The following is a 144,179-nucleotide window of genomic DNA, read 5'->3' on the forward strand; positions in this document are numbered from 1 at the left end:
GACACAAGGCATGACTAGGTAGGACACAAAGCATGACTAGGTAGGACACAAGGCATGACTAGGTAGGACACAAACCATGACTAGATAGGACACAAAGTATGACTAGGTAGGACACAAGGCATGACTAGGTAGGACACAAGGCATGACTAGGTAGGACACAAAGCATGACTAAGTAGGACACAAGGCATGACTAGGTAGGACACAAGGCATGACTAGGTAGGACACAAGGCATGACTAGGTAGGACACAAGGCATGACTAGGTAGGACACAAAGCATGACTAGGTAGGACACAAAGCATGACTAGATAGGACACAAAGCATGACTAGGTAGGACACGAAGCATGACTAGGTAGGACACAAAGCATGACTAGGTAGGACACAAAGCATGACTAGGTAGGACACAAACCATGACTAGGTAGGACACAAGGCATGACTAAGTAGGACACAAAGCATGACTAGGTAGGACACAAGGCATGACTAGGTAGGACATGAAGCATGACTAGGTAGGACACAAAGCATGACTAGGTAGGACACAGGCATGACTAAGTAGGACATGAAGCATGACTAGGTAGGACACAAAGCATGACTAAGTAGGACACAAACCATGACTAGGTAGGACACAAAGCATGACTAGGTAGGACACAAGGCATGACTAGGTAGGACACAAGGCATGACTAGGTAGGACACAAGGCATGACTAGGTAGGACACAAAGCATGACTAGGTAGGACACAAAGCATGACTAGGTAGGACACAAAGCATGACTAGGTAGGACACGAAGCATGACTAGGTAGGACACAAACCATGACTAGGTAGGACACAAGGCATGACTAGGTAGGACACAAGGCAAGACTAGGTAGAACACAAAGCATGACTAGGTAGGACACAAGGCATGACTAGGTAGGACACAAGGCATGACTAGGGAGGACACAAAGCATGACTAGGTAGGACACAAAGCATGACTAGGTAGGACACAAGGCATGACTAGGTAGGACACAAGGCATGACTAGGTAGGACACAAGGCATGACTAGGTAGGACACAAAGCATGACTAGGTAGGACACAAAGCATGACTAGGTAGGACACGAAGCATGACTAGGTAGGACACAAACCATGACTAGGTAGGACACAAGGCATGACTAGGTAGGACACAAGGCAAGACTAGGTAGAACACAAAGCATGACTAGGTAGGACACAAGGCATGACTAGGTAGGACACAAAGCATGACTAGGTAGGACACAAACCATAACTAGGTAGGGCACAAAGCATGACTAGGTAGGATACAAACCATGACTAGGTAGGACACAAGGCATGACTAGGTAGGACACAAGGCATGACTAGGTAGGACACAAGGCATGACTAGGGAGGACACAAAGCGTGACTAGGTAGGACACAAACCATGACTAGGTAGGGCACAAAGCATGACTAGGTAGGACACGAAGCATGACTAGGTAGGACACAAGGCATGACTAGGTAGGACACAAGGCATGACTAGGTAGGACACAAAGCATGACTAGGTAGGACACACGCATGACTAAGTAGGACATGAAGCATGACGAGGTAGGACACAAAGCATGACTAGGTAGGACACAAAGCATGACTAGGTAGGACACAAAGCATGACTAGGTAGGACACAAGGCATGACTAGGTAGGACACAAGGCATGACTAGGTAGGACACAAAGCATGACTAGGTAAGACACAAGGCATGACTAGGTAGGACACAGGCATGACTAGGGAGGACACAAAGCATGACAAGGTAGGACACAAACCATGACTATGTAGGACACAAAGCATGACTAGGTAGGACACAAAGTATGACTAGGTAGGACACAAGGCATGACTAGGTAGGATACAAGGCATGACTAGGTAGGACACAAAGCATGACTAGGTAGGACACAAAGCATGACTAGGTAGGACACAAGGCATGACTAGTTATGACACAAAGCATGACTGGCATGACTGGTTTAAACAGAACTAAGAGTCTAATTTTTGTAACCATTTGTCCCTCATGCCAGAGAGTTGCCCCCTACTTAGCATTTCAGCCTATAAAGTGGGAAAACGGGCAAAGTCATTCTCTTCTGTAACTTCTTCTTGTTGACATTAGGGGCGCTGTTATCAGGGCATAGAAAGGCTGAAAAGCTAGTCAAAGGCTAATGGGGCACTTCATCAAAAGCATCTGTTGAAGAAACAGGGAGTAGTCATATCTGTGGGACTGGTTTACATCAGTTTCCAGCAGGTCCAGATCTCAGCAGCTCTGGATGGAGTCTATTAGCTAGGTAAAAATCTGCTGAGACAAATACAGATTTAGAGACAGGAGTTAAAATTGTGTCTATAAGACAGCTAGAGTAGGCTTATGGCTTTGAAACACAGTAACAGCATGAACATTCTTTTCTCAGTCCAGTAGACTTGATTTATAGATTAGACAGATTCATTTTTAGCATGATGAGAAGCACCCTCAAGTCTATATTCAGAATACAACCAAAGGGAAATTGAATCTTGAGCTTGGGACTGATTAATAAGCAACCAGTACTCCACCAGCTTATTGATCTCATTTTAAATCTATAACTTGTACTTATGTACTTAAAACTTTTCTCAAGATCCTTTAACTTTTATAACTTGCACTTACCAACATTTAAACACTTTCTTAGACCCTCAAATATTAAACATTTTCTCAGATTCTCAAACACTTGTATTTCAACTTGAAATATTTTTATCTTGTATGTATCAACTTTTAAATGCTTTCTTAAACTCTCAAATACTTTAGACTTGCCTAACATAAAGTTTCAGATTCTCAGACCTTATCTAAACCAAACTTTTTTCTATCGAGTTATTTACTAAGAGACACAGGCACTTGAGCTACACTAAAAACTGTTTCCCATTTAACATAAAGCCTGTGAGTAAGGCAAGCTTGTTTGTCTTTTTAAATAAGAGAAGAGACCTAGTACTTAGTAGTTTTGACTAGCTTATGAATTGACAGTGAATCTAATTGTCCTCTAACTGTCAATCTACCATTAGTTTAGCCATCAAAGTAATCAGAGACCTGAGAAGGATAATTTTATGTACCAATCGAAATGACAGAGGTGATTAGCTATGTCCTGGTACCTAGACAGTTGTCCCAGTCATCTCCTGCAGTAACGTGGCACCATGGGCAGAGATAGTCTGGCCATCGGACGCAGAGGCACAGAAGTTGAGAGCTTGTTTCTGTGGAAGGAGAACACAGAAGATATTGACCTCACCTCATATTTAGCAACGCGAGACAATGACTCTCTGGGTGTCCAGTTTGTCCACAGTACATGCTGGGCCTAGCAGCAGTTGAATCATTGGGACAGGTTTGCCCAGTGGTTAGAAACAACAATCCAGAGTTGGAGTCATCTGCTATGCCTAATCTTTTCAGAGACCTTGAGGAGTACTGCTAGGAAGTAGGATTCTCTGTCATAATTAATTTAAATATGTTTAATGCCATGTTCAGCAGATCTCTGATAAACTTGAGGGCCAGCATAACTGTGCTCAATCCTTGTCTGTCTTTAACTATCTGCTGTAAACTACATCTTACAAACATAAAACAGAATGTTATCTGTAATCTGCAGATAAATGCCAGAGGACCACATCTGTCTAATTTTAGTATATATAAATTTCTTGTTTTAGCTATATATTGACTTATTATTCTAGAAAATACCTGTGATTAACTGAACTAATACCTAACAAAACCATAAGCTTTAATTATCCTAAACAGTTTGTGATAGTAGCGTTTTTAAAATGAATGGAACTGAACATAGCATTTTAAGACTTATATACACACAGTACCCTAAAAGAGTTGATACATAGTATGTTGTAATCAAAATATAACCTTAATGTTGAACAACTAAAACCCATATACCCCACCTAGGGAATGAGGCATCATTCTCTTGGAATTGCTTCATTAACTATCAGGCAACTGATTCACTGATATAGCTGACCATAAACTGGATCAGTTATTAGTACAACTTTAAATATATTTCTGAATTAATGTCAAGGTGTAGGGACAAAATTGATGCCATTTTCTATATATAATGTACACTCTACACTTAATGCTGTGGTCTGAGTGTTTGTCTGGCAGGTGACCCCACTCCTTCCTGCATTTCGGGAAGGATAGTGCACTGTCATAAAATGGGCTTGCCTGCACTCTCCAGAAACCCCACTGGAACAATTAAATACAATTAACACCCAATGATCCTCTGAGATAAAACAATTTTCCTGGAGATTCAGCCTCCTGGACCCAACCTGCTTAAAAGTCTACATTCCTGAGACTCACAGTTTTTCCTGGAGATTGGCTTCCACCCAACCTGCCCGAAGGACCACATTCCTGAGACTCACGACCCCAGCCCATGGCTTTTCCCTTGCTTCCCTGTGACCCCTACTCCCAATCACAGTTTTTCCTTATAAACCCATTACCCTTGAAGCTCCAGTATCATTCTCCTATCCTGCTGCGTCAGGAAGGATCGTGATCCGAAGTTCTGAGGTCATAACACAAGACTCTATGTTTGTTACATCAGTATCGAGTCCTGGTGGTCTTTCGAGGGGTCTCACAATCTGGGTAATCTCAACATAACAAAAGCAAACTTTTGATCAGAGATACAGTTCATTGATGAACTGGCAATCTTGCTGATTCTGTCACATCTTATCATTAAGACTGAGTAGGAAAAGCAAGCTTAAAGGACAGAGGTTGCTCTTGGTGCTGAGGAAGGCAACTGAATGAGGTTGGCAGCCTTCAGTAGAGAGGCTTGAGTCTCCCACAACCAAACTGGCTGCCAGCCTTGTGGCTACCCTTAGCCATGCTACTGTCCTTAGACAAGATAGCTGTGAGGCTATGGCAAGGCAGATTCCAGCCATTTTATCACTGAATCAGCATGGTGGTCAACCACGTGGTGTTGGAGGCTTTTTTAAAAACATAGCCATATTCAGAAAATAAAGCCAAACATATTCCTAAGGCAGCGATTTTTACCTTTTTGAGTGAAGATAGAACATAATAATCATAAATTTAGAAGACAAAACCCAAAATTTTAAGTGTAAACAATTCAGTTGCATAGCTCCAAAATTAATATTTTTTAACTTAAAAGTACCTTTAAGAATTACTCATTTCCAAAGTCTGTAATACAGCAGTCTGTTACCCTAAATTGGCCTTCATAACAAGCTCATTAGGACCAAGAGGCTCTAAAATTATTGCCATATGCCATGTGGCTATCTCAAGATGGTGGAATCACATGGAAGACTACAGTCCATGTGATTCATATATATATGGATTCATATATATATGTTCTAAATAAGCATTTGAACTTAAATTTTAAACATCATATCTAATAAGCAAATTATAAACTTTTAGATAAGAGTTCACAGTATAATCTTAAGCTATATAGCCTGGATATGTAGCTTTATACCTTATTAAAGAAATATTGTTTTAAATCTTATCTTTTATAAGTCTAGTTTTAAGTCAGCACAATAATTACCCAAAAACCTTAACTTAAAAGTACCTTTAGAGACCTGTTGGCTTATGCCATTTGCTGCTTAGAATGGCTCCAACTCTAACTTAAAAGTTTGAGTTAACCTTTTGTTACCGATGTTAAAGAATTTTTTTTGTTAACCATTTTCAATAACCAGTAATTTATAAGCAAGGTGTGCAGAACATAATAAATTTGTACATTTAAAATCAAACATATAGTGGCCACATGCATTAATACATTTTAAGATAGGCCAACAAACCACATTTGGAGGGCCAGGCTTGCAACCAGACTGCAAGCTCGGAAAAGCCTTCACCAAGGCCAAACAGCAGCCACCCCAAAAACCCTGAAGTTCCAGTGTCATCTTGGTGCTTGTTCAGTGTAAGTGGTGGGACATTTTAAAAGACAAGGAGGAAGTAGGCATACCTTAGCAATCTCATTTCCACCAGGTGGGGAGCAGGGTGTGCCTCAGCCTCTGCTAGCCAAGGGCTCAGGTGTTCTGAACCAGCAAGGATCTAATAGCCTCAAGGGTCCCCAGAGGGCTTTTTGTGCTTGGGACAAGCCTCTTTACCAAGGACTCAGCAGCAGCCCAGTATTCAAGTGGGAGGTGGATGACACTAGACTCAAGTCGCCATGTTTGAGACCTGGTCCATTTCTAAACCAAATGTTACAAGCAAACAGAAAGACAAAACAAATGTACCTGTATGGTGAAAGAAAAGGACCAAGTTCAGAACTGTCACTGTACTGAGAGCCAGCAGGCTCCGTTCTGCCAGAAACCAAACTCCAAGCAGCCTATCTCGTAACCGGCTCTGCCTGAATCAGAAAACCAGACCTGGTCTGGAATTCCTACAAAAGGTTCTTAGTCACAAGAGTCACACAAAGACAAAAAGGAAACAAAGCACAAACCACCAAAATCAGACAGCAGGAGCGACTCGTTTTGTCTCCCAAACTTGAGGTTGTCTGTCTTATCCTTCTGTCTGTCAGTCTCATCAACACTACACATACCCAACAGTCGTTAACACACAAACATGTTCAGCTTGCTGATTATGTGTCTTAACGTCTGTCCAATGGTCAAGCACTACCGTCAAGGGGTTAGATTCCTTCTGTCCCATGTTTCTGACACAAAAGAATGAGTAGACAAACAAAAAACGCATAGACAAACACAAAAACAGATGTGCCTAAAACTGAAACCAAACCTGCTTTACAGTGGTCAATCGGGAGACTGGATTGCGCCAGTTGCCCGCAAACTGAACCCTGGAGAAAGGGATGTCTGCCAATCTTCCCAACAGGGGGTACACCGTACCCTTGCACCGTCCAGCAGATGCAGATAGGCGACTTACATGAGCCTGGAACAGTCCAACCAAAATGAAACCAAGAGATGGACGAAAGACACAACAAGACATAAACGAAGACAGAGATGACCAACAGTGAGACATAAAACAAGCGGTGGCCACTTTACCTTTCCCCAGCTGGAGTCTTGGTTCTCAGATGAGCTCTTATCTCAGTGGGACCTCCAAAAATGTAAAACCTGGAGGCTAGGTCCTAAGACCAGGAGGCTAGGTGCTACTTCCCGGAGCCCAATGAGACACTAGAGTTCAGTCTGATGCAAATAGCAGGGGGTGGTTTATTGATCCGTTGCGATAGGGTCTACCAATTCTATTGAGCTGGAGACCCTGAATAAGCCAAGCCTGGGTTTTTTATACCCTTACAGAAGCAGAATTGGTGGGTAAGCAGAGTTGTTGGACCATGATTGGTTCTTAGGAATGCCCTTTAAAATGACTGTTTCCTAATTATTTTATCCCTGAGGGAGCAAGTGCTCAGCTTGGGACATCATGTGCTGTCAGGTGTTCGGGAGAGGTATGAAGGTGTAGTTTTTTCTTGGAAAGTGTAGAACAGCCCTGAGGCCATCTTGTAAAGTACTGAGTGGCCAGGGTTGAAAAACAACTTTTCTATCTCTTCATTATAAAGGCTTCTTATTTAGGAGTAGGTGATCCAAGGTCTCTCAATCTTCAGACATTGACCAGTTGTGGTTCTCTGTATGAGAGGAAGCATGTCTGGTGATGGATGAGTGAGACGTTAATCTGTAGGTTCAGCAGAATGCCATTAGGTGTCATTTCACTGCTGCATTTCTTTAGCAGAACAATAGTATTTAGGTTTCCCCTCTGTCTTTTGCCTATCTAGTCTCAGAATCTTGACAATCTAACCAGTTTCAGGCATGAGCTCCATCTCATGGAAAGGGCTATGAATCCAACCAGATAGTGGTTGGTTACTCCCACAATGGCTGTGCCACTCTTGTACCAGCATACACTTCAGGCAGTTCAGCGTTGTAGTTTGAAGGGGGTGTAACAGAGTTAATGTTTAAACTTTTCCTTTGGTAACCATGAACACTTGTCAGTAAGGGTAAAGGCTCTGCTCAGGTATCACCTGAACTTCTCCATATTCAATAAGATTTTTAGGTATTGTCTTCAACAATAAGGCCTTACTAGTTTGTCTTAAAAGTTTGGGGTTTTGGTTTAGTTTGGTTTGGTTTGGTTTGGGTTTTTTTGTTTTTTGTTTTTGTTTTTTTCAAGATAGGGTTTCTCTATGTAGCCTTGGCTGTCCAGGACTTGCTTTGTAGACCAAGATGTACTTGAAGTCACAGAGATCTGCCTGCTTCTGCCTCTTCTAGTGCTGGAATTATAGGCTTATGCCAATACGCCTGGCAGTCTTAAAAATGTTTAACAAGGGAAAGTGAGTTAAAGTTAAAAATAAGATTTAAACTGTAGTTGTGGAAAGAAAACAGATCGTAGATAAGATGAAGACTTCTTAAGGCTCAGAACAACTGAGGCCTCTGTTTGAACTTAAAGGAATTGTTTTCTGAGTGGTGTGAAAAGTCCTTTCATAGGCAGACAGGTCATTTCAAAACTTTGAGGATCAGTATTATTTCACAGCGTTAGTAGACGACGATAATTGAGGTGAATATGATGTTATATCGTGCATAGATCCTTCTAGGAATGAGGAAGAAACTAGAACATATACAAAAGAAAGAAGAAAATGATTTTTAAGAATAATTTGTTTTTAGCATGCCTTCCTTCACATATTCATATTTTAGGTAGGGTCTCTTACAGAAATATATCAAGAGGGAGCAAGAATATTCACAGCAGCATGTTTTGCTGTAATAAAAATTTAGAAACAACTTGAATGACAGTTTGATAGGAGAATATAAAACAATTACATTATTATCCTGCAGCAGAACATCATACATCAGTGAAGATAAATCAACATAGATTATGCTTTGACTTTAAAGAAAAAGTCAATAAAGAATAGCTACAAAATTGTACATTTTTATAGAATCCAAACCAAACAGAATTACTAATACTTTGCTTCTGACAGAGATTTTGAAATGCATTGACAAGTGACTACAGAAATATAATTTACATGGTAGCCACAAGACCACAGTAAGAAATAATTTTATGTATTCACTGAAGCAATTCTTTTTCTCAGTGTTTCCCTTATTACATACAGTGTCCTCTGATTTTTCCCTATTACATTGTTATATATTAAAATCCAATGCTGGATGTGGACTGATAATTTGATTTTATAGCTAGAATCTAAAACTTTACAAACTATTGGTTCAAGAATACTTTTATATGTGATAAATCTATAAAAGCAATGGATGATAACATGAAATACAAATTGTTGTAGAAGTTGGAACATAAGACTATTTATGATGAATCCATAGAATTAACAATGAAATTGATAAAATTCTAAATATATTCTAGATTAAATTATATTGAATATATTAATATTTTACCATTTTGCCATATATATATGTGTGTGTGTGATTCAATTATAACAAAATAGTTTTACAGAGAAGAGACCAAGAATCTTCCATTCCTTGAGTAGCATGATACCTTTGAATTATCTATAGCTGTAAATTAATTCCAAGCATACTAGTAATACGTGTGATGCCAGCACTGAGGACACCGAAGTAGGAGGGTATCTGTGAGTACCAAGTCAGCCTTGGATACATAGTGAGCTTGATGACTCAATATATAGACAGACCCTGTCTTTAAAAAATTTGAAGAAGAAGAAGAAGAAGAAGAAGAAGAAGAAGAAGAAGAAGAAGAAGAAGAAGAAATAGAAGAAGAAAAGAAAGAAGAGAAGAGATAAGAAGAAAGGAGAGGGTGAAGATTAAAGGGATAACAGCATATATATGCAGATTACTGAAACAGAATTTGTATTTTTGACTTCGTTATACTCATACAATAAGGAAAAAAAGGAAAATGCAAGTAACTGGTCTGAAGTTGCAGAACTTTGTTGGCATAAGCCAAGGCAACTGTGTGTATTTAAGTTTCGGCATAGTGAATCAATCTCCTTTATTGGTACCTACATTAGTTACATGCTATGACAAAATTCTCAACAAACAGAAAATGAGGAAGGAGGGATTTACCTTGGCTCACAGTAGCAGAGTACAGTCCATCATTGTGGGAAGTTAGTAGGGCAGGACCTTCAGGCAGTTAGTTGGCCACATGTTATTCAGAGTCAGGAAGCAGAAGAAGAATGCTTATTCTCAGCTTGTTTTATCCTCTTTACTCAGTCTGAGACTTTACCCATGGGATGGTGTTACCCAAAATAAATAGTTCTTTCTACCTTAATTATCATAATCAAGACAAGAAGCTCGCCCTTAGGTTGGTTTCCTAGGTGATTATAGATTCCATACAATTGATAATCAAATTAACCAATACAAACGTGTTGTTCTTGTGTGCAGCTTAACCTTGTTCATTCAAATGCTGATTTATCCACTCCACTCTCTGGACATTACATTATGACTTTTATTCTAAGTATGTCATTTCAAGTGTAGGTAAACATATCACCATTTGTCACTGTTTGTTCGAATGTTGTACAGTAACAGAGACTAGTTCAGAGATGTACAGGGTAGCACATCCTGAAAGAGGAAGGGCAGGAGAAAGCAGAAATGGGAGGAGGAATGCACTTGGAGAGAACAGGGAGCACCAGGAGGAGTGAGCTGGACCTAAGATATGAGTTAAAAAAAGCCAGTATAAAGGAGAGAGGAGAAAGAAACAGGAAGGAGAGGATGGAGCCACGAGGGAGGAGAGACCAGGAAACATCAAGAGAAATGAACCAGGCCTATGAGATCATTTAAAAACAAGTATAACCTGGGAAATCTGAATGGGAAGAAACTACACTCGCATGGGAGTTTAGGATGGAGTAATTATTGTGCAGCATTGTGCTATAGGCTAATTAAATAGATCCTGGTCTTGCTTTGTGATTATTTGGGTATAAATCTGGTTAAGGAGTAACCACTGATTAAACAATAATTCAATATTAATAATCCTTCAAAACAAATGCACCCTTTGTCAACCTAACACTCAAACCCCATCATTTTTATGTTAAAACCTTCCAGTTACTGTCCCTATAGGCTCATAGCTTTCTCTTAAATGCAAAACTCACTCAGTCCAACTTCAGAAGTCCTCATAATTTTGAATGGTTCCAACACTATTTGAACGTTTAAATCAATCTCTGGCACCATGAATACCTCTAAAATTAAGAAATTATTTTTAATATGTAATTGTACAGAACAAGTATTCCCATTCTAAAGGGGAAGAATGGAGACAAAGTGAGGAATGATGAGACTGAAGCAAGACTGAAAACCAGCAGTAAAAATATTAAATCTTACAGTATCATTTTGGCATCTGTGGTTGATAAGCCACTGTTCTAGACTCCGGAGAGATTTCATTATCGCACTACTTTTAGCACTTCTACCTCTAGCACACTGTCTCTTTCTCTCTTTCTAGAGCCAGCCCCATTCCATATCTGTACTTTTTCTCAGCAGCCTCTTATAGTCCAGGCTTGTTCAGAATTCTAGAGTCCCTGTTGCAACTTAGGTTTTATCTTTACAGTTTCAGGTACAAACCTTTAAAGGCTTCTTTTCATGGGTTCTGACATTGCCACATATTGCACAGAGAGGAGTGTGCCAACAGAGGAGGTTTCTCGGTTATAATCAGGCTGTCAGGTACATTATTTGGAGAGCAATATTACATTCAAGTAAGGTAGGTAGGGGTGGTGAAGGTTCTTGAGCTTTGGGAAGAGTAGGATCTGGGGAAGGGGAAGCAGACAGGTATCAGAGGAGAAAAGAATCAGAGTGGTAGCCAAGGTTGATAGTCCAGTCAAGCATTAACTTGTTAAAAAGACAAATACTATGTTCTCTCTCTCTCTGTCTCTGTTTCCCTCTCTCTCTTCTTTCATTCTCACCTGCCTCCCTCTCTCTCCATCTCTCCTATCTCATCTATCTGTCTGTCTGTCTATTTGTCTATCTATCTATCTATCTATCTATCTATCTATCTATCTATCCATCTATCAACTTGATTGTTTTTTAAGTGTAAAGCCCTGGCAGTTTGATGATCTTACTCTTGCAATTGCTACATATAATTGCTTCCAGTATTTTCTTAGTGTTTATCCTAAAGTTTTCTGAAATCATTTTGTCATCCAACAATTCATTAAAGTTCAAATCCCCAGTTTCCTATTTATGCTTTGTCAAATTTTTGTTCAGTATACATGAAGTAAAAATGAATTATATTTAATAAAATAAAATTGTGCTTAAAATTCCTTTTTAAAAATACTATATTTACTTTTGGTTAAAACCCCTCTAAAATTCATAAAATTATTCAAAGTATTTTCAATCTTTCGTCTGAGTCACAGTAACCTCACTTTTAATATAATTTCCAATTGATTAAAAAGTATCAAATCTGGAGCTAATTTACTGTGATGGCTAATCTTGGCCAACTTGATAGGACCAGAACCAACTATGGGACATGTTTCTGGGTGGATCTACAAAGGCATTTAAGGGAAGGGTTAACTGAGGGGAAATGACATCACATTTTGCCTATGGATCTCTCTTAGGAGAGAGCAGTGCTAACTTTTGCCTTCCTGACTTCACTCTTTGCTGGTGTATGCATCTATTTTTTTTGCTGCCACAGGGCTTGTCATCCTTCACTAACACTGAAACCAAGATTTTTCAGTCTCCAGTGTAAATTGAAGACAAGATGCCCTCTAGGAGTCCATTAGGCTTTCTGTGCCATACCAGTACTGCTAAGGTACTCAGTCCTTTGGACTGAGTAGATAACATGATCTCAGCTTCTCCAGCATGTGAACAACCACTGTTGGGTGACCTAGGAAGCATCGTGTAAACCAATCTGCAGTATCTTTTTTTTTCTAATATATATTCATTCTACTAGTTCCTAACCAAAGGGGGGGGGGGAACCCAACTAATACAGAATGTAGTGCTAGGGGTAGTTCTAGAGAAGCATAAATATAAGGATAGAGTTCTCTAGTGAGCTTGATGACATCTAAAGATGGTTCTAAAACTTAACTACACTAATGGTGATTAAAGTCTTTCCTTGTAGTACAAAGGTACTTAAAATACATGGCTCAACTACTTAAAGAATAATGTAAGACAGATGTATTCAATACTACTAATTCATATCTTGGGAAAAGCAAGAAATATAGTGACTCTACAGAAAAAATTTGAATATCTGTGGAAGAGTAAAGAACATTATAATACTGATTTGATGCTTACAGAATCTACAGATAAAGATCAAATGAAAATAATGTCACAGATGAAAATTTTCAGTTCTAGATGTGCATAAACAATTTCAAGTCTCCTAAGTGTGTCCTGAGAAAAACAATATTCTTTCTGTCAAGGACTTGAGTTACTAAAAAACAACATTCGTGCCTGTATCATAAGGTTGCCCAATTTATAACACAGACTTAATTGTCATCCACTAATGTTGGAGGTTGGTTTGGTCTGCCCAAATGAGCAGATTCACGTACTGCAAAATGTTTGTAATCTTGCCTAAAAATGTATTCACTTTTGAGCAATACAAAGCCATCACACCTGGGCAGGGCAATTGGGATAGGCGTGGTTAAGGATTGGGGACTTTCGGGAGGGAGACTGGGAGAGAGAGAATAGACTAGAGGAGGAAGAGTAGGAGGAGGGGGCTGGCACCATAGGTTCAGTGGAGGAAAAAATCACATGGCTGGCATGGATGGAGATTTGGCCCCGATAACGATAATTAGCAAGTATTTGCGATTATGGATGGGAAGTAGCTTGATAGAAATTATTAGAAGCAGATGGCATGGGATTGAGGCAGGGAGGTATAGAGGGTAGTTTAGGGGATTGCGATCTGCCCTGCCTCAGGTTAACTAAGGCTATTTTATAACATAACAGGTGTCTGTTTCATTGGTTGCTAGTGGGTTAGAAAATACCCCCATAATAATAATTATAGAGCTAATAATAAATAATATTAGGCCCCATTGATAAACCACCACAACACTTTAAGTCATCTGCACTTAAAATGGAGGCTCCAATTGGAAAATAATGGGACTCTACTTTGGGATGGAGATTTATGGGAGGACCTGAAAACATGTGAAGGCAATGGATTCTCAGATTCATATGTGTTTATTTTACCTAATGAAATAGTTACTTCACCCTTTAGCAACAGATACATACCCCCTCCACTTTGTGCAGTATTTTACTCTCCTTTGTCTGAGGAAATTGACCCTGTATTGTTAATGGACGGAGAATGGCCTTTCCTGAAGGTGGATAACAAACAGGCAAGGTGTATGCCCCCAGGTACTGACTCATCATTGCCTCTAAACTTATAACTAGACTCAAGGTGAAGTCTGACCTATGAGGATGTGCACTACACCCCCAATGAATTTAATGAGTCTTCCATTTCATCAAGCATATGTCTGAAGCATGTGTGTGGGAATAGATTCTAAGGGTGTATGCTATTGATGGAAGGAACCTGAAACTAGCTCCAGATTAGTTTATCTATAGGGGTCTATTAAGCAGAAATTCTGCATTTAATGCCCAGTTAAAAGTGGTGTCCTAAGATTATTTGATTGAACAGGAAAGTTGAAAAGATGTACCTCTCATTAATATTACGAGAAATAGACTTGTTGCACCACCATGCTTGAAGATCTCTGCAATTGCTGTTCTCTGTATTCTACACACTGTTGCGGAAACTACAGTTGCTTAATTGATAAATTAAATGCAACCAGTTTAATTGGATCCCTGCATAGCAGCAAGGGTCAAGTGATGGAAAAATAAAAAATAAAAAATTACCAAAAGGTAGATGAGTGTATTTATCAAAATAGACAGCATAGGCAAAGCATAGTTCATAATAGCCTGACTTGTGTAAATCTCTCGTGCTGGCTAATTAATCATAGTCTTCTCAAGAATGGAATAAATAGGAAGTCCGCCGAATTCTATATGAGCATAAAATTAAAGAACAAATGAACAGAATCATGGCACCTCAACAAATTTCCAGGATTAAGCCATTTTACAGATCTAGAATTCCTAGAAAAGAAGGAAACTCTGACCTTGACTTTGGAAGACCCTCCAAAGCATGGTGGCTTTCTCGTTAAAGTATGGACTGCAGAGGATAGATTATTATCAATGGGGTTTTAGCTGAAGACTGAATCATGGTGTGTCTAATGGGTCTCTGACCTCATCGTGTGATTATTTCCCCAGCCTCAGAATGCAAAATTAGGAGAGCTATACTTAGAAGTGGTGGAATCCCAACTGGTTCTATGACCTATGAAGTGAGGGTTATTATGGATGGAAAGGCCAAATGGAAGCCATTAGAACTGCCTTTAGTCAGGAATACAGTGGACTCAAACCAGTGTTGCATCCTTTGAGGTACTGAAGAGATTAGGACCACCAACAAGCTATTGAAAGATGCAGAGTGGTAATTCTTACAAAATCTTCACTTAACTCTCTTACTTGATTTTGAAGAAGATGAATGAATCATGGTGAATCACACTTAATTCTTGTAAACCTAATAAATTGTGACCAGTTGTAGCTGCTGTAGCAGATGTAGTTTTCTTACTTGAGCAGATTAACATATCTTCTACGTTCTGGTATGCAGGTATGAAAAGTAGGTTTATTCTTTGTATCTGAACCAAAGGAGTTACCCACTAGAAGCAATTTGTTTTTATCGGTCAAGGCCAGCAGTACACTTCACATTTCCACCTCAAAGGAGTGTTTATCTCCAGGTCTGTGAAATACATTACTTCACAGGGATCTAAATCACAGGTATCTTCTACATGATATTACACTGGTCTATTGTGTTAATGATATTCTACCAAGTGAGCAAGAGGTAGCAACTACTCTGGATTGATAGTCAAATATATGTGCATCTGAGGATGGGAAATAAATTTGATCAAAATTTAACATATTGTAGTTTCAGTGAAATTTCTGGCAATCCAGCGGAGCATACAGAGTTATTCTCTTTTAAGCTCAAGGGTAAATTGTTTCACTTGGGCTTTCCTACCACCAACAGGGGGAAAACAGCACAACAGTTAATGCAGAGCTTTCCTCTCTTATAAGTGTTACTCTGGCTCATATATCAAGTGATTCAGGAAAGTACTAGTTTTTTTTGTTGTTGTTGTTGTTAGTCTCATTTTTATTTATTTTTTATTTTTTAATATATTTTATTAATTTATTCATATTACATCTCAATTGTTATCCCATCCCTTGTATACTCCCATTCCCCCCTTCCTCTCATTTTCCCTTTATTCCCCTCCCCTATGACTATGACTGAGGGGGACCTCCTTGCACTGTATATGCTCATAGGGTACCAAGTCTCTTCTTGGTAGCCTGCTATCCTTTCTCTGAGTGCTGCTAGGCCACCCCATCCAGGGACGTGGTCAAATATGGGGCACCAGTGTTTATGGGAAAGTCAGACCCCACTCTCAACTCAATGGTGGAGAATGTCCTGTCCATTGGCTAGATCTGGGTAGAGGTTCAAAGTTTAGCTGCAGGTTTTAAGTAGGGTATGGAACTGAATAAGACTCTTCCACACATCCAAGCTGCTGGGATGTGATAGAGTAAACCTGATGATATTTCAGTTATTACTGGCAGAAAAAGATAATATTTGGTGCCTTGGCAGGCCTCCATTGATGAACCACAGTGGAAGCCATTGAGATTTTGCAGCAAGGCCTGAAATGATCTGGAGAAAATAATTCTTCTTTTCACTTGCTGTTGGGTTGTAGTAGAAACTGAATGCTTCACAGCTGACAACAGGTTACCATGGGACTTACCATGGTACCATGTGACCCACCTGTCATGAATTGAATGTTATATGCCCAGCGCAAGTTATAAAGCTTAATATGCACAACAACAAGCCATCATCAAATGGAAGTGGTGTGATTGGGCCTAAGCAGGTCCTCATGGAACAAGTAACTTAGACAAGGAAGTTGCCTAATTGCCTATGATTCTTACTCTGAATATGAACGCTTTTTATCCTCACCCATTAGCCTATGGTTTTGTGGGATGTTCCCCAAGGTCAGTTGACTGGATAATAGAAGACCAGGGTCTGCTTTACAGATAGAATAGTGGAATGATCTTTAAATGATACATTTACAGTCACTTGGTGACAGTAGGTTGGAAAGGCTGGGGGCAGGGTTCTTTGGAAGACTGTAGATACTAGGAATCAGCCACTAGCACACAGCAGTGTCCCCATAAGGAGAACTCAGAGTTCTGTGAATCAAGGGGTAGGAATGAAATGGTATCACACCACTCACCACTACCTCTAGTGAACTACTAGCAAAAGATTTGCTTTCTGTTCCTGTGACGTTATACTTTGCAGGCTGAGGTTATACTTTTTGGTTTCAAAGAAGGAAGTGATTTAGCTGAGAGAACCAACAAGCATTCCTTTGAACTTAGATCTAAGGCTGCTTTATGCTCTTGGTGTTCCTTAGAAAACAGGACAGCAAGGGAACTACTGTGTTAGAAGGGGTGATTGTTCCAGACTTCAGCCTTACAAGGGGAAACTGGACTGGTTCTCCACAAGGGAGGTAAGGAAGAATATGTTTCAAGTACAAGAGTGGCTTTGGGGTGTCTGTTGATGTTAGCATGTACTGATAAGTTACTTTAGAATAGTGAAAGGTGTTAAATACATTTCTCATGACAAGGAAGCATATAGGATCAATCACCTTTTTGTGTATATCATATTGCCAGACAAAAACCAATAAAAAAAATCATCAAGATGATATACAGAAGAATTTCATTTATCAGTGAAACTCTGAGAGAAAATTTACCATCTCTTTTCATATGAGGTCCCTAGGTTTTATTTTTTATAAATGTGTGTGTGTGTGTGTGTGTGTGTATGTAGGTATAGGTTGTGAAACTACAAAGGTCTTAAGAAGTGGGCAGGGAGAAAAGGGTAATAGAATACATGTACCATGAATATAGAATGGGTCAGGGGCTATTGGTGGGAGAGAAGAAACAAGCTGGCAATGGTGCAAGAGGATAAGGAAGAGAATGAGAGGAAAGAATACTACAAACAAAATGTATATGAAGATGCCAATGACTATGATGCTTAATGTCTTGTAGGCTACTTATAAAAAAGAAAAAAGTCCCTAAGAAAGAAGGATTAGAAACATTTGTTTCTATCAACACCTTCTGGGTTTATGAACACATATGATAAACACCACATCCTCCTGTGTCTGACTGATGTGTGCTGCATGGGAAAGGCTTTCAGCATGACTTCACAGTCAACTGAGTTACCCCCACTCCCCCCAGCAGCCCTAACAGGAGGCCTTGCTTGACTGAGCTGCGTGGCTCATCCAGTTTGCAAGAACACAGGCTTCCCCTTTCCATAGAAGCTGATTAACACCCACCTAGTTTATCTGCTCTGGAGGATTAGGTAGGAAACGTAGCAGATGGGCAGAAAAGTGGAGAGAGTGGCTGAGCTCGGGAAGTGCAAGCCTGGCATTCTCCACATGGGCTGCTTTATCTGTATGCACTCAGCCTCTTCTTGTAACCCCAGATAAGGGAAAACTAGCCAGAAAAATACGGAAAGAGAAATTCAATTACTGAAGACATTTATTCTTATCTTTTATTTTTAAGAAGAAAAACAAAGGCAGATAAAATCAGGCCTTCATATGAAACCAAATTCACAGTTTGTCTATGGGCATTTTTTTTTCCCAGAGCCACTAAAGTGTTGATGGCCTACATTTCCATTCCCTCCAAGCCCAGGAGGGAAATTGAGAATTTGAATAGACCTTGGAGATCAGTAGTCTTACCCTCCCTCCTCCCCCCCACTTTCTCCTAATAAGGAAACTGAGGCCCCCAGAGGTTAACCGACTTGCGCAAGGTCAGATGAGCCCAATTGTCTTCTAAACTCCGCACGGAACTTTTTCATTTCCAGCTTTAAATTATTTATTCAGTTTTTGCCATTTTCACTTCATTGAAATGAACTCTCTCTTCTTGCTATTATGTCCTGGAAGCTATTTATCCAACCTGATTTAATTGCATTTTCACGGAATTGTATTACATTTTTTTCCAATTGCTATTACATTTTATATTCTCTGTGTTTTTATGCCCTGATGCCAACTGTTAGCAGTGGCCCTGTCCTACTTTATTATTAAATCACCCCAGGGATTTCTTAGGCCAGGTTTACTTAGATTTTAATCTGGAATTAAAAATAGTAACATAGGTAGATTGTTGGAAATCCTAACTTGGATTCTAGTAAATGAAGAAATTGAAAAGTCAGGGCTATTATAGCATATTTGAATCTTTGCCTTATAGAACTACTGGAAATTGGCACCCTTGATCTCTGTTTCAAAATTCTCTCTTCACTACCCCTCTGTTGTAGATTCCTTTCAAGGAGAAATTCTCATCTAGGAAGTTATTTCACACTGCTCATTAGGACAGTCAACTCAAATTTAAACAAATTATACAAATTATATAGAAAATCTGGGCCCAGGGGTCCTGCTCAAACTATGACACCAGCCATGGACAATACGGGCAGTAAACTTTTAACCCCTACCCAGATCTAGCTGATGGACAGGACATACTCCACCATTGAGTGGAGAGTGGGACTGACTTTCACAAGAACTCTGGTGCCCGATCTTTGATCACGTCCCCTTGATGGGACAGCCTGATGGCACTCAGAGGAAGGATAGCAGGCTACCAAGAAGAGACTTGATACCCTGTGAGCATATACAGGGGGGGAGGTCCCCCTCAGGAACAGTCATAGGGGAGAGGAGTAGGGGGAAACCAGGAGGGAGGGAGGAATGGGAGGATACAAGGGATGGGATAACAATTTAGATGTAATATGAATAAATTAATAAAATATTAAAAAGAAATAAATAAAATAAAAATAAAATAAACACCCCAAATTATATAGAAAGACAAATACCATAGCTATCATCATGTGTGAAAAAGGTTCAAAAAATTTCAAAAATATTCCCTTGCTTCCTTGGTGGTAGGTTGTAAAGATAACGGAGGCAGTACTTGACAGTGGCTAAGAGCATATGAAGATTTTGAGGCAAAAACAAAACCCCGCCAAAAGCACAGAAAAATTCATTACAGCAAAAATTGATTAAAAAAAATATGTAGCGAAGAAAATGTCCTTTCAAAAAAAAAAAATAGCACGAGAGAAAAAAAAAAAACAACCAGCTGCCAATTATGGGGTGAGGGCATTGTGATGCCTGTTCAGACTTGGGCTTGATTTAGATGGGCTCCAGTGCAATCCACTGTCAGCTGAATTACATGCCCCATGCACTTCAAAGGCCTTGTGCTCAATGGGAATGCCCAGGACTGAGCGCTGTGAGAAATAAATGATTGCACTGCCATGCAGGCTGCCAAGCTGCTTCCATCACTTTTCAGTTGCTAGAAAAAAACAAAAAACAAAACAAAACAAAACATGGTGTGCAAATGGACATCACACTGTGATAAGGGGAAGTCTAGAAATACAGTGGCAACACGGTGAGCAAACTTTAACAGAGGCAAACCTCTCGCTTTCCTTGGGCAACCACACACTACAGGGAGCGGCTTTGCTGATGGACAAAGGTATGGATGTGGTGGGAAATTTGCTCTGGATACCTCCTTACTGAATTTTCCATGCATAACGGGCAGGACAAAGTTACCCAAGGGAAACTTAACACCTGAGTGTGCTCTTTGAGATCAGTGGATCATCCTCTACTGACTTCTTAAAGAAGATATGCTGCCAGGCTGAGCTGCTATAGCTTTCCTTCACACTGCCTACTACTTCGCAAACTGTCAATTTGTAAGTGTCTGGAAGGCCCCTTGAAGTAAATTCCCGGGACTCACAACAGAGGTTTTGGAGATCCATTCCACAAGTCTAGAGCAGGTCCAGGGCTCCAACTTCAAGCACCTGAGCTGCTCTCATTTAGTCTAGGTATTTCATGTGTGTTGCAAGAACATTTAGACCTTAAAATGCTAGGTTTTGTTATGTCTCAGGCTCAGGACAAAAGACTAACTGTGATGCCTATTTAACATATCAAAACTGACTCTGGATCCTTCAATGCACCCTTGTTATAGTACTATCCTGCCTGGAATACCCCAGCCCCCTTCCCTAAACTCTCCAGTCCGACTGCGCCCCTTTCTCCAGCTTCTCCTCCCTGTATAACCACGCTGATCTGGTCTCCTGGCGCCTGGTCATTCTGCCTTTCCCCACTACTCCCAAACATGGCCCAGTTTAGTCTACCAGTCACGTTCAGTCCGGACTCTTCCAGATGCCTTTGCTTGTGTTCTCGCTTATATCTATTAAAAAAACCCCGCAACCCCTTAGGACCAGTCATACGTTCCTCTCATTTCACTTTTGCTTTTCTTTGGTTTCCTTCATCTGGTGCTGAATCCCGGGATTGGCACGAATGAATTCGTTTCCAAGAGACCCAGCCTCTCTGAACCAAGTGTCTGATCTGACTCTTCCTAATGTACGTACGGGTCATTTGTATCTGCTAGCTTCTGCCACCCATACAATTTGATTCCAAATTTTAGACTGTGCCTCTCCTCCTGCTCTATCCACTCACTTCTCTTCTACTCTCCAGCTCGGCGCTCTCATCTGGGCATCTAGGCCCATGTAGGGCTTTTCTCTCTACTGGATAAGTGTCATTCTGGAGCTGCTTGCTTTATCTGCTTTTACTACAGTAGCCACACTGCTGTGCCAGGAGCTCCTCTTGTCCTACTGGGCCCCCAGTCACATAGGAAGAGACGCCTCTCTGTGACTCAGAAAGTTTTTTCAGACAAGTTTTTCATTCCACTTGGGGATAGCCTGGATTGAAGTTCTTGTCACCAAGACACTTCCCTTTGCTCAGTGTTCCTTCCAGGAGCTTTCAGGCCTTCCCATAGGACCTGCAGTACCGCAACTTCCTCAAGCTCTGCTGGGCCTCTGGGCCTTTGTTCTCTGTTTCTCTGTCCCTTCTGGAGTTTCCTCTCCTCCCCTAGAACATGCTTGCCCTGTCTCTTCTATAAGCCAGCCTGGGCCACTGAGCTATCTCTCAGTTTCCTCTTGGGGCTTATAGAAATCCTCCCTCCTGAGGAATTAAATTTTTTGTGACGCCCTCTTTCCTCCTCCTCAAATTACAAATACTTTGGCCCCAGTACAGATCAATGGCTAAGGATTGTCAAGCTCAGTTTTCAAATTCTTTCATACAGCAACAACAACTTCTGCCACTGCACAAACAAATGATCCCAAATCTCTTCTGTCTAAACTTGCTCTGCTCTAAACTTCCAAGTCTCTTATCTCTAAGGCTTCTCTACTTCCGTAAAAGTCTTTTATCTCTGTGATTTCTCTGGGTTTTGTTCTTGAGAAATTCCTTAGGACTGTACTGGAAACACCCAGGATTGTAAATTCAATTCATTGGGTATGGTTAAAAAAAAAAAAAAAGGATTAAAACTTACAACAAAATGCTTATAGTTAAAAATTTATTCTGTGGTCAGAGGTAGAGAAGGAGGCTGCCCCCCTATCAAAGGGGAGGGTCTAGGGTGGAAGAGGGAGGGAGCATGGGAATGGGAAGATACAAGTGAGGGGATAACAATCGGGATGTATTATGAATAAATTATAATGATTTCTTAAAAAAAGAAAAAAACCTTCTTAGTCCTACTGAGTCCTTGGCTCATTGTTGTATCTACTTTTAAACTAATGAGACAACAGCAGGTCTCCAAAATATTTTGTATTCGTATGGGTTTTTGTATGATGATACATTTTTAAGGCTATAAGGGTCTACTCAGATTAACAAAAACTAAGAAATGCATGTCTAACTACTATGTCTTTTCCAACTGTGTTTAGGATCAGGCTTCTAGAAAATTTAAATAAGGAACAACATGTTTGGTAAAAACAAGATATGTTTAATAAATAAAGTTTATATATTTCTATGGTCGGCTTGGGTTAACAATAACTTTTAAAGATGGATGTCTAGCCTCTTTGTCTTTATTAACATTTTAAAGCTTTAGCTGTTTGAATAAAGTTAGTCCTACAAGAAATTGTGATAGTCTATAATGGTATAATATAAAAGGATAAATGTCTTAGTTTAAAGTTTTGTTTTGATGCTAAAGGATCTTCAATAAAATACAATTCATTTTGTTATCCTTATACTAAAACATGGGGTAAAAGAAAACCAAACTTGAGATTGCACTTGAATTGGCAAGCACTTGAATTTCCAAACTTCCTTACTTCAGATACAGTTGGAAGGAGAGCAAAGTATGATGCTTGTGAGAAGGGTCTCATGAAAATTCTCTTCTTTACCTGGCACTACAATCATCACACAATGAGATACTAAGAGCACAATCAAACAATGTTTCTCTCTCCTCACCTGCTTCCCCATAACCCAGCCTTTGATGTACACAAACAGCCCTCGATGGGCCGGGCGTGGTGGCTCACACCTTTAATCCCAGCTTCTGGGAGGCAGAGGCAGGTGGATCACTGTGAGTTCAAGGCCAGCCTAGTCTACAAAGTGAGTCTAGGACAACCAAGGTTATAACAGAGAAACCCTGTCTCGAAAAACAAAAAACAAACAACAACAACAACAACAACAAAACAAACAAAAACAAAAACCCAAATAGCCCTTGATTTCAAGTCAATACATTACTAGTGACATTGTTTGGGATAATTCTTATTGGGAAAAAGCTTGTCATCTAGGATAAGGATCTTCGGAATTCAAAGCAGCAATTTAGCAACTTTCTAATAAATGAATGAGTTTTTTCACAGCAATAGTTTAATGTACCCACAGTCTACATTGGGAATGGACAAGACATTCACTTATCATGACAAAGTTATTAGAAAAGGCAGACCAACACATGATAAAAGCATTCTGCTTCACAGTATAATGAAGAAGCTCGACTTGGTGCTGGCTGTAAGTTGCCACTTTCCATGCATCAGAATGACACAAACAGATCCACTCAATCAATGTTGACCAGACTACGATGACTGCTGCGAATTTAGTTACTTGGGAATGAGCATCATGACAACTGGTGAAGCATGTTGTACATAGTTATCCAACAGAAATGCACAGACCTACCTAGCCTGCCCTGAAATGATATGGTCCCAAATTTACTGTGTGCAAATTATCACCAGATATGAATAAGGATGTCTACTAATGCACCATTTATAGTCATTACTAGGGATTAATTTTTAATTGGCAAAACTATATAACAGATACCAACTTAACACAGAGCCATCTCTCCAGCCTCAAGTCATTTTTTTATGCTGAAAATATTCAAAATATTTTTCTGTATTTTAATGTTGCATATAGTTAGTTTTTACTATACACAGTTACCCTACTATTTAATAGAGTACTAGAATTTCTGATTACTCTGACTGTAACTTAGTGCCTTAGTGTTCACCATTCCTTCTCCATTTCCCTCCTCTCCATATTTCCTCAGTCTCTAATAACCATCACTATATATCAGCTTATGGCCAATGTCATTTAGATGTCAGATGTGAATGAAAGCATATAGAACTTGTGGCTTTATGCCTGGCTTATTTCAGTTTATTCCTGGCTTATTTCAGTTAACACAATGACTTCCTATTCTGTAAAAGCCCTTGATAGAGGTTCTCCTTTTATTAATGAATAGTTTCCATTATGGTCCACCTATCTTCTCTTTAATGGACACTTCAATTGTTTCCATTACTTGGTTACTATGAATAGTATTGCAATAAATGTGGGCGTGTCATTGTTCCTTTGATATACCAAAGGAGTTTCTTTTGGACATTCAGTTGTAGTGGGATTGCTACACAACATGTTATACTTAGCTTTTGGAGGAATTCCATAGTCCACTCTATAACAACTATACTAATTTTTATACACCGAAACCATGTTCAAGAGAGGCTTCCCCATCTTAACATTCTCAGCAGCATGTGGTTATTTGTCCTGATGGTAAAACCTTTCTTTCATATGTAAGGAATTATCTTACTGTGCTGTTTGCATTTCTCCCTATGATTAGTTACACTAAATATTTTCATGGACTTATTGGTTGCTTGCACGTCTAACTGCACTTTCAGGCATGCTCATCTGCCCCTCCACACAATCATCTCATGAAAATAAAAGATCTGTGAAGACTGTTTGTTCACTTTGGAACTAAACAGCCTGAGAGTTTGTTGTTGGTATCGGGTGATCCCTCTATATATGCTGGGCCTCACGTCTTGATGGATCTGAGGTTACAAATATCTCCTTCCGCTTTGTCATCTCTCTCTTCTCTGTCCCATACTTCAGTTTGAAAATCTGTAACTTGAAGAGGCAGAATTTATACAAAATCTTCTCTGTTCAAAGGAGGAATGATTTGGGTGGCCACCCATTCTTCCTGCAGGGGCACCAGAGATAACATGCTGGTAGCATTATCCAGGGTCAGGACTTGTCAGGTGAGGAACGAACATTGACTATGCCCACAGGCAGTGGGCACTGAGGATTGGGACAGCAGTGTGGCACTGAGGATTAGAAGTAGTTCCTGGTTGTAAGTCTTTAAACTTTGCTCTTAGGGCATCTCATTCAGAAACCTACCCAGTTAATTTTCATAACTGTCCTGCTCACTCTGACTTCTGCTGCTCACATGTACAGTCACTCAGAGCACAATTTCATGACCTGAAGACACAGAAAGAGCAATATACTTCTATTCAGCTTCCCTATATCCACAGCAAGGGCAACCTAAAGGCAGACAGAAATATAATTGTGTGGATAGCTCCAGGACAGATAAATGCATTCTAAACCCAGAGGAAAAAAAGCATACATATAGAGGAAGTCAATAGTTTTGAACATATATTTCATGCCAGATACTGGGAGTGGTCTCCTCTGCTGCAGATCTAAAGTGTGGCAGTTCACAGGATGGAAAGAAAGTAGATTTTGCAATCAGACAGGCCTGAGTTTGTGCACTATCTTGTTCTATCTGTGTTACCCGATTTTAAGACTTATTTGCTAAAGACTAGTAATGTCTAGCTCACATCGAGTTATATTGAACCAGAGATCATATGTGTAAAATTCATACCACAGAACCTAGAATTCATTGAGACCTCACAGAAGGACTATCTTTATTGAAAAAGCTATTGCCAAAATGTCCTAGGATGATTAAAAGGAAAAGGGGTCGGGATGGCCAAATTTTGTATTGAACATACTTTGTTTAGCAGACATGGTAGAAAAATTTTAGTGCCTTGGGTTAAACAATATGCCAGAATTTTCTGCACTGTAACACTCAAAATCCCCCTGTGCTTTCCCAAATACAGTAGATAACTTTTATTGAAATACTTAATTCTACAATACATATTTTTATCTTCCAAATCAAGATTCAGAAATTCTCCTTGACGGTCCTAGTATGAAGTGGTACCTGAAGTGATGGATGGTCTATCTCTGAAACATATTTCATTTACCAAGCTTATTAATAAAACATGGCTGTTGACAGTATGAATTCCATTCTGGGAAGTGTCATAATCTTGCAGACAGGCTTGCGATGGATGAGAAGTCCATCTCACAGCTGTAAATGATGCCCCCACGTCAGAGACAGCAGTTTTGTTAGACAGCCATCTTTGTGGGTGAAGATTAATTCAGGTCATGGTGCACAACTATCTAAATCTGCCATCTTTAGGATTTGTGAATTAGAATCAGGGGTTGTAAAGTCACAGAATTAAATGCAGGCAAGCTTCAATTCCAAACAAACATGTTAGCTTGGACTCTAAGCAGAGGATCTGTTGGTATGATTATGCATACTGCGTTTGGGGGGAGAATAATGTTAGAGGGGTGTTATGTCGTTTTCACAGCTTTGTAAGGTGTGTCACTGCTGCGGCATTCTAGCATTCAGCCCAGTTGAGTAATTGATGTCTTCTTATGACTTAGAAGGGAGCTTTTCCAATCCACAAATTGCCTTATTGAGTATATGTGCCACATGTTCCAGAGTGACTAGAGCCCAGAAAACCTGCATTTGTTTCTCAAGATATTCCATCATTTCCTCCATATCTTTTATCTGTTTTTAATTTTCTGCTGTAAACTCCATTTTCTCTGCATTTTGAGCAACTCGAGTGTTGTTTGCCCTTGTGGATAGCAGTCTAGGATGCATTCACTAACTCACTTTCTCTCTCATTGAGTTCCCCAGTCTTTGTCAGCTACGTCTCATATTCTTTCCCAGGCACTCCCTACTGACTACTGTCTTGTCGTCCGCTACTCCCAGAACTCTAACTAGCACAAAAACTATATAATGTATGAAACATTATGAGAAAGATCTCCAAGATATATTAAGTGAAGGAGTCCAGGCTCTCCCAAGAATGAGCATACCTCCAGGGCTCTGCCACATTGTCATTGGTGAGGAGCAAGTAATTCCCAAGAACTGACCCAGCTGTAACTTTAGACATTTGCACCCCCCAAAGATTATGTGAAGTAAAAGAATGTGCAAAATCCTTTCATTTTCTCAGGTATTTGCCTTTGCACATCTCTTGTTCCTGGGAGTGGTGTCATATGGTTGTGCCAGGAGAAAACGAAAGAAGCTGCAAGATCAGGCAACTCACAAGATAAGAAATGGGGGCATGTGGAACTCATGAGTTGGTTTGGGTTGAGCATGTGAGGTAACACAAAAAAGCCAAGGGAGTATTAACGAAGAATACAAGGGCAGCAGGTGTCAAGACTGTCACAGCACTTAATAAAAACTTGTTGGATGAATTAAGGACTCCTTTTGGGAAGATGAACATTATAGATCTACACAATTTTTAAGCTTTTTCCTTGGGATCAGATCACCTTAGTTATGCATTTCCTCCAAGGAAAGAATGAGAGGAAGCAAAACTGAAAGTAACAACCAGCTTTCCGACATCCCCATCCTGCCCCCAGCCCCACACCTTCGGGATCCCCAGGCCTCTACTCCAACTCAAGATTAATTACTAAACTGGCCCAAAGTATTAATTTCCCCAAACTATTTTCACACTTAGCTTCCCTCACTTTCTACATTGCTGGGGTACAGACAGAGTATTCCACCACTGTTTTCAAGAGTCACTTCCTCATCTAAAAAAAAATGAGAACTAATAATTTTTAAAATAGATATGACAGATTTGTACTTAAACTCTACAGACTAGATCAGAGCCCTCTCCAGCTTTCTACTCCAGCCACATCCTTTTCCTGCTATGTAGGCTCCTGCACACGATGTCGGTTCTCTTAGAAAAGGACTATACAGGTGAGTTTTTGTTTTTGTTTTTCAAGACTGGATTTCTCTGTGTAGCCTTGGCTGTCCTGGACTCACTTTGTAGACCAGGCTGGCCTTGAAGTCACAGAGATCTGCCTGCCTCTGCCTCCTGAGTGCTGGGATTAAAGGTGTGTGCCACTACGCCCTGTGAGAGACACTGTTATTTGCAGGTATTAATAGTCAAGAGAGGCCTTGTTGGTCATGCTTCTAAATGTGTGCTCACCATTCACAAGTGACTTATAGTAGCCGTTTGATTACTTTTTTGTATTATTTGTTCCTTTATGTGCCCAGGAACATTTTTTTTTCAAGATAGGTTTTTCTCTGTGGCTGTCCTGGACTTGCTTTGGAGACCATGCTGGCCTCAAACTCACAGAGATCCTTTCTGAGTGCTAAATGGCAGACTCAGTGGCATTTGCTTATTTCCTTCACTAATATGTACCTTTCTGTATTTTCTCCCCTCTCTTTGGTTTCATATATATCCTGGGGAGTAGCCTAGAACTTCACATAGACTTTGCAAAAATTCCTTTGAAATTCTAGGATGAAACAGTGTCTCAAGACTGCTGCACTCATGACCTCACAGTAGCCGTGATTGCCTCTATAAGACCTGCACAACATCAAAGCAGTCTACAGTATTAAGGCAGTGGGGATTATAAAACCCCATTATTAGTTGAGGAACTATTGCAATACATGGATTCTTGGAGAAGAAGTGTTAATTTTCTTTAAGGGTGTGGATCCTAGTCCTTTGGCCAAGCTCCAGTGCATGGTCCCATACCATGCACTAATGGGTCTCAGTAGGATATATGAAATACAAATATTTCAAAAGAGGATATAAGATTGGAAAGGAGGTAAGAAGGTAGGAGGGAAATAGCGGGAAACAGTGAGAGTAAAAAAGATGTAATAAAAATACATTTTATACCTGTATAAAAGCCTTTAAGAATTAATGGAAATATTATTTTGAAATGTCTTTATTTAAATAAAAATAAATAAATAATGACCTCATTTGAAGAAAAGATGAAATTAAGAGTGAGTCTATCTTGCCTGAGTTTTCCTATCTTTACTATGTCAAAGTCCTGCTAAAGTGCGACAGTAGAACATGGAACTATATAAAAAATATCAAAATAATACTCCCAGAGTTGGCTTCTCACCTTTGCCACCAAACTCACTACACATCCTTGAACATGTTATATATCTAAGTCTCAGTTCCCCTATCTTCATAGAAGTAATAATAATATTCCTGCATTAGGATGTTGTGGTGGCCTGACACTCACTGTATTCAAGGGGGTACCTGCAGGTCACTCATTTAAAGAATGCAGTTCTCTTAGATTTCTTTTGGTGGTATCATAGAAATAAAGGTAAGAGTAAAGAAGAGAGAAGGAGCGAAGAAGGAGCCAATATGTAAATTCCCCAATTGCCAGTCCCTTCCCCAAAGAAGTCTTCTATTATTGCCCAGTGTCTTTCCCTAGCTAAGAGCAGAATGCCGAATTCTGGGCCATGTTTGGGGTACTTCTTATCTTAGGGTAGTTCAAGCTTGTACCACCTCTCACATTACAACATAGGGCTCAAAGCTCCAGAAAAGGTGATTCTATCACAATTTTAAATAAAATTTAAAAATGCCTACAAAGGTGCCTCTAATTTCCTTGTCAACTCCCTAGATTTTGCTGGCTGGACTATCTGGCTGAAGATTTTTAAATGCCTTTAGGTCGTGGAATTCAAGTTTAAAATAGTCATTTCTAATATGACTTCTGGCATTCTTGTGAGAAACAGTAGTGTTTTCAACTAGTTCCTAGTACGGCAGTGATTTTGAGAGGCATCTGGGGCTTGGTGACATTGATAATGATTCTTGTTGGAATTGATCTATCACCAGCGGCCACCTCATCCTGAGATGTGACTTCATCTTCACACTTTCTGCCAGGCCTTCCACCCTGTGAGGAAGCAGCAGGTTTCCTAGGAGATAGGATGTTTAAAAACTATATGCCACCAATAATTTTTGAGTCAGTTGACAGAAGTGCCACATGAGTCTCTGAACAGTGAATTGCACACTGACTGGGGAGGGTGACAATGGGTTTTAAAATGGAGAATTGCTTTTGCAAAATGAAGGTAACACACACACACACACACACACACACACACACACACACACACACACAGACATGCACATCTATAAAACGCTTTCCTATTTCTTAAATGAACATTGTTGAGTCTTTCTGACATCATATTTGTGCATAGAACAGAAATATTTAAAAGTTCCTTTTACCTCAATTACTTTAATTCCACACTGGGATGAGACTTGAATGAATTTATTCCACATGTATAAAGTTTTTTCTTTTACTTATAGAAATAAGTGCTCTTATTTCACTTCAAGCATTTAACATGTTTATCATCTCTGCAGATGGCCTTTTTCAACACATGTTGAAAATTTATTTACAATTGATCTATAGTTGGAACAACATGTTTGGACTTGCTATTCTCATGATCTTTCTCTTTGTTCTCTCCTCATGGGTGACTTTCACCCTCACACTCATGTATTAGCAACTGACCCCTGGTCATTTTCAAGTTTTAGAGTGAAATGCTTAAAGAACCATACATATCAGATCCTGGATGCATTCTAAGAATGTTCTGGCACGACAAAAAGAAGGTAGTGCTTCCTACCACCACATCATTGTTTATGCTGCCTGAGGAATGCTTAACCGTGCATGGGAATTGACACTTGAGGCTGCATACTATTAACTGTGGTGTTCCTTGAACCACAAGGAATAGCACAGATCTCATCAGAGAACTCTGAGCTTTAATTCTTGTCATTGAGTCTGCAATTGACCCTACTGAGTGTCCCATTTGGCACTTTAATGTAAGGTCATTAACAACTAGGGGTGATCTCCAGTGCCCTGGTCTCCTAAATAACTGGCTAGCTTCAGTGCACAGCCACAGGAACTTTCTCACTCAACCTTTAATGGATATTTTGGTGGAAACTGTATTCTCACAATTTTCTCTATAGTCTGCCTCTTTCTTCATGCCACAGGCTTTTAATCTTTTTCCAGATTTACTGCTTCTAAGAGGAAAAAAAAATAAGCTGAGTCAGAAGGAAGAATTTAGTTCTGTCCAGTGCTTTAGGGTAGTACATCAGATCACATTTTCCTTAAGGGAAGAAAACAGGGGCTAGTGTCAATGTCACTCTCATTTATAATCTGGAAGCATGCACGGCACATTTTACCTATTTACCTCATTCTTGCATTCATTCTTCACATTATGCTTTGAAGTAAATTTTTATCTATCCACATGGCTAAGGCAAGTGCCCAAACCATTAATGTATGCAAGTCAAAGTAACTAGGATGCACACGTTCACCTGAGTCGAGGTCCTCCTGCTGACCTTTCGCTAAGACAAGCGTGCAGACTGCTTGCCTCCCAGGTTCCTTAATTCCAGAGATCCATCAGAAAGTCCATTGCATTTTCTTCACGTCAACATAAAGATGGACAGTCAGTCTGCACAACTCCAGCAGTACACTTCTCATGCACACTTTACACTGTTCCATATGAAATACAGAATCCAGGATTGCACAGGGTACAACAGCAAATCCCCTAAAACTGTGCACTGTGGTAGACTCGGATAAACCTCTAGTACAGGTGTTTGTATTTTAGAGCTGCCCAATCCAAATTACCACAAGCTACATGATTTGCAGCAGAAATTTATTATCTCACTGTTTGAAGGAAGAACAAAGTTGCCTGTCAGGCCATGCTCTCTCTGAAGGCTTCAAGGGAAAGAAGCTACCTTTCTTGTATCTTCCTGATCTTTAGTTGTTTTGTTTATTTTTCTAATTTTGAATATAGGTAGTTAGGCCTCTGAACTTCCCTCTTAGGACTGTTTTTAATGTACTACAGAGGTTTTGTTGTGTTTTCATTTTCATTTAGTTCCAAGAATATTTTTATTTGTTTCCTTATTTCTTCTTTGGCCCATTCATCATTAAGTAATGAATTGTTTAATATCCAAGAGTTTATATAATTACTAGAATTTTGTTTGTTGTTTTAGATTTTATTAATAAATAGGATACATGGAATTATTTGAATTTCTCTTTTTATGTCAGTATGTGGCCTATTTTAGAGAAACTTCCATGTGCTGATGAATAGAATGAATAATCGTCATTCTATCTATCGAATATTCTGTCAACTCTTGTAGGTTCGTTTATTGAAAGTATAAGTAAAATTTGTAGTTTCTCTTTATTTTTTTGTCCAGATGACCTCTTCATTGGAGAAAGTGGGTTGTTGAAGTTACCTACTACTAATGGGTTTATCTTTATATATCTTTAATCCCATTAGTAAGTTTTTCATGAAACTTGGTTCACTAGAGCTTGGTACATATAGATTTAACACTGTTATATTTTTGAGTAATTGATATTTGATTAAAATGAAGTATGATTGTTTGTCCCTGTGATTAGCTTTAATCTCAAGTCTACTTTGTCACATATTAGGATAGTAATACCCGCTTCTTCCTGATGCCAATTTTGGGCATACTTTTTCATCCTTTCACTTAAAGGTGGTGCCTATCTTTAAAGTTAAGGAGGGTTTTAAAAATAAACAACAGAGTAAGATTTATTTCTTAATCCAGCCTACATATTTTGATTGGAGAGTTGAGGCCATTAATATTTAATGTTGTCATTGAAAAGTGAGTGTAAATTACAGTCATTTTGTTGGCTTTTTTCTGTTTATGTTCTTAGTGATGTTTGTATTTTATTTATTAAAGCTTCATTTGTCTTCTTTTTAGAGTTTTTTGGCTGTACATATTCCTATCTTTAGTTTGTTTCCAGTATTATTTTTTTCTCTTTTTATTATATATGATTTAAAAAAAAACATGTTTGGATCATGGGAAATTTTTATTTCTTCTTTAAGTCATTTAGTTTTGTTGGGTACAAAATCATGGTAGTTAGCAGATGTAATTTTTTTAAAACTGCAATCTGGGCTCAGTGGTGCATATCTGTAATCAAAGCATTCAGGGAAGCAGAAGTAGATGGATCTCTGTGAGTTCTAGGCCAGCCTGGTCTATAAAGTGAGTCCAGGACAGCCATCGTTACACAGAAAAAGCCTGTCAAGAAAAACAAAACCAGATCAAACCAATCAACTAACCAACCAACGAACCAAAAAAACCAAACCAAACCAAAACAAAAACAAACAAACAAAACCCCTCCCCCCAACCCCCCAAAAAACAAACAAACAAAAAACAAACAAACAAAAAATAAAACAAAACAGCTTGTCATGTGTTGCTTCAGACTCTTCTGGCTTCTAGAGTCTCCACTAAGAAATTGGCTGTTCAAACTAAGGCACCAGCCAAGGACAATACAGGCGGTAAACTTTAAACCCCTACCCAGATCTAGCCAATGGTCAGAACATTCTCCACAGTTCACATGTACTCTGGTGCCTCATATTTGACCATGTCCCCTGGAGGGGGAGATCTGGTGGCACTCAGAGGAAGGACAGCAGGTTACCAAGAAGAGACTTGATACCCTATGAGCATATACAGGGGGAGGTAGTCCCCCTCAGGAACAGTCATAGGGGAGGGGAATAAGGGGAAAATGGGAGGGGGGGAAGAATGGGAGAATACAAGAGATGGGATAAGCACTGAGAGGTAACAAGAATAAATTAATAAAAAATTCATTAAAAAAAAGAAATTGGCTGTTATTTTGTTGATTTTTTTTTCTTTACATGTGGCTTGTATTTTTCTCTTAAATCTTTCAAATGTTTTTATTTTTTTAATGTTCAGCATACTTAGTGTTTTAGCTAAGATATGGCTTGGGGAGTTTCTTTTCTTGTCAATTTGCTGTTGTTATTTTTGCTCCTTGTATCTCTATGGGTGTATTCCTTTTTTAGTTTGGGAAAGTTTTCTTTAGTAATCTTGTTAAAGAACTGGTCGATTGTCATTGTCCTTGGATTATTTTTCCTCATCTATGGCTAAAATTTGAAGACTCATTCTTTTGATGGCATGTTTCTTTTTTTGTGATCAAAGGAAAAAAATTCCGTGTTTATTTAGTCTAGAGTCTCTATTTTCAAGTACTGATATTCTATCTACTGATTGATTAATTCTACCTATAAGATTTTCTTCTGAATTTCCTAATTAGAAAATTGAGTTTTCTCAATTCCATTTTCACTTTAGCGGTATTCTCATCAATGTTTCTCTTTATTGAGTTTTGCTTTCAAATCACCATTTATCTTTATACTTTCACTTATCTGTATATTTCTATTTTATTGGACATTACTCAGGTATTTCTAGTTATCCTCCTAAAGTTCTGTGAACTATGTTTTTAGAATTTTGTTAAATTCTTTAATAAATTTTGTTATTATTCTTTTAAATTCTGTTATGGGGTTCAGCTGAGTATTTTTTTTAGAAAACTTTACTAGTGGATGTGATGGGAGATACACTATACTGACCATTCATGTTGAGGCTTTTATTATTTGATGAGGGCATGTAGACTGCTTCCTTTCCTTGTACGTTTGCTAAGATAATTGTCTTAGCTTGAAATTGGGCCAGTTCAGGAGTTATATCATTGGAATTTGTCCAGGAAAAGCTAGTAGATGAGCTGTTTAATTGGATGTGAGAAAAAATGGCTACTTAGCCCAAGGTCTAGAGCTTAGCATATGGGTGTGGAGATGGTAGTCAGCAGAAGGATGGATAGCAGACGAAGGGAACATCTCATAAGTCAATGGTGGCTCACAAACAATGGGGCTTCAAAAACCTTGGACCTATAGCTAGGTTTGAGGGTGGACAGATGGCCACAGTAGAGGCAGGAAAAGGGGATGGGAAAAGGGAGAAGCAACTTACCTAAAAAGCTGGCTCAAACAGAGAAGGCTTGTGGGCCATGGATCTGGAGCCAGGGCTATGCCTTTGCAGGCAGCGGTGAGTAGTAATGGAAGGGTTGGGAAGGTAGAAGTAGCTTAACCTAAAATGAGGACTGGAACAGAGAGAGCCATTTCTTAGAGCTGACCTCCATTTATCCTCCATTTGTTCCCTGGAGACTCTGGCAGAATGTTGTCTGCCATCTTTCTTTTTATATCTCTCCCCTCGACTCTAAACATAAATTTTTAATTTCTTTCACACATATATGAGTTTCCAGTACACACTTGCCTTGTAAAAGTTTATCTTTTGAATACTATATAGTTGTACGAATGGAATGCGTTACAATTTGGCATTTGTTTTGTTTTCCTGTTTGGCTGTTCCTAGCATTCATGAATGATGCTCTTCCTGTATGAGTATCTGTTCAAAAAGATTTATTTACTTTTATTTTATGTATAGGTATGAGTACCTGAAAGACTGTATGTGTAATATGTGTGATTCTTGGTCCTAGGAAAGGCAGAGTGTATTGAAAGCCTGGTACTGGAGTTACGGACAGTTGTGAGGTGCTGTGTGGGTGCTAGAAACTGAACCTCGGTGCTCTGCAAGAGCAGCGAGTATTATTAATGACTAAACCATCTGGCTAGCTCCTTGTGTAGTTATCTTGTATTTAGTGGCATTATGAAATCTGTTTATTAGATTTTTCTGTTATTTATTTTTTGTTTGCCAGAACCTCTTGGAGCAGTTTGCAGAGCAGTAATAACAACATGGATTATTTTTATCATTATCATGCATTTTTCAATATCATCTGACTGTTGAGACATTTTGTCTTGTTATAGTAATGAATATACTCATGTTGATTATATATTTCATGTCTAACTTTCTTCTTTTTGTAGTACTTGATAATTTTCCTCAATTTTTGAATTATGTTTTAGATTTAGTTCTGTACAATTAAGTTAAGAAATATATTACAACATCAACACTCATAATTTAATGAATTAAAAAATATGAATCTTTTCTTCCTTGACTAGAGGTTTTCCTGGAATAGCATTTAAACATGTATTTACTTTCTGACTGGGAGTTGTTTGTCATGGTATGTATGTAGATGTGGAAGGACAACTTGTGGAAGTTGGCTCTGTCTTTCCACCATGTGGATGTCAGTGATTAATCTGAGGTGGTCAGACTTGGCATCAAATATCGTTCCCTACTGAGCCAGCTCACTGTTCCTAACTTAGGAACTAAAACTTTCAATCCATTGAGAAAGCCTGTGATGTTCAGTCTTATCTGCTAAGATCTTATATTTGTTTAGAGCAAGTTTATGGAACTTATTTCTGCTCTATTTCCATTGTTCTAGGCTTAGTTTGCTGTTAATCTTTGCTAAGTACTTATTCATAAGTAGTAACTAAGGATATATACCAACTTCAAGCCAGCATTGCTTCCTGAAACCTGAATGCTGAATACACCTTTCTCCACTGACCAAACTAGTTAATTATCATCTTTAGTTATATGTATATATCTGTATATCCATATCTAGATATAGATATATCTGTAAGATAAAAGCAATGCATCACAATTTAAATAAATATATGCTAAAGAACAGTTGTCAGAAGTGAAGTAGGCAGATCTAAATCTTGGGAAGGCATAGAATAAAGAGCTAAAAACATTCCCAATATTTCTAGGTAATTCTAGCAAGGTGTTTCTTTCCTCCATGAAGGGTCACTGTATTAGTTTCTTTCTGTTTTGGTCAAATACCTAAAAAGAAGTAGCTCAAAGAGGGAAGGGATTATTTTGGAGGTGACGGAGGCAAGAGTATAAGAATCTCTTCACACTGGATCCCTAGTTAGGAAACAAAGGGTGGACAAGAAGGGAGGCAGAGGACAGCACTCCAGTTCCACCCCTGGGTGCTCGCTTTATCCAGGGATCCTCTGCCTACAAAAGTTTCTACATGCTTCCTGAATAGCAGCACAGGCTGGAGACCGAGCATTCAAACGTAACAGTCTGTGGGAGACAGTAGATGTTCAAACCACAGCACTGACCAGACATGGAAAACTTTCATACTGGGGTATAGCCATTGAGGAATAAAACCTAGTCAATGCAAACTGTCATTATAAGCATTCTGGGGACATGAAGAATTTTTATGAAAGAGGTGAAATATGAGGTAAGAGCAATAGTGAGCCTGGATACACAGACGTGAGAAAGAGTATTCTTCCTAGCATAGTTAAAAAGCATGAGTTCACATCGAGGAGTTGTCAGCTGATCATTCTGGCAGACTATGAAAGGCCAGTTTCCATGGATTATTCCCATGAAGGAAATGAGAAGCATGTTCCCAGAGAAGTATTTCAACTGAGTGTTCAAAGTTATGCTTAGGAAGAGATGGGTAAAATATATTTCAACCTGACAGATTAGCTTAGCACTTACTCAAGGAAAAGTTGAGAGATATCTGGCCTGTGGTCCTAGACACCTCTCCGTGCAGAAGTTGCCTTATTATCCAGCACTTCTGATATTGATTTCACAAGATCATTCATGTGTACTTCAGGGATAGTTTATTCCTATCTCAAAGCTGTCCCTTCTCAAGGAACTAAAAGAAGGTGCTCATTGTATACAGATGGACAAACAGCACTCTTCTTGACTTCCAGAATGCCCTGGGCCAAAACAACACTTTTGATAATGTTGCCCACAAAGTTACATTCCAGCATTTTCTCTTTGTACTCCTACAAGTAACCCTCTAATGAATTCTTCAAGCAAAAATAGGTGCTTCTAGAAATCTGACTAAGTGACAGAAAAAACAAATCACTCTTGCTTTCTAGAGTTAGAAAGTCCTTCAGAGATAGAATTTTCTCTATCCATCTGCAGATCATAACAGTGAAGGCTCCTTTCCAAAGATTTCCCATCTCTCCTTCCCATTCACCTCTGAAGACACAATCAACTGTGCCGTTGATGTTTCTCCTTACTTCAGCCATAATGATTCAACTCATCTTACCTCTTTAGCAGAAAAATACTCAGTACTCAGGGTCTAAATAACAGACTTTTGAACTAAAAGGTACATATTTCCAATGGCAAACCCTTAACTCCCTCAAAAGCAACACACTTAATTAAAATAGACTTTTGGGCACTAGACAGCTGACTCAATGGTTAAGAACATTTGCTGCTCTTCTTATGTCCTGGGTTTCAATTCCAAGCACCCACATGGCACCTCACAACTTCTATAGCTGCAGTTCCAATAGATCTGATGTTCTTTTCTGGTGTACAGACATACATTGCAGGCAAAACACCTGTATACATAAAGCAAATAAATAAATCTTTTAAAAACATACTTTTTAAAAGGTCTTATTGGGACTCAGAGTCATGTGCATACTCCATAAACATTGAACCCCTGTGTCATACCTTTAGGCTGTATTAATCCCTTTAGTGTTATTTTTCAGTAGCAGTGCAGGATCTAAGTGTAGAAGGTGTGTTACATTAGGGTCCCACAAACCTGAGGGGATTAACATGGTTCTCAATCATGAGATCCCTTGATAGATATGGTAGGATGTATTTCCCAGACTTTATTAATCCAAAAAAGGTACACAAATGCTTATAAAGGTATTTATAACAATTTAAAGAAGGAAACAAAAAAAAGTATCTGAATTCACTTTTCTTTGTCAGAGAACCAACATTAAGAAAACTGTCTGGGCATTGAAATATCCTTTGAATGAGTTATAGGTATTATTTGGCTAAATTGCATATATCGCAGAAAAAGATTGCTAAGGAGAAAGATGTTCACTGCTCATTCTTCTTTTAACAATAGACTCAAATGAATAATTGCATGATAGTAAGAGATAGGGGATTTGGTTTATCAGAGAAATGTTCTTAATTGGACTTGCTATAGCAGTGTATGCCTCATCTGAATTTCCCATGTACTGTTGATAAGTGTTACTGGGCTGTTTTTCACATTATATGTTCATCTAGTTCTGCCAAAGGTTCTGTTGTGGCTTGCATTTTGCCACCTTGGCTTGTTTGGTTGTTTCACCAGAGTTTATCAGCTCCCAATCTAATTCAGATGTCACTGAGGTATGAATATGTTAGGCTATTCCAAAGCTCAGAGGTTGATCCTTTATTAGTTCTTCAATATTTGATAATTATAATGAAGATCACAAAACCGCAAGACCTAATTAAGTTTGGAACTTTCCAAAATTGACTTTCTGTAGAGAATTTCATGGTGAATGAATGTGACAATCCAGAAAATTAAAGAAATAGCCTCTTGCATGACTATATTTCATTTTCATCTTCATATAAAGATGCAGAAGGTCCTGGAGCAAAATACAGGGTTGAGCAACTTCTCAAATTAAGAACAATTTTGCACATGACCAAGATTTTAATGTCTATTTCATCCAAAATGAAAAAAAAAAAAAAAGAACCCCACAAACCTTTGTTCATAATAATCATTCTCATAGGTACAGGCAACTTAGTACTTAAAATGTTTATACCTGTGGCCTCTGTTTCTAGACTTTATCCTCATATCCTCTGAATTGAGAGTGTTGTCTCACATAGCTGCATAACTCTGCATACTGGGCTGTGATTACAATGAACTGTTTGTGCTACAGTTTCTTTCTCTGAAATATGGGGACAATAATACTCCATAGTTTGTCGTGGGTTAGAAATGTTCTACCGTGGATGACTTTTCTATTATATGTTTATGGCAATCCCATCATTTTCTGGGCTGGTATATCTGCACTCGAATCCCACCTTAGGTGCCACACTTATTTCCTGAAGATGTGTTTAGTCTGAACTGAATTGCAGAATTAAATCATGTAACCATCTTAGCAAGAACATTTGTTCTTAGGATTAGAAACTGCAGCAACCAATTTAGTTGTACTTGCATTTATGAACACAGGTTCACCCATGTAGACTTATATTCACCACATGCCACATAAATTTTGCCCATAGTATTGAGCACTTTGTTTAGTTCATCAGTCTGTTCCACAGGAGTATGAGCAATGTACAGTGGCATCATTTCTGATACCTTCCTTTTAGAGGTATGTATTATACCCTTTGTACTTCATTAGGCATCACCAGAGTCATTGTCTAGTTTATGTTTTGACTTTCCTGCCCCATTTTTTCCACTGATAATACTTTAGCAGGCTGACCTTTTTCCAATATGTGTTGCTTTTGTAATCCCTGGCTCCAGTTTTCAGTGGTAGGAACTGAGTTCCTGAAAATATCTCTGAGCAAGATATGGTGTTACCATAAATGTCTACCTTATCTTGAGCAGTGTATCAGATTGTCTTAATGGTGAATAAACCTGAGGAAAATCTTCGAATATGATGCAGCATACATAGATTTTCTTTGTTTAGGGTGTTACAGCACAGTAGAGCTTTGCATTCACCAAAGCAAAGAACTTTGGGGGATGGATGTGTAAGAGAAATTGGACAGAGGCCACTGCTTAGAAGGAAGTGAGGTGGCTCTAACATGTTAACTCTTATGACATCCCTAGGATTCCCCCATCCTTTGTTTGTTTGTTTGTTTTCTGGCACAGTTCTATGTTACAGGAGCCTGGAGTCCTTTCATCATGGCTTCTCATGCCATATTCTGGTTCTGGTCTAGATCACTTGCAGTACTTGTTCTGGAGTCATGGAAAGAACAGCCTGAAACTTGCCTTGGTGATCTGACACTGTTTGCCTGGCCTGCCTACTGCCTGGGACTGAGCAGGCTACTGTTGTTGCTACTCTGAAGGAATTGAGAGGGAGAGAAATTCAGTGTTCCACTGTCATCTTTACACTTTCCTCTTCACTGCTTGCTTCGCTTTGAGAATTTGAAACTTCTGAAATGGCACCAGTAGGCCTGCCATTTTGATTGAGATACAGAATCAAAATTCATTTCACCACTTTATCCATTAAAACAGAACAAAACAAAACACCACACCAAGTTTTACCGCACTAGCCTTTGTCATCAAGCTATCCCTTAGATATTTATTGACCTGCTGCTGTGTGCCAGGCACGGTTACATGAACTGAGACTAAATCAATGGAAAAATACAGGTAAAAGTCTTCTCTTTAAGGCTTACCTCTTCCAATCACCCATGCACCCATGCAGCCCCTGTAGCACCACAGCTACACTCTTTCCATGCATTACCATTCAGCACTGATGCTGGGTGCTAGTAATTCCTTTCCACTGATGTTCAGAAGGCAAACTTCCAAGAGTCATTACATAAGCGAGTAAACAACAGGTACAAAAGGCATAGGCCTGTGTATGCGATGCCTTGCTGATATACCGTGATGACAAGAGTCCAACAGCACCTCCAACCACAAACAGATCTCTTCAGAAGAGATGTAAACACTATCCTATGACCACACTATTCACTGCATGTCAAATATACTTTAACAGATGTGGAAAGGAGTGATATAAAAAAATCCTGAATGTGTCAAGTGGACGAGACAGCAAAAGAGAACGTGTATCTTTCTAATACATTCAGTTGCAGTTTTTTTAAAGTGAGAAGAAAGAAATGTAGTGACTTCTACATGTTAAATATTGTTTGGTAATCTGCCAGGTTTCAGACCCTGCTGACCAAAGAACTGAGAAAGAACTGTCCAGCCTGAGATCAACATCCATAAAGTAGGACTCCAGGGGAACAGTGGTGATAAGCCAGGCATGTTGAAACACCCAGTGGGAACAGAGAGTGGAGCCCACATTTTGTAATTCTTGCAGTTTTCATTACTTGAGAACCTATATTAAAAATCAAATATGTATTAGGAATAGTTAGAATTGCTGTGAACTTAACTTTTACTACGTAATTGAAAATAAGTTTTAGAAAGCTACAGAAGTGGTTTGAAGTAATTTTATAACTTTTATTGAATTTTCTCTTTGACAATTTCATACATGGATACAATGCACTCAGAGTGCTCCAATCCCCACTTCTTTAATCTCTCTCCCACTCTTATAGTGCTCCCCCTCCCTTCAAGTTTTGCTTTGTTTTGGTTTTTGCTCATGGGTCCCTAACATTCCCTGCTGAACTATTTTCCTCACTTTCATCACTAAACTATTTTCTTCCATGAGTCTAGCTTTTTATAACTCCACACATAGGAGAGATCATATAGTAATGGTAGTCTTTTTCTGGCTTCTTTACTGTGATGTCATGGTCTCCATTTTCAAATATTTTTTTAAAATGGAATTTCCTCCTTTTAAAAGGTAGAATAACAATTGTTAGTTGCTGCATTCTGAATTTTTTTCATCCCATTGTTGGATGCTCATGTGGCTTCCACACTTGTCATTCCACAGTGGGTATATACACAAAATGAATTATGTTACATAAATCTTATGAGTAATTATAAATAAAAATAAAAGGAAAGTAGATAAAACTGAACAAATATTTAACCCTCATTATGTCCATGTCATCAAGACCCATTTTTGCTCATCTTTAAAACTAATAGACAGATGATGGAGTTCTCAGCACCTGTTTACCACTTTATTTCTCTCCCTTCTCCCACTGCTTAATTCATCTACTCATGCTTCTATATTCAGTCATTTATCAATTCATGAAGTTTGTGGAGTGCCCGTCTTATGCCAGACACTGTGTAAACACAATGTGAATCTGAATATTCTCAGGAAATAACATGTACGATCATAAAAGAGCATGATAAAAACAACGTTGCTAAGAAACAGTGGTGTGCATGGCTTTGTGGGTCACAGAAATCACAATTTAAATATTTTTTTTTTGTAAAAATTTTTAGCTGAGTAGCCTTGAGCTCGGGGTTAAGCTTTTGTTTTTGGTGAGACAATAGATTTAACAACCTAACTCAAGGCTTCCCTGCCCTTAGAAGATGTTTCACACATGATGGCCATCACTAGAGAGTTGTGCATGGATACAAGGACAAGGAAAGCCCAGGAGAGAAAGGCCTATTTCTCACTTGCAGAGGCCTTAGTAAGATGATATTTAAATTGGTGACTTGGAGGATGTGTCCTTGCTCATCTAGAGAAATGGAATATTTATTATCAAGGCCCTGAAAATATGAAAAAAAATTAAAGTGATTATAAGAAGCTGAAAACTGAGTAAGGATGCTTCGTAAGGGGAAGAAGAGTGTGAAGCTGAGGATGTGAAGCTGAGGTTATATATACATTGGCCTATTTGGTTCAAGATGCAGGTGTTACCTAGAAGATGGTGAAGGGGCCCTGAGAGTGTGTGAATCAGGTCAGCATAATTAACATTAGATTCAAGAAAGAGACCTCTGGGCAGTGTGCAAAGTTGGCTGAAACAGTGTCAAACAGAAAAGCCAGTTAAGTGTAATTGTCTGGAAAAACTTGATGCTATTCTATCCCAATAACCCACATCACCCAAAACAGGTTTGTTCATGTGTTACAAATTTACGCTAATGAACTCATATACTCACCATAAAAGACTGTGGAGGCAAACTTCTTGATGAACTCCACAAAACTGAAGCAACTGATACTTTTTGGGTGTGTTATCTTCTGCTGTAATTCATTGTGATCTTAAAGCACATAATTTTTTTGAAAAATATGAGTGTAAGTCCTGATTTCAGGGTTCCATAAGCTTAAGGCTTTTTGAGTGCCTGTCAGACATTCTGTCCTTTTTTATTATACAGCATGATGCTTCTGACAAAGTGTGTTCTAAAAATGGGATGGCTGATGTTATACCTTCATGACTATTATATGTATTTACATCTCTAGGATTATTCTCAGGTTATACATTTTTCTTTTGCTCTTGTTTTTATGGATATAACGAAAGCCCTCCTAGTCATCAGGCATATGTCGGTTATATTTTATTTCTGTAAGACAGTATGACACAGCAATTTACTTGCTAAGCACTGTGATGCTTGGGATAAATTGAAAGCAAACAAAGGTGTGTCGTTTCAACTCTGCCACATAGCACAACTCTCACTTGTACTGATGCCACAGATCTGAATGGTATTTGAATATTTCGTGTGCTGTCTACAGCAGAGAATGAGGTCAATGTATAGACTACATAAAGATATATCTCGGTATAACTTTCACATGAAAATAAACATAATTATTGGCAGAGGTGTGAGTTTCTTCACTCTGTTCCTGGGTGTGTCATGATGTGAGGAGGAGGATCTCCCACAAGCTCCTGCCATGAAGGACTGAAGCCTCTGGAAACATTAAATGATGTCAAACATTTCATTTCTTAAGTTGTTTCTGTCAGGTACTGAGATCAAAGTGAGGCAAAGGTAAATAACATTACACACACACACACACACACACACACACACACACACATACACACACAAACACAATCAGGTCATAGAGTCATGTGGATGTGAAACTAAAACTCAATTTATTATTTTGTTTGTCATAATTAAGAAAATAATGAAGAAATGCTCAGTGTTCATAGTCTTCAGGGAAATGCAAATCAGACAGCTCTGAGATTCCATCTTACCACCTATCCGAATGGCTAAGATGAAAAATTCAAGTGACAGCACATTCTGAAGAGGATGTGGAGAAAGGGGAACACTTCCCCATTGCTGGTGGCAAACTTGTACAACCACTTTGGAAATCAATCCGACACTTTCTCAGAAAATTGAGAATAGTTCTACCCCAAGACCCAGCTATACCACTCCTGAGCATATACCTGAAAGATACTCCACCATACAACAAGGACATTTGCTCAACTATGTTCATAGCAGCTTTATTCATAATACATAGAATCTGGAAACAACCTAGATGTCCCTCAACCAGAGAATGGATAAAAAAAAACTGTGGTACATTTGTACAATAAAGTACTACTCAGCTACTAAAAACAAAGAAATCTTGAAATTTGCGGGCAAATGGGAGGAACTAGAAATGGTCATGCTGAGTAAGGTAACCCAGACCTAGAATGGCACACATGGTATATACTCACTCATAAGTGGATATTAGCCACATGATACCGGATAACCACACTACAATACACAGACCTAAAGAAGCTAAATAACAAGGAGGGCCCTAGGGAAAATGCTTAATTCTCATTCAGAAGGGCAAATAGAATAGACACTGAAAGCAGTTGAAGAGAAGGAATAAGACAGGAGCCTACCATAGAGGTCCTGTGAAATATTCCACCCTGTGGGGGATCAAAGCAGATGCTGAGACTCACAATCAAACTTTGGGGTGGAATGCAGAGACTCTTATAGGAGAATTTGGGATATAGAAGGACCTAGAGGGGACAGGAGCTCCACAAGAAAGCAATGGAGTTAACAAATCTGGATGGGGGTTGGGGTGGGAGGTGGGATGATACTACAGAGACTGATACACCAACCAAAGACCATGCGTGGTGAGAACCTAGACCCCCTGCTCAGATGTAGTCAACAGGCAGCATAGTCTCCTTGTGGGTCCCGTAATATGGGAAGTAGGGTCTACCTCTGACATGGACTCGGTGTCCACTCATCGATCATTTCCCCTTAGCAGGACAGCCTTTCCAGGCCACAGAGGTAGAAGATACAGGCAGACCAGATGAGACTTTATGGGCTGAGGTCATATGATAATGGAGGAGCGCTCCTCTTTTCTGAGGACTAGGAGAGCAGGAGAGGGAAATCAAGGACAGAGGGCAGGACCAGGAGAAGACGAGGGAGGGGGCTACATTTGGAATATAAAGTGAACAAATTAAGAATAAAAAAATTAGAAAAAAAGAAAGAAAATATTCTGAAAAGGAAACATTTTTATTTTCAGCTCTTATTTTGCTCCATGACCTTTACACAAATTAATGAAAATTTACTTGTACCTTTAGGCTGCATTAACCTTCTTATTAGTGCACTTTCCAGTGTGATTCTGTGGCATGCATTATGAATCAAAAATAATGATGAGCTAACATGATAATATAGCAACATTATAAATACAACATTTACAAGGCCATTTCAAGTAAAAATAAAGAAAAAAATGTGAATACTATATTTTAAAATGATATATGAGCTTTTTTCTAAAGATATAGAAAATATGTTATATATTGAAAATATTTGCCAATTTGTATTTGAGATTATAAATCTGGTTTGAAAAATTTAAATATGGTGGTTTGTATTCATATCTCTGATGGATTTATGGTACAGTATTAGCAGGAGAAAAAACCATGACTTTCATTTGTGTCCATTCTAAGGTTTGATTTGGGTATAAGAGTATCTTGGTACTGGTTGGGTAAAATGCAGTATCTGGTTTATTCTCTATTGCTGTGATTAAACACCACAATGAAAAGCAACTTGTGGAGAAAGGGTTTATTTGGCTTACATATCTGCACATACTTCATCACTGAGGGAGGTCAGGGAAGTGACCTAGGAGTAGGAACTAAAGCAGGGACCTAGGAGGAGTTTTACTTCCTGGCATGGTCAGCCTGCTTTATTATAGCACTAAGGATAACAAGCTCAGGATGGCACTCCCCACAGTGAGTTGGGCCCTGCCACATCAATCATAATTGAAGACAATGGGAATGCTTCATGATTCTTTGGTGGGTGTCAAGAGCACTTTGTTAGTCTCTGATGGGCGCTGAGAGTCCCTCATGAGACTTGTGTGCTGGGACCCAGCTTCATACTCACTTCTCGGTGCATAAAGGTGTACCAACTGACTTCTTGGGAAAAAAAATCCCCACTCAGCCTGCGCAGTCTTAGTTTTCCTTTCTGTAGCTTTTTCATTTTTTTCTCCATTGACAGATATTTAATCTTAATTTTCTTCCAACCAAACTCTACATAGCACAGATAGTTTTTGATCTACCATCTTCTCAGAGTGCCCACTTGACCTGATGTTTCTCTTTTAGTATACCTATATTTCTTCAGGATGATGACATTCACATCAGGGCTAGGGCTTGGGTTACAAGTCAGGGTTTATTAAAAAAAACAACACTGGTGAGAAACCTTAATACATTGTACATTTTGTTATTCAACTTTTGATATTGTGGATGAATCAAAATTATGAAAATACATTTTATTTATTTATTTATTTATTTTTTGGTTTTTCGAGACAGGGTTTCTCTGTGTTAGCCCTGGCCATCCTGGACTCACTTTGTAGACCAGGCTGGCCTCGAACTCACAGCAATCTGCCCGCCTCTGCCTCCCGAGTGCTGGGATTAAAGGCGTGTGCCACCACGCCCGGAGAAAATATTTTTTTAAAAATTCAGCTATGGTTCATGACTGAGATGGTGACATGAGCAGGCAGAGAGGGGAGTTGGGGGCAATGGGAATATTGCATGGGACTACAGTAGTAAATCGGTATCATGCATTTGCCAAAATCTGTAGAAGGAAAAATGCAAAGTAGTCAGTGATGGTGAGTAAACACTGCTCAGTGGTGGTACCAAATGTCCAGTACAGTGCATTAGGAAAGCAGCCTGGGGACACACACTTTATTTTCTGCATATTTCTTGCTTCTGTAAATCTAGAATTGCTGTCTAAAAGTGTATTTTCTCACAAGCAACACTTCTTTTCACATATGAATGTAATTGGCTTCCTTAAAGAAACATTAGAGAATTGTTTTTGTTTTTGCTTGTTTGTGTGTCAGTTTAGAGTCACTGAGCTGCCTGCTCAGTATTACGTTTCACCTCTACTCTTGGACTAACTGGTAATAGCGGCCTCCATCACACTGAATTCCATTCCAAAAATTGGTGATGTGACGGGGTCCTTTGGGAACCCAACAGGTTTCACTTTCTAGTATGATACATACTTTTTTGTTGTTCTTGTTTAGAAAAATGGCTTGGAGAATGGCTTATGCATGCACTCCCAGGATTTTACAGTTTTGCCTTAAGAGGAGGGTAGGTTTTTAGCATAATGATGTGCTGTGAGCTCAGAAATGACAGGTATAATTAATGACAGAGAAGAAATCATAGTTTATACAAAGAAGCATGTGGTGTGAATAGAGGTGAGTGTTGGGAAGCAGTTAGATCTTGTTCAGTAGGGGGAAGGACTGAAACACTCCCTCTTGACATAAAACATGAACGGAGACTTGCCATTTCTACTGTACCCACTCCTGGATCCTGCGGAGGAGGAGTTGGACTCAGGCTATGGTAGTGGGTTTGTTGCGTGGACTCTGATGAGCCACTTCCTTTTAATCTGGAGATGTGACACATGCGCCAGATGCTCTTTGCTTGAACTCCTAAAATCTAATGATTATATGTTGTAAATGTGTAGACATGCCATCTGCAGTCCCAAACATTGAGATATAAAGCTGGAATATAACTGATACAGGGAAATGGGGGTTCTCAGACCTTTAGTGTGAAAATGTGCACTAGGAGAAACTGGCTGGCATCAAAGAAACTTACCCACTGAGAACTTACAGGAAAATCAGATGAGTGCAACAAACAACTGTTTGAAGGCCTTACAAAGAGGCAGCCAGTGCTTGAGAAGACAGGCTTACATAGAAAACGGAAGCAACTACATATGATTTGTTTATCCCTTCTAGAAGGCAGGTCATCTTCGGTGCCTGGAGAGAGGCAGAAAAGCTGGGAGAGCCTTGTTAAGAGACAAGGAAGGCAAACAGAGCTCTAGTTATCATGAAGCTGCAGAAACAAAATCTGTATTTCAGCAATATCAAAGCAGTCAGAAATTGATATACCAATTTTTGGAGTAAAGAAAATCAAAAGGAAGTTATTTTTACCCTCAACACTTTTTCACTGTAGGCACATACTGATTTCTAAAGTTGTTCAAGTTTAGTGTTAGAGGCTAAACAATGGTATATTTAAAAAAGGACATCGCTTTGTGGATAGGCTCATGGACTTAAATATAAAGAGACAGACATTTAAACAAGCAAAAAAGGTTTAGGATGTATCAAATATCAAGGGTCTAGTAAATATCTAGTTTGAAGACAGAATCTCGGGGGGGGGGGAAGTATAGGATTATGGGGGAAATGAAACCTAGATAGAATAAATATTATCAAGACTAAATGTACAGGCTCAAATTTGCTTGCTCCTGTTTACACTGCAGTGGTTCTCAACCTGTGGGTTATTCCACTTTTTGGGGGTAGAATGACCCTTTCACAGGAGTCACCTAAGAGCACTGGAAACCATAGATATTTACATTATAATTAGTAACAATAGAAAAATGACAGTTGTGAAGTAAAAATGAAAGTAATTTTATGGTTGTGGGTTACCCCAACATAAGAAACTGTATTAAAGGGTTGCCTCATTAGGAAGATTGAGAACCACTGTAGCAGAGCATTCTGTTATCTTTAAGAGTAGAAAGAATAACAAAGTTCTGAAAAGTTTCTACAATTTCATACAAAACCCACAATATAAGAAGATGTTATTGGAGGGCAGATACGCCCTCCAAAACATGTTTTGAGTTTGAAAAAAATTACAAGTACTAGTAGAACACACACACACACACACACACAAAAAAATCATCATTCAGAGAATTTGGGTTTAGCTAGTAATGGAAGTACTTAACCAGTAGTAAGAAAAGTTAGGAAAGGCTGGAAGGATGATTTATTTATCATTCCAAGTTATAGTTATATCTGTTTGACCTTCATTTGTTGTAAATATAATAACTTTTTAAAGCTGACTAAAAGTATTATGAGAATTTATAACCTTTCCAGCTAGGAAATCCAGAGATATGTTGTGTTAATTGGATTCCATTGTAACAAGATTTCAGTGAAAATGACCTTAAAAGAGAAAGGTTTAACTGGGGTCATAGTTTCAGACATCTCAGTTCATGCTTAGTAGCTCTGCCATCTTGGAATGGGTATAGAGATAAAATACCATAATCTGTGGAAGAGGAAGGTTGATTGTCCCATGGTAACCAGGAAGCAAGTGGAGGAAACTGAAAGAATGGCCATAGCCTCTCTGAGAGAGCATCTCCACTGGCTGTGTTCCCTTCACTGACTCTATCTCTTGATAATTCTTTCCCATTCTGCTGTGCACCAAACTTTTAAGACATGAGCTGCTAGGAATCACTTAAGATGAAAACTGCAATATTTCCGAAGCTACCGAAGGCATTGCTCCTAGAGCTCAACTCTGCCATGTGACTTAGCTCAACTTTGTAAAATGCCTTCTGGAAGCCTTCATATTAGTTGCAAATAGTGTTGCATATGCACTCTTCCAAGCTGATGTCCAGTCAGTTTCTCAAGAATAGGACAGACATTCTAAAACCTTCACCTGCAGGAAATATGTTCTCAAAACCAATGAGTGCAAACTGGGTTAATTGTCTAAGGAAACTAAGTCCCTTGAGCTAGAGTTCAGACAAATAACACAAGAGTGTCTTGGCTGTTGGAAAATAAACCTATCCCATTCCAAGAGCATAACGTTACATATTCTTATAACAGAAGTGATGGAGAAACATAATTAATAGCTATTGAAAAAGATTTGAATAAACCTGTGTAAAGTATGTACAAGAAACAACACACACACACACAAGTATAAAGAAAAATTATGGCAACTGTTGCTGGCAAAGCAACTTTCCTACTAGAAGATATGTTATACGAAATAGAAAAAAAAGTTCCCAAAGGAAAATGCTAGGAATCTCAGATTTTAATTTGAATATTAAATACATAGAAGAAAAGATAGAAAATGCCCAATAATCAGAAGAAAGTGTAAGTTAATCATAGATGTTTGTATTAAGTTTTTATTGCTATGCTAAAACATGGTGACCATATACAACTTGGGGAAGAAAGAAAAAGTGTGTTTCACTCACACTTCCATATCATAGTATACCATTAAAATAAGTCCCGTCAGGGGTTCAAGCAGGGCAGGAACCTGGAGACAGAGACTGATGCAGAGGTAACCAGGAAGGGTGGTACTTACTGGCCTGCTCCTCAAGGCTTGCTCACACTGCTTTCTTACAGCATCCTGAAACATTCTTATAGCCTAGGAAGGCACCACCCACAATGAGCTGCCCCCCCATGTTAATCATCAATCAAGAAATTGAACCACAGGTTTGTCCTCAAGCCAATAAAGTGGTGGTATTTCTTATATTTTTGGTTGTGAGCCAACCCTTTAATGGCTGAGCTGTCTTTCCAGCCTGGTGGTGGTATTTCTTAATTGAAGTTTCCTTTTCCAAAATGACTCTGGATTGTGACATGTTGATATAAAACTTAGCCTCAAAACATCTGTAAGCCAGTTTTTAAAAAGGAGGTAAGGAGACACTTATTGGATTAGTTCATGAATCATCAATAGAACCTTATATACTAAACAGACTTTTGCTTTAAAAAAAAACAACAAGTTTTTTTTTATATAGCTTTGACTGTCTTGTACTCAATTTGTAGACCTTGAACTCACAGTGAACCACTTGCCTCTGCCTCCCTGAGTGCTGAGATCAAAGGTGTGTGCCACCATGCCTGGCTCTAAACCCATCACTAAGTGATAGTCCGCAAAACGTAGACTAATGTAATTAAATGGAATTCATTAGAGGTAGGATAGAAAACTCTTAGGAAATGAGAGAAAATATAATCTTGCCATAAAGTCCTGTTCTATATCAGGAACAGTGGTTTTTTCATTTTACAGAGTCTTATTATATATCCCAAACAGAGGCCAAACTTGTAACACCCTTTCTCAGCTTCCTGGATGCTGGGATTCCTAGTGAGAATTCTGATGTCTTCAAAAACCCAGTTATGAATATGTTTTGTTTTAATCTCAGGTATGGGGTATGAGGCTGCTTCTAATTGTCCTCACCTGGTGACTGTTGTTTCTCTCATGCTCTAGGAGGGGTGTGATATTTGACAGCTGTAGCTAGTTTGTGTTTAGAATTCTGGGGACTCTTGAGGGTACAGATGTGAGAGCCCCAGGCGGGTGTGTGACAGCTGCTGCTTCCCCAGCTGCTGCTTTTTCTATTGCTGGGTTGCTGGGTTGCTGGATTGCTATTTACTGTATTGCTGGTTGGAGATATTCTGATGAGGAAAATTAGACTTGCTCCCAAGAAACTCAATGCCCCTAATCATCAGGAAATGGTGTAAATAAGCCTATGCTCCCTTTCCCTCTAACCTTTCTTGCCTACCTAGTGTTGGGTGGTGGAGGAAGGGATTGGGGTGGAGAAGGGTTGTAGATATAGGAACTCAATAGATTACCCCAAAAGTACAGTTACATGTGGTGCCCAATGTGTCACTAGGCAAAATGGGAAACTTGGCTTCTAATGCTATAGAAGAAGATGCAAGTGAAGAAGGGATGACTATTCTGTTTCAGGATGTCAGCAAAAAGTTTATTGAGGCTGATGCCTCTGGGTTTTCTCCTGCTTTGCCCCCAGAGGGGATTTTCTATTTCTTCTTCTTTTGCAAGAAGATACAATAGTCTATCCTTTTTTGTTCTTATATCCTTATATCTTTCCTTATTTCTTTCATCCCTTTTTACCCCCTAATACAGTTGGTTCAAGATGGCCCTGTCTCCCAAAATGGGACTGTTCTTCTTTAATCCCATTTCCTTGAACTGCCTCCCCTCCTTTTGGCTCCTATACTGCCCAGGGGCTTCCCTCTGCCATCCACAAGGAATCTCCTGGTCAGGTCTGAGCACTTTTGTCCTCCCTCTTCTGGGACTAATTGCTTCCCAAGTGCTTCCACTCTACCTGTAACTTTCCCAGTTGTATGGTCAACTCTGCAATGTTTTCATCCATTTTTTGCATCTCAGATTCCTTCATTTCTACTCACAACTTTTCAAACTGCTCAGTCATTCTCACAACCTTTTTTGAGACACAATACAGGAAGAAAATGAAGGAGGATGGCAGGGGAGAAGAAAAAGAAGGAGGAGGAGGAGGAAGAGGAGGAGGAGGAGGAGGAGGAGGAGAAGAAGAAGAAGACGACGAAATAGATATAAAAAACTCCTTGTGAGAGCAAAGCAGGAGACAATCTAGGCAGAAACTGCAATAACCTTTTGGCTGACATCCTAAACAGAATATCCATTCCTTCTTTCCTTGCCACTTCCTCTATGGCATTAGGAACCAAGTTTCTCATTCTACCTACTTTTACATCTGGGCACCAATTGTAACTGTAGTTTCTAGTACAGAAGCTCTAGTATTTTAAGAAGTATTAATTGAAGGAGGAATAGAACAAATCACATGCAGGGCACACAGGACATTTTCCTACTTGGATAGAGTGCAAAGTTGGATTGAAGTTCTCAGAAATCATTATACTGAAAAACAGTGATAGAGTCAGTGAATAAGTATAAGCATTATATAATTTATAAAATCAGCGGCAAGCAGTAAACTAGAGTCTAGGCAGACAGAACATACCAGCTGCATAGAGCAGTAAGGTGGTTCAGCAAGCAGAACCTGGCAATCTAAGTCTGTGCCCAGAATTCACATTAGGGAGAGAGAGAGAGAGAGAGAGAGAGAGAGAGAGAGAGAGAGAGAGAGAGAGAGAGAGAGAGAGAGAGAGAGAGAGAGAGAGAGTTGTTCTCTGACCTCAATAAATGTACCATGGCATTTCCACCATCATATGCACACATATACACATACAGACATGTGCACAACTTAGAGAACAAACCATTTTGAAAATGCTGATTTTCTATCGTGGCTGTAACAAATTACCAATAATTGACTTCCAGGTATCTCATTTTGCTACCTCCCAAGTTTGTGAGTCAGAAGCTCCTGGTGGTTTACTAGTGTCTCCTTGGTCCGTGTGCACTGAGCTTCTCAGAGATGGAACAGAAGTACCAATTGATTTGCCCTCATCTCAGAGCCAGAAGATGAACCAGCCTAAGTGGTGGCAGAAGTGAGTTCTGTAGGGTTGGGGTAAAAATCACAGTTACCAACTGTCAGCTTTAGCAGCTATTCTGGCCTCCTGTAATTTTCTCCAATCACTGTCAACCTTCCTCTTCAATATCCAAACCAATATTTGCATCAGATAATTCTCAGATTGTTGGTCTCCCTTTTACTTACCTACATTCCCTCTGCAACAGTCATCTGACTCTCATGAGAAGAAACTTAAATCCTCTGCTTTAAAATGAGCACTTTGCTAAGGCTGAATCCCCCAGGGTGATCTAGAAAAGAATTTCCTTCTCACAACCCACACATTCAACTCCATCTGCAGAGATCCCTTATTGTGCAATGTAACCTATTTTTAAATTCTGGAGACTGAGGCCTAGCTTTCTGCTTTTATGGGAGAAGGAATATGCTTGCTAACAGAAGAAAAAATAATAGAAAAGAGGAAACATTACAGATGTAGAAAATAAATTATAAAGTACCTTCCTGTGCAATTAGAACTGAAAACCTACTGGAATGGATGATTTCCCCCCCCCCCCAAAAAAAACACAAGTTATTTCGTCTCAGATGAGGAGGAGCAGGAAGAATGTTCTATCCATATAAAGGAGTTTGGACTAGAAGATTCCCAACAGGTGCACCATACCCAAAGGGCTTCACACTGTCCACCCCCAATCTTTAAGAAATAAACAACATATACTTAACATTGAGTATGAAAGGGCTCTTGAACTGGCTCGACGCTGAGGACCAGACTCGCTGGTGCCCACTGCAGATACTTCTTGCCCACGCCGATCCTATCACATTAAGGCTCTGAAACCCAGTTTCCTGTTTCAGCTCTCTTCTACTTGAAACACCTTGTACAGCTGATATTCTTCTTATTGAAATCTGGCAGATTGAGTCACTTTTGTGAAGCCCACTCAAATTAATCGCATACTCTGACAAAGGGAGTCTAAATAACCAACCAACCAACCAACCACCACCACAACAACAGCAAACCACCAACAAACTACCAAAAGCAAAAACTAGTTTTTAATCAATAATCAATGCAAATGTCTAGGTAAAATACTAATACAAAAATAATAATTGAATAATAGTTAAAGGACTATATCCTATGTAACTGGGGTTCATTATGAAATCATTTATTACTTTTAATTATCAGAAAACAGGGAAAGAAACAGGAGTGGGCTTTAAAGAGCAAGATACACATTCATATATTACACCAAGAACCAGGTGAGAGCTATTGGAAACAATGGGAATGTTTAATAAGGTACAAATGATAACTGAAATAAAAGAAAATCCAATCAAGAGCAAGGAGATATAAAACTGAAAACAAACTTGGGAAACTAGGCACAGCCTACAGAAAGCAAGCACAAAAGCCCCGCTGCGGGGTATCAAAATAACCCAAGTGGCAGAGGCAGTTTGCCTCTCTGTTAGATGACCCAGCCTTGCAAAGCTATTAAGTTTTTGTAAATTAATCTACAAATCATACTTTCCTATCAAAATACCAATCTGTTTTATTTTTTTTAACTTTAGAATCTAAGACTTGAAGGGATACTAAGAGGAAAAAAGAAAGTAATGTGGGTGGACTGGCTGTATCTAAATATAAAAATATACCCTGAGTGCTGGAGTAATTAAACAGTGTGGTGCTGCAGGGGGGGCGTGCCCAGCACTGCCACAGAGCAGGGCTTCTAAAATAGATTCTGGAACTTAGGAGAGAGTTGGTGTAGGATGTAGTTGACATTCCAGGTCTTTAGAAATATCCACTCTGTAATAAGTCCTAATAGGGTAATTAGCTACTTATGTGATGTAAATTTAGATAAAGGCATATATTGCATCACAATGAATTTTGATTCAGTAAAACATGTTACACAAATACAAATTATGAATATTGGACATCTGCATGAGTGAACTGATTTTTATTCTTTGTGAGGAAATAAATGCTTCCAAGAGTAAATATAAAACCCATGAAGCGTGAATAAAGACAGTGACCTGTGATATATATATATGCACATAGATGAAATTTTCTGTTACATAGATTGCAGATGATATGTGGTTAAATAAAGTCAAAACAAAAGAAAATTTCTGACAATGTATGTTGAGCAAAAGGACTTAGTCTCTATCTATACAGAACAGCACATTGAAATCAATGAGATAAAGGTTAACAAATGAAACAGGATAATGGGCAAAAATGTATCAACAAATAATAAAATGAAAAGAAATGTAGTTAGTGACCATATGAATATTTATGAAGTTATTAAAAATTAACAAAATACAATTTAAAGTGATTAATCATACTTTATCAACAATCCCATTTGGAAAAATTCAATCAGTTTTATGTTCTCACTGCAAAGTAGAATACAGTGTCTGATGCCCAGTGTGTGATTACACAATAAACCATTTTAGATAAATAGATTATTTCTATCATTTTCCATTCACATACCCCCAAGGAAATTTTTGTAGCTGGACATTTCTCTATGCAGACTGTACTCACACATTAACAGATATTAATTTAATACATACCTTAGGGCACAGTCTGTGTAAGTAGTAGAGATACAACAGATCCCAATTCTAAAGCTCCAGCTTAGGACACTTACAATTTAACTTTTACTATTGCTCAAAACGATGAAACAGCAACACATGATGCTGAGAGAACACCTGCCTGTTGATAATCCTTAACACAGGACAATGTGGATACTAGCAAAAAAGAGAGGAGCAGGATGGACTACTATGAGGAACATTCAGAGACACAAAAATATTCATGGCAACATTCCTTTTGTGGACTCAAAAGCAAAACACAGGCAGTCATTTGCTTACAAAGTGTCTGAAAATACCTCATTTGAGAGTCCACCTTTCAGAAGTAACTTTAATAAAGAGAGCTCTTGTTAGTTGGCATTCTAGAATTCCATATGGCTTATTTTTTAGATATTTACATTTTTTATTATGTTTCTTTTTAACATATACATTTATACTATTACACATGAATAAAATAAACTACATACATCAGGAAAAACCACAAGACCATCAGAAATTATATAAATGTAACATTCATAGTGATTTGGCTATTTGTATTTAGCAAACTTGAAGTAAAGATCTTTCCTATTGTGTTGGGTCTAAATTTCTGAATGAAAATCAATATCTATTTTATCTCATCTCTATTAGCTTAAAACATCTCTCTTGATCTAAATACATCTTAACCCTTAACCAACTAAGCTTAATTGTGACACTAACCTATTTGGTCTTCAACCCCATCAGAGACTTGAGAAGGAATAAAATTTAAATACCTGAGTGAACCAAAAATGAAGGTTAGCAGCTTTCAAAATTAAAAAATTACAGAGACAGTTTGCTACCTGAACAGTCACCCAACACTCTATAACTTTGGAGCATCATCTTTGGCCTTCTAGCCCAATATATCTGACATTTTTGTGAAGCAAGAACTATTGAGGACTTGCTTACCCTGTCTTGGCATAGTTCAGCCGTTGACTCTGCCTGCATCTATGCTTGCCATTTTTTAGGCAGAATTTTGTCTGTGGCAGAATATGCAACATTCTATATCAGTGAATTAAAAAAAACTTATTTGTGAGTAACAAGGCTTTGAGTTGAGGAGTAGATTCAGTAATCTACTTTCTGTTCTATCCTCCCTCTATATTTCTGTATGCCCTTTTCTTTTTTTTCAGATCCTATCTCCTTACCTACAAAAGAAAGATAAAGGAAAAGAGAGATGTCCCTGAGTCCAACTTAGTTTTCTTTCTGTATAAGACCAACAATAACTTATAACTAACTCTTAGTGAAAATAAGACCAAGAGAGCAAACAGAAACCTACGCAACACCCCCCCCCCCCTTAGAGGGAAATGAGACATTGTTCTCTTAAGGTGTCTTCAGGCTGATTTAGTGTGAATAATACCTTTAAAGGCCTCCTCCCCAAAATTGGGGAAAATGGTTAAGCAAGCCATGGATATCATTCCCTCCCCCACATACCCAGCAGGGTGGCCTTGCCAGGTCACCTAGGAAGGATTTACAGGTAATACAGAGGACACTGGATAAGGTGAGGTAAGATATTAGGGGAGGAGGGCTCCCCTTTCTAATGACTAGAGGAGGAAGGGAAAGGGGATGAGAGAAGGGATGGGATCTGGAGGTGATGAGGGAGGGGGCTGCAATCAGGATGTGAGGAATTAAACTGCAGAACAAGCAGGGAACTTGTATTGTTAATCCCACTACATGGGAATAGCTCTGAGAGTGGCTGAGCTATGGATGTCTGTGCATAGACAAGGCTTCATGTTGGTCACAGAGATGCTGGGACTTGTAATTAGAGGCTATTCTTAGTATGGCATGAAGGAAGATTTGCAGATGTCTTACTTCTGCTCATACAATAAACAGAGAGCCAGCCTTAATTGTTCTGTGCATCCTGCATACCTCATACATTTATAATGTTAGAACTCTATAATGCTTATGAGAATTTATGTTTTCAGAGCAAAAGAACTGGACACTGACACTGGACCAGACCTGATAATATTTACTCTTCACAGCATTCTGGAAGTTCACATCTTGCATCTGCCATTTTCCAGCCCCAGATGTCTCAGTTGTTGTTACCCATCAGAACAGGACAGTTTCCAAGGCAGCGTTGTAGAAAGCTTCTGATCCCAATTGGTTCAGCATTTCAGACTGTCCCACACAGGACTCCTATTAAACCTGGAATTTCTCAAAATTTAGAAAAAGTATTTAAATTTTTAATAATTCAAAATTTTATTTCAAGCTGAGTGTGGTGATGCAGGCCTGTAATCTCAGCACTCAGGGAGGCAGACACAGGTGGATTGCTGTGTTTGAGGCCAGCCTGGTTTACAAAGCAAGTCTAGGACAGCCAAGGCTACATAGGGAAACCCTGTCTCGAAAAACCAAAACCAAAACCAGAAAAAACCCACCACCCAAAACAACCTTCTCCCCTAAACCCCAGAAATTTATTCCAGATTCTTTTAGCAATGTAACATTTATTTAACTCCTAATTGTTTCATGATTCATGCTGTAGACAATTTATTATATATATGTGTGTGTAATAATATAAATGGATATGTAAAAACAGAAAAAGAGAAATGGATCTCTTAAAGGGTTTTCTGCATTTAGTCCATCGTAAGACCTATTGGTGAACTTCGTTGTCTTTTTGTCCCCTGTAGGGATTGTATTCCTGCCCAGTTAAATAACTCAGCTAGCAGAGACGGTCCTAACACTCCTTAATTGTGTGGCAGCATCTCTGCTGGCCTTCATTTTCTTCTTGAAGTTCAATGCTTTGTCCCCCCTTTCCAACCTTTCTTTTACCTGTGGAGCTCTTACTGCAGAAGTCACCATTGTTGTTTGGTGTTTGAAGATGCGGAGGTGAGAACCATTGTTTACTTTATAACACAGACATGGACATAGGGTGGCTATTTTAATAATCTACACATTTTTGTTCTATTCTTGTGCCAAATAGGCCTTGTCATTTCATTTTGTAAATAAACTTTTAATTTTTTTTGTACCAACAATGTCCCCTGGCGGCTGTGCTATGGACACTTGTAATAAAACTTCTTCCTACATCAGGGGCCTGCAATTCTGTAAAGGTTTTACCATGGCATTTTTTTTGTAGTTTGATATTCTGCAATGTAGTCACACCTACAAATATGATGGATTGTATTTTAGGCACCATGATTGTTTTCAGTGGGGGAAAAGCCTCCCCAGATGAATTGATACCGGGCTCCATGCTGGGTCTTATGCATTAATCATGAAGTAAGTATCATACTTATGCAAATGTGTAGAAGCCCAATTAGGCAGAGAGCACAGAGCCCTGGGAATAATGTTATGGGCTATTGGGCCTTTGAAATATACTCCTTGGCCAAATTTTCAAAAGCAAAGCAGATTTGAGATGCCTTTTTACTCTTGAAAACAGGTGTACAATTGTCTTCTTAGTGCTTATTTCATGCCTTCAACCTTAAAATAAAGCTTTCTCCCAGTTGGCGTGAATTTCCCTCGTTGCTCAACAGGAGCAGTGGAATTGTGAATCCCTGACAAGAAAATAAAATGCTCATTCAAAACCTAGACGTGCCGAGAATATTGAAGCTACATCAATATTTGGGTTTTTGCAGCACATTCTGAATGTTTCATATATTCAGTTTTCCTCTGGCTAACTCTGCCATCTTTTATATTTTGTGTGATTAATCAAAACACTCTGGCTTCTCTTTTGCAAAAGTTTCTGAACACAATGCAAATATTGTGAAGAAAACACAGACTTTCTGGAAGACAACGCGTCCCTTTTATATATGACTTCTCATTTGAAACTTTAGTTTGCTAAGTGAAAACCGCTGATGCCTCTCCTCCAGATTCTCATTTTCACAGTACACTTATTGAAACTACTGTAATATTTGCAAAGGATATGGAGGAGAAATGAGAAAAAATAGGAAAGATTAGTATTTTCCTCTGAGACCATAGGGGAGTCTTTCTAAACCATCGTGTTCATACTGCTGGTGGTTGCTTTAGACCAGCCAGGTGGGTATCACCTAAGAAGACGGAGAGTAAAGTAGGAAAGGCCTAGATTGTTTTGTAGTCAGATACAACCATTATCTCGAGCTATATAGTTCAACACGGATGTGAGACAGATTTAAAGCATTTTTAAAAATTTTACTAGAATTCAGCTTAGATTCTTAGAAAGTCCATTTCCAGTATAAAAAGATCAACAAAACAGCCTTTTATAATGCAACTTTTGCTTCTACATAGCACTCACCAGTGGCCAAGAGATTGATGGGAGTGGGGAAAAGAAAAAGAATACTGAAATGTGGTGAGAAGAGGGCAAGGGCAGACGTAGAGAACCACCAGGCAAGATCAAGGGGGATTCTTTGCTTACAGGATGTGCAAGTTGAAGCTAAATTCTGAAAAGAAACTTTAGAGAGGATAAAAGACTTCTTATCTTGAAGGCAGGGCCTTGTCCTAGTCATCAGGGAGGAAAGGGCTGATTTCTGCTTACCGTTAAGGAAGCTAAGGCAGGAACTTAAAGCTGCAATCTGGAGGCAGGAACTGAAGCAGGGACAATGGATGAGTGATGCTTACTGTTGTACTTGTCATGGCTTACTCAGCTTGTCTTGTATACAGCCCAGGATCACTTGCCCAGGGCTGGCACTGGTCACAATTGGGTGGGCCCTCTCACATCCACTGCTAACCAAGGAGATGCTCCATAGACTTGTTGAAAGGCCGATTGGATTGAGACAATCCTTCGGTTGAGATACCTAGATATGTCTAGGGTTGTGCCAAGTTGACAAAGACTCACCAGCATGGCCTTTAACCCACTCTCTTGACTTTTAGAATGCCTCTGGGCATATATCAGTTGCACTTCTAATTAGATCTGCTTAAAACTTGTACAGAAACAAGCAAACAAACAAAGGCTTCTAAATAATGGGCACATGAGTAGACACAGCCAAAGACTGGGTTCTCTTGGACCTAACCATGGCATGGTCTGAGTGAGATAATATAGTCGATCTTTCGGAAATAGCTTCTTAATTTTCACATAATACTCTTCTTCTCTCTCCATCTGGCTTCCTTTTCACTCATACACATACTGATAATTTCTTTTTTTATCATCTGAAATAGGACATTTTATTTGTCACTATTAAAAATCAGGAAATTAAGCATATTCTTGGACTGGTGGTTCATATCCATCAGCTCGTTCAACCTTAGCACCTGTCTCATCACCAGTTGTTTTTCCAGAACTACCACCTTCACCCTGGAGCTCCATTAGTTTTCCCAATTCAAACTTGGGATGCTTCTTCAGCATTTTCACTTTCTAACGAAGACGTCATGAAGAGGATAGATGGACTGGCAAGCCTTTTCTATGTCTTTTCCAATGCTGTCTGGAATCAACTTATTGATCACTTCCTTCCACAGATAGCAGCGCCCCCTGCTGCTTCCCCGGTGTAATATGCCCCTTTTGGGCATGCGCAGTGAGTAAGCCCCTTATGCGCATGCCTGAAGGCATGATGTAAGGTGGCGTGATCCGAATGCACCAACCAGGAGTGATGACGTGGCAGTTTCTGATAGGACCAGGCACACTATAAAGGTTCTGTGGGAGCTTTTCCCGGGGTCACTCTGGTAGTCAAGGATCCTGAATAAAAAACTGCTGTAAGAAGAGTTCCCGGTGTTGGTGTCTTTCCTGCTGGATGGGAGCGGCATTAACACTTCTCGGGTCATGATTTCCATCACCTTCTTCTGGATCTGGGAGACCTGTTGGTGCTGCGCATATGATGTCTTGTATTTTCTTGTTGCTTTTTTCTTTTTTGTGAATCCAACACAGAAAAGATGGAGCAAGGGGAAAATGAGAGGGAGGGAAGAATGGGAGGATACAAGAGATGGGATAACCATTGAGATGTAAAAAGAATAAATTAATAAAAAACAAAAAAGAAAAAAGAAAAGACGGAGCAAATAACCATCGGTAGTCTGGACATCAACATGAGCTTCAGTCATGGTCTGCCACTTTTTGACCATGGAGCACATTTTGTCCCAGGTAAGATTCATGCTGTGGAAGTTAGTCAGACAGTTTTTGCCCTGAATTTCCTCAGTAATTAGCTTGAGTTTCCTAAAGGCAACTTCGTCATTCCATAGATCGGCAAGGCTCACTTCAAACAGACGACCCTTGAGGCCATCAGATGCAATTTTGGTTCCTTGAATCCTCCTGACTAGTGTTTTCCCAATGTTTCTAATATTGAACATAGCCAGAGGTTTGACACATACCAGTCTTTCTTAGAAAATGGATCAACCACTTTCTTCTTGGCTCCTTTCTTGCCGCCTTTCGTCAGGTGCTTATTCTTGCCGACCGCCATGGTGCTGCTCAGAGAGCCAAAAGGGCAATAATTTCTTTAAAAGTAGTCATAACTCATCTCTCTGTGAAGAACATAAGAAGGAGAATTCTTGAGGCCAGAGAGATGGTTCAGTAATTAAGATCACTGGCGTCTATAGTGGAGAACTAAATTTCAGTTCCCAGCACCCACATGGTGGCTCACAATCACCTGTAACTCCACTTCTGGGGAACCAATGCCCTCTTCTGACTTCCACAGGCACCAGGAGCACATGTGGCAAACAGATATACATGCAAGCAAAACAATCATACACAAAAAATAAAAATAAAATTTAAATATTTTTTAAAAAATAAGAAAGCCTTCACTTACCAGGAAACTGAGACAGAGGGGAGGACATTCTAGTGGGACTCTAGATGAGAGAAGCATGGGAGAATGGCAAAGTAGAAGGATCCAGAGGGTCCTAGAAACCTACAAGTAGAACATTATGATAGGCAGATTTGGGCCCAGGGGTCCTGCTCAAACTAAGGCACCAGCCAAGGACAATACAGGCGGTAAACCTTAAACCCCTACCCAGATCTAGCCAATGGACAGAACATTCTCCACAGTAGAGTGGAGAGTGGGATATGACTTTCTCACATACTCTGGTGCCTCACCTTTGACCATGTCCCCTGGAGGGGGAGACCTGGTGGCACTCAGAGGAAGGACAGCAGGTTACCAAGAAGAGACTTGATACCCTATGAGCATATACAGGGGGAGGAAGTCGTCCCCCTCAGGAACAGTCATAGGGGAGGGGAATAAGGGGAAAATGGGAGGGAGGGAAGAATGGGAGGATACAAGGGATGGGATAACCATTGAGATGTAACAAGAATAAATTAATAAAGGGAAAAAAGTGATACAAATAAAAAAAATTAAGGAGAATTTTTTCTGTAATCATTGTCTTTAGAAAGCATTCCTGGCCATACTCCTTGCTTAAACCTCATGGTATTGCACTTCAAGAGACAATTTACAAGTCTTCCCTAATCAAAGGAGTGTCAGTTTCTTCTTTGATACTCTCCCAGATCTTCAAAATCATAGCCAAGGACCCTCTAGCATACGCCTACCTGTGAAACCCCAGTGGATTATGTTGTATGACTCCACAGATGGCACTAAACCAGCCAGAGCAAATTTGAAAAGAAAGTGGCTTCACTATGCATGACTCCTGGCCTTAACCCCAATTGCTGGATTCTGTCTGTGGGACTTCAAGACCTAATTTACATTGAAAAAGGATACAATAATCAGCTCATCCTAAAAACATCTAATTGACATCTACTAACACACACTCAGATACACACATTGGTGTGTACACACACACACACATGCGTGCACGTGCGTGTGTGCACATTGCCACACACATTTCCATGCACACGAAACAACAAAAACTCACCATCCTCAGTGCAGGATTTACTTAAGAGATTGCCTGCAGTTCCTAAATAAAACTTTCTTTGCTGGGCTGCTGTGTCCCTCCATATATTCTTTGAGGAGAGTAACCTAGAGAGAAGAACCCTGGGTATCATCCTGGACAGTAGTTTCAGTAAAGAAAATTCATAGAAAAATGGACTTTTAAAAGACATGTAGTACATTTCCTAAGTTTTACTTTGCTCTAAGGAAGTGGAGAGATGGCTCAGTGCATAAGAACACTTGATGTGCAACCGTGAGGACCAGAGTTCAAATATCCAGAAACAAAGTTTTTAAAAAAAGTGTCAGAGGTGGCCTCACCTACACCCGTAACCCCAGTATTGTCTAAGTAGGGGAGAGGGACACAGGTTGTATGGTGTTTGCTGGCTACCATATCAACCCCAGGCACAAAGAGAGATCAAGAGAACAATGCAAAGAGTGATAAAGCAGGACAGTCAGCATCTTCCTCTGGCTTTTGTGTATGCATACCCCTTCATCCATACACACATGTGCAAGCAGCATACACCTATGCACCATAGCACAATTAAATAAATAAGCAATTAAATAAAATAATTTGTGTAGGAAGAGAATTCTAGCCCCAACAGTACTTGAGAGCCCTCTCCTCCATCTGCAAATGTAAAAATTCACTCTTTTCTATAGTGTTATCCTAGCTGAAGCCAGAGCCATGAAAAGCATCCAATCCAAAGATAAGAGCAAAGACATATCAAAGAAAGACATCACATCCAAACTGTAGCTTAGTTCATTATGATGTTTTCTGTTTCCATAGCAAGTAACAAAGCATCAATTAAAGAAAAATATGAGCTAAGATTGTAATTTCATTTTCAAGATTCTTGAATAGAAATTTAGTAGAACTCAATTACCTTGAAGATTTCTTTACATGCAGAGCCCGTTCTTTGTGTTGGGTTTCTGCTTTTTGCTTCCTTTTGGTGTTTTTGATGTTCCTGCTTGCTGTGTAAGATGAGTATCTCTAAAAGGATCAAAGCAGCTGAGTGATGCTGGCAACTGAGAGACAAGAATCTCATCTTGAGAGGTCCGTACTATTATGTGGAGAGAAGAGAGTATGAGGGTCCATGGGGACTGCTGACATGGCTGGATTCAGATTTACCTAAGAGACAAACTTCTGGGTATGTCTGCAAAGGAATTTCCAGAGAGGATAAACTGAGCTGGGGAGACCTGAATGTAGGGGTTACCTTCTGTGGGCTAGAGTGCTGTATGACATTTTTTTTTTCCTGAGCTTGAACTTCTGTCTTGGAGACAAGCTCCAACAGACACTGTACATTCTGGAGGGTAATGATGCCTTGCACTCTGCAGAGAAGCTCTTTAATTCAGGAAGTCAACAACTCAAAGGCTTTGGAGGGCTGTGAAACTGGCTAGATTCACTGTGATCCTATTCCACCCCCTCCTCCCCCCTCCGCCAACCTAATAAAGACAGCAAAGCCTGCTGGGAGACATGCTTAGACGAACTGAGATGCCTAGAAAATGTATGGACCCATGGAGCTGCTTGAAAAAGAGACCATTCATCCCACCTGGAAGAAGCAGAAACCAGCTGACCACCTGACCTCCCCGGAGGAAGGGGTCACTGAGCTACCTGAACACGGCTCATACCACTTGAACTGAAAGCAAGTGTCCAGCCTGTGTAGCTGCCTTCAGGCTGTGATGTGTGTGCTCCGGGTTCCCAGTTTTTGTGAGTGGTGACTCACGTTGGACTTAGGTGTTGGTAATGCAGCTGTCTTTGAGTCATTCTTGCTTCCTGTGAGTAATCTCAATAAAACCTATTGGTTCATCAAGTTGGACAGTGGTGGTATCCTTATTTTGCCATTGATTCCCTATCTGCAAAGAGCAGACCTTTGTTCAAGACTCTTGACACAACTCAGGACCTCAGACTGCATGAAAAGGAGAGTGTGAGCTAAGCATGAATATTCGTCTCCCTGACTCCTGATTGCATATGCAACATGACCAGGCATTTTGGATTCCAGCTGCCATGACTTTTCATCCATGATACACTGTACTGTAAGACTATGAGCCAAAACAAACCCATTCTTCCCTAATGTGCTTCTGTTAGATATTTTGTCCCAGCAATGAGAAAATTAACTGTCTTAGTTACTCTTTCGTTGGCTGTGATAAGACACCATGGCTAAGGCAACTTATAGAAGAAAAATTTATTGTGGGCTTACGGTTTTTGATGGTGAATCTATGAGCATATAGTGGTGAGCATGGTAGCAGACAGGAGGGCATAGTGGTGAAGCAGGAGCTGAGAGAGAGAGAGAGAGAGAGAGAGAGAGAGAGAGAGAGAGAGAGAGAGAGAGAGAGAGAGAAGAGAAGAGAAGAGAAACAGAGACAGAAAAACAGACAGAGAGAGACAGAGAGAGTTGTGAGTGGCATGAACTCCTGAAACCTCCCAGTCCCCCTTCCAGTGACATACCTTCTCCTACAATGACAAATCTTCTAATACTTCCCAAACATTTCCACCAACTGGAGATCAAGTAAACAGATGAATCTATGGGGGTTATTCTCATCCAAACACCACAGCAATCTAATCTAGCCATCGTTACACAGGATCACACTTTGTGGGAGAGTTGGTGGGCTTTGCCATACAGAAATGCAAATACCGAGGAAAGAGAAGACTTAAATTTCTTAGATACTTGCTGTGGTCTGGATGTAGTTTTAGTGTGTTCCCCCAAATCCGTGTGGAAAAACAATGCCTTATCATGAGGCATTAAGAGGGTAAAAAGAGTCTGACTAAGATGTTCAGAAGTGAGACGTCTGGAAGATGACTGAGATCAAATAAGGTCACTATGGAAGGATCTTATGAACACATTCTGGATGCTTTTCAAAAAGAGAGACAGAAGTGAGAGAAACACACACACACACACACACACACACACACACACACACACACACACACCTGCAAGCACTCTGAGACACTTTAAGACTCTGATAGTAACACATCATCACACATGGACTCTGGGCTGCCATGACTACCTACCTCTTCTCTCAGAATATGTTTCTCTGTGGAGTTCGTGCTTCACTAATAACAGAAAACAATCTTAAAGATCTTAAAGAGAACTCCTCCTTCATACCCTGTGCCGAATAAGTCCTACTATGATCTTGGGGGTTCCCAACATCTTTTATGAGCTTTTCATTTTCAAAAGTACTTTATTAGAGTGATACTTGTCATTTCCTATTCTTTCAGAAGTGTCCAGTAGAGTTTTGTGGAAAAAATGTGACATGACATCCAGTGTTAACCTTGGGTTCTGAATCACATGTATGTCATTATCTCTGGCTTTTCTTATTAGGACATTAATAAAATATGTAAAAATTTAGAACCATATTCATCTTCTTGGCAATTATTGTAGTTTAGAAAATATGATTGTCTCATTAAACCATGTTATCTGTGTTAATATGTAATGGTTTTTATTTTATTTTGTTCTATTAGTAAATGTATATTCTTATATATTCTTTGTTTAAACTTCAAATATCGAGAGTACTAAGAGATACATGTGACAAACACAGATGTCTTTTCAGTCTCTAGTTTTGATTAACATGAGGGGATGCTGGGAGAAAAGACAGTACAAAATCCCTACTGAAGACCCAAGCCACACAACGATGAGCTCGCATGAGAAAGCAAGACTTTAGCATCAATACTCCACAAAGCCCGGCCCTTGCAGATTAAATACAGGTGGGCCTTGCTTTACAGAAACACAATATGTTAAGATTAGAATTCACAAGGAAGATAATTAGGTTATGAAATTCAAATTATAAAAAAGGATTTGATGAGATTCCATTAAGCACAGGCACCTTAAGAATGTTTAAAGTGTGACTAGTTTTAAAAACTGCAAGTATATTTTCAACTTTTCAGGGCACATGTGGTGCAGCTTGGTGAGCACCTTGGCCTTAATCCTAGATGGAGTTAATGCCGCCCTCTTTAGATATGAGAAAATAATAGTCATTTAATTGGGTTTTAAAGGCAGTGAAGTTGAGAAGTCTATATTTGGCATTTAAAAAATTTAAAACCCAGAGTAAGAAGTAAGGAAAGTTAAAAATGTGCCTGTGTCTAGAAGAATGGGGATTAACAGCATTTTCAGAACCAATTGATTTTAGTGTGAGTTGGATATTTTAAGTAAAAGTAAGAAAAGGAAAGAATTATCCTGTAAGACTCTAGATTATTTTCTTAGATTTGCAGCACAGTGATGCTATTCTAGGCTATTTCAGAAAATTAGAATAAGGAAACTCAATTGAAATTGAGTTGAAGGAAGCCAAAGACTGAGCAATAGAAACACAAAGTTGGAGTCAGAAAGCTGTACTGGGAGTTGGTCTATGTGGAATTAACAGATAGCATGGACAAGCAATGCAAGAACACAAGGCAACAGCATAATATACCCCTGTCCTAAGAAGACAGCCAGCATGATTGCAATTGTATACCATGTTAGGAACAAGAGCACTTCATGCTGTGTGGACAGTTGGTGTGGAGTCTCCTGTGTCCTAGTGATCACACCCTGCAGCAATAGGAGCTTGTGGTCTTCATGAGGCTGGAAGACAGTCTCCTCAGAAGTGGATTTTGGAGCGCCTGGGAGTTTGGTGATTGGGTGAGCCTTGCCTTAAAGAAAGAAGGACACACCTACAAGTCCCTTGTTCCCAGGAAGAAGCTGCTTGCTATCCCCAGACTGGCTGCAGTCACTCAAAGAGTGTTATGATTGAGTAGTTAGCAGGGAAGGTCTGCTCATTCTGACATCTTATTGTTAACCTTTTGGATCAACTGATATCTGACCGTCTTTCAGATTTAGTGTTGGCTAATATTTACTTTTACACACTGATTTTACTTGATGAACTATTTTTTCTCAAAACTTCAAAATGTCATTATCTTTAAGCCAGGGAATGACAAGGAGCAACTTCCTTTGTAAGGGAAGGTATTCACAGATTTTAACATTTGTTCAACACAAAAAAATATATTTAAAAATATTTAAAATATTTGTTCAACACAAAAAGATATTTAAAAATATTTAAAAATATTTAAAATGTTTAAAAATAAATATGACCCTCTTCCTCATAGGCATCTTCTATTTACATTTTCATTTAATTTGTTCTATCAATAACTGGCATGGCTAAGTGAGAGGTACTGTATTTTGAGTTTTTAAAACATTTTTTGAGAAGTTATACATTACATCATTTCCACCCTTCCCTCTCCTTAAACTCTTTCTTTTACACCCCACTTTTTCCCCAGATCCATGACCTATTCTATAATGATTGTTACATATGTCTACATAAAGCCTTCTGAATCCATTTAGTGTTGCTTGCATACATATAGTTAAGACTGACCACTTGGGATTGGGTGAACTATCATATGTCTGTTGTGTTACACTATGTATGTGGAGATGGGAACAAATATGTATTCACTCTAGATAGAAAACCAACAACAAATCTAGTAAAGATAACATCAAACTGCAAGTTGGTAAATAAATGAGTTTTAAGGAGTTTACTAATAAGAATGGAAAGGACCCAAAGACAGCTGTATCACAAAAAACGTTCCCTAGTGTGAGTGAAGGCTCAGAAAAGCTAGAAACCTGGGACACACAACACAACCTTCAGGCTCTTTAATTGGTTGGTGAGGCTTTTCCAGGTAACTCAGCTGTTCTCCGCCTTTCCCAGGTGGCTCAGTTTATCTGAACCTCCTTCAGGTAGATGAGCTTGTTTGTCTAAGAGTGTCTCTCAGCAGTTGGTAATGCTTATACCTGTCTGTCTGTGGAGGGGAAGATTAGTATATGTGGTCAGTCTCAAGTACTTTCTAAGCTCTTGAAGTTGTTTACTCCTTGAGATTAATGAGTTTCCCTGCAGGTTGGCATGTCCCACCTCCCTTTAGAAAATCCTGTGTCTTACTTAATGAACTTCACTCCAAGATGGACAATTTTATCTTGGAGGAAATGCCTACACAAATGTCTCATTTCTGGAAAAAACACTGATTTTTTTTCCTTCCTCAGCAGCCATTGATTGCCTATAGTTCTTTATTTGAGGATGTGGCTTTGCAGAATTTCCTCCATCTCCGTTGACCTGTCAATTGATGTGGGTGTTAAAAACAGGTCTAGTTTAAGCAACCATACTGCTGAGATTTCTTAAGTGCAGCATCTTTGCCATATCTAGATGTTTTCTTGTAGTGTGTGCCCTATTATAATGGCTCCTAGAATATTTACACCTTCTCTTCTGAAATGGAGACTTAGGTACGCGGGTTGCACTGCAGATCTAAGTGAGGCTGAGTACCCCTCCGCTTCTTATTCTCCGCATCGTGAACGACTGTGGCTCTCTGAAGAAGCCTCTGTGTGCTGCAAACGATGTCTCTTTGACAAGGAGTGAGAGCTACACTTACATGTGAGTAGAACTGTAATTGCTTAGAATACATTTAGAAGCTATATCAATTTCAGAAAATGACAGCAATATTTCTCCTCTAGTGCTCTGACTGCCAGCCATGAGTATTTTCTAGCTTAGTCCAGGTTATGTACCCAAATGTAAGGCTCAGAGCTAGGGTCTTTTTATAATGCTGGTGCCTTGACAGGGTATAATGGAACATGCTTATAACCCCAGAACTTTGGGTGCAGAAGCAAAAAGACTAGAAGTTCAGGCTTACTCTTGACAGGGTAGGTTTGAGGCCACCTTGGGCTACACAAACTGCTTCAAAGAGAAAAACAATTGTTAGTAAAAAAACCAATTTTCCCAGGAGTAGGTGTAACCATTATCTACTACTTCTGAGGTTTCAATAACAAAACAAGGCATGGTCCCACCAAAGTTCACTCAGGGAATTATGGAGTTTACTTGGCTTTCTTATAGAGCATAGATGAGGTGTTACGTCCAGTGGTTTGAATGTTGCTACCCACCACAGGCTCACCTGAATAGCCTTTCCCAGCAAGGATGGTGCTGCTGGTCTAGGCTTCCTTAATCTATATTTGTACTGTAGCCCCTTCTCCAGGTCACCTGTTGAGTTACCAGTTGGTAGTGGGCAATTGGATACTCAGGGGTATGTGTAGACTTTCAACAAACCTAGCTGAGAAGGTTGTTTGAAAGGGAGCACAGTCGCTTGACTCAGAGGACAGTAATGACTACACAAGCCATCAGTGCCCACAGTGGCCTTTGCAATGCTAGCAGCATTCTCTGGTTGCAAACTTATCCAGGAACTGAGATGATATATTAGAAAGCTCACTGATTGTTGAATGTGAAGCTAAACTTGAAAAAGTCCTACGTACTGTAGGTTCTTTGAAGAAGTTTTTGTCTTTGAAAATAACCTTTCAGCTGGCTAACTTGTCTTTCTGAAAGAGATGTCTGTGGCATTCACTGAACAATTTCAGGAATTCCTTGCTGGATCTTTAGCCCAGGAACCTTACAGTCCGTAGTGGAGAAGTGAAGAATGAATTTAAAAAACCATTGGAACCAAGAATATAGAAATTATTAAAACAAACAAAAACCCAAAAGGAATATGCATAGAAATTCATGAAAACCCACGCCTGCCTTTTTGTTGTGGCAGTATCTTAAGGTAGATTTATTTACTAAGTCCTCTTTAAAATGTTATTTGTTGACACATAATCACTGCATTAATGGGGTAAAATGCTAGGCTTTTAAACACTGTGAAATGAGTGTTAGGCTAATATATTACTGCACATCCTCATTTTCCCATGTAATCACAGCATGTAAAATCCATGTTTAGCAATTTTGAAATGTACATTTTTATTGACCACAGTTGTTTTGCTGTGAGGTAGAACAGCAGAATTTATTTCCTGTATCCAAGTGCAATTTTATATTTTTTAAAATCAACCTTTCCTCTCCCTCCACCTAAAGCCATTGGCAATCACCGTTCTACTCTGTACTTGCGTGAGTTCAAATGTTTATATTCTCTGTCCAACCAAAGTTACATGCCACCTGGCTTTCGGAGGTCTGTACCCTTTTGCTGTTGTAAGGTCTGTGGGGATAAAGTTCAGCTTTGTTCACAGAGGACATGTGCTTCCCTCATCTCACTTGTCTATATAAAGACAGACTTTTGCTATGTAGTCTCAATGCCCATATCCAATCAACTGGTAGAGTGTAGGGGTTCGGTAAATATTTGATAATAAATAAATAAATTAGTGATTCATGCCCCTGCAAAGGAAAAAAATCCTTCTTTCATCCTCTAGGGGAGAAACATTGTTATACAGGCACATAGTATCTATACGGTCCCGGGAAGAAAAGGGCAAGTTTTCTTTTAAATTAGAAGACTCATGTCTCAGATATCTTGAGCTAGGGAAACCTGCGTGTTAATTATCAGAAACACTCAATCAATGAAATGAATTAAATGAAAAAATGTGATTGAAATGTTAAAAATAACATGTAATGTAGTAATTTCTATGCTTATTTGTTTACTTATATTTTCCTAATGTTGAAAATGAAACCCAGAGTCTCAACCACGCTGGCTAGTGCTTCAGCACTAATGTACACCCTCAGGCCCTGGGGCATGTAGTTATGGATGCAGTATGTAATGCAATTTGTGCTGAGCTGCTGTGTGACATTCTTCCTTGGGAGATGTGAACAAATGTCTACTCACCTCAGATATTTTGCAGAGCAAATTGAAGATAAGCCTAAAGCCCAACTTAGTGAACCAATTAAATATTGTGGTTACTTCCAGAAGCAGAAATAACACAAAGACACACCAGCATGGGTGATAGCTAATGAAAGCTGGATATTGGAAGCATGTGACACAACCTAAGGCAGCTCAACCAGTTGAAGAGTTTTTTTTTTCCAAGCAGCTCAGGTGGTCTGAATCTCTTCCAGACATCTGAACCTGTCTGAAAATCTGCCAGAAATATGTTATATGGACAGAAAATAAAGAGACAATAATCTGCATTTTTGAGGGTTTTAGGGACACAATCAAGAGAGAAAATGAAAAATATAACAAGTATGAAAATTATACAGTAGTTGGATGGCCAGAATGGATCTTTTGGGGCAGATAACATAAAGCAAGACCTAAGAAATAAGTGAGAGTGTGACCCATGTTCACCTTATAGTAGAGATTATTTTCAGTAGAAGGAGCACCCTGAATTAGTGTTGGTCTATGTCTTCAAGGAGCAGGAGTGGGCGGGGGCGGGGGAAAGTATGGCTGACTCAGAGTTAGCAAGGGTGCAATTAACTAGATAGTAAGTTAAACACTATGCTTTGGAGGCGGAGAACATGATAATGATAGGCTTTTCTGAGTCCTTAAAAGTCCTCTAGAAGATGTGGAGATCCTCTGAAGCACATGGTATTGTCACATGAAGCTCTAAGTTACCAGTAGCTTGAAACGTCTGATGAAATGCTGAACAGACAAAGATGTTGGCAGATAAGTCATTGTATAATAAAGGTGAGAGATGATGCTGAACAGATTAGAGTGGTTGGGTTGAAAAGGTAGGCATAGACTTATTGTTGATGCATTCTGGAGCCAGAAGCAACAGAATTCCTTAATGGTTATGATATGGACTCAGTGAATGGGAAATCTCAAATATAATTCTAAGACTTTGAAGGTGGACAAATAGGAGAGGTACTGGAATCTTGTTTTTACTAGACAGTCAGAAAGATATAGATGAAGCAGTGATGGCTTATTGCCACTAATGGTTTTTCCTTCGTCAGTAAGTATCTAAGTTGGTGAAAGTCACTGGACCTTTCTTTGTTTCTCCAGAAGAAATATATAATGAGCCCAAATGAGAAGAGAGACTACAATGAAAGATAGCTATTAAATAGGTTATCCATCAATGAGATGTGACTTATTTGTTTTACTCATACTTGCCTTTATTGCTAATTGATGGACTTATTAAATCTTTCTCATGCTGTAACCCTTTCAGGTATTTGTATGGCTGCTACTTGCTAATAAATAGCTCTTATGAGAGAGCCTGTTCATGGGCAGGCTGATGTGATACGTAATAAAATATAAATAATACTAAGAAACCAATCGCAATGTGCATATATTTGTTAACTGTCAGGTGCTGTATGGGCTCACTGAGGAACTAGCTCTGAAAGTGGAATTTCCCCTTCCATTTCAGACCCAAGCAAATTTGTCTCAAAATGTTATCTAAGAACTTTTGTCTGGACAAGTGCTGATTCTCCTAACTCTGTAAGGAGTAGAAATAGAAAACAGCTTCAAAGTAAAACAAAACAAAACAAAACAAAACAAAGAAAGCAAAGCAAAACAGTGTGCTGTTGAGAACTGCTGGAAGGAAATCAACTTTCAGTGGAGGTTAATATTTGTCTACCCCATGCTATAAAATCCCTGTAAGAGAAATAGGAAACCAGGAGCTCAGCAGGAGGAAGCTCATCCAGGGAGGGTAGGAAGAATCCTCTCAATCTGGACCATCAACTGCCTCCCACAGCTTGATCAGTCTGTTTCTGCTGAATGACTGTAAGCACCTGGTAGGACTGTGCTGCTAGTCATGCTTTAACTTGGAAGCCTCCCTTGAGGGACACTCTTCTCAACTCAGGACTCTCTTGATCAGGAACTCCAGCTGATGCCTAACCGGGATTTTCCACTCGATTTCTGTTGGATGTTCTAAGCCCTCAACTTGGTCATATTATCTTTAGTTTTCTCTCTCAAACATGATCCTCCACTTGTCTTTTGTGGATGTTTTAAGAACCTGCTTTGATGATGTTTTATATCCATCTACTGTTTCTATCTGCCCTTTGGTCCTCCTCCTCCTCTTACTCCTCCTCCTCCTTCCTTCTCCTCTTCCCGCTCCAACTCATCCTCCCTTTCCTCCTTCCTCTTCTTCTCCTCCTCTTCTTTCTTATACTTAATAAGCTCATTCATTCAAATCTGAAAAATGAAAAGTGCAGCTATGGTAGATTATTCTCTTTACCATTCAGAATACCGTATCAAACAGGCACTGTGAGGTCAGTCCATGAAAGGTGTCACTGACATTGATAGTGTCACTGATAGTTTATCTCTTACAGAGCACAGTGTATAGCATAGATAGCATTTGTGATTATGTCTGATCCTTGGACTGATCACATGTCAGTCTTTGGAGTAATTAATTAAATGCCCTACATCAACTTCAGTCAAATTAGAAGCTCAGCTTCAACCTGACAGCCTCCTCTGCCCATGCATAGCCAGTTAACACAGAATAACAGTTAGTGAGTGGCCCTGGGCAGCAGGGTGAAGATACTTATCTAGGTGAAGAATATAGGGGGATGTTAATTCTGAACCTGGTTGTCTCAGCCTGCTGGCAAAGGAGAGGGTGAAGCTCACTGTATTTGTCTGGGAATAGTCCTCATTTTATCTTGGAAACTACTGACATTAGCATTCAAAATGTTTTAGAAAACTCCCAGTCTCTGAAGTTATCAAAGGGCTGTCAACAAAGGAAAGTGGGAGTAGGAAGATAAGAGAAACTTGACACTAAGTGGGGAGTTATCTTAGCTTTTACCAGTGAGGGAATTTTAGAATAGAGATTTCCTGTATTTCCATTTATGGTCCTAGATGTTTGGCTTTAAATATACTGACCTAGAGTATTGTCTTTTTTTTTTCTTTTAAAAATACCTTTAAAACAATATATTTTATGTGTATGTTTGTGCGTGGTTTTGGTGCATCCTATGTGCATGTGTTGCAAGTGGTCATAGAGGTAACAGAGTGTGAATTGAATTAGATAGTTGTGACCTGCCTGATATGGGGGCTCTGAACTAAACTCCATTCTTTTCTTACAGAAGTAATTGCTTTTAATCACTAAGCCATTACCTTGTCCCTTGTCTTGTTTTTCTTACAATAAATCTAATCATCTCCTAGACTAGCATGTGGTATAAAAACTGTGGTGTCTGCAAATGTACTGTGGTTTGGAAATGAAAAGCAAGAGCACACTGTGCTAGAAGAAAGGGCCAGACGGAAAGCAGGGAATGAAGGGCCAAGAGTTTGGTCCCTTCTAATCTGTACAATGCTACAAATATTAGAACCAAAGTGGAGAAACAACAGAAAATAGCAAAGTCTTTTATCAACATATACGATGTGCAATCCTCACTCTCAGGTAAAGACATAAAACATAAATAGATAGCTAACTGACTCAGTTAGGACAAACTATACCCATGGAAAGTCAGGTATTTCCAACATGTTTGTAATTCTTTCATTTTTCTTTATCTTCCAGTATGGGACCAGTCAGAAAAAAAAAATATATATATATATATATACACACACACACCACTTAATTCGAGTCTCTTAGGAATTCCAAGGTGGGAATTTGAGAGAAGGTTCAGTGAGTAATGCACTTACTATGCAAACATGAATGTCTGAATCCACACATAGTGGTGCACTTGGCAATGAGTTCCTGTAAATTCAGTACTCTGGGAGCAGAAAGAAGAGGAGTCCTGGGATTCATAGGCTAGCCAGCATAACCAAATTGGCGAGTCACTAAGTAAGTGTGAATGTCTGTCTCATAAATAAAATAGATAATAGTTGAAGAAGACACTTCACATTCACGTTTGGTATCCACATGCATGCATATTCATATGCAAATATGAACCCATACAATACATACGACACATAAATACCCACAATGCAAATCTCAGCATTTTAAAAAATTTACTTTTTAACCTTGCTCAAAGCATAGTCATGTATTGCTAAATAACAGGTGCAGATGTTTGAGAAATCTGTCCAAATGGCAATGTTACCTTTGCAAAAAAACATCACAAACTGAGCCTATAGTGACATAGATGACAGAGGTCAGCCACTGCACATTTTATAATGCTGCTATGAGATGTAGCAAACTCAAATGGCATGAGGTTGCTACTTGTGCAACATGGTACTTTATTTTATATAAAACTTTTTCAAAAAGTTAAGTGGAAAACACACTCTAAAGAGTGATAAAAAGAAAACAAACCAGCCACATAGCTGTTTATTATTAAAATTGTTAGATGCTGATATGGTTATATAAGTTACACTTTTTACTAAAGGCAGCACAGTAGGTCTGTTTATGCCATAGGCACACAACAGTGCACCATGTGATAAAGTCTAATGATGCAGTTTCTAGGCATCTAGAATTTTAGTTGGACTTTTTAGCTCCTTTGCAAGCTTAGAAGATCATAGTGGTATAGGTTATGGGTCATTGGCTAAAATATTAGTGTGCATGGCATGGTTGTGTACTTCTTCCTGGCTGCACACATGCATCGCCTAGAATGCTACTAGAGTTAATTAAATCTTTCTTAAATCTCCAAATCATATAATTAAGTTACCTTTGATGTGGGCAATTATCTAGATAATAACTAATGATTTCCAGCAATGTTTTGGCTCTTATCTCATTTTATGTTGTGCTTTATTTTAAGAGTGCTTTTATATCTTACCCAAAAGCAATAATTCAGCCCTCCTAGACACTATAGAAAATAGATGAATTCTGATATGCTAGTCTTTGTGTTCTTTCTGAATCTGACCTTTTGGTGACCACCTCTTGGAGTCCAGGAAACCATACAGAAAAGCAGCCACTTATTCCATATATTAATACACTTTAGGTTACCCTTAAAAAAATAACTTAGGTAGGCATAAGGGAACATGCCTTTAATCCTAGAACTTAGGGAGGCAGAGGCAGGCAGATGACTGTGAGTTCGAGGCCAGCCTGGTCTATAAAGCAAGTCCAGGACAGCCAAGGCTACACAGAGAAACCCTGTCTTGAAACACAAACATAAACAAAAACAAAAACGAAACCTTATGCTTTAATTTTTCTCTCTTTTTAAATATTTCTCCTTGCTTTCCTTCAACTCATGGTATTTACATATGTATTTTTATTGTATGTATACATGCATACACACATACACATATTTGTAAATGCATGTGCACACATATTCTTGTTCAGTTTTGTACAATGGTACTTATACGTATGCTTTTAGGGATGACCATTTGGCACTGGATAGCCAATTCGTGTGCTCTTCCATGAGGAAGATTGTTTCTCTTGCTCCCAGAATTCCTCAGTTGCCTGTAATTCTTCTTTTTGATTTGAAGGCTACTGGCTTTTTAAAATCCACTTTGGCATGTTCACTGGGTTCTTGTTCATCTCACATTTGGACAGTCATGTTGATGAGATTTTATGGCTATAACTTTTTGACATCATTCTTGGGAGACACAATATCTGAGCAAACTCCCTGACCTCTGGTTCTTATAATCTGTCTTCCTCTTCTTCTGCAATGTTCCCTGAGCCTTGGGTGTGGAAGTTTGGTAGATATATCCATTAAGGATGGGCTCCACAACACTGCAGATTGATTGTCCTTTTTTTTTTTTTGTAGTGGTTTCCATGTGTTGCAAAGAGAAGTTTCCTTGGTGAGGAATAAGACCATACTTAGACCCTAGAGAAAGACATAGGAAGTCTGGATACTGAGCCTCCTTCAGATATTCTGTAGCCATTATTTTGTCATATGTCATACTTTTTTTTATTAAATGATACAATGGTTCATATAAAAAGTTAAAAAATGAAGATTTTGCACTGGTAAGTTTTTTAAAAGTAAATCTATACAAATTAATAGAACCCACTTCATATGATTAAATAGACGCACTCTAATTAAGTTAAAATAATTTATTTAGGGTCAAAAATAAATATGTTACTGTTTTGTTACCTCAGTTTCTAAAGATTCACAAGACCTTGTTAGATAATTCTGTTAGCATAAACATAACCCATGTGCCCTTGTAGTAATGAAGACTTCAAAATATGGCATCTTACAGTGTTGTTGTCCCTTTTTCTCTTCTTCCAAGTGCTAAGAGGGGGCAAAAGCAGGGAAATAGTATGGGGCTGGTCAGTGTTCCTGTGTATAGTGCAAGCTCCCTGGATAGCTCAGGCAGCCCCTTGGCATTCCAGCCATTATTAGGCTTAGCACCTACCAGTTCAAAGTACCCGATCAAATTGTATGCCACCATATGTGGGAGACAAAGAAGCCAAAAAAAAAAAAAAATGAAAACTTCATTCTCATTTTACTCCTCTGGTCTCAGCCTTGGGAAAATATTTCCCAAAGCCTGCTCCATCAGGCACAATAAACTGCTTCCTGATTAAAAAAAAAAAAAAAAAAAAAAAAAAAAAAAAAAAAAAAAAAAAAGAAACCTTAAGGTCCAGTGTTCTTAGGTCAGAAAGTCTGCAACACTAGAATTGCCTTCTTATGCAAATAAGAAATAAGGAAAAACAAGCAGACAAACAAACAAAAGATTTTTTTTCACTCTTTCTTAGCTATTAGCAACCTCATGGTATACTGAGCATTTACAGAAATCTCTGCATTGTTATAGAAATAAAATTCTCTTGCTGCTTTTTTCAAATATTTCCAATTATTTGCTAAGCATTTAAGTTAGACCTGATTATTAACTGAATTATGGAAGCAGGAATGAGGCTTATCTATATGTGACTAATTTCTAATACAATAGTATTTTTGAAATAAAATAAATAGATTTATTTTGAAGAAACTGACTCTAAAGTCCAAAGGGAAAAAAAATTCCATGGTTTTTGTTATCCGAGTCCATAGAGAGGAAAAGTCATCCCTAAGGGATGCAGGTGACTCAGGCCATGGTAACTAAGTTTGGGAACTTCACAGAAGGGTTTCATCTTATCATTTGGGGGCTTGAACTTGCAGAAGGATAGATCTAGGGAAATTAAATAAAGCCTCATAAGGAAGTGGTAGAGATAGTGCGATAGTAATGCAGTGGTATAGGGAAGTTTGGGGCTTTTTTTTCACAACCTTTTGTGTGTGGAACCATTTGACCTAAGCAAATTGATCTTGTTGCTGACATCAGAGCATGTGATGCTCCTGTGCAGATAGACAAGCCAGGCTTCCTCAAAGCAGTCACTTAGCAGGATGTTAAACCTGATGTTGAGCAGAAAGTACCTCACAGACCATGTGGAAATAGTGCACTTGCTAGTTATTTTTTCTTCTCAATCACTTTTTAAAATTTATTCTTGATATCTTTTTCTCATTCTTTAGGTCTCTTCACAGATACAACCCTCCCTTCTCTATCCAGCCAACTTTATGTCCTCTGATTTTTACTATCAAGTATTGTTTGTGCTGCTCATATACTCTTGAGTGTATGGCATTTACTGACAGGTAGAAAAGCTACCAGGGATCACACTCTTAAAGAAAACTTACTCTCTTTCTCCCAGTAGCTATCAATATCCAATAACTTTTTAGCTAAGAATGAAATTTCCTGTACTCTTTCCCTCTCTAAGCAAGAACTTTGTCCAGCCTGAGCCTGCACAATCTTGTGCATGCTATCTGGACTTTTGTGAATTCATATGTGCAACTGCCCTTTTATGTTTAGAAAAAAAAATGTTTTCTTGCAGTTATATACCACAATCTTTCTGTCTCCTCTTCCAGAATGAGCACCAAGTCTGAGGGGTGGATATGATATAAATATTCTATTTAAGGTTGAAGAAAAAGGAGTGTTTTTCTCTTTAATCACTTATGGTGGGAGTGTAAACTATTGCTAGCTCTACGAAAATCATTATGGAGGTTCCTGTCTGGAAGTAGATGTAGAACATGACATAGCCATACCATTCTTGGGCATAAACCCAAAGGAGTTCTTATCTAATAACAGAGATACCTGCTTACCCATGTTTATTGTTGCTGTAGTCACAATAGATGAGAGATGGAAACAGCTTAGATTTCCACCAACTGATGGCTCAATAGTGAAAGTGTGCTACATTACACAAGATACTGTTACCCAGACGCTAAGAAAAAAAATGATGACATTTTCAGTGGATAGAACTAGAAACAATCATCTATCTATCTATCTATCTATCTATCTATCTATCCATCTATCTATTTATCTACCTACCTAACTACCTACCTATCCGTTCATATGTGGTTATTAAGCTTGATTCCTCAGATATGTGTCTTTCACTTGGAATTTCTATAGAGATTATGAAATTAGTAAGGGACCATGAGGGAGAATTTTAAATAAGGAGAGATAGAATTCAGTGTTTTAAAGGAAAAGTATAGTAAATGAAGGATTTAATATGGAAGGGGATGGAAGGGTTGGCATGGAAGATGAAGGAATATGGGGAAGGGAAACTAAAAACAAAGACATTTCAATGATGACACATGGAAACCTGATTTTGGAGAAGCCTTCCTAAAATATGTACATGTGCAGGAGTTAAAATGACACTACCCTATCATTATACAACACTGACCATAGACAATACCACAGGATAGAAAATTAAAATCCCAGGGCCTGGAGTGAGCTATTTCCTTTGGAGTTGTTGATAAGTAACGTCTCATAGATCCCCACACATTACAGACTATTGCCAATGCTTTTGGTTGTTTTCCAGAACTTGGCAGTAAGACTCTGATGTAGAAGACACCATTTATTTGAGATATATAGCATGGAGAAAGCAAGCTGGTACTCACTTGGAAGGTTTATTCCTACTGGATAGCATTCATAGTACTGAAAGGCATTATGCATGCTATTATTGTAAGAGAAAATGAGTCACAGATCTTAACCAGGTGTGAGCCCTGCATGCTTCAACGATAACCAACCTGATAAGCCAGTGGAGTGAATGTTATGGGCGTAACCAACCACCTTCTGGTTGAATCTATGACACTACTCATTGAAGCCCTTGCCTGGCACTATCACAGAGGCCAAGAACCTGTGGCTAGATATGCCATAGGCCCTAGGGGAACATACTGTTATTACTCTGTTAAGTGGACTCTTAATGACTTAACATTATATGTACAGATTAGTGCATTTGTAATTCCCATCAGAAAGCCTTCTTCTTGAAGTAGATAGTAATTAGAAAAGACACTTGCAGTAGTCAAGTTGTAGTCTAGTTTTCATGAGGATTAGATTCTCTAAATGAGAGAGACGGTTTGGGGACAAAAAGGCACAGTGTCAAGATGAGCAGCATTTATTCTTCATTCAAGCCATCGATGGTGAAGAACAGAGACCTCTGAAAGCTTTATGTATCTGATGCCGTGTATTTATTTTTTGATGGTGGGCATTGAACCAAAGGCCTTGCACATGCTAAGCATGTGCTCCATCAGCAAGCTGCAAGCCCTGTTTTTAAAAGATGTGTGTGTGTGTGTGTGTGTGTGTGTGTGTGTGTGTGTGTGTGAGAGAGAGAGAGAGAGAGTGAGAGAGAGAGAGAGAGAGAGAGAGAGAGAGAGAGAGAGAGAGAGAGAGGAGAGAGAGAGATGCATATGAGTACAAATGCCACCAGAGGCTTTGGTACTTTCTGTAGCTGCAGTTAGACGTGGCTGTGAGCTGCACAATGCAGTGCAGGGAACTGAATTTGGGTCCTATAGAAGACCAATATGTACCCTTAAGTGCTGAGTCATCTCTTTAGTGCCATGCCTCTATTTTCTTCCTTTTTATTATTAAATATTTTCATATATACATTTATATTATTACACATATGTACAATAAACTACCAACAGTAAAAGAGCAATGAAGCAATCAGGAGTTATATAGATGTTACATTTTTAGTGTTTTGGCTATTTATGTTTGGCAAATTGTATCATGCTTCTATTTTCACAGTAGTGTAGAGCCAAAGAAAGGTGAGATGTTATACAAGTTTATGACAGGGAAAATTATTCTGAAAGATTCACAAACTCGGGCCATTAAATAGAGTATGTTGGAGATACAGAATATGTATTTATCTTTACCTGTGCACATATTTGTGCATGTGTCCATAATTCATATATATGTGTAAAAATGACATAAACTGATTTTAACTCTGCAAAGTCATTGGTAAAAATCACATGTCCAGGGCCTATGGAGAGTGAGGAGGAAGTATTGTCTCTGAATTTATACCTTATTGCTAGAAAAATATGGCTATAGACAAAAGCCACACATACATATGCACTCACACACACACACACAGGAGCTATACACAACGAAATGTGATGAAACTTGTTTGTGCTGATTGAGTAAATGGACTTTTAGGCTCCTTTTTAAGATGGAAATGAGAGATATTTAAAAATATGATTGAAGTGGCCTTGGTCATTGGCGTTTTTTAAATTTTGCATCATTTAATTAATTTTTACTGCTTGAGTCTGCACCCTCGGGTGATTCTGAATAAGTAAATACATGAAGGATTTTTATTTGTTCTGTGGACTTGCTTCACTAGCTAATTGTTCAGTTCAGCTTCTGTTCTTTCAGAAAAGACCATTTCCTGTCATCTCCTTTCTCAGCACCTTAAACACACACACACACACACACACACACACACACACACACACACACACGTACACGCACATGCACACACACATTTATTTGCATACACTCACATCACTGATTATCATATTTCCAGCTTATTAAAATTTTAATTTAATTTCTGGCCAATAATATTGTGTTTCTAGAAAGATGATTCCTGTGATATATTTAGAATTGTGGCATGTAAAATTATACAGATAACAATATAGAAATGGAGGTTTCTTTATTCTGCTTTTTGTTTATCACTAAAATAATTATAGCCTTTAAAATTTTAATAGTTATTTAATTTAGGATCCAAATTTACAAATTCTACTGCTTTTCAAAATAGTTTTTTACAAACTCTCTCAAAGCCCCCTACTTTTAAACAGAGAAGTTTAAATATCCAAAATGGTCACCAAACACATATTTTCTGATCCCAAAGCTTTGCCAGCTCTTTGACTTCAACACCTTCCTCTCTTTGTATGACAACCTGGGATCAACAGCAGGCCACTCTCACCTGGGATTTCTCAGGCCATGTTTTGGTCCTTGCACTAAGACATGAAGTAGAACAGAAAACAAAATCTGAAAGGTGAAAATTCATTGTCACCATTTTTCTTATGCAGAAGGATGAACTACTACAAGAGGGGCAAAAGGGACAGAAACTAATTTATAAATTAATAACAATAAAGAAAGGCACAGTATGACAGGGCAAGACTGGAAACATGCGGAAACATGGGATTCTCCCTGTAGCTACTCTATTTGAATATTATTGGATTTTATTTCAACTTAAAGTCTCTTTTGATATTAAATGACCATGAGATGTCTGCTTCCCAAAGGATACTGTCTTGAAGGAAACTGAAAACAAAACTAAAATGGTATGTTTTTTTTCTTACCCAACTTAGTCTATTATATTTTATAATGCTCTCTGGGGATGGAGGGTATTGTAAAAGAGAGATTCTCCTACCACCTAGCACACTGTATTGCCTAGTACAACCACATTTTCCCTAGGCATACTGCAGAAAGCCTTCACTGGAAAAGGCGCTGTTTTGTGTGGTTGAGAAGACAGGAGCCTGTACATGTATTCCAAGTGTGGAAACTTTGTCCTACTTCTAGTCTCTTCTCTTCTCAGTCTTTGTACATCAGGATTACTTAGTAAGCTTTAAAAATACATCCTTTCTCCGATGGAGATCAATTATGTCACGGGCTCCCTAGGTAATTCTAATGTGTAGCCAGGGTAGAGAAACATCGGCTTAGTCCATAGGGAAAGAGCCTGGTGGCCGCGTCTGCGGTAGTCTTCTAATTTTGGGATAGTTTTAATACCATTAGCCGCACTGAATGTCTGCCAACTTTGTCCTGCACATTTAAAGGAAGTTGACTTTCAAAGGGGTAAATGCTTTTCAATTCCTTAACATCTATTTAAAGTTTTCCTTGCTGTGCTAATGATTTTGTATCCGATATAAAGCACTGGGGTTTTACTATGTTCTCATCAATGTCCATTAATTCCCACTTCCCACTCTGTGAGGCAATTTCAATTTAGGTAAATGAAGAAAACTCAGGGAAATATCTGCCTCTGACCCATGTTTCTTCCATTCAGTTGCAACAGCATCCTCTTGGGCACAGCAGATAGAGAGGGCAGATAGTTTTAGGTGTTAATTGTATGCGTCTGGTGTTTATTTTTATATATGGTGAACTATTTATGTAGTGATGACCCTAGGGTTTAATGTGAAAAAGAATTTCTGCCGTTATTCAAGACTTGGTTTAAAGAAATTTATCTAGGATCCAAGAGTATCCTTGGCACCCTTGGTAATATTGATAGAATCATTTGGAGGCAGTTATATGCTACCATGGCTAATCCTTCCCTCCTTTTTGGGAAGTTCTAACTTTGAACTTTTCCTTAAAGTATTGGTTCTCACAATGGGGACATAACTACTGATAAAAAAAAAGCAACTTTGAATTCATTTAATTTTGACATAGTCGAAAGTATACTCTGACAACCCTCTTGTGCATTCAAATAGTCATGCCTGAAAAGCTGAACCAACAAATCTTTAACAGTTATAAGAGTGATGCATATGGAGAGGCAGTTACTGGATAAAAATTGGGTTCAAGATGATTTTCAATAGAGCTGATTTGAACAAAACTAGAGAAATGTCATAAAAATACAATTTCATACACAAGGAGCACGTCCTGAGGCTGATGTTGCAATATTAATGGACACTTTATCCTTCTACTTCAGATCAAAATTCCTAGCCATTGGAAATGAAATGAGAGATTGTGATTGTAAAGTTCAGAGGAGCTCCTTCAAGAATTCAACTATAGAAAAGACATTAGCTTCTTATGTCCCCCCAAAACCAAACTTTGTGTCCTAACAGAGATCTTCAGAATTATAATCTACTAAGCTTCTAGGAAATCATGTGAAAAATGTAGGGAAAAGTTTGATACAGATGAACAGTATTAACATCAGAGAAGGATTTCAGCACCGTGTATGTTTTATGAATAAAAGAGAGAACCTTATAAACTTTCCCATATATATTGGATTTATTATATTTCCCCAAAACAATTTGAAAGGCATTGAATTATGTTCTGTTTCAGCTTTCCTCCACCCACAAAATAAATAAAAACACCATAAGTAATAAACGCACAAAAGTTGGCTTTGAAATTGATTTTTGTGTAGATTTATAGGAAAATTGCTTTGATGTCTTTTCCACTCCCTTGCCAGTTTTTCTTTTTAAAGAAAGAAGCAGTATGTCTATTAAGTTTAACATAAAACTCCACTCTTCAAACCTCATTTATCTTTGATGAGCCCTGGGCACAGTGCCGTAATAACAGTACGCGCATACTAAGAATTCTATAGTTAGTCAGAAGCTCTTCTCTTTCTTTTATAATCAGCTGAACATGGGTATGGGGCCTTTCTCTAAGGAAGTCAGCCAGGCTGGTCTGACACATTACACAACGCTGGCTGTGCTGCACAGAAGGGAGCAGAGATCAGATGTCACTGCATCTCAATGAGGAAATGCTCACCACTCTTACCAGAATTTAGGAAGCCATTTTTAGTACCGTTAGAGTCAATGTCTTAATTAAGTCAGCCTGACTGCTTTGAGTGGGCGTGGTGGGGGTGGGGTGGTGGGAAGACAGGTGGCCATGCTGCAGTTAAATAGAATCTGCTAATGCCCTTGGTAATGCATGGGGAATAGGTGCCTTTGGATTTTTCTAAAAGCTTGGTGTATGTAAACTGCCCAGCCCACAGGTATGAGTCATGGCTAAACATTGGCTTTGGTTGTTTGCTCTAAGGAATCATGAAAATGCAAAGAGGAAGAGGGCAAGCTGATGTATTGCAGCATATTGATGCATCAGGTGAAATAGTAGAGTGAATGGAGATGACACGTCAGTCTTTTGTCCACTCTCTCCTTTCTTTTTCTAGCTCAGCTGTTAGAAGGAGAATATATTTAACTGAAATACTAGAAAGTGAAGCAAAACCATTTTTTATCTTTGCCATAATTCTTTTTAAATGCCCTTAAAAAAACCTTTTTTTTTTTTTTAAAGAGCAAAAGTAACTGTGTGGTGAAACTAGCTTTGGTTTTATATTTCATCATTGTATTTACTGGAAGTTCTGGTTAGTACAATATATATAGTACATTGTTATCTCTTCTATGATCTTATGGTTTTTAAGTGAAATTATAGTGAGCCATCAAGTAAGCTGTGGTGATTATGATGTGTACATATAAATTCATCAACTGGGACACAGGTAGCATTATAGTAGAGACAGTCTGAAAATGGGGAAGCTCTGTACACCTGGAAACCTGGCATATATGGGAAATTGTTAATCCCAAAGACGGGAGGAGAAAGACCACCCCACTGACTCAAATCATCATGGGCAAATTAATTAAAGCAAGCTTTTTTATTCATGTACACAGGCTACCTTCCCCTAAGGCAGGATTTGTGAGGTCAGCATTGGATGTTAAGAAGACAAGGTTTTTACAGGGATAAGGGGGGTTCAAAATATAGGTGGGGTTACAAGAGCAGAACACATGCATTACAAGTTAGTTATAATGACCTCCTAAAACAAAGACATGATTGCAAGGTGCTTGTAACAACAGGTAGTCATTACAAGGTAGCTATATCAACCTTTTGAAGTAAAGGTAGGGTTGCTAGATGGTTAATAACAACCTTTTAAAACAAAGTCATGATCGCCATTCTTGGAACAGGCAGTATATAATAACCATTCGCAGTTAAGGTTACAGGTGGTGAATAACTCAACCCTTGATACAGAGGTTTAATCATAAACAGGAATGAATCTAGTGTGTCTGTCCTATAAGATGGCTTCTAACCTAAGGTGGAGGTAGGCTGCTTCTTCAGGATCTCTGTATCCTCTGCTCAATTTCCTATGAGTGTAAAAGTCTTCTAAAAAGTAAAATTGAAGAGAAGTGTAAAATTGTAAATTTAGCTATGAAATTTGCTAGTGATATGCTACCACATACACATACACACACAAACACACAGACATACACACATACACACATACACACACATACAAACATACACACACATACACACAAACATACATATACATACATGTACACACATACTAACACACATGCACACACATATAAATACACATATACATACATACATATACACACACACAAACACACACACATACATACACACAACATATACATAACACACACACATGACATATGAGTTTGCCATGTATAGAACGCATGTGTATCCTTTGCAAGGGGAGCCTGTCTCAGCACAGGTTGCTTCTTTGTTTCAGGTCCTGGTTGAACTTTCAAATCTTTTCTAGGCTTGTTTATTTCAATACATACCACTGCCAGAAGCTGTTTTTATGAGAACAGATCTGACACTATCCATGACAATTTATGCCAGATCATGTAAAATAGTATAAATGCTTTGTGGTTAGCCTCATTTCAAGTTACTTAGTACACAAGAGCACCATGAAACTGCTCAAGTAGTATTTCAACTTTTATTTTATTTTAGCCATTTCTTGTGCCTTAGTATTATATCTCTGGAGTTACCTTCTTTCCACATGCATTGAGGAGCATGTGAAGTGTGTTCTTCATAGAAGCATTATCCCTAGGTTTTACTGCATTTTACAATTAGCTAGTAGGGATACCAAGTGATATAAACTGAGAAGGCATTAGGTTATTTATTGGCAATCCTGGTATATTGTGACTTTTAATTGTAGAACTGGTTTTAAGTTACATTTCTTGTCACCTTTCTTAGATGACTAAGAAGGTCAGATTCAAAGCTTATCGAAGTCAGGCACTCATATTTATTATAAATGGAACATGTAATACTTTATACTTCATGTACCGACTTGCCCTATGAGCAACTCTCAACAATACTGTATCTGTCCCATATGTCTTTCAAAACAGTCCAGGAGTCAGGTGCTTAGTTTCTCCACCCTTCTTTCAGCAACCCAGACTACCTACTTTAATGCTTACAACACACAGAAGCATCAGCATAGGAGTTATATGAAGGGAAAAATGAGGAAAGCTGTGAGGGAATGTAAAAGCAACTTTTATTTCCCCAATGCAGTTGTCCTCTCAGATGTTTACTGTCTCTGTTTGTTAACATAGAGCTAGGTTTAGAAGCTTCTAACCTCCATACAGTCTAACCTAGGTCTAGAATACTTTCAGCCTCTGAGACTTACTGCTAAATAAGTTCACCCTTTCTTGTTCTTTCTGAGCTCTGGCTGTCTGGTTTAACTCGGCTGTCCGGCTCACACTCCTCTCCAAGATAACTGATTCAAACTCACTTCTCTTGGCTTCTGAATGAATTACTCTGTTTGGCCTCATGCTATTCTGTCAAATCTTCCTCTCATTCATCACTGTCTGCCTTTCAATTAGATGTCCCTTTCAAAACTAGACTGTTTCCTTCTACCAACTAACTTGCCCTTCATTGTTTGGGATTAAAGAGGTGTACTAAAGGATTGTCTGTACTCCAGTCAGAGTAGTCATGTTGCTGGACTAAAATCCCATTACAAGCAAGTTAATTGTTGAAGAGGAGAGGTCAATAAAGAAAGAGAGGAAGGTAAGAGGGACAAATAGCACTAAGAATGTCTTTACAAGCCTCCGGGAATCACATTGTTTTATTTTTACCTAAAATTACATATAATACATATAAATACATATATACACACTTATGTATGAAATAAATTTATACCATTTGGGAAGACAATATTCCCCCCAAAACCCATAGACTAGAAAATAGTGTAGTTGAGTTGTTTTGTCAGCATAGTTCAAGAGGATCCTCAAACAGTGAAGGTTATCCCTGCCACCAATTATTGCCTCTCAGAAGTAGAACACAAGGCCCTGTTGTTGAAAACACTGCACAACTCTGACTCGGGGCTCAGAAGATTTGAGTTGAGTTTAGCTGAAACTACCTGAATTCTAGTTTACACTGTACCAGAAGTTTCTATGCAAGTTGCCAAGGGAGAGAAACATGTGGTTGTCTTACTTAGCTGTGATATCTATGAACCACGATTATGATCAGCATGACAAGGTATCATGAAGAATGCAATGGTGACACTTATGGCTTGGTAGAAAACAAAAACTATCTAATAGGACTTAAGGCCCTTTTAACCTGAGGGAAATCATGTCTTATATGATGAACATAGTCAAAACCACTCATGGCTAGTGAGGTCATAGATTTGTGAGAAAACTTACTACTGCCAATTTACTAGAACAGCATAATATCTAACTATGTTCTAAACCTTAATGGTATATCTACACATAAGTGTATTTCTTACCTCTCATCAAGGAAGGTAAGAATGTCCTTTGCAGAATTCTCTTTGCACCTGATGGAGACCATTACAGAAACCCACAAATGGTTAAAATGGGTGTGTAGCCCCAATGGATACATTTAAAACACAATGGCACCTCAGGCTCAGGGATTAAACACACCTTTAATCCCAAGCATGGAAAAGATGTCAGAAAGACTGTAAGAGGAGAGTACCAGGAAATCCGCTGTAAGATTGCACCTTCTAAAAATGACAAGGAAGTAGTAACACCAGGAAATTCTAACACTATGGATGTTTAAGAAGATCTGAACAATGAAAACTAAACATGCAAACACAAAGGGAAAAATCTCATGGGACCACAACCCATAGACAAAGAACTACAGGCGACTAGTGACTTCTCAGAGAAGGAGAGTAGGTCTTTATCAGGTTGAGCTCTAATTGATTTCCAAGTGCTCTGTCTTGACATTATATATAAATAACATATGCACCATAAAGTAGACTTAGTATATTGTGTACATAAAGTGCACACACGCACACACACACACACACACACACACACACACACACACACACACACATACATACACACACACAATCACAGAAACAGAAGCCATGAATTTGAGAGGTGAGATGGGGAAAGTACATGGAAGAAGTAGAGGACAGTGACATGGGACATATAGGAGGGAGGAAAAGGAAGAAGAAAATGATGTAACTATATTTAATTAAAAATTTAAAAGTCCCATGAAAAGGGACTGCAAAGTCTTTGAAAGTTTCCTATTTTGAAATTACTAATTTTACGTAATCTAACTCATTATAGTTTGGATGACACTAGTGAGGCCCATGAATTGAACTCTGTGCCTTAAAACTCAGCAGCTCAGGTATGAGATCTGCTGCTAAAGAAATTCAAATTGGAACTAGCTGTCTGTGTTTCTGATTTCTAATTTATCTAATTTTTTGTTGTTTGTTTGAGACAGTGTTTCTCTGTGTATCCTTGGCTATACTGGACTCACTTTGTAGAGCAGGCTGGCCTCAAACTCACAGGGATCCATCTACCTCTGCCTCCTGTAGTGCTGGATGGAACTACAGGCATGCACCAACAAGTCCAGCTAATTTATCTAATTTTTGAATGAGAAAAAAAATGAATATCTCATGTGTCTTCTTTGTGGACTTTATGGAAATACTGTATGTAATGTTTTCTAAAGTTAGAAATTGGTCATTATAGAAACACAAAGCTCTATGTGACTGTCTCTGAAGAGAAAATACTGAAAGACAAAGATTGTACAATGGTGCCACAAGATAAATCATAGGTAGAATAAGACAAGTTCATTGTTCACTGTATCCATAGACACAACATCACAGAGGTTTACATCATGGTAGAGGTTTTATGAAAATGGGCTTGGTACTTTCTTGTAGCTAGTGCATTTACAAGGCCAACAGGGAGAAGACAGTTCATATAACTGTATTCTTTGTTAACAGGAGAATAATGCCTAGATGGGAATATTCTCAGTATCAGCCACCACAATGAGGGCACAGCTGATGCCTTGGGTTTAGTTATTGGCACCATGTTGCTAAAATAGCTATTCCCAAATTACCACATGCCTGGATGGAAACATCCAGATGGAAAATTTGTATGAAGAAAAGAAGGAAACAAAAGCAGGCCTGAAGAAAGTAAAACATAATCAGGTTTGAAAAAGAGAAGTTTGTGACCTCATACAATCTGCTCAAACGCTGATAACATCTCAAGTCAAGGGTGGAGAGTTCATCTGAGAGTTTTCTTAGGACTAACTTGTAATAGTAGTTTCTCAGAAAACATTATGGCACTCTCCTTTTCTCTTTTTCACACTTTCTTTGGATGAGGTTGTATAAGCTGAAATTTTACATTGTCTAACACCTCTTTGTAGCTTGTGATATGAAACTCCTTACCTGCTTGAGGACAAAACCTTGCTCTCAGCACTTTGAGCAGTTATGAGTTTCTGCATCAACCATTGCCCACTGCAAGCAGAAGTCTCCCTTACCCAAGCTGAAACTATTACCAAACTATGCATTTAGGCAGAAATATATATAGGGCTGTGTAACACCATGTTCATTTAGCAAAACACTAATATGCTCCCTCTTCAGAGTCTCTGGCCTTCCTAGTTCTGGTTTTTGATAAGGTGTACAGTACCAAGTATGCATTCCTTTATAGACTGGGTCTATATTCCAATCACAAATCTGTTGTTTACTCCATAAGGACCATGTTATCACTCTGCCAGTGGGCACATCTTGCTAGGCAGGTTAGTATTGTAAAAGACCCACAATCTTCATTCTCATTACCTTTTATAAGACAAGGAAATAGGTTTACACTAAAAACACAAAAACACATGTAAAAGCTTTCAAACACAGGTCAGAAAATGGAAGCAAAATACTGCAGAATTAAAGGTAGCATTTTAATGCAGTAAAAACAAAAAGGAGCAATTATCCAAATGATGAAAAGTGGCACAATCTGAAAAATAAATTAAGCAAATGGAACATAATGGGAAAATATATATTCATTCTCTCTCTCTCTCTCTCTCTCTCTCTCTCTCTCTCTCTCTCTCTCTCTCTCTCTCTCTCTCTCTCACACACACACATACACACACATATGTAACAACTTGGTTGAATCAAAAGTCTTTGGCTGAGAAGGGTAAAGGATACCACAAGAAAATCCACAGAATTAACTCACCTAGGTTCATAATGGATCACAGAGACTGAATGACAATCAGGGAGCCTGCATGGGTCTGACTCTGCATGTATGTGATGGTTGTGTAGCTTGGTGTTCATTCATTTACTAGCATTTTGCCCATTCAGGTTTTTTTTGTACTTCCTATAAAAGTAGATTTGTTAAAATTACAAATTTATTTTATAATTTATTTTTCCTGGGTAAATAGAGAAGTTTATCAAGGTTCTAGATCACATGATTTTGCTTTCTCCAACCTTTAATGAAGAGGGATTCCAATGGTTTCTCAACTGCTCCAAAAAATGCCAACAATCACATTTAAAGCATCAGAAACCTATTATTTAATTAACAAGTATTATGTCTGAGTGAGAGCATGGTAATTGAAGTCTTTGAAACATATATAAGTAATATAAACATTATTCTTGTTGGCATGTCCGAAATATACAGTGATGATGTAGATAATACCTGTCATTCTTGGCAAAATAACAACAACAACAACAGCAACAACAACAAATCTCCCTCATTGCTTTTTTTGACCAGTACAAGGGAAAGTTCATAGGGTTTCTCACATCTGAACCATACCTAAGAACTTTCAAAGACAAGAGCTATGGATATGTGGCTACATAATTAAGTGTATTATCATCTGAAGCCCTTTCTAAATGTTTACCTGTTGTTTTTATAATTGAAGGTATTAGGTGTGAGCAGTGTCATCACGTCATCACATCTGCATATTGGAAGGTTTATTGCTAATGGGTATCTTGTCAAATTCCTTGAGAGTGTGCTTTTGCTTTACTTCTGGCATGTCTCAGTCCATGGGCCAGAAATTCCATGTCAAAGCATTACATACAAGTCCATTTCAAACCTTTCTCTTTTTCTTTTCTTTCTTTCTTTCTTTCTTTCTTTCTTTTTCTTTTCTTTTTTTTTTTTTTTTTGAGACAGGGTTTCTCTGTGTAGTCTTAGCTGTCCTGAAATTAGCTCTGTAGACTAGGCTGGCCTCAAACTCACAGAGATCCTTCTGCCTCTGCCTCCCAAGGGCTGAAATTAAAGGCATGAGCCACAATGGACAAAGAGGTAGCAATGTGAAACACAAGACATCACAACATAAATGCAGACCAGGGCGCCACATATTATGTTGTCTTTATTTCCAGTGAGTGATCTACAGCAGCATTCTTTTTAATTTTTAAATTTTAATTTATTACAATTTATTCAGATTACATACAGAATGTTATCTCCTTGCTTGTATGTTCTGTTTACACCTTCCCTCCCTCTTTTATCCTATTCCCCTCTTTTAGAGGTAAGGTTGCTCAACTGCTGGTTTAGCTAGCCCCTGACTCATGACAAACTCCTGATTCAACACCAGCCAATCTTCAAAGCACCTGTACCTGCTTTCCAAGCCTACACCAATAGAAATAAAGATGATCTAGCTGTATCCGAAATCCCCCTAACTGGCTTTAAAAGGAGCCTGTGAGCTCACCTTGGACTACGATTTTGCCTAAGTGATGGTCCCTGCATGCTGGACTTCTGCAGAAATAAATGCTTTTTGCTGGTTGCATACTGAGTCTGGGCTCTTCCTTCAGTGAGTTCTGGACCCTAATAATACCAGAAGGCCATATCTAATGGTTGTTCTTCTATTTTCCCTGTTTTATGACTGTGCTCATAATAGGCCTAAACAGGTTGCTCTTTTAACTGCTCCAAAGAATTCATGTGGCAGATTGATTTCTTGGTCTATGCTAGCCCCTTAGTTCAATTGCCAGTACTGTTGTACAAAATAAAAATGCGTTGGCTTTTGGACACTGCACTTCATATCCTGTACTTTTCACTAAAAGAAGGCTATTAAGGTCAGTGGGATAGGCCCCACTGGCTCCCTAGCCTGCATAAGTTACTAAGACCTTTCCAGTGATTTGGTTTTCTCCTGACCAATGCGTACTTCATTGCTTCAAGAAATGAAGGATCATCTGGGCCTTCTTGAAAAAGTGTCATATAGGAAAGATCATACATAATAAATTTCTCTGCGTTGAGTTAGAGAATTTCATCATTCAACAAAACAATGTATTTGAATGTGTTTGCATTAGCATAAATACTAAATTCCACTCTCTTAAGTAAGTGTAACCAGAGTAAAACATTTGTCTTGAGAACAATGCTGCATTCCATTTTCATTGACCTAGTAGTTTCCAGATGTTAACTGAAGCAAATTAGTGAAATACTGTAAATATTTTAGTAAATCTCTTCTTGGGTCATTGTTTTCATCAGAATGCACAACCGGATTGCTTATCCTTTTGCAAGGCAATTGCCTTGGGAAAAGCTGAAATAATGATATCAAGCAATGAAAGAGTACATTTTTACTTCAAGTCTCAAGGACAACATTTTTCCTGCTGATATCTTTATGTTCAAATAGCATGCTTACAGATAGTATATTTTCAACTTATATTATAATATACCATCTAGGACAACTAGATTATTTTAAAGCTGTGTTTAAGTATATTTATCATGTATTGAAGATAAACAAAAGGATAAGATCTAGAGAAACAGAACAACTTCTGTGAGATTATTTCTTTTAGGGACACAAAGAAGGTTCACTCATGATATCTCAGCAACATGGTTAACTAACCTGATACTGTGATATATAAAGAGAAAGTCTCAAGAATCCCCAAATCCTATGTGAACAGCCAGGAGCAAATAGCAGCTGCTGAAAGGAAGAATTAGTGTTTCCTAGGGATGAGCTTCCTACCTGGTTATCTAATATCAATTACTTGTTCTTGGAACCATACATGCAAACAATACTAAATGGACTCAGTAGGCTTTTATTTTTTTTATTAATTTATTCTTGTTATATCTCAATGGTTATCCCATCCCTTGTATCCTCCCATTCTTCCCTCCCTCCCATTTTCCCCTTACTCCCCTCCCCTATGACTGTGCCTGAGGGGGACTTCCTCCCCTTTTATATGCTCATAGGGTATCAAGTCTCTTCTTGGTAGCCTGCTATCCTTCCTCTGAGTGCCACCAGGTCTCCCCATCCAGGGGACATGGTCAAATATGAGGCACCAGAGTATGTGTGAAAGTCATACCCCACTCTCCACACGTTCTCCACAGTTGAGTGGCTTTTATATTATATATGATACTATAAAATATATATTTTATATGTATACATATATATATACTATATATTGTCCTACACACAATTTTAGTAAGCTTTTGAATAATAGTAAGAAATAACAGTTTATCCCTTGGTAAGTAATATCACAGCAATAAGTAAGTGTTATATATATATATGCTTTTTCACATGGTTAATTTCCATAGGCAATTCAAGTACTCTCATAGATAACCTAATGCTTGCTGTACATCATCACCATTATGTCAGTATCCAGTGAGGTTTAGGACATGGCTGCCTTTTAAGCTTCCAATACTCTTCCACATCAGCAACTCTCACATGGAAGACAATGGTAGAATATCTTTTACAAAGTTTACTGTAACTCACAAGTAGTAGATACTTTAGTATAGTCTTTAAAAGAGAAAATAATGGCTTGTTTTTAGATCAGAAATGACAAAATCACACATTAGTTATAGATATGTTGTAAAACCGAAACAACAAAAGAGGATGATATCATGAGGCAATCGGTGTAGAGTAGAACAATTATCCCTAGAGCTAGAGTAAAAAGAACTGACATTCGAAGAAGTTAAGAGTTTTTGGAGGTCTGGCGTCTAGTGAGAATCACTGCCAAATACTTTGAAGCCAATTTCTGAGATGGTCAAGATGTTTAGAATCATAGAACATATAACACACAAGAACTAGGGCCAAGGAAGAGACTTTGATCCTGGGTAATGGAAATCCTAAAAGGTTCAGCTGAAGCAAAATATAAAAAGAGCCTTCTTCCCACCTTTTACTTTGTGATGCTCACCTGCCTTAGTGGAAGAATCTTACTAGAAGTTAGTGATCAAGAGAACCCAGAAGGTGTCAAACAGTGGATGCAGATTACTTGATGTTATCCTTCTCAGTTTTCCCTTTGTTGAAGGGAAGTCTGTTCTCCACAGTTGTGAGATTTAGAGCATATGCTTCTATTTATACTAAATTTGATTCTTACACTTGCCAGTCTGATTTATCTTTTGAGTTTGACTCTTATTATAGTGTAGGATATTTTCAACCAAACTGTTTTTAAGTCTTCTGTTTCACAATGTTCCCTGAGCCTTGGATGCAGGAATTATGTTGAAAATTTATCAACTGGGGCTGAGAGCCCCTCAGTCAGTTGTTACCAGTACTTTGAGTAATTGTAGCTTTTAAAAATATATTTATCTAAAATCATTCATTATATATAATGATGAATATATATATAATACAACATGTGTGTGTGTGTGTGTGTGTGTGTGTGTGTGTTTAATGAAGTTACACTTCTTGAGGTTATGATATTCCCCTCAAGATCCATAGACAGCCTAATTTAGGAAAAAAAATAGTACTAGGTATAAGAAAGCTTCTTTTGACTCATTGGCAAAGAAAGGCCAAGAGGCTACCAGAACTATACACTGCTACTGCTCTTGGTTGCCACCTGAGTTCAAAGGTAAATGCCTGTTGCTGAAGACACCACAAACCTTGGACATAGAGCCAGGAGAATTTAGTTGGAACTAACCTGAAAACCTCCATTAGGACTATCTTTCATGTTACCACACAGTGATACACAAATCACTAAGAGAAGGAAGCAATCAATAGACCCTCCCAGCTATGATACCTATGAACCACACAGTGACTAGCATAGCAAGGTATCCCTAAAGGAGCAATAGTGGCATTTATAACTGGTGGTAACCAACAGCTGTCCAGTTGAACTTAAATCTCACTTACCAGGAGATAAGTCACCTCTAGTACTGTAAACTTAGTTAAGTACATGTGGCTTGTAAGGTCGTGGATTTTAGAGGAGAACCTTCCATCACTACATTCCTAAACTGTATTCTAAACACCTACCCTTACACCTATTGACAAGTGTAGCTCTCATTCCTCCTCAAATAATCTTATTTTGCATCAGAGTGAGACCATTATAGAAAGTCACAACTGGTTTTGTATTTTAAATGTATGCTGTGTATTGGACTCTATCATTAAGAACTAATAGTATGTTATTTTGAGTGGATATCTACGAATTTAAACTTCATTGTTGCTTTATTATGCAACAAAATAATCTTGGGAAAACAAAGAGCTGTCTTCAGAAATCCTAAAAGCACAGAATTCAGAAGACCTTATTTATCTGGGAAATCTATTAGAGAAAGGATTTCTTAAAATTTTTATATTACTATTGAAATCTTTGCTTAGCTCTTACTGTCTCATGCCTAGGTCTATCTATAAATGATGTTCACAGTGGGTTTCTTCAGACATGACAGATTTTCACATTTTTGTGGATCATGCTGTTCCAATTTTCTCTTTCCTTTCTTCATTTGAAGCTGAGAAAGTGTCTTTCACTGGGCCAGACACAGTGCCACTGTGTGTACCTTCATCAAACTTAAGCAAGTCTTCCTTTATGTTTCCAGAGTCCTTGCTTTCACTGATTTCAATATATAAAGACAGCATAAGGAATGTAGAGTTTTCTGAACCTCTTTACCAAGCAAGCCTAACCAAATGGGATCTCAACATTGTATCTAATATTTAATGCTTTCTATTTCCTCCATTAAATTTTGAATACACTTCCAGGCAATAAATAAATGTAATTTGTATTTCTATTTCTAGCATCTAGTTTAATGCTGGATATGTAGTGTACTTCAATAAATGTCTAATGTAATTTTATTATATGTCAATGGAACAATGCCAAAGTCACATATTATAATGGTTTTGGGTGCTGTCCATATTTTAGCTATTCCTGTTCATTCTGATCTGACAAGTACCAATTTTCTAACCTTTAAAAACAGCTGGAAAACATTTTTTAAAAGTTAATATTCTTTTCTGAGGCTATTTATCCATTTCTTGCTGACATTTGATACCCTGAAGAAGTGCATATTATTCCAACTTTATGAGAAGATATTAGTTTTACCTGATTAGTAACTGTTAGATTCAATTTAATTTTAATCTCACATTCATCATATCAATAATTTATTTAGGAAATATTACATAGCTTCCTTGAGAAAATTGGCTTTTCTAAAAAAGAAACTTTCTTAGTCTCTGTTTTACCATAACTTCTGGTTTGGTAACAATGCATTCAGACTGCCAGTTATTTTTAATTTTTTCATAAATGCTTTGAGCTGACTCTAAGCCTATCAGGACTAGTAATTAAAGTCTATGCTGGTGTTGAAACAGCAACAGTGATTGTAAGACAAAGAGTGTTCTTTGTGTATATGCTGAGGAATGTTGGGCAGGGTGGGCATCCTCAGGAAGACATGTGTGTAGGTGGATCTCAAAGCTCACCTGTAGTATCCTCTCAGGTGATAAACCACTATGTTTGTTTAGAATATAGTTCCATTGGGTTTGTCACTTTGTTGTCTTTGTTTTCTATGGGTTATTGTTTTTCAAAGCAAATGTCTAGAAGAGAGAGAGAGAGAGAGAGAGAGAGAGAGAGAGAGAGAGAGAGAGAGAGAGAGAGAGAGAGAGAGAGAACTACTAAGAAAAGAAGTATTTTTTATACTTAAATACTGAGTGTTAGGATATTTCATTTTCAAACTGCAAAAGCTAGTGTGTTACCATAGTGAACAAATGGGCTTTTTGTCCGGGCAGAGCCTGCTTGCCCTTCTAGCTGACTCCTCCCTGCACACTAATGGGTCTAATGCTAATAAAGTCCAGTTGTGTTTCCCAAACTCATTTCTTTTCTCTGCATCTTGACACTATATCAGTTTGAGGCAAGCTGTGACAGGCGCATTTTCTAAAAGGATACCCATGTTGGGGAGCAACAGCCAAAGGCTCAGTGCCAGGTTTAGCTATTAGCAGTAGAAAGAAAAAAAAATTCTTGTTTTAGCCCTGATCACTGGAATGCTACCCACTGACATTTGAAATAGCTATGTCCTGTTAATTAAACAAATTGTTTTGCACATCTGCTAGGTGTTTAAAAGATGTGAGAATAGGATTTTCAGGTCTTTGGTGCTATTTTATGAGAAGATGTGCATGTGTTCTGTATGTATATCTGAAAAAAAGAAAAGAGTGGGTTTTCTTCCACAATGGTTTAATATACTTTCTGCACCCACGGGTAGTAGAGGGTAATGGTTTGCAGGGGTCCATTAAAATAACACCCCTTTACAAGAATTTTTAAAAAACGGAAGTAGGGATATAGAATTGATCTTTTCCATTGTCTCCAGGATATCAAGGTGGCCCAAGATTTCAGAACAACAGATAATGCCAACAGAAGGAAAAATCAAGATAACTTTCTTATTTAGTCTTCGAGTCTCCTGCCCCTAAATACATACTTCAAGATTTTCTTTAAAGTTGCTTCACTTACCTGCCTTCATGGAGCAAGGTAGAAGTCAGTGTACAAGGCAGACTGGAGGAATGTTTATTAAATCTGTAGATACAGCTGAGTATACTAATGTCAAGTTATGTAAAGAAAAAAAAAGACAAATAATATGGACTTTGGTAGACATCCAAAGAAACTTTCATAGTTTCTTTGTCACATGGTCATATGAAAGTCCTTGAGTTCTATCTCTTTTCTTTTTTCCATTTCCAACGAATTTCTTTAAGTTTTATCTATCTTCGCTTGTGATTAAGATTTCATCTGAAGAAAGGACTTCATGACTGTAATTATTTTTTTAAAAACACTGATGTATTCATATTATATTGGACAGAATATGGTAAGACATTCTTATAAAAAGTCTATGACTTAGATAAGTCAGCATAAACTTACTGCTTTAATTATTATCTCAAGGGCAACTGTGCTGTGAGAGATACTGTGTACCCCTAGTCATAATCCTTGTATAATTTCCTCAGTTCGCTTGAATTCCTGTCCTCACATTACTGATTACTCATACTCTCTTGGGCAAAGGGCTAAATACACACTACATGGCCAGTACAGGTGCATTTTTGTAGTGTTTTGTGAGTTGTGGATGCTGTTGCTACATCTAAGAGTGAAGGCATGATGGTTACCAACAATGTGTACACATGAGCCATTGTTTTATTGCATCAACATGTATCTAATGTGATGCTGTGTTTTCTAGGATTCTCTTGTTTGTGTAATTCACGTTTATAGTGAACCACAGGAAAATTTTATGCAGGATTTGGTCTATGAATATGAAATAGTAGTCATTATATTTGAAAGTATAACTGCCAAGTTGTGATCCAGCTCACTGCCTGCTCTTGTAAATAGCTGTAGTGGAACACAACCACATTTGTTCATTCACTTTCTTCATACATTGAGAGATTTGAGTGACTTTAAAAGAAATCACATGTCCTGCAAAGTCTTCACTGTTTTACTATATTGCATTAAAAAAAATAAGTTTGCTGGCTTCTGTAGTTGAGGTCGTTGAAGGGTTATAGTTGGCACAGCTGCATGATCTCATTTTTGTAGAGTGCTTGGATTAACTCCAGATTCTGTGAGTCGTAGGCCAGGCATGTGTAAGATTTTACAGCACTCTGTCCCAGCTTTGTCTGTGGGCCATCTGTAGTCTCAGTTTAGGAGTAGTGAAGAGATAAAGAGGGTAAGCTTTGTCTTGTGAGCTCCGATTTGCTTTGTATGTTCTAGATTGTCCTCTGGGACTTTCCTATTTGGGTCACTCATTTTTCTGACTGCTCTCCTTGTGTGACTTCAGTGACTTCCCACTCACCACTAAAAGCAAAGCAGCAGTTTTCCTTAAAATTATCCCTCAATTTCTAGGTCTCTGGTTTGTCATTTTTCTGTGAGCATCCAATCATCTCCTCTCTAAACTCTTTCTCTCTGAAACCAACCATTGATATATTTTCTAGGATTGGATCCTTATAATAAACCTCAGTTCAAACTGAATGTTGGAATAGTTTCAATAGTATCTTCATATACTTTGAAATAATGTATTTTCATCAGCTCCATACCCTCTTCCCAGATGGTAATTTTATACCTCTATACAGCAGCCATTTTCTCTTACTTGTATCTATTGCCCCTACCCCAGCTCTGTTTCAGAACATAGTTGTGCTTTGGATGCTCAATCTGCTTTTTACAAGCTCCCTAAATCTATTATATATCCTATTTTTTTTCCATTTTGGGCTTTGTTTTTCTCTCAAACCAATCCCATCTCTCTATTTCTCTTCTTGCTTAGACTTCTCCAAGAGATTTTTCCTTCAAACTACATTTTATTTAAGTACATTATCGTTACTCTTCCCAATATGACCTCCTTTCATGCTGGCCGAGGTCACGGCTTTTCTTGTCTGCTTGGCTGATGTATTTACAGGGCTTGCTTGCCTGTGTTGGAGGCTGTTCTTCTGGCAGGCATGCCCTGTGAGTGAGCCTGGTGTGTTCCATCCTCAAACAGTAATGAGGATGGAAGGGGGCGGGGTCAGGGGTCGAAGGAAGGCTTATGGGATCGACAAGAGGCATAGAGAGAGGGGAGGGTATGCTGCTGCTGGTGTTCTGTTGCAGCTTCAGGGCAACCCTGAGAATTGGGTCTGGTATACACAGAGTAGGGAATATCTACTGTCAACAACAGCCAAGGCAATACATCACCAGCACAGCCCAGCTCTCCTACTACAACAAACCCTGGATATCCCAACACAGCTGAAGCACAAGGAAAAGACCTTAAAACTAACCTTATGAGGATGATAGAGGTCCGTAAACAGGAAGTATATAAATCTCTTTAAAAATCAAGGGAAAGACAAGCAAAAAAATTGGATAAATACCAAGAAAGCCAAGCAAACAAGAACAGTTGAAGAAAATGAATAAAATTGTTCAAAACCCAAAAAAAAAAAAAAATGGAAATAGAAGCAATAAAGAAAACACAAGTTGAAAGAATTCTGGAAATGAAAAATCTAGGTAAGCGAATAGGAACTACAGAAGCAAGCTACATGAACAGAATACAAGAAATGGAAGAGAGAATTTCAGGCATTAAAGATATGATAGAGATTTAGTGTGTCTGGTTTGATGTTGCAGTCTTTAGTCAACTTGGACTTGAGTTTTGTGCAGGGTGATAAATATGGATCTCTTTGCATTTTTTCAGCATGTAGACATCTAGGGTGTGTGATATTGTCTTGTTCAAAGGGTGTGGCTTTCACCAGCTGCAAAAACCACTTTGTGTGGACTATGACGGGAGATATATAGAAGCCCTCAGACAGTGAGACAAATGCTTTTGCATTGCTACAAAGTGCAACAGTTTACAGTCATTCACTGGTCTTTGTTTTTCGACACTTCACTTCACAGAGAGGAATGCTTCAGAGAACTTCTGGTGGACCTGGCTGAGTCTACTGACTCATGCAGATTGGCAGAGTTTTGCGTTCTGCTGGTTCTACTGATTTCGTTTTGCTGTTTGGTGTTTCTTATTTGACTGGACTGCTAGTATCTTGACAACACAGAGTGGAATCGCCCTAGAGAACTATGTTTAAAAAGTCCACATCCTCTATTAACCTTCCTTCTGTCCTACCTCTGGTTGATGGGTTGCAAAGGAGGTAAAAACATTTAAGAAGCCTAAGTAAAGTAGGTTTCTGCAGAATCGAAGCCTACATAACTGATGTTATAAAACCTAAGAGACATTTACAGAACATTCCACCCAAACACGAACCCTTATATAATAAGTCTAGGTGTCATTATTCAGAGCTAGGGTGGGCAGAGAAAGTCCTTACTGTTTTAGTGGAGGAGTGCTGCTTACTGATTTACTGATAATGGCTTGCTCAGCATGCCTTCTTACAGAACCCAGGAATACCTGCCCAGGGATGGCACCACCAACATTGAGCTAGACCCTCCAGATTCAATCACTAATTTAAAGAATGGCCCAAAAGCTTGCCTACAGCCTGCAATCTTATGAAGGCATTTTTAAAATTGAGGTTCCCTCCTTTCCTATGACTTTAGCTTGTGTTAAGTTGATCTACAACCATCTAGCACAGTGTCATATTTATATTTTGTATAATTATCTATGTAAAATCTATACCTGTAAGTCATGGAAGTATAGTTCAGTATTAAAGTGCTTGCCTAGTATGTGTGAAACTCTAGGTTCAAATTTCCAGCAGTTAATGTATACACACACACACACACACACACACACACACACACACGCACGCACACACACACACACATTAATTAAACTCATTATAAAGAAGCAATTGGAAAAATGAATCTTTCTGGTCAGAGAAAAGGATTTAAATCCTTTGTTAAAATGAATTTTGTGTTGATTTTCTAGTTACATTCTCATGTCAAAAAATCTTCTCAATGGTATATAAAAATTAATAAAAAATACTATGTCAGCTACAATTTATTATTCATTTGTATGTATTTTAATGCTCTTACCAGAACATAAATTAATCTTCAAAATTAAGTTAAATTCCAACAAGGTTTAAAAAATCTTTTTAATATCTTTATATTAAATATCTTTATGTTGATATCTTTATATTTTAAAATGTCTTTGGTTACTGTGCCTCTTATATATTTTTAGACAAGGTCTGATTATGTAGCCATGGCTGACTTGTAACTCTCAATGTAGGCAGGAAGGCCTCCCTCTGCCTCCCTCCAAGTACTCAGAAGAAAGGCATATATCACCACACCTAACCTCCACCCATTATATACAAATACTTTTGCTAAACTTTGCTTAGAAAATTTTATATCAAATGTATGCTTTCTAGTTTATAATTGAGTTACTAAGACTATTGCCTACAATATACTTTTGAAAATTAAATGGAAAAATATTAAGTAACCATTATAAAATTGAAATCAGACTCTCAGTAGTTGAATTAGCTACTCAGAAGTTTCTTCGAGCTGAAATGTAACTAGAGCTTAAACAAATCAAAACAAATATAAGTATTTACAAATGCCAAATTTGTTAAACATAAAGGCAATGTACAAAATGAGAAAAAGTAGCTAACAAACTACAGTGGGTAAATGGAGCAGGGAATTGTAAGGGAAATTTTTGTGTTATTTTCACTTGATGCCTGTTAAGTAAGTGTATTAATAACCATGTCTAATTTATCCTAATTTGAACACTATAGTTATTATTTACCAAACATGAGATGAAAATCTTTGAAAATTCTTGATAGTTTCGTTTTTGATGAAGGCTTTTCATCAGTTCTGCCAGGTAAGAGGAGCACAAAATTTCAAACTGTTGCATTAATCATAAAAGCATTACAGAGAGCCTAGGGGTCGCACATTAGCACTGACCTTTAAACTTAGAGAGTGTAAAACTTCTTTAAAATAGAAGGTCTTCTTTTATGTCCTCAGAATTCCTACAGATAGAATACGATATGAGTCACCGTTGAAAAATCCACTAGCACACACAGGAATGAGTACTCCTAAGTGATGAGCAATAGAAATTAGCACAATAAAGCAACCAATTTACCTAGAATCCAGTTATCAGATATGAAATAAAGCTATTCTGTCATTATGTGATACACTTAAGGAAACAGAGATACAGATGACAGAAGATAAAAGAAAAGACAGGCTGCATTATGGGTATCATGGGCTGGAGAAAAATGAGACTATCAAGAATTTTCAAAGATTTTCCAACTCAGCTTTTTCAAATGACAGCTATAATGTTTGAAAATTTAAAGCTCCATGTACAAATTAGGGTAAATTAGATATGATTACAAAGGCATTTACTTAACTGGCATGAAAAGAAGGTAATAGAGAAAGGGCAGATAGAAAATGGGAGACATCAGAAATGCAAAATATAGAATAAGAAAATAGAATCTTCATGATAAGATTCCAGATAAAGAGATTTAAATTCTTGACAGTTACATGATGGCTACAGTTTTTTGTATATCTACTTTTTGTTAATTTAACTTGTTCATAGAAATTTATGCTGACCTATGATATACCAAGTGATGTTTAACATTCTATATGCATATATATACATAATATTTATGAATCAGGGAAAACATAGCTAACTTCTCTGGCATTTATAATTTTTTATTTTGAAAACATTCAAAATCCTTTATTTTACTCTGAAATAATATCATCACATCAAAGTGGTGGCACATGTCTTTAATCCCACTGCTCTGGAGTCAGAGTCAGGTGGATCTCAATGAATTCAAGGCCAGCTTGGTCTACAGAGCTAGTTCCAGGACAGCCAGGGCTACACAAATACCCCTTTTCTAAAAACAAACAAGGCAACAGACCAACAAATAAATAAAATATTCATACATTGAGACAGCAGTGAAGACACAGCGATCTTTAAAGAAAGAGGACATTCAAATCACCCAATGTTCAAATCAGTATGTGAAATAATTTATAGATATTCTTGTCTAATTTCAATGTTATAGTTTTTGTTTTATCTTGTTACATTTTATTTTGTTATTTTTTAAAAAATGAATCAATGAATGATTTATTGAATGAATGAATGAATGAATGAATGAACAAACAAACAAATGAAAACCTAGCCATTAGGGTAAATGCAAAAAAACTGGGAGAGGGAAAATTAGTGTTCTCCAATGGAGTGAAGCTGGGTACAGAAAATACTGTAGCATGGGTCTCATGCTCAGGAGTAGCTGAGCAATAGGTTTGTGTGTGTGTGTGTGTGTGTGTGTGTGTGTGTGTTTGCTTACAGTTTGGTGTTATGCTTATTTGGTTGTGTTTTTGTTTTGTTTTAAAAATAATTTTTAGTGTTGTTTTATTTTGCCTTCTTGGTTGGGGACTGTTGTATTGGATTTTTGAATGGACAGGTAGAGACTTGGAAGGAGTTTGGGGTGGGAAAGAATATTATCATAATATATTTAAATTAAAAATTTAAATATAAAATATATAATAAAGTGAAAATAATAAAACGGGCTTTATGATATTTATAATAGACATCTTTAAAAGCAAAAACTGTGGTCAAAGATGAAGCTGTGATCACTATTATGGTAATAAACGGCTGGAAAATTAGCATCCCATGATCACAGATGTTTCATAGTTGTGAGTTTGACATGCACACGTTTTCTAATTTTAAAAAGTAAAAACATGCTTTCGTTTTGTTTTTTGCCAACACACTTCATTAGGAAATGCCTGATGTTTTCAAAAGGAGTAAATGGCTTGCAGACTGGAGCCTATCCTAACTGCCCTCCGAGAGGCTGTACCCACCAGTGGATCCAAACAGATGCAGAGACTCAGCCAAACATCAGGCGAAGTGTAGGGAGTCTTGTGGAAAAGTAGGGGGATGGATAGAAGGGCCTGGAGGTGACATGAGCTACATAAGAAGACCAACAAAGCCCAATAACCAGGGCCCAGAGGGGACTGCTGAGACTGAAGCACCCGTCAAGGACCATGTACTGACTGGACTTAGGCCTCCTACACAGATGTAAACAAATGGGCAGCTCAGGCTTCATGTGTGGCCCCTAGTAAGTAGAGCAGGGGCTGTCTCTGATATGAACTCAGTTGCCTGCTTTTTGATCACTCCCAGCTGGTGGGGCTGCCTTGCCAGGCCACAGGGGAAAGGGATGTGCTCAGACCTGAAGAATTCTGATGAGCTGTAGTGGGAGGAGGTGTTCCCTTTTCTGAAGAATAAAGGATGGAGAGGGAGGAAGAGGGAAGGAGAGTAGGACTGGGAGGAGAGGAAGGAAGGGGCTATGTTCAATATGTAAAGTGAATAAATAAATGAATTAAAAATATAATAAAAAATATTAGAAATAAGATATAGTATATAAAAAGGTTGTGAGTTAAGAAATATATGTGTATGATTCCACAGAAATATAAAGCATTACTCCGTAAGTAAAGTTTAATCATGGATGTTAATTTTGAAATGGAATTAAAATTATTAAAAACTACCCCAAAATGTAAAGTTTGAATAGGTTTTCAGTTGCTATTAAGATATATTTGTTTTGTGAAATTGTACCACGGGAATGAAATAGATATATAGATATAGAGAGAGAGTAAGAGAAAGAGGGGGACAGGAGAGAGAGAGAGAGAGAGAGAGAGAGAGAGAGAGAGAGAGAGAGAGAGAGAGAGAGAGACAGAGAAGAAATTAAGCTGCTAGAGCTCTATGAATGAATTCTATCAATACAAACATGCTTTTTCCACTCCTCTAATATAGGCAAAACCAATCACCAACTTGCCTATTTTGTAATGCAAGAATTTTATAAATATAAAAGACTTACACTATTTCCTAAACATAGATTAAAATTTTTTGAGTGTGTATAGGTGTGGATAGGTGACATCCATACCTGGTTGTCCAGCTGTGCACACCAGGCCTATCTACAACCTTATCTTATGAAGTCAGTTTCTTAATTGAGTTTCCCTTTTCTCAGATGACTTCATCTTCTGTCAGATTGATATAAAATTATCCAACACAGGCTCTTCTATGCTCACAGACAAGAGCCTAGCATAACTGTCCTCTGAGAGGCTTCATCCAGCAGCTGATGGAAACAGACGCAAACACCTACAGCCAAACAATAAGCCGAGCTTGGGGAGTTCAGAGGAAGGAGTGTAGAAAAGATTGAGGGAAAGGAGAGGTCAAGGACACCACAAGCAGACCTACAAGGTAAACTGTACTGGGCCTGTGGGGCCTCACAGAGACTGAACCACCAACCAAAGAGCTTGCATAGGTAGCAGATGTGCAGCAAGGTCATCATGTGGGTCTCCTAACAACGAGAGTAGGAGCTATCTCTGACTTTGTTGCCTCCCTTTGGATCCCTTTCCCCTAGCTGGGCTGCCTTGTCTGGCCTCAGTGGGAGAAGATATGCTTAGTCCTGCTGTGACTTGATGTTCCAGGGTGGGCTGGTACCCCTTGGGGGCCTCTGCTTTTCTGAGAAGAAGAAGAAATGGAAGGGGAACTGAAAAGAGATCAGGGAAGGGCCTGGGATTGGGCTATAAAGTTTTTAAATAAATGAAAATTAAAAAGTTATCCAACACAGAGACGAACTTACATTGTGAGTTTGATCATGTGTATGCTCCAACACTCATAAATGGCACTTCTGGGTATATAATCTTGAACTTTATTTATGTGTACTTATAAACATGATGAAGTCATTCATATGCCTATTAGTGATGATATAATCCAAATATCATGAACTGGATATAGACAAACAAGCCATGATATATTTATCTAATTAAACATTATATATTAGTTAAATAGTTATGAATATAAAGAATTTTGGAAGCAATCTCACAAAGGCTGTATATATTATGAAGCTACAGTTAAATTTTGTTGAAGGTGAAAGTATGATGTACATACACCAAAAAACCCTTTAGAAATAGTGTATTCATAATGTATTAGCTAATTAGAATATAGAAGGATGGGATAAAAACAAAAACAAATTTAAAAAAAAACTGATTCAAGGCAAGGGCTAAGGAAGACCTTGATGACTTCTAGTTGTTAGGGTGATAGGAAGTACATTTGAATGAAAAAAGTGATGCTCACATTTTGATGCTATTACAGTAAATTATCTTACGCATTGTAAAATATAATAAGACAAAAAACATACACAAGATGAGTATTCTTGTAATGAGCTATAGTCAACCAAAGGAAACAATTCTTGCAACATACAGTCAGAAATATAAGATCTTTGTTAACATTAAAAAGATTTAAAACTTTGCATTTTAAGAAACTCATTCATTTCCCTCTGGGGTATATAACATATAAAAAAGTTGATATTCATGTTTATTTTATAATAAAATAATAATGTACTGATTTTTTAAAAGCCTATCCTAAGGAAAACATCATTTTGTTTTTTCTGTACTTTGTGAGATACCTTAGGAATATCATGCATTTGGAGATGAAGAAAATTTTATTTGAATACAAAAATGAATACAGAAAATCAAAAGGAAAAAAAGAGTACTAAACACAGTCCCTTAATAATTAGTAAATGTAGACAGGATATGTAAATGTTATATTATATGTAGTTTATATCAATAACGGCTACTTTATGGATTACTTAAAATATAATCACAGCAAGTCAATGAAATAACTAAGCTGAATTATGCAAATTGCAGAGTCACAGCGCATTATCACATATAACATCACGGATGCACAGCCTTTTGGGTCCCAAGAGTAACTATAAAAGCAAAAATCTGTAATACTGCAGAAAACACAAACCGAACCAAACAAGTAAGAAATGTGAATAGAGTGAGGTACTTCTCTGCTGTGCTTGGCACAGCTTCCATTGTGTAAACCTGGGTCTCCTTTTATAGACCTTGGTAAATTGATCTGATTCCTTTACAAAGACTGTCCCAAATAAATCTTATTCTCCCACATCAAATATCCTTCTTTTCTTTTTTCTTTCTGGCAGTAGTAAATATTGGATGGAGATTCCTGTACAGGAGGCAAGAACTCTACTAGGGCTACAGCCCAAGCCCTCAGCTTGTTTGCTTTATTTCCGGCAGTAGTGTGCCATTGCAAGCTCTTGCTCTGCTTTTAGATAATTGGGTATGTAGGTGAAAGGGTTATCCCCTCTTGCCAGTTTACTCCAATTGTGTTCCTTTGCTGTGGGACACATAAGATGCAGTCAGTGACATTTTACTCTCTGTAAACATTGGTACTGGATGGGAGAGAGAACACATTCAGAGAAGCTGAGCTTAAGAAAGAATGGCATACTTTATTATAATAAACACATGTGTCTTTCTAAAGAACTTCTTTTACTTTGTGACATAAAAAACAAAATAGAAGAATAGATCAACTAAGCAAGAGTTAAGCAAGAAAAGTTATAATTTACAATATACCAGAAAATTCTTAAATGCCAGTGTAGTGGCGCCTAGTATTCATGGGGCTCAGTTTCAGAACACCTGCTGATGGCTAAAGTTACAGGCACCAAGTTTCTTGTGTCGATTCACAGCATTTATGGATGTCCTGGGTACATTTTCCGGTATATTCTGTCATCTCTGGGTTATCCCAACACATGCTGTAAGTGAAAATTCCATGTACATCCTTGTTATGCTATACGTAAAAAGCAGTGACAAAGTCTGTCCATATTTGACACAGATGCCATTTTCTTCTAAATATCTTTTATCTAAGCTTTGCTGAATCTAAAAATATGTCTCCCACAGATATCAAGGGCTGGCTATGGTGTTGAATTTTCTAATTTTCTTTAATATCTATTGGCTATTATCTTATCTGTGTGGGGAAATAAACAGAAGAATCGTTGCAGAGATACATTACATAAAGTTTTGCAAAAGACATTCTGTTTTAGAGGAAAGGAGGCATACTAAAATTTGCATATTGAGAGATATTTTTAAGTTTTATAAGGAGAAAGAATGGTGGTAGTCTGGATTTTAAAACTATAACATCTGTAAGGGAGCTGAGATAAAATAATTCAGTGGTAGGTAGAACAAGTGTGGTGGTTTGAATAGGAATGGCCCCCCATAGACTACTGTGTTTGCATACTTGGCCCATAGGTAGTGTCACTAGTAGGATAACGTGGCCTTGTTGAAGAAGTGCGTTACTTGATGTACAGGCTTTGCTGTCTTAGATGCTCAAGCCCAGGCTCAGAAGCTCACAGTCTCCTTCTGCTACCTGCTGGTCAAGATGTAGAGCTCTCAGATCCTTCTCCAGCACCATATCTGCCAGCATGCCGGCATGCTTCCCACCATGATGATAATGGATTAAATGTCTGAACGATAAGCCAACCCCAATTAAATGTTTTCCTTATAAGAGTTGCTTTGGTTATTGTCTCTCTTCACAGCAATAGAAACCCTAACTAAGACAGAAATTGGGATCAGGGAGTCAGGTATTGTTGTGATACCTCATGCTTTTGTTTGGAGGTATGTTGTCCTTGGGAATTTGGGTTAGGAAAGCAGTGGCTTTAATGGGTCTTACTAGTAGATACACAGAAGACAGTGTTGCTCATGTTGATTTGAACTATGTGCCCCCCCCCAACCCCCACTAATGATAGAAACCCTAACAGGTGTCTAGCATGTATCTGGCTTTACTAGATTCACCCTCTACTACTGAAAGGAAGAAAGACAGGTCAGCATCAGGAATGGAAGCTAACCACCTATGTTATTTTATCTGGGATTCATATCTTCTTCAATTCTTTCTTAAACTCTAAGTTCAATACTGTCTATATTTCCCCTTTTGATCCTTCATTCACTCAACTCCTCTTCATCATTTCATCACACTCAGCATCACGTCTTTAGAGACTATGAGATATCCATTCAAGCTCAGGAAGGTGGTGTTTGTTTTCAAATGTGTTTTTAGGCTAACTAGAATTGCACCACTTACCCACTCTTCCTCCCTCCTGCCCTTTGCAGCTATGTTCCTGTAAACCCCTTCCACATCCCCAACAGGCTGGTGCCCTCTTTTTCTTATATTATTATTGTTGTTGTTGTTGCATACATATATGAATATCTGAATTCATATAATTGCTGACTCTTTTTGTGTATATGGTTCCAAGGCTGAGTACTCAGCATTGGACAACCAATAAGGGGTTTATCACAAGGAAGAGCTAACTATCCTTCCAGTTTTCATTAGTAGCCTGTAGTTCTTTGTGTAGGGGTGGGGTTCTGTGAAATTTTCTCCCTTCTGTGCTAACATATCCATTGATATTGCCATTGTTAAAGTCCTGTTATCTAACCATAGGCTAACAAAGAAGCCCAGTACTAGGCACAAGAAAATTGCTTTTGAACAGTTGCTCAGGGTAGTCCAAGGGAGTCATGAACCATATAGATTATTGACATAGTCCCCTAGACAGATTCATTTCTATTTTCATTATATATGTGCATTGTAAACTTATTTAAATGTATGAAATCTAGGAATTATAAATTAGAGAAAATATATGATACTGTCTTCTGAGACTTACTTACGTTACTTAATATAATTATCTCAAGCTGCATCCAGCTTCATGAAACATAATACCATCATGTTTTGAGGGTGAAAAAAATCCACTGTGAATGTATAACACATTCTCTGTACATTAACCTGTTGTCGGACATCTGGGTTGGTTCTATAAGTTATTCACTATAAATAACACTGTAACAAACATTTATGTGCAAGTATCACTGTATTATGTTGGTCTGGTATAATTTAAATATCTGGGAGTAGTATACTTAGTTTTTATGGAAGATCTAGTTTTAATTTTCAAGAAAACTCCATAATGACTTACATAGTCTCTAGGCTACATTACATTTCCACCAACAGTGTGTAAAGATTCTAGTTCATCTACATTATCACCAACATTTGATGTCTTATTTTCTTGATGACTGACATTCTTATTGTAAAACGAGTTAATAAATAAGATAGGTATTAAGTACTGCACTTGACTTGTGACATCTATTTATAGCTAGTAGCCATACATGTTCTATGTTTGGAATCAATTTATTGTTTTAAAAGAAGATACATACACAATCTCTTAAAATCATAAATATCTTAGAAGTTAAATTGGTTAAAATAAGAGAGGCTAAAGACAGAGTAAGATGTATACTGTTTATGGGTTGTAGCTAATGATAGTACTATGTGTCTAATTTAGTATCATTTGTATAGCTACAATAGTTAATAACACATATTTGTCTTATAAATGCTTGATATTAAAGCAGCAACAATTGCTCAACTTAATCTTAGAAGGAAAATACTATAAATACCTTTCTTCACATATAAGAAAAGTGAAGCACCAAAATATTAAGTAACCTACCCTCTGTCTCATGGTTTATGAGGAGCTGTGTTGAGTTCCAACACAGATAGGTTGGTATTGATCAGTCAAACATTAGGCTACATGGCCTCTCTGTGTATTTTTTCTAGTATAAGTTAGATTCATCTGGATGTTATACACATGGAATAATTATACCTTTGGTAGTCTTGAACTGGGGGGAGTAGATCTAAAAATAGAGCTTTTTGCTTATTTCATGTTATGTTGTGACAGAAACTACAACAATCTACCTACAGTTTCTTTTCAATTTCTAGAAAATGCTGCTTTTAGTAAACACAAAGCATATGCTATATGCCTGTCGGCATGTGAAGCTTGGAGTTTCTCTAGACAGTTGATGATAAAGAATAAAACAGTAAGCCAGATACCTGCTAGTAGGAACAGATGTTCTGGGGAGAAGTGAGAGCATAAGTGCTCTCCTAAGTTTTCATGAGACATATAAATTCCCAGGAGGCTCCAATAATGATCATCCTAGGTTTGAATTGAAAACCTACCAAAGAATATTTAATTTTAGGAGGATACACCAGCATATCCACTTACAGATTCTGGACTTGGAAGAATTGCAGGTATAAGGAGGTTTCCCCAATTCCACTTACGAGAACTGAAAGCAGTATTGAGTAGAAAGATAGTCTCAGTTTGACTCAATAGGAAAGAATGCCCTGCCACTCATTGACCTGTGCCATATGCAAAGAGTTAGGGGAAGAGTCAGTTGTCATGCATATAGTCTAATCAACATTTTCTAAACACTTCCTGTCATTGATTAACACACATACATTTACACATACGAAGATTAGGAAGGGGGAAAATTACTCCCAGAGTTTTCTCCAAATAAACCACTGATCTGAACCTCACACCCAAATGTCTCTCTTTCACTTAATTACTGGTGTGAAGTCAGCTAAGATTTAACAGCCTCCCTCATCAGTTAACAAAACAGAAAATGAGAAATATGTTTTACTGCTCTTTGATTTCTTTCTTACTGCAATTTTATTACAACGAGAAACTTGTAGCTACTCTTGTCAGCCTGATTGAGTCAACAGGAGCCTAGAACAGTAGTGATTTCTAACTCTGTGTTTCTGTGAGAGACTTTTCTGAGGTAACTGATGCTTGTGGGTGTACTTTGCCCTTGGCCCTTCCTGTTGCTGTTGTTTGATTTCTGGATTCCATGAGGCAAGCATCCTTAGACACAGAATCCATCACAATATTTTGCCTTGCCTTAGACCCAAAGCTGTGAGTCCAGCTAATCTTGGACTAAAACCTCTAAAACTTTTCTGTTACTTAAGCGTGTGAGATTAATTCAGTTACCTAGAAATCATTTGGGAATAAATATCATCTCCTAGACTTAAATAAAAGCACATAATAGCTGAGTATGACAGGTAGATTTCTGTGAGTTGGGGACCAGTCTGGCTTACATAGTGAATATCAGGCCAGTCAGGGTTATGGAATGAGATCTTTAAAAAAAAAAAAAAACAAATGAAAACCATACCTGTTTTGCCTGTAGAGTATGAAGTTGAGTTTGGTAACTCGTGAGGAGCTAGCTAGAGAGGTTAGTAGCAGAAAAGATTACAGAAAAAGTGATGCAGTGTTGAAGCTATTTTGGGTATCGAAGAAATTCAACAAGAGTTGAAAGAGTAAGAAACAATTCTGGGTCCAGGCACTGGGGTGCATTGAGGAGGCGAGGTGCTTACAAGAGTGAGATCATGCTGACTTTCATAGTAAGCACAAGGCCAGCCCCAGCTACATTGGAAGATGTTGTCTAAAAAACAATGAAGAACACTGGGGAGTAGGATTTAATATCTCCCTCTGTCTGTCTCTGTCTCTGTCTCTGTCTCCTCTGTCTCTCTGTCTCCTCTGTCTCTCTGTCTCTCTGTCTCTCTGTCTCTCTGTCTCTCTGTCTCTCTCTCTCTCTCTCTCTCTCTCTCTCTCTCTCTCTCTCTCTCTCTCTCTGTGTATGTGTTAAAAAAGACAAAAATCAGTGCTTTGTTAATGCTTTGTCACTGTTGTGAATACATGAGAACAGGGTAATTTAAAAGGAGGAATGTTTTACTTTGGTTCATCATTTCAGTCTAGGACCCAAGCTTGGAGGTAAGGCTGAGTATCATGGCCATCGATCTTGTATAGGAAGCTGTTCATTTCAGTAGTAACAGGGGGGGCCAGGGCCAAGCATACCCTCCTAAGACATCTCCGAGAGACCCAATTCTACCCACAAGCTTCCGTTGTCTCTGCAAAAGCTCTCACAGAAATATCTGGAGTTTGCTTTCCTAATGTCCTAGGCTTCTCATCAAGTAATCAAATTGACAAGAGTAGTTATATTGTCTAGCACTGTTTTAGTCTAGTACTGTCCTGCATGAAATTCTTCGAAGGATATCCCTTCTGGACTCAAGTTTCAATAGGGCACTCCTAGGCATTGTGCCAGTAGACAGAACCTAATATGTGAAGAACAACAATCAGATTGTTCTCACTGTTATTCGAGCCCATTAGCTTTTCTGAAAGAAGGCATTTCATTCTCTGGCTTTCTCAGGATGAGACAGTATAGCCACTGCTTTGGTTTTTCTGAGCTAAATCACTGCCTCCTCTCACCAGCCATCAGATAAAGCTTCCCATGAGAAATACAAACCAACTTTAATCAACGTCTTCTTTCTGATGGGTCACTGTACAAGAAGAGCAAGAAACTTTTTCAATGACCTTTGACACACCCTTCATAAAAGCATTATAATTTTACAGTATTTTTGTTATTTAAAATCATCATTAAAAATGGGAGACTCATTTTAGTTAACAGTTTCGGGTTAGGAGATTAGTGGTAAAACCACATTGGCTTTGCTGTCTAAGGATTTCAAATGAGCACCAGTTATCAATGCTCCTTCACTACAGCTGTGTTGTGGTTCTTGGAACAGAGCTGTTCAATGGACTGGAGAGACAAGCAGCTGTGTTTTAGGAAACAGAAACTCAGGTAGTGCCTTGTTTATGTGGTATTTTTCAGTTCAAACATCTTTGCAATTCACAGTTGGGTTACAACATGATGCTAAATATCTCTGGAAAAAAACTAAGTTGGATTACAGCAAGTGAAATTAAAACAAACTATGAAACAACAGAAAGAACATTCTGATCTTGGGCAATTGAACAATTAATAGCATAAAGATAATCTTAAGAAAGGAGGATGATCAGTTTCTGTATATAGGATAGTTAGTCCTGTTCATTATGAGCTGTGTTTATAATATAAGAGGTGCAGAGAGAATTAGACAATTATCCATCTGATTTGATTGTTGTAGACAGCAAACCAGAAAATTCAGCTGGGAGATAAAACTAAGACTAGCTGTACTGATTAAATAAGAAAAAAAAATAACTGCCAAATCACCCCTTCACTTTATGTTGAATAGATGCTGCCTTGGGGAAATGGCTTAGATTCAGAAGCTCTGACTGTTTGAAATCCCCCAAAAGTCTGTTTCTTGGAGCAGTTTAGACAGCTAAAATTGGCTCACATACCATTAATTCCACTCCTTTAAAATGGTGAAAAATATCCTCACAACAAAGTAATAATTATAATAGCCTAGCTTTTCCATTAAACAAAAGTGAAAACAAACTTGTAGCTGAGATTCTGAACTATCCTTTAATTTGTCAAGATAGCTAAGAAATGTGAGTGAAAGTATTTAAGCCAAACTTGGATCAGTTGAATCCTTTCAGGGTTAAATACAAAACCACAATCAGCCCCAAGGTGACAACAGTTAATAGAAGACTAAACAACTACCTTGGTATTGTAGTCTAATTATATCCCTGAATATTTGATTTATCTTAATATATATGAATGAATTAATACATTTTCATGGATGCAGCTAATTTCATTTTCTAAAACAATCTCTCACTTTTATAAAATAATAAGATGGAGTGAGCAAACAAATTTGGGTAGTTCTCAACAAAGTTAAGAAAAAAAGCTGTTCAGGGCTAATGAAAGTAACAAAATCTTAAATCATAGTTGAAGTACAGGACTATTGCTATTTTATTATCAAGAATGATCCATTCTTATGTACAACAATGATATTAGTCAAGATTGGTTACACTTTTATAGGTTGGGTGGTGAAACACTCTCTCTCTCTCTCTCTCTCTCTCTCTCTCTCTCTGCTATAGTCTTTTATGTCCTAATTCCTTCCCAAAGACTTCTTGGAAAGGGGGAAATACTTAATTTTGATATAAGATTTTCTGGATGATTACTAAGAGAGATCCTCCCCTTAATGAAGCTTGAAATACACTTTTTATACTCCTCTCAAGGATCATTCAGCTCTTTGATGCCCATAAAACTTAGATATTTCCATTATCATTGATAAACTAATGAAATCAAACAACTAGAACTCTTCTTGAGTGTAGTCAACTTCATCCAGAATCTGGAAGTAGTTTAGAGATATTAGCAGAGCCTCTGGTGTCAGAAAAAAAAATAGAAAGAAAAACAAAGGGAACTGAGAAGGCATACCAAAGAAAACTTTAGAGAAGAATCTCTTTTTGGGAGTAAATACATTATCCTTTTATTTCACCTAGTGCTTATTCATTTTGCACTAAAAGCCAGCATTAAGGGTGTGGAAGATCAAAAAAAAAAAAAAAGTGAAACTCCTACCTACCTGCCTGGAGCTCTGTGCTGAAACATTCCCTTCATTAGCAAGGCAATCCAGTGGACTGACCATTATCACAGCCACCATTATTTAAATGAGAAATTTTCAGCTAATAGACACCAAATTGCTTATTTAACAAAGTTGCTTGTGAATGTGGAAAAATGTATCTGGACTTTGCAGAATCTTCACAAATACTAAACTAGAAAAGCAACGAATGAAACTATCTCATTTAGAAATTTGCTGCCAGAAATGCAGCTAGTTCTTGGAGTCTGCACCCATGCCTGCGTGGAACAAGGAACTTGCTGTGTGTTGGCCAGGTAACCAGAGGTCAGATCCACTTGGGTTATAGGCTGTGGAGTATCTTCCTGGCTAGAAGAACCAGACACTGGTGTTTTTGTAGCCCACAGCTCCCTCTGATGCTCAGGTCAGAAGCTGTGCCCCTAAAGCCATATGGATTCAGTGCAGAATTCTACCAAGCCTTCAAAGAAGAGCTTAATACCAATTCTCTTCAAAGTGTTTCACAAAATAGAATCAGAAGGAACATTGCCAAACTCATTGTATGAGGCCACAGTCACCTTGAAACCTAAAGTACAGAAATACTTAACAAAAAAGGAGAATTTCAGACCAATTTCTCTTATGAACATTGATGCAAAAATACTCTATAAAATATCTGCAAACCAAATCCAAGAAAACATCGAAATAACGTTCACCATGACCAAGTAGGCTTCATCCCAGGAATGTAGGGGTGGTTCAGTATACAGAATCCATCAGTGTAATCCATCATATAAACAAATTGAAAGAAAATACCACATGATCATTTGACAAAAATGCATTTGAAAAATCCAACACCCATTCATGTTAAAAGTCTTGGAAAGAGCAGAGATACAAGGCAAATACCTAAATGTAGTAAAGGCAATATACAGCAAACTTATAGCCAACATCAAACTAAACAGAGAGAAACTTAATTCCACTGAAATCCAAGACAAGACAAAGCTGTCCACTCTCTCTGTCTCTCTTCAATTTAGTACTTAAAATCCTAGCTAGAGCAATGAAACAACTAAAGGAGATCAAGTGAATATAAGTTGGAAAGAAAGTAGTCAAATTATCACTGTTTGTGGATGATATGATAATATACCTGAGTGACCCAAAAAAATCTACCAAGGAACTTCTACAGCTGATAAACATCTTCAACAAAGTGGTTGGATACAAAATCAATTTTTTAAAAAAATCAGTGACCCTTGTACATACAAGTGACAAATGGGCTGAGAGTGAAAATAGGGAAACTAACACTCTTCACAATAACATAAAGTATCTTGGTATAAATATAACCAAGCAAGTGAAAGACTTGTATTAAAAAAATTTCAAGTCTCTGAAGAGAGAAACTGAAGAATATTTCAGAAGATGGAAAAACCTCCCCATATTAGTGGATTGGATATCAACATAGTAAAAATGGGTATCTTACAAAAAGAAATCTACAGATTCAATACAATTCCCATCAAAATACCCACAATTATTTATGCACCTCAAAGGATCAATTTTAACTTCATATGGAAAAACAAACAAACAAACAAAAACCAAAATAGCTAAAACAATCTTATAAAATAAAAGATCTTCCAGAGTAATATCCATCCTGGATCTCAAACTGTACTATAGATCAACACTTATAAAAACAGCATGGTACTGGCATAAAAATAGGCTGGTTGCCCAATTGAATTGAATTGAAGGCCCAGAAATAAACCCACACTTGATTTTTGGCAAAGAAGCCAAATCCAACCAATGGAAAAAGGATAGCATCTTTAACAAATGGTGCTGGTCTATCTGGAAGATGTAGAAAATATATGTAGAAAAATCAAATACACCCATATTTATCACTCTGCACAAAACTGAAGTCCAACTGGATTAAAGACATCAATATAAAAATCAGACACACTAATCTATTAGTAGAAAATGTGGGGGAAGAGCATTAAACTCATTGGCACAGGAGACAGCTTCCTGCACAGAACACCAATAGCTCAGGCTCTAAGATCAACAATTAATAAATGGGACCTCATGAAACTGAAAAGTTTCTGTAAGGCAAAGGACACTGTCAACAGAACAAAGTGACAGCCTACAGATTCGGAAAAATCTTCCCCAGCACTACAAGTGACAAAGGGCTAATATCCAAAATTCATAAAAACTCAAGAAATTAAACACCACAAACAAAATAACCCAATTTAAAAATAAGGTATGGAGCTAAGCAGAGAATTTTCAAGAAAGGAATAGGGGATGGCTGAGAAACACTTAAGAAATGCTCAATGTCCTTAGTCACCAGGGAAATGTAAATCAAAACTGCTCTGAGATTCCATCAGAATGACTAAGATCAAAAACTTATGTAACAGCACATGCCGGCAAGAATGTGAGAAAGGGGGACACTACTTCACTGCTGGTGGGAGTTCAAACTTGTACAGCCACTTTGGAGGTCAACTGACACTTTCTCAGAAATTAGGAATAGTGCTACCCCTAGACCCAGCTGTACTACTCCTAGGCATATACCTAAAAGCTGCTCCACAATATGAAAATGACATTTGTTCAACTATGTTAGTGGCAGCTTTATTCATAATAGCCAGTATCTGGAAATAACCTAGATGTCCCTCCACCAAAGAGTGGATAAAGAAACTATGGTACATTTACACACTAGAATACGATTCAGCTATCAAAACCAAAGAAATCTTGAAATTTGCAGGCAAATAAATGGAACTAGAAAACATCATACTGAGTAAGGAAACCCAGACCCAGAAAGACAGGCATGGTATATACTCACTTATAAGTAGTTATTAGCCTAGCACAGATGTCTCCCGAGGTTCCAAGTACACAGGATCAGGACAGATACAGAGACTTACAGCTGGACTCTGGTGAAGTGCTGTTAGTTGTATGGAAGCATTGGGTGATGCAAGGATGGGAGCATTGTGGGGTTGTCAGGAGCTCCACAAGGAGATTATCAAGGCTGGAGGATCTGGACTCAGGTGAGCCTGAACAAACTGGTACACCAACCAAGGACATTGGAAGCAGAGGACCTAGACCTCTTCAGATGTAGTCAGTAGACAGCTCATTCTCCATGTGGTGAAGGGGGAGAGTGAGAGAAGACTGACTCTGACATAAACTATGGTGGCCACAATTTTATTACTTCCCCTTGGTAGAGATGCCCTGTGGGAACAAAGAGGAAGGGGATGCAGGCCATCCAGATGAGACTTGATAGGCTCTGGTCATATGGTGGGGGAGGAGGATCCCACTTGTCAGAGATCTAGGGGAAGGGAATAGGGTAGAAGAAGGAGGGAGGGTGGTAATAGGAAGATAAGAGCATGGATTATGATTGGGATGTAATGTGAATAAATTATAACTAAAAAAACCAATAAAGGCATGTGCCACAAAAAAAAAAAAAAAAGAAAAAAGAAAAGAAAAGAAATATGCTGCCATGAATGAATGGGTAATTAACAGTAAACTTACACAAACAGGAAAGATCAAGAAAAATGACATGGGACTTGTGGATAAGAAAGAGAAATGGCTAGTAATTGAATATTAGATGAATGTATGTTAATATTTCAGTAAAGGAGAATACTTTGAATCAGTATTTCTCAACCTGTGGGTCACAGCTCTGTTATCAAACCTTTATTTCCAAAAAATCTTTACATTATGATTCACAACAGTAACAAAATTACAGTTATGAAGTAGCAACAAAATTAATTTTTTGATTGGGAGTCACCACAATGCAAACAACTGTACTAAAGGGTCTCAGTATCAGAAAGGGTGAGAGTCACTGATTTGAATAGAAGTACAGACAACTTCAGGATCTGAGGATTTGCAAACATTTAATGGGAGCAGACTGTAAAAAGAGTGACTTGTGGAGGATTCTGTACTTCTGTGTCTAGAGGACAAAGCACTGAAAACATGGCCTCAAGAATGGTCATGAAGAAAATAGAGTCTGATATATGATTAGAGGAAAAGCAATTAGAAATGATGGTATTTCTTAAGAGACTGCTAGGACATGTAGCTCTTCCTGTGCCCTCCCTCAAAGCAGAAATGTGTGTGTGGTGGGGAAGTGGGGGTGGCTGTGTGAAATCTGAAATAAGATGATTCAAATAAGACAAAAATCACAGAATAATTATAAAAATAGGAGTCTACTGTATGACAGTATCCTACCTATTATGTAATCAAACAGAAATTTCTAAAGGAAAGAAGAGGCTAGGAAACCCTTAAAAGACACTCAACATCCTCAGCCACTAGGGAAATGTACATTAAAACTACTTGGAGATTCATCTCAAGTCAATCAGAATATTGATCATCAAGAATACCAATAGCAAAAAATACTGCTTTGGATATGGAGAACCCTTTTATTCTGTGGATAGGAGTGTTAGCAAAGTTAAAATAACTGCTACAGGCTTTTCTTCAGAATTGATAACCTTAAATAGACATTTTAGAAATAATTGTGGAGGTTTCTCAAAAAACTAAATTTAAGCTCTCATACAACACAGGTAAGTCACTTCTAGAAATATCTTTAAATAACTCTATACCCCACAAGAGGGATATGTACATGCCCAATTTGATTGTTGCTTCATTAACTGTAGTTTGGAAATGAAAGCAGCCTCGGTGCCCAACAAATGATGAACAGATAATGAAGATGTGGTACACAATGGACTATTAATCATTTGTAAAAACATAAAGAAACAATGACATTTGAAGGAAAATAGATGGGACTGAAAAAACAAAAACAAAAACATTACTTTGTGTCGAGTAATCACAGGTCCCATAGAACATCATATTCTCTTTCATATAAGGACCACAGGTTACTTTAAAGTACGGGAGTATCAGAACACAGGGTTTTTAAAGGTAAGGAAGGGAAATACTGCATGTGGGAAGGTTTAGGTATGGAGGGAGGGATAGGATTTGGTGAGATGAGAGTGTCGGGTGAGGGGGAGAGTTAACTGTGATAAAGGAAATGTAAAGAAACCATACAGAAAACAAGCTATGCTCCCCTGAGAAATAGCAGATTCTCTGCTATGAGGGTAACCACCTATCCTCTGGTTGTATCTGAGGACCACTCCATGGTGGAGTTTTATTCACGCCAGTGCCTGGTACTATAAAGCCTAGCAAACAGCCCAGGTTTGAGGAGCTAGTTGCCTCATTGGGAACAGTGTATTTCTAATGGTTAACTAAGTAGACAAGGCAAAAAGCTTTCCTCTAAGTACTTACTCTTATTCCCATAGCCAAAAGCAGGCCCAGACTTAGTCATAGAAACATCTCTTTAGGTGAATAATGGTAAATGCAGAGACTCATGGTGGCCCAAGATGCAGAGATGAAGTACTTGCTGCAGGTCCAGGTTTAAACAAGTTACTTACACACTCTTCTGTCATAGTTCAGTTTCTGTTGCTATAATCAAAGTACCTTGGGGAGGAAAGAATATATATGGCTTACAGTTTCATATCACAATCCATTATGAAAGGAAACAAGGGCAGGAAACAAGGAACCTGGAGGCATAAACTGAAGCAAAATCCAAAAAGGGCTAAGCTCTGTTGACTTGCTTATTCTTGGGCTCTTGTGTTCAACTTACCTTTCATTCTCTCCTTTTCATTTTTTCTAGCGAATATTTTTATTTGGATAACTGTATTGTTGCTTAGTGGGCTAATTAATCAGAAAATTGTGCGCATATGTGCATTAGATTTTTGTGTTCCCAGAGAGTAAGAATAACTATGGTCACCTTAAGTTAATGAGTGGGCATTGTTTAAAGCAGCACGCAAATAGCTGCTATCCCATTGAGTTTACCTTAGCTTTCATTTGGGAAGCAGCAAACACAGCCAATGGTGCTAGTGCTTGTAAGACTCCTCATATTGCTTCACCCCCTGCCCTTTCAACTCCACCGTCAGTTACCTCTCTTATGTAGCTCAAGTCCACCTATTCATGGGCGCTATTCCCCACAGTGGACTGGGCTCTCTCTCATCATTATATACCAAAAGGAATAAATGCCCCACAGACATACCTGCATGCCAATTTGACAGGGGCAATTCTTCAATTGCTCTTTCTTTTTTCCATGTGTATCAAGTTGATGACAATGATTATCCATCACATCTTCTAAGTCACAGAGGACCTTAAGCAAGAACGATTGGGAAGTATGAAAGAGCCAGGCAATAAGGTGACCACCTGTCTAGACTCTCTGCCACCACTGTCGATGTAACAACTGTAGTTAGCAGTCCTGGGCCAACATAAAACCCTCTCAACAACCAGTCAAGGAGGGAGGGAATCCCAGGGCAGTGCTCTCTGCCTCTGAGCCATTGGCTACTGATAGCTGCTGGAGGTTGGAATCATGTCTTCAGTTGTGTCCTCACTGTTGAGAACACCAGGCTACAACACATAGCTCAAGGACTATTAAACAAACATCAGATTCAGAAAAGCCATAAGAATTTATAGATGTATGAGAGGGCATAACTGTCACCAGAAAAGTGTGTGGATGAATGCAGAGTAAAACCCAAATATGCTTAACAGCATAAATGGGAGAGAGGTACAGCAAAAGCTTGAGTGAAAAGCCCAGAGAAGAATGGTATCCTCTCACCAAATGGATTAAAGACAGAGATAATGTAACAACAAGCAGAGTGCCGGGCATGGTAGTGTATGCCTTTAATCCCAGCACTCAGAAAGCAGAGGCAGGTGGATCGCTGTGAGTTTGAGGCCAGCCTGGTCTACAAAGCAAGCCCAGGACAGTTAAGGCTACACAGAGAAACCCTGTCTCAAAAAAACAAAACAAACAAACAAAAAACAAGAAGCAGAGGCAGAAGAGGAGGATTCCTCACACAAGAGGATGAAGTGAGCTTTCGAAGGAAGCCTTGGGGATTGTGTAAGACATACATGTAAGGTGAATTTGTGCAAGAAATAAAACACCTGCTATGGTAAAAACCTATGCCTGCAGCACAAGACAGAAAGGTCAAAAGATCATTCACATTTTCAGTATGTGACTCCATATTGTTAAGTGAAAAATAAGCACAGTACTGGCCTTGATGATTGCCTATTCATTAACTCTTTGAGGATTTCATATATATATGAATATATATGTATATATATGTATAGTATTTGAGCACATTCACCCATACTTCTCTCTCTTATTGCTCCCAGATTCTATCCAGCCCTCCATAAGCTCTTTCCAACCTTATGTCCCTTTGTTGTTTGTTTGCTTTAATAACACATAGAGACCAATTTCTTCTGCCTGTATACACAGTGGTGTGGTGGCATGTGACATGGTCAAGCTACTGAAAGCTATATCCTTAAAAGGAAAACTGCTTCTCCTTCCCCCAGTAGCCATGAACTGTCAATACTTCCTCTATGGGGAGTGGGGGCTGGTGAGGCCCTCCCCTCTCCGTGCTGGACCCTTGACTGCCTTCATCTTCTACAGGTCTTGTCAAGGTAACCACAGCTGTTATTAGTTCGTGAAGGTAAGACTCCTAGCGTGCAAAGATGGGACTGTTTCTGTCTAGGCCTTCCAGAATGCTAGACCTTACTGTCTCCCAGCCCCCGCTTCTGCAATGGTCACTGAATCTGGAGGGGGAAGTGGTATGATATAGATACCCCGTTTATGGCTGAGCGCCCCACAGACATGTATTCTCTTCATTTTGAGAAGTTGTGAGTTTCTTCATTGACCACTTGACAGCATATTTACATTTCCTAGCAAAATGAGTGTCGTGAGAAACACGTAACCCCTTTTACCAATTACCACTCTTTCAAAGCCTAAAGCATATCATCTTACCCTTTTGCCACTGAATAGGAAAAAGATCTCTTTCTCCTCCTCCTCCTCCTCACACTCACAGATGTATACACTCACAAGTTATTTGCCATATTACCATCATTTCCTATGTTTATAGAAAGGCATAGTATTTTAGGAGTTCAGTTGTCTTAGGCTTGAAAATAAAAACAGATTCTTCCACCCATTAAGTAAACTGTGATTAGTATATTGCGATACACATTGAAATTCTTCTTGCAGTGATATTTGGTAACAGATGTACAGTGCATATCACAATTCTGGCATAACAGACATCAATAGAAGTCTGCTAAAGAAGTTTCTAGAATTCCCTTCCCCACACTATTCTGAGGAGTAAAACTATCATTTACAAATAGATTTTTTTTATTTGTTTTATTTTTTTATTTGAATCTTAAATATCAATGTCATTCAAATTTAGCTCACAAATACATCAGCTTCTTTTGCCCTCACTGGCTTGTTCTCCCTTATGTTGCAACTCAGGTATTTCACTAAATCCCTCTGGCAGCTATCCCGCACCATGAATGGCATTCTTTACCAGCTTTATTTCTCAACGTTTCCTATTTTTTATCTTAATGTTCATTAATGTGATCATTTTTCTCTATTTTCTATGGTGATCATATTTATTATCTCTGTATCTTTTGAGCCCTCGATCCCTTTTCCATGAAATTTACTGGACACTTGTAGGTGGGTTTCATGCAGGTAACCAGTCACTGAATCAAACAAGTTCAGAGATTATATCTGAATATGGACATTTTAAGGATAATTTCATGAGGTTCCTGAAGTGAGGGCGGGGTGCTCAGCTTAGTTGAGACTTTTGTCTCTCCAATTTATGATTCTAATCATTCAACAAAGTTCATGAATTCTGAACCACTTGTTTACTGAATTGCTCTTTATTAATACTCTTCATGCTGCTCTACTTCCATTGAGATCCCCTCGTTTTTCAACATTAAAATGTGTACCTTAAAGTCCTGGGAAGCGACTCCAAGGCCCTGTTGATGTAGCTGCAATGTACTCCTCAGTGAAGTCTAATAAAGCCTTGTTACACCCACATTAACAGAGCTGTAAAAGTTTTCTGTATCTGTGACTACATTTTACCTCAAGAGCCAGAAATATTGAGTGTGGTAAAGCAGGGATTATTTCATTTGATAGCCCTCTCTTCACTCACCGCTCTGAAATGATCACAGCCACAATTTTCACAGTGTCATTCCACAATCAATCAAGATCAGGAGACATATGTTAACCAGCAGCTGTTTCCTGTGAACAAAGCAATAAAGCACTTTTATTCATACAGCAGTATCCTCCTTTCCTGCTGGTGTACAACTTCTGTATCACAGCCCCCAAAGAATGGGTAACGGCACAAAATTGCATTCTCATGTGCAAACAGAAGTCACCCAGAACATTTTCTTATGTGTCATATACATATGCTAGGAAATAACTATTTTAAATATTGAAGTGCACCTACCAACAAAGTCACCTGTGTCATTTAAATAAAACCTCAGAAAAACGAGAGGGACAACACTGACAAATAGAGCAAAGACTTTGAATAAACAGGAAGGAGTTCAATAGGCCCAGCTACTATACCTTGGAAGAAGGGGTAAGATGCAATTTTAAGGAAAAAGACAAAGATTCTTAGGGTCTTTGTCAATGGTGGAGATGCAGTACTTCACAGTAAGTTATGACAAAGATGTGGAATCGCAAAATTCACATATATAAAATACTTTTCTACCTGCCCTGGAAATTAATAAAAGGATAGTAGAGGGTGGGTTAGGAAACAATAATCTAGAAGAATAATAGAAAACTCTAATTTATGAAAAAATAAGAGAGGTAATGGGGCATTTTTAGATTCAGAACACTTTATTTTTTAAATATATTTTATTAATTTATTCATATTACATCTCAATTGTATCCTCCCATTCTTCCCTCCCTCCCATTTTCCCCTTACTTCTCTCCCCTATGACTGTGACTGAGGGGGACCTCCTCCCTCGTATGTGCTCATAGGGTATCAAGTCTCTTCTTAGTAGCCTGCTATCCTTCCTCTGAGTGCCCCCAGGCCTCCCCATCTAGGGAACATGGTCAAATATGGGGCCCCACAGTTCGTGTGAAAGTCAGACCCCACTCTCCACTCAATTGTGGAGAATGTTCTGTCTATTGACTAGATCTGTGTAGGGGTTCGAAGTTTATTGCACGTATTATCCTTGGCTGGTGCCATAGTTTGAGCAGGACCCCTGGGCCCAAATCTGCCCATCATAATATTCTTGTAGGTTTCTAGGACCCTCTGAATCCTTCTATTTCTCCTTTCTCCCATGCTTTTCTCACCTGGAGTCCCAATAGGATGTCCTCCCCTCTGTCCCACTTTCCTGGTAAGTGAAGACTTTCATGGGACATATCCCTTGGTCTAGTGTCCAGATATAAGTAAGTATATACCATTTGGCTCTTTCTGTTTCTGGGTTAACTCACTCATTATGATCATTTCTAGTTCAATCCATTTGTCCACAAATATTGGAAATTCCTTATTTTGAAAAGCTGAGTAGTATTCCATAGTGTAAATGTACCACAGTTTCTTTTTCCATTCTTTTACTGAGGGACATTGGGCTGTTTCCAGGTTCTGGCTATTATGAATAAGGGTGCTATGAATATCGTTGAGCAAATGTTCTTGTTGTGTGCTGGAGTATCTTCTGGGTATATTCCAAGGAGTGGAATGGCTGGGTGTTGAGGAAGCCCTATTCCCAGTTTTCTGAGATAGCCCCAGACAGATTTCCAAAGTGGCTGTACTAGTTAGCATTCCCACCAGCAATGAAGGAGTATTCCTCTCTCTCCACGCCCTCACCAGCATGTGGTGTCACTTGAATTTTTGATCTCAGCCATTCTGATGGATAGATTCAGAACACTTTAAAAAATTAGAGTCACATTTGATAAACTACGTGTTTGGTTAAAAAAGGAGATAAGTCAAGAATTACTTATGCCTTAATCTCATACACAAATATTTCACAAAATCTTAATGCCAGTGTCTGAAGAATAGTCTACTATATTTCTCAAACAAGATCCTCCTGCTATGTTAAACTTTAGAAACTGGCCAATCCAAGATTCCATCTACTCTCACTATAAACATGAGATACATTCTTGACACACTTATTATTCTTGACAGTACTCTCTAAAATGAAATCAACAGTCAAGCTCTGTCAACGCAAATTCTAAAATGTCATAACTGACATTAGCTCATATTTCTACTCATACCCCCCTAGTCTAAATTTCAAGTATCTCTTTCTCAGAATTTACAATAAATAATTTGTCTGAATCTTCATGTAGATTAGCTTGTTCCCAGAATGCATCATTTAAAAGTAAATTTAATTTCAAATAAAGTCCTTAAATAACATTCACTGGTTTATGGGACGAAATCCAAGCACCTTTAAATTTTGCAGGCTTTATCTACTATCTACCTTTACAGTAGTTCCCCATAGAATTATCCATCAAGATCCTAATATTCCAGCCACATGGACCTTACTTCAACCACTGAAGACCATCATCTGTCCTGCCTCAGGTACCTGTCTACCTCAACACTTTACCACTTTGATTTTCCCACAAGGACCCAGGTTTAATGTTATTCCTACAAAAAAGAAAAACCCTGTTATCATCGTCTCTAAACCACATTAGATTCTTGTCTTATTACACTCCAAGTGATAGTGATTATTTTGTGAGTATCTGTTGAATACCGTTGTGTCTCAAACATTTTAAGCCTTTTAAGGACAGAAATGTTTATGGTTCATTTTCTCCTTTATTAACATTTCTAAAAGAGCATAACAATACTGGCTTTTACACAAAATGAAAGCCATTGGATGTTTTAAACTAGGGAATAATATGATTCAATGTGTTTATTAGATGCAGGGTTTTCAAGATGCTTTGTGGAGAACAAGAAAGTAAAGGAACAGAAATATGAAGAGGAAAGTAAAGACTTGGGTATCCAAAAGGAAGAGCTAAGGATGGATACAAGTAGACATAAGTGTGTTCAGAAGGAGAAAGGAAATGGAAGCAGTGAAGAAACCTACTCTTTTTTCTAAAAACATCATTTTCTGCTCTAGAGTGCTGCTATTAATTGAAGTAGTTCAAAAGAATTGCAACATTAAAGGTGACTTTAAAGATGTAACCCATTGTACAGTGTTTTCTGACATTTTAGGAACAACCTGTATGGAAAGAAAGAGTGTTAAAGCAACACTCCCAACAGAGTAGTATAGAAGCAAGTATCTAAACAGGTCAGAAAAGATAGAACCTAGGCAGAAGATGGATTTTTAATAATGTGAGCAAACCAAGCTGCTAACACTAGGCGTAAGGGATGATGGTGAAAATTGACAGCTAAATGTTGGTATAGAGAAGTCATTTTCACTTTATGGCTCCTAATTTCTGAATTTAATAGAATGTAAAATCACCAAGTGAAAATGAGAAATTATACAAAGCATGGGAGCTTTGAAAAAGACTTAGAAACAGTACTGAAAGTAGAACAGTGAACTTCCTACAGAAATGTATTTGGAATTCCAGAAAGAGTTGAATACCCACCCAGGGATTATGACAAAAACTCAAAATGAAACTACTTGGTAAATACTTCTTTTGTAGCAAGATTTTACTGTTCAGGTGCAAGTAGAAGAGTGGGATAGAACCCAGTGGGTTAGAAATTGAATGCTGGGATGGGCGATGGCTGACCTGGGCATACATGAAGACGTTTATATAGCCCTGGTAGTAGAAATAAAATGAGAACTTAATAGGAATCTGTAAGGTTAAATATGAATGAAATCAAGGATCCTTGTAGTAAGAGCAAAGCTTGAGGACAACAGGATAAGTAGGAAGAGGGAGGACCAGGTCTCAGAGTTTCATGTTTATAGCAGAAATTTGGAGATGAAGGGAATGACAGGAGAGTGGATGACTGAGATGTGGTCATGAAAAGTAAGTGGAAAATATAGACAGAGTGTTGAGCATATGACACTTTGGCCTGTTGTAATTAGTACACCAATAGCAAGACCTGGAAGCATGTTGAGAATGACTGTGAGCCAGAGTAAGTTTCAAGTAAGTGTGGAAACATCCCAAGTCTGACACAGCAAAGGCAACAGAGAAAAGAGCATATGGCCACACAGCATGCATATCAGAAAAAGAAACATGTTTGTTTTGTTTTTGTTTTGATCTTGTTTTGATGGAGAGTTGGGCTAGGGATAGGCAATGATCTAGAATTTAGAAGAACCAAAATATAAACAAAATATTCACAGAGTTCTGTAAGGCTTACACACTAGTGAGAGGAAAACACCAACCAACAATCATTATAAGGGACAAATACTGAGAAGAAACAGGCTACTATGAGAGCATGAGGAGCTGACCCATCACTGCACCAGAAGCCTGGGGATATGATGTTGAGAAGAAATGGAAAGGAGATGAGGGGCTGTGAAGTCTGTTCTTGACTGTCAACTTGACTCCATCTGTAATTAACTAAAAGGCAAAAGGCTGGGCTATAAGAGACTTTTACTGAATTAAATCATTTGAAGTAGGAAGACTCACTAATAATATGGATCTTTGAGGTAGGAAGATATACAGCATTAATCTAGGACCACATCTTGTGCTTGCAGGCTGTAAAAATGGCATGGAAGAAGGAAGCTTGCTCTCTGTTTGTTTTCACGCATACCTGGAAAGTTGATTCATTCACTGACATTACAGAGTTTTTTTCTTCAAGATTCCAGTGTATACTGAAGACCAGCTGTGACATCCAGCCTCATGGACTGAACAACTACTGGATTCTTGGACCTTCTGTTGTAAGAAAACCATTGGATGACAGCCTGATACAGAAATGGATTGTTTAAAGTAAGTTAGACAAAAAAGTAAAAGGTTTTATTAATAAAAGAATAATTTGACAGCATTGGTAATGACAGACATGATGGGCCAAAGATAGAACTATTAGGAGAAAATGAGTTATTCTGAAGATTAAGGCCGGGTTTTCATTGGAAGACAGGGTTATGATTCAGAAGTGACAGGATTATTGGAGAGGAGGTGGTATTCAGGGTGGAATTGTACTCATTGGAAATGCAACAGAGGTCTTCATAAATCAAGGCAATATGCCTCTGAGTGGTTGGATAAATGAAGTCATCATATAGATCAAACTGTGTATATTACTGTTATGGTGAATTATGAAACTTAATGAGAATAACCCAGGGCCAACATCTTTTGTAAGTTTAGCGACATTGATGTGAAATCAAGGCAAAAACAAGGAAGAAACAGAATTAAATTGTTTAAAGGTAATGGGATATATTCTGAGCTATGTAAACTGAGTCAGTTGTGGACTTCTGTTTTATGACATTGAAAGTGAGAAAATAAACCCTGTGCTGAATGATTTTCAGAAAATGGCTGTACTATAAAATTCCTAGCAGAATACCCATAATAAAAAAGAAAGATATCAATTGTCATTAATACTCATTAGTTTAGTAGTTGCTGAATATATTACTGATTACTTATCGATTTCTACTTTATGTGGAAGCCTGGTGAATACAGAATTACCACCTGTGCATGTATATGAAGAAAGAGAAACACTGGGAATAGTGTGTAGCCAGTAGACACTCATTGATTTCTTTAAAAAAAAAATGGTTATAGAAGACTAATAATTCAACAGAAAAGGCAAGCCAGGTACAACTTAGGAAAAGTGGGTGGTCTTATCCTTCTGAAAAGCACAATCCTGAAAGTCTCACCATCCGGAAAATAACATTTTTCTTATCAAGGAGTCTAAAGCACAAAGCCACCGATAAAGACCAGATTCCTGTGGTCCTAGATGTTCACCACATTGCAGCATGCACTGCACCCAACTTCTGCCTTCGTACTATTTAGTCATTGGCTATGACTTCTCTCATATTCATTGCCCGAGTGGTTGAAATTGCTGCTCCTTGGTCAAGCCAGCAAATATTACATCTCCTAAGGTTCTTTCCCCTACCATCTGAGTGTTTCTGAATTAAGTGAAGACTTGCAGGCACTACACCAATAGTGGCTAAAGAAGCCTTTCTGGTGTGTGGAAATCATGCATGGCTTATCCCGGACTCTCCAGCCTGTGACTGTGAAAGTACCATGGGAATTTTGGTACAAATCAGTCGTGGTGACAAACCTCTCCTTTCGCACATGGACCCTTAGGAGCCATGGTTCGCACCTAGTCTGTGAGGTAGCACTCTTTCTGTTCTTTGGAGTCCCACTGAAGCCTGGGAACTCTGAAGGCAGCGTGCTCTCCTCCTGGCCCTGCTATCCTTAGCTATTATCACAGTGAGTACTGCACTTTAGGGGGTAGCCCACTGATAGAGTCGAACTTGACTCTAAAATGTACAGTAATGAAGCTCAGCCTCTGCAGTGCTCTAATCAAAGACTCCTAGAGCAGGCCCGGGGTGGGGAGCATAGTGCAGTCTCTCTGTAAGAGGCTTTGCCAGGCGCTTGTCTGCTACTTTAGAAGTAAAATCCTATTATACCTGGGAAACCCCGCTGCGTCAGACAACCATCACAAAGTAGCTTGGGCAAATTCCTGGGATGCCAGGACAGTAAATCCGACTTTCAAGGGTCAGTAAGGACCTCTTCTACTGAATCTCTTAAAAAATACTGGAAAAGTCCTGGTTGGGGTTGAGACTCTGGACGGGCAACTCTGTGCTCTTCTTAAGTCCGAAGAGCCAATCAGAACTGCAAAGCCAGCACCACATAGAAAGGTCCAACTTGTAGTTTAGCTAAGGGAACATGTAGATAGGAAAACCAAGACAGTTTTTGGAAACGGCTGAGAGCTATACCATCCCTGTATAGTAATGAGCAGAGGAGATTTAGAGCAGTAGAAAAGTGGAGAAAGTAAAATTACTATTATCGACACTCAGGGAGCCCTGACTGTATTAATACAAACTCATTTTAAAGGTTACTAAATTATTTATATAGCTGTGGAACTTGGAAACTCCTCTGTTCGCCTAAAAACATTACCTCATTAGGATTATCTGAAAACCCAAGGCAGAGTAAGCAGGGAGAACTGGGTCAGAGCTTCTGCTTGTTCGCTGGCTGCCAGCCGTTAGTCTGTAAACTGACGAGGAAGAACAAAAGCATTCCAAGGAAGGGGACACAAGGAAGCGCAGGGATTGCAAATTCCGTACTACTTTTTCTAGAATGTCCCTTTGGAATGTGCTGTGTTCTGAAGCCTAGTAGTGTGAGTGAGATCGGCACCAGGAATGAGCTGGATTCATCAGACCTCTGTCGCCAGGCAGAACAGGATAAAGGGGTCATTCAGCAAGATGCTCTCGGTAGTCCTGTTCCCCACAGAATGAGGGCTTGGACATTACTTCACAGAATAGGACTGAAATAATCTAACCTGGAGTATTGCAATGAGAGTAGGAAAGAAGCTGCTTCTCATCTCAATATTGTTATATTCTCCATTGTTTTTCCTTCCCAGGTTTAAAAACCGTGAAAATATTTTTCCCTGTGATCACAGGTAGATAAATTACTCACTTAGAGTATGATTTGTGTCCCATTACCACCTTCTCACTCTTTCTTTCTTTCTTTCTTTTTTTTCTTTATTAATTTATTCTTGTTACATCTCAATGGTTATCCCATCCCTTGTATCCTCCCATTCTTCCCTCCCTCCCATTTTCCCCTACTCCCCTCCCCTATGACTGTTCCTGAGGGGGATTACCTCTCCCTGTATATGTTCATAGGGTATCAAGTCTTTTCTTGGTAACCTGCTGTCCTTCCTCTGAGTGCCACCAGGTCTCCCCGTCCAGGGGACATGGTCAAAGGTGAGGCACCAGAGTATGTGAGAAAGTCATATCCCACTCTCCACTCTACTGTGGAGAATGTGCTGACCATTGGCTAGATCTGGGTAGGGGTTTAAAGTTTTACGGCCTGTATTGTCCTTGGCTGGTGCCTTAGTTTGAGCGGGACTCCTGGGCCCAAATCTACCTATCATAATGTTCTACTTGTAGGTTTCTAGGACCCTCTGGATCCTTCTATTTTGCCATTCTCCTATGTTTCTCTCATCTAGAGTCCCACTAGAATGTCCTCCCCTCTGTCTCAGTTTCCTGGTAAGTGAAGGCTTTCGTGGGACATGCCCCTTGGGCTAATATGCAGATATAAGTTTTGCAGCTCAGAGCCTTCCAGTGGAGGCGATTGGTGTGGTGGACGGTGGGAGTTGCTGCGGGAGAGGGGAGTCTGAACAGGATTTGGGTCGCGTGGTGCCTTGAGACCCAAACTGGACTCGGCAGACACACAAGCCTTCTCATTCTTTCAAACTGTGTAGCCTGTGTCATTTTTCCTGAATCTCCCTCTCTTTGCATGTACGCCAGAAGAGGGCGCCAGACGTCATTCTAGATGGTTGTGAGCCACCGTGTGGTTGCTGGGGATTGAACTCAAGACCTTTGGAAGAGCAGCCAGTGCTCTGAGCAGTCTCTCCAGGCATGACTCTCCTTTTCTTAGTGTGTCTCTCCTAGTTCTACTCTTATTTCAGTGATCAAGTTAATAAACTCTCCTAGAATGAGCAGGTTGGTGCCGTGATGTCACCAAGAACAAACTGACCACTGACCCATATGTTTCTTGAGTTGAAAACTTTATCTTAAAATGCCATACCCAGTTCAAGCTGGTGACACATGCTCTGTCAGCTCAGCACTTGGGAGGCTAGGGTAGAAGTTCAAAGATGTCTGTGTGGCATAGTAAGACCCTCGCTCAAAAATGCCAAAGTAAATGCAAAATCGTCCAGGCTATACGATCCAGTTATAGCCTATGGTGTCTAGGATGACCTAGATTCTTGAGGAAATGTTCTGAGAGTTATCTTCTCACAGTGAGTCAGCCATCTCTCTGGGGTGAATTCACATTTTTACAATGTCTTTTGTATAAAACCCTTGCTAGGTAAATGCTACCCCTTCTTCCAGTTGTTTTTATTTTAGCTTATCAATCAGTTATTTAATTCATCTCATGATATTTTATTTCTTAGCACATTATATTACTCAAAGATATGTCATTTTCCATTTCTTGCTATACAAAGCCATTATGACATGCTTCTCTCATTCTGGGTTATTCAACTCATGCATTCTTTGCATGTTGGCCACAGGGTAATGATGCCTTTAAAAAAGTAATGCCAGAATGATAACTTTGGAGAACTCACATCTTATTATTTCATTGTTATTGGATTTTAATAGTTCTCAAGCTGATAAAATGAGAAAGGTTAATTTTCTTCTTGAGCAATAGACTGAAAAACAGCACTCTTATAAACTGTTATCTTAGTTTTATACTATCAGAAATTTAAGAAATAATCAGTCTTTATGCTGAGAAAGTGGGTCACTATTCTTGCTCTAATTTAAAGTACATCACATGTTCCCCTGGGCAAACATCTGAGTTGTGCATGTAAGCCCTTAACACTGAGAGCCCTCCAGGATTTCTGATGAGCTAAAAACAATATCCACCTAGCCAACGGGGCATATATTGGGGTCACACTCTGACTCAGCTGTACATGCCATGGGCCAGCGGCCTAACCCTATAACGCCCATCTCCAAGACCTGGTAATAATGTCAGATACCAAAGAAAATTCAAATTCAAATGAAAAATGTGGCTTAGAACAATCAAATTGCTAAACAGCTAAAATAATGTAAAAAGAATATAAATGAAGTGTTCTGGCTCTCACCTTTACCCAGCATTCTCCTCTCCCTGATTTTCTTTCTGCTGGTCAATACTCTCATTGTTATCTTAAATATGTCCTTTGTTTTGTTACATGAATATAAATAGATATGTTTCAGACACACACACACAACAGTATATTATGAACAAATTAAAAATATCTTGATTTTTTTCAATTGATAACATACTCTGGAGAATTTTTAATTTGGGATTTTGAGGCATTTTCACTCCCTGAATAGTGACAAGTCTGTCCAGTCACAATTCTCCAGAAGCGTGGATAGGCAGGTTTGTTCCACAAGGTTCCAACCTAGATTCTCAACCACTGTTACAAGGATAAGTTTAATTCCTCTTAGTTAAGAAGGTTATAGAAATGGTACTTCTTTTCAGGCAAAGGAATTAAAAAGTGAGTTATGGGAAGAATTTCTATTTAAGGCATAGGAAATGTTTCTTTTATCTGAGCTCATGCAAAGGTCAGCTTCAGGAAGATTATCTAGAAGCCTGAAAAAGGGAACTAATTAATGTTAGATTCTTTAGTCCTTTTTAAGGAGACTACTTTTTGTCTCGCCTGGTCTCTTCTTGGTGCATTTGGTTCACAACAGCAGGAACAGAAGCAAAAATGCACTTTCCCCACACTTGTTAATTTGCACATATTATAGGAAAGTGTGATGGGTAACTGGTGATGTGGGTGGTGACAGTCCCTACAAAGAATCAAGGACACTGTGGTTCTTTATTTCCCCACAAAGCAGCTGGCATGTTGAAGTTATCAGACCATATCGGGCTTAAGGGACATTAAATGTCAGGAGAGCAGACCTGCTATAGAAAGCTGATGGGAGCTGCGGGAACCTTCAGTATCAAATGTTCTCCTGTATAATAATAGACAGCAGCATCAATCTCAGGAATGCTGCTACAAATGTCAAAGAACGCCTTCCCTCTACAGATTAAAGTTGCAGATAGAAACAGAGGACCAAATCAAAGCCCCAGCGTTCCTCTTTTGAAACCACCCTGCCAAAAATGCAATTTCTGAGTTATCAAAAAATGGAATCTCTCAAACAGCATTCATAAAGTCTCACATTTTGGTGTTATCACAGAGGCTTATATTGAGAAAATGCTATTTCTTCCTTCCCTCCCCTTCAAGGTTGAAGCGGCATCCTATCTTTTCGAATAAACAGTGTTTGCTTCAGGACGGCAAGCAGGGAGACAAAGAGCTTTCTGTCTGCTGAGCCAGAGCGCCACATGCCAATACACATCGGCCATTTCCTAGGAAACCCCTCTTTTCAAAAGGATCCAGAAAATAAAATTTTCAAGTGACCTTAAGAAGCCAACATTGGTGACTTCTGAAGGCAAATTTCATTTGAAGGAGCAATTTAGACATCACAAATACAGTCGAGTATCCGTTGAGAAATCGCAGTGTAAAAATCGAGTTTGCATTCAGAGGGCTTCCTCACAATGTGACAGTCAAACACTTACTGTCAGGAATTTGATCAGGTAGAGAGGTGGTCAGCAGGAATGATTTTTTTTTACATTGGGCAAGAGGCAATATAGCACAAGAAGTAAATAAATCCCATCATCACTGTTTCAGGCATATGCACACACACAGATACGGTTAAACATATGCTGCTGCCTCACTAGGTACCTGTGGAATTATTCTTGACAATTGTCTTCATATTCCAGAGCTAGGGATTCTGAGAATGTTGGTAATTCTATTCCTTCTGTTTATTTACCAGCCAAGCATGACACTAATGTGCTGTTCTGATACTCTTCTGCATTATATCAGCTCCCACACAGGTTTCCAGAAAGATTTATTCAATCTCATGGATTCTGAGATTTCAGAGCATGGAAATATGGCCCTGCCTCTTTGGGTCCAAGGCAAGACTAAACATCGAGCCAACAATAGCATCTTGGAGCAAAGCTGCTCATGTTAGGATAGTTAGGAAGATGGGGTGGGGGTGGGGCATCATGAGGAAAGGGTCCCAGTACAGTATATTCCTCAAAGTCACATCCCTGATAAACAGCTTCCTTAAACTATGCTCCAAGAATCACATTTCTATCACCTCCAGAGATTGCCAACAGCTGGATACCAAACTTTCAACACATGAACCTTTAGGAGCTAAGTAATAATAATGTGTCCCAGAGATGGTAAACTATCCCATGGGCACCTGTCTGTATCGTACGCATTAGAGTTTTGTAAACTCTAAGGTTGTAGAGTGTTTTCCTTTAAGTATGGAAGTGGTTTCTTTTTACAAAGCTAGCTCTGATGTAGATGCTGATTGCTTAGAGAGGCCCAAATTTACATAAACATTTGAAAATAATCAAAGATTAGAGTCAGCTCAAATATCAAACTCAGGCAAATGTCAATTCCCTTCTTCTTTGCTTCAACTGAAAATCAAAAAGGACCAATTTAACTGGTATCAAGAACATTCCCTCTCCTTGATAACCCCATGTGACCAAGGGCAAATCAAATGTAGTATTTGCTTTTACATCAAAAACAAAGTGAACTTTTATAAATCAGATTTTATGCAGTCTATAGTGTAAAGAACTGGTGAGAGATTTATCTCAAAATCCATAAATTGAACACAAACTCACAAAATAAATTAAATCAACTATGAAAGAAAATCAACATCTAGGCTTATGGAACAATAAATATGTAAAAAGGTTGAAGAATAACACAGCAGGGCAATCGAAAGCTAAGGCACAAAGGGTAGCAAACGGGAGGTCATGCAGAGAAAAACAAAGAAATGAGAAAGAATGATGTGCACACAGTTTCCACAGAGAGCTCAGCAGCGTTGAAGCTGGTAATACTGCGTGAGGGGAGGTTTTGTGAGCAGTGTCATTATTTCTATTGATATATGGCTGGTACTTCTATCCTTAGCAAAGGAAGCTTGCTAGAAGTAATTGTATGACTGATTATTTCAAAAGTACATTTGTGAAAAAACAAAAAACAAAACAAAACAAAAAAACAAACAAAAATTCACCCAAAACCCAAAACCACAACCCTATTGTTAAAGAACTTTTTTTTCTTATCTCTTTTTTTTTTATTAATTTATTCTTGTTACATCTCAATGGTTATCCCATCCCTTGTATCCTCCCATCCCTCCCTCCAAAAGGAAGAAAACACAACTGTTACCACAGTTGTGATTTGTCACACCACTAACTCAACAGACTCAGCCCAAGTGTGTCCTCTTATCCAGGAAAAATTTGTTCTGATGTCCTGAATTATTTTAACATGATAAAGATTCAAGGGGTATGGGTGTGGTGGTGCTGAAGAGGAGATGGATGTTATTGGAGATGAAACAGGAATGTGGATGTTGGTGTTTATGATGTGTGTATTCAGACAAGAGGACAACGGTCAATTTAAGTTATCTTTGGTACTGCCTTCCTAGATTATAATTTCCCATGCCACTTAAAATCAAGATACTACTATGCCATTCCCAAGGAGTTTAGTTCAGACACTCAGACATGAATGTTTATCATATGTTTGGACACCCATACCTGACAGAATATATATGAACATTTATAACATTTTCCTACCTGATTGTCAAAGCAAAAACTACAAGGTATGAGAAGTTAAGTCAGGTGTTGATTGCCAGTCATCACATAGCTAGTAAAGATTCATGGAAGATTCATATTTTAAAATTTATATTTTTACCACTGTGTAATATATCCATGTATATCATATACTTTTATATTTTTGTTAAAAAGAGGCTTGTATTAATCCATATAAATAATAAACTTTCAAAATAAAAGCTGAGCATTATACTCACTTTATGATTTCATTTGTTAAAAAAATATTTTTTGAAAGGTTACCTGAGTGCCATTTGCCAGACCCTCCATCCTGTTGCAGTTGTACTTTGTAAAATGCAGAGCATTTGGAGAGCTTTGGAGACCTGCCATCAACAGATCAGGTGCTCAATCAAGCAGCTTTCTAAAGTGGCTCTATTAATTAACGGCCAGATCCCCATTTAAGGGGAAGAATGCCATACTGTGGGCAACTACTGGAGACAACATGTAAATGCATTCACATGTTTATATTAGGTGAATCCAATTCAGTCATGAATGAATAAAATAGTTTATGAGATGACTCTCTCAACTCTTTTAAATTATAGTCATTTTAATATGCTTATATTTAATTTTCATTCAAAGTCTAACTTAATTTCTTCAACATCTCATACACATTCCTATTCCCACCTAACCTTTTAGAAAAAGTAAGGGCTTCCAATGATTAGCATCAAAGTGCACTGCTGTTAGTACTATAAGCCTTTTTCGTGCTGAGCTATTGTTTCAAGTTCACCCCAAATGCCAATGCTAGGGATTTTTTTTAATGTTTAATTTCCTAATGAATTATATCTCAAGAGGCTTTGTCAAATATTTTTAAATTGCATATTTTTATTTTTAGTAGTTGTATAAACTTTATTATAAAAACTTGCTAATAAAAGTAAACCAAACCCAAAGTCTATACAACTCAATAAAATTTTATATAGTTAGAATAGGAATTCAGTATGGAAGTTGTAAAGCTCGACATTAAATTGTACACTTTCTTATGACATAATGTTTTGAAAATATTTAGGCCTGAGTCAGGGCTTTGATATTTTACCCAGTAGTCTGACAGTTCATTAATGGAAATTATTCTTAACTATCATTGGATGTAAAACAAACAAGCCATAAACCTTCAGTTGATTCTAGATAGTTTAAAATGTCTGCCTACTTACTTCAGTTAAACAATTATATAGCAAACTAAAAATGGCACAATTTCATTTGTGACCAAACAGCCCAAAGATAGAAATACATGTGGAATTATGCAAATAAATATTCTGGGTATCAACAGGGTTGAGAGTCGGGAAATGATAATGTTGTGATACTCTGGGATGGCTGTTCTTCCTTGCCAACTTGACTACATATGGAATTAATTAAGCCCCCCCAAAATGAAGAGGTACACCACAGCATTGTCAAAGACTTCTGATTCTTTCAAAAGTGCAGAAAAATGCCAATTAATAATAAGGTAGGAGGTAGTAGGCCAAAGGCCCAGGAAACCATTTTATATTTTCAACTTTCCCTAGGACTGATTTCACGTTACATTTTCACAGAGCCACTTCGTTTCCTGAGTCCTGAGCTGCAGGAAGCCCACTCCCTGAACAATTTTCTTAGAACTATGACTATATTCTGAAAGGAAGTCTTCTGGGATGGAAGGTAAGAAAATAAAGAAGAAAACAGGAACTGAAAGCTTTAAAGAAATGTAAAAGAATTAAAGAATAGAAGGAGAACCAGACAAACTGAACAACTGAAGTCTAGAAAACAGGAAAGCCAAAGTTGGAAGATGTCTTTGACAATTTTATATGAAAGCCCCAAAGGTGATTCCAAGACTCAGACCTAAGTACGACATTGGTAGCAGCATTATTAAAATTTTAATATTCTACCACAATTTCGCTTTTCTCCCAGATACTTATTTCCCACTTCCCTTATTACCAGCATTTGAGAAATGTGTTTTTCTAAGTCAATTTACATTTTTATAAAAAGTATATAAAATGCCTTTTTTTTTTTAGATTTATAGTAAAGAAGCTTCAGAGAAGGAGTTTTGAGGTAGAAAATTGTTTCTTTTTTAGTAGTAAATCACAACTTTCTTTTTAAATGAATAGATACTGTGTTAGAGTTTCTGCTGGCCATGAAATCATAATGGTTACAATGGTGGGAGAATCCTTCAAAGAAAGATGTTGTGTTTGGTTATGCTACTTAGGAGGTGAATAACGGCAGGTCCTTCAGTTTTCTGATTCTATAAGTTAGAATAGCAGTAGGACACTCTCATTTTCAGGTTTAAATTAAGTTGTTTAAATTGCATTGTGCCTGCTAGCCAATAAGCTGACAGTACATACTAGATATTAACATGGTGGTTATTACTACTATTTTAATATTAGTGTTATTACTATCATATGTAGAAAAGATACTTTCCCATAAAAAGGGAGAATATGTTATCATCATTTGCTCTGATTTCCTGTGTTTACCAATTCACCACTATTCCTTCTTCAGAGACCCCAGTCAAAATGACAGTACTTGGTATCAGAACGAGAAAACAAATTTGTCTAGCAACTAGTTTACTAAATTCAAGATGTCTAAATTTAATTTAATTTTACATGTAGGAGAAGCCAGTGAAATTGAGAGTCTTTTAAAAGATTAAATCTGTTGATGTCTCTTAACATTAGGAGACTATTTCATGAGGTAAGACACGACTACAGGAATCATCCCACATTACAATTTTCCATGCTGCAGTATTAAAATATTGAGATTTACAAAAAAAAATTTCCCATCACTCAACATTTTAAATCACACCTAAAATATTCTCAATTAGAGATGTCTTACCTGGCAAAGTAAGAAATACTATATTGATGAATAACCTCTTTGTTCTCATAATCTATAAAATGAGTATGTTTAACTTGGGATGCTTAATATTCTAGGTGTTTATTGCCTGAACAACTCTTCTTCTCCTCCTCCTTCTTCTTTCTCCTCTTCCTCCTTCTCCTCCTTCTTCCTCTATACTACTTTTTATTTTTCAATTTATTCTTCTCTAATACATTACTTCTGGACTATAGTTTCCCCTTCCTCTGCTCTCCCCAGTTCTCCCTTCTTTCCCACCTACCCCTCTCCTCTTGATCCATTTCTCCATTTCCCATCATAAAAAAGAAGGCCTCCCTGGGATACCAACCAAACACGATTAAACCCTCATATCAAGGCTGGATAAGGCAACCAAGAGGAGGGGAAGCGATCCCAAAAGCAGGCAGAAAAGTCAGAGATAGCCTCCTCTCCCATTCTTAGGAGTTCCACAAGAACACCAACCTACACGAATATAACTTATATTACATAACTTATATTCAGAGGACCTAGCTCAGTCCCATATAGGGCCTCCAATTATTGCTTCAGTATCTGTGAGGCCTTATGATCTGGCTTAGTTGATTATATGGGCCATATTCCCATGCTGTCTTTGCCCCTGTTGCTTCCTTTCCCTCTTTCTTGGAATTCCCCAAGCTCTACTTAGTGTTTGGCTGTGGGTCTCTGCATCTGCTCTGGCAAAACCATATACAGTGAAGCTAATAGGGAAGAAAGTGAAGAACAGCCTTGAATGTATCAGCATAGGAGACCACTTCCTGAACAGAACACCAGTTGCACAAGGACTGAAATCAACCTCATAGAACTAAAACACTTCTGTAAGGCAAAGAACACCATTAATAGGACAAAATGGCAGTGTAGAAAATCCAAAAAGATTTTCTCTAACTCTACTTCAGTCAAAGGGCTAATATTCAAAATGTATAAAGAACTCAAAAAACTATATTTCAACAAACCAAGTAGTGCAATTGAAAAAATGGGGTACAGAGCTCAAAGGAAGAATCTTATATGGCTGAGAAACACTTGGGTAAATGTTCAACATTCTTAGCCATCAGAGAAATCCAAATCAAAATGACTCTGAGATTCAATCTTACACCTGTCAGACTGGATAAGATAAAAAACAAACAAACAAACAAACAAACAAACAAAAAACACACAAGTGACAGCTCATGCTGGTGACGATGTGGAACAAGGGGAATATTTCCTTGTTGCTGGTGGGAGTGCAAACTTGTACGTGTCACTTTGCAAATCAATATGACAATTCCTCAGAAAATTGGGAATTGAGCTACCTCAAGACCCAGCTATATTACTCTTGGTAATATACCCAAAGATAACTCAAAGGCACTTGCTCAACTATGTTCACAGACTTTTTATTCAGAATAGCCAGAAATTGCTAACAACCTATATGTTCCTCAACTGAAGAGTGGATAAAGAAAATTTGGTACATTAACACAATGGAGTATTACTCCACTGTTTAAAAACAACATCATGAAATTTGCAAAAAAAAAAAAAAAAAAAAAAAAACAGAACTAGAAAAATTCATCCTGAGTGACATAGCCTAGATGCAGAAAGACAAATATGGTATGTAGTCAGTTATGAGTGAACATTAGACATTAACTATTAAGTAAAAGATAATCATGATACAATCCATAGACATGGAAAGGCTACACAGAAAAGAGAGTTCAAGTTAGGGTGCATGGATCTCCTGGGCAAAGGGGAGTAGAATGGAGTTTTGTGGCCTGGTTTCAGGTGGGGATGGAGATCCTGTGGGGAGGAAATGAATGAGGGAGAATACAAGGAGAAACTATTGGAATTGGGGGACGTTTGGAGAGCGATGTGGAAACCTAGTGCAATGGAAACACCCTGGAATCTTTCAGAATGACCCTAGCAAAGACCCCTAGTAACGGGGCACATGGCACCTGAACAGCTGTCTTCTTAACAAGGCAAGACTTGCCGTGGTAGAACTACAACATCAACCCAGATACGAAACCTTCAACCACAATCTGTCCTGCCTATAAGATGTGCTGGGATAATGATGTTGCAGAACTT

At 38.4% G+C, this 144,179-nt stretch overlaps 1 pseudogene across 1 annotated transcript; it reads right to left on the reverse strand.

Annotated features, from left to right (window-relative positions):
- Positions 1–60,960: 60,960 nt before the first annotated feature.
- LOC311604116 (small ribosomal subunit protein eS1-like) lies at positions 60,961–62,152 on the reverse strand (annotated as a pseudogene). Its single transcript has 2 exons — positions 61,677–62,152; positions 60,961–61,119 (listed from the first exon to the last, which is right to left on the reverse strand). The product of its transcript is annotated as a small ribosomal subunit protein eS1-like (transcript).
- Between the last annotated feature and the right edge of the window lie 82,027 nt (positions 62,153–144,179).

The sequence above is a fragment of the Acomys minous genome (genome assembly GCF_964271855.1).
Source record: "Acomys minous genome assembly, chromosome: 8".
Lineage (NCBI taxonomy): Eukaryota > Metazoa > Chordata > Mammalia > Rodentia > Muridae > Acomys > Acomys minous.